The sequence below is a fragment of the Medicago sativa genome, chromosome 8 (assembly GCF_051527215.1).
Source record: "Medicago sativa cultivar Bolivia chromosome 8, Bolivia_mono, whole genome shotgun sequence".
Lineage (NCBI taxonomy): Eukaryota > Viridiplantae > Streptophyta > Magnoliopsida > Fabales > Fabaceae > Medicago > Medicago sativa.
The window spans coordinates 87,772,089-87,915,656 of NC_140756.1; the positions used below are offsets into that span (position 1 = coordinate 87,772,089).

At 32.4% G+C, this 143,568-nt stretch overlaps 15 protein-coding genes and 1 long non-coding RNA gene across 21 annotated transcripts in view; 12 read left to right on the forward strand and 4 right to left on the reverse strand.

The window, feature by feature from the left end:
* Positions 1–9,270: 9,270 nt before the first annotated feature.
* Positions 9,271–12,024, reverse strand: LOC146902852 (protein TIFY 3-like). Its single transcript, XM_085732123.1, has 5 exons — positions 11,861–12,024; positions 10,435–10,540; positions 10,165–10,354; positions 9,770–9,827; positions 9,271–9,660 (listed from the first exon to the last, which is right to left on the reverse strand). Exons 1-5 carry the CDS (start codon positions 11,944–11,946, stop codon positions 9,561–9,563), a joined length of 540 nt encoding a protein of 179 aa, XP_085588249.1. The 5' UTR covers positions 11,947–12,024; the 3' UTR covers positions 9,271–9,560.
* Positions 12,025–12,605: 581 nt separating this feature from the next.
* Positions 12,606–14,870, forward strand: LOC146902853 (uncharacterized). Its single transcript, XR_015021331.1, has 2 exons — positions 12,606–12,901; positions 13,406–14,870. It is a non-coding gene; the product is annotated as an uncharacterized LOC146902853 (long non-coding RNA).
* Positions 14,871–19,161: 4,291 nt separating this feature from the next.
* On the forward strand, positions 19,162–19,758 carry LOC146902854 (uncharacterized). Its single transcript, XM_085737176.1, has one exon. The coding sequence runs from the start codon at positions 19,207–19,209 to the stop codon at positions 19,756–19,758; it is 552 nt and encodes a 183-aa protein (XP_085593302.1). The 5' UTR covers positions 19,162–19,206.
* Positions 19,759–27,369: 7,611 nt separating this feature from the next.
* On the forward strand, positions 27,370–32,095 carry LOC146902855 (Ankyrin repeat family protein). Of its 2 annotated transcripts, none has more exons than XM_085734661.1 (10): positions 27,370–27,609; positions 27,927–27,983; positions 28,072–28,136; positions 29,723–29,933; positions 30,015–30,115; positions 31,033–31,108; positions 31,214–31,273; positions 31,355–31,405; positions 31,500–31,578; positions 31,727–32,095. In XM_085734661.1, exons 1-10 carry the CDS (start codon positions 27,520–27,522, stop codon positions 31,816–31,818), a joined length of 882 nt encoding a protein of 293 aa, XP_085590787.1. In that variant the 5' UTR covers positions 27,370–27,519; the 3' UTR covers positions 31,819–32,095. The 2 variants fall into 2 exon arrangements, with proteins under 2 accessions (XP_085590787.1, XP_085590788.1); XM_085734662.1 differs by having other exon boundaries at positions 30,018–30,115.
* A 1,767-nt stretch (positions 32,096–33,862) lies between these two features.
* Positions 33,863–34,712, forward strand: LOC146902856 (uncharacterized). Its single transcript, XM_085734663.1, has one exon. The coding sequence runs from the start codon at positions 33,978–33,980 to the stop codon at positions 34,485–34,487; it is 510 nt and encodes a 169-aa protein (XP_085590789.1). The 5' UTR covers positions 33,863–33,977; the 3' UTR covers positions 34,488–34,712.
* A 7,731-nt stretch (positions 34,713–42,443) lies between these two features.
* LOC146902857 (brassinosteroid-responsive RING protein 1-like) lies at positions 42,444–43,221 on the forward strand. The gene has a single exon (XM_085735328.1). It carries the CDS (start codon positions 42,576–42,578, stop codon positions 43,047–43,049), a length of 474 nt encoding a protein of 157 aa, XP_085591454.1. The 5' UTR covers positions 42,444–42,575; the 3' UTR covers positions 43,050–43,221.
* A 1,648-nt stretch (positions 43,222–44,869) lies between these two features.
* LOC146902858 (uncharacterized) lies at positions 44,870–46,657 on the forward strand. Its single transcript, XM_085734665.1, has 2 exons — positions 44,870–45,500; positions 46,403–46,657. Exons 1-2 carry the CDS (start codon positions 44,951–44,953, stop codon positions 46,507–46,509), a joined length of 657 nt encoding a protein of 218 aa, XP_085590791.1. The 5' UTR covers positions 44,870–44,950; the 3' UTR covers positions 46,510–46,657.
* A 5,108-nt stretch (positions 46,658–51,765) lies between these two features.
* Positions 51,766–71,340, forward strand: ATMIN7 (HOPM interactor 7). 2 transcript variants are annotated; one of them, XM_085734667.1, is made up of 34 exons: positions 51,766–52,123; positions 52,345–52,417; positions 52,531–52,774; positions 52,883–53,004; positions 53,079–53,137; positions 55,731–55,788; positions 55,868–55,952; positions 56,633–56,836; positions 56,922–56,980; positions 57,065–57,134; positions 57,247–57,315; positions 58,414–58,536; positions 58,623–58,676; positions 58,773–58,861; positions 59,799–59,895; positions 60,009–60,107; positions 60,207–60,398; positions 60,517–60,627; positions 60,717–60,901; positions 61,422–62,045; positions 62,253–62,670; positions 63,060–63,299; positions 63,394–63,517; positions 63,598–63,746; positions 64,270–64,626; positions 66,569–66,735; positions 66,821–67,083; positions 67,340–67,518; positions 67,830–67,943; positions 68,600–68,736; positions 68,845–69,175; positions 69,529–69,624; positions 70,690–70,759; positions 70,970–71,340. In XM_085734667.1, the coding sequence occupies exons 1-33, from the start codon at positions 52,012–52,014 to the stop codon at positions 70,750–70,752; spliced, it is 5,367 nt and encodes a 1,788-aa protein (XP_085590793.1). In that variant the 5' UTR covers positions 51,766–52,011; the 3' UTR covers positions 70,753–70,759; positions 70,970–71,340. The 2 variants fall into 2 exon arrangements, with proteins under 2 accessions (XP_085590793.1, XP_085590792.1); XM_085734666.1 differs by having other exon boundaries at positions 70,690–71,340.
* Positions 71,341–72,959: 1,619 nt separating this feature from the next.
* Positions 72,960–75,022, forward strand: LOC146902860 (O-Glycosyl hydrolases family 17 protein). The gene is made up of 2 exons (XM_085734669.1): positions 72,960–73,348; positions 73,749–75,022. Exons 1-2 carry the CDS (start codon positions 73,002–73,004, stop codon positions 74,881–74,883), a joined length of 1,482 nt encoding a protein of 493 aa, XP_085590795.1. The 5' UTR covers positions 72,960–73,001; the 3' UTR covers positions 74,884–75,022.
* Positions 75,023–77,399: 2,377 nt separating this feature from the next.
* On the forward strand, positions 77,400–81,507 carry LOC146902861 (uncharacterized). The gene is made up of 6 exons (XM_085734671.1): positions 77,400–78,185; positions 79,168–79,265; positions 79,932–79,956; positions 80,318–80,438; positions 80,525–80,659; positions 80,864–81,507. Exons 1-6 carry the CDS (start codon positions 77,795–77,797, stop codon positions 81,078–81,080), a joined length of 987 nt encoding a protein of 328 aa, XP_085590797.1. The 5' UTR covers positions 77,400–77,794; the 3' UTR covers positions 81,081–81,507.
* Positions 81,508–82,332: 825 nt separating this feature from the next.
* Positions 82,333–84,026, forward strand: LOC146902862 (uncharacterized). The gene has a single exon (XM_085734670.1). The coding sequence runs from the start codon at positions 82,518–82,520 to the stop codon at positions 83,661–83,663; it is 1,146 nt and encodes a 381-aa protein (XP_085590796.1). The 5' UTR covers positions 82,333–82,517; the 3' UTR covers positions 83,664–84,026.
* Positions 84,027–84,870: 844 nt separating this feature from the next.
* LOC146902863 (lysine-ketoglutarate reductase/saccharopine dehydrogenase bifunctional enzyme) lies at positions 84,871–94,423 on the reverse strand. Its single transcript, XM_085734668.1, has 24 exons — positions 94,014–94,423; positions 93,677–93,763; positions 93,450–93,579; positions 93,158–93,331; positions 92,677–92,759; positions 92,387–92,497; positions 92,195–92,270; positions 91,831–92,002; positions 90,759–90,855; positions 90,507–90,673; positions 90,291–90,348; positions 90,055–90,195; positions 89,161–89,499; positions 88,979–89,059; positions 88,706–88,771; positions 88,241–88,358; positions 87,673–87,802; positions 87,306–87,385; positions 86,876–87,034; positions 86,456–86,693; positions 86,272–86,380; positions 85,811–85,972; positions 85,652–85,721; positions 84,871–85,076 (listed from the first exon to the last, which is right to left on the reverse strand). The coding sequence occupies exons 1-24, from the start codon at positions 94,251–94,253 to the stop codon at positions 85,024–85,026; spliced, it is 3,141 nt and encodes a 1,046-aa protein (XP_085590794.1). The 5' UTR covers positions 94,254–94,423; the 3' UTR covers positions 84,871–85,023.
* Positions 94,424–105,027: 10,604 nt separating this feature from the next.
* On the reverse strand, positions 105,028–109,899 carry LOC146902864 (sucrose synthase). Of its 3 annotated transcripts, none has more exons than XM_085734672.1 (14): positions 109,839–109,899; positions 108,877–108,987; positions 108,670–108,796; positions 108,430–108,581; positions 108,150–108,342; positions 107,607–107,942; positions 107,413–107,508; positions 107,104–107,277; positions 106,888–107,004; positions 106,628–106,794; positions 106,301–106,525; positions 105,634–106,197; positions 105,400–105,538; positions 105,028–105,283 (listed from the first exon to the last, which is right to left on the reverse strand). In XM_085734672.1, exons 2-14 carry the CDS (start codon positions 108,972–108,974, stop codon positions 105,254–105,256), a joined length of 2,418 nt encoding a protein of 805 aa, XP_085590798.1. In that variant the 5' UTR covers positions 108,975–108,987; positions 109,839–109,899; the 3' UTR covers positions 105,028–105,253. The 3 variants fall into 3 exon arrangements, with proteins under 3 accessions (XP_085590798.1, XP_085590800.1, XP_085590799.1); XM_085734674.1 differs by having other exon boundaries at positions 109,534–109,899; XM_085734673.1 differs by lacking the exon at positions 109,839–109,899 and adding an exon at positions 109,191–109,693.
* Positions 109,900–124,350: 14,451 nt separating this feature from the next.
* Positions 124,351–130,974, forward strand: TES (ATP binding microtubule motor family protein). Its single transcript, XM_085734675.1, has 15 exons — positions 124,351–124,539; positions 124,884–125,136; positions 125,451–125,540; positions 125,638–125,738; positions 125,900–126,013; positions 126,098–126,179; positions 126,415–126,482; positions 126,645–126,704; positions 126,784–126,908; positions 127,527–127,722; positions 128,232–128,318; positions 128,644–128,733; positions 128,802–129,704; positions 130,026–130,330; positions 130,526–130,974. Exons 1-15 carry the CDS (start codon positions 124,474–124,476, stop codon positions 130,848–130,850), a joined length of 2,865 nt encoding a protein of 954 aa, XP_085590801.1. The 5' UTR covers positions 124,351–124,473; the 3' UTR covers positions 130,851–130,974.
* A 1,551-nt stretch (positions 130,975–132,525) lies between these two features.
* Positions 132,526–135,438, forward strand: EIF3K (eukaryotic translation initiation factor 3K). The gene is made up of 8 exons (XM_085731551.1): positions 132,526–132,750; positions 132,833–132,889; positions 132,997–133,047; positions 133,435–133,497; positions 133,829–133,879; positions 133,949–134,015; positions 134,546–134,628; positions 135,049–135,438. The coding sequence occupies exons 1-8, from the start codon at positions 132,601–132,603 to the stop codon at positions 135,250–135,252; spliced, it is 726 nt and encodes a 241-aa protein (XP_085587677.1). The 5' UTR covers positions 132,526–132,600; the 3' UTR covers positions 135,253–135,438.
* Positions 135,439–138,713: 3,275 nt separating this feature from the next.
* The window catches only part of LOC146902867 (Phosphoinositide phosphatase family protein), a 10,408-nt gene continuing 5,553 nt past the window's right edge, over positions 138,714–143,568 (reverse strand). For both annotated transcript variants that reach the window (XM_085734678.1, XM_085734677.1), the window contains exons 11-16: positions 142,571–142,692; positions 142,096–142,197; positions 141,453–141,650; positions 140,789–140,965; positions 140,408–140,522; positions 138,714–139,349 (exon numbers count right to left, since the gene is read on the reverse strand). In XM_085734678.1, coding sequence (XP_085590804.1) covers positions 139,233–139,349; positions 140,408–140,522; positions 140,789–140,965; positions 141,453–141,650; positions 142,096–142,197; positions 142,571–142,692 — 831 coding nt within the window. In that variant the 3' untranslated portion in view covers positions 138,714–139,232. The remainder of the gene's footprint in view (positions 139,350–140,407; positions 140,523–140,788; positions 140,966–141,452; positions 141,651–142,095; positions 142,198–142,570; positions 142,693–143,568) is intronic.

A 143,568-nucleotide genomic window follows, 5' to 3' on the forward strand; every position in this document is an offset into this window, starting at 1 on the left:
AATTAGTTTTTTTAACGCAATCTAACTTTTTGGGTAAATTAATTACACAAAAATCTTCAACTCCTTCAACAATTTCATAAAATCACTTGCAACTTACTTCGTTCTTTATAACCTCATGGACAAAATACACAATTCTTATTTTTTTTTTAACCGGTATCAGTTCTCTCAATCTCAAATTTATTTTTCATCTTCTAATTTCTTTGATCTCTTCTCATGAAATAAAGGAACAAAAACACACTTTTAGTAAATTACCATTAATCTACCTTTTTGATCATGTTGTACATCGGTTTGACCTTATTTGGCTATGTCACGTAATTACGGACACAGAGAATGTCACACTTGAGGGAGATATGTTATCGTGTAAAATAAGAGTCAAAGTTCTACAATGAAAGGAATAGTAGATATTGAATAAGATATAAGTGAGATGACTCACAAACTTGTGCCTAAATAATTTGGGAGAAATTGTGGTGTCGATATCATTTGTCTAGTTTCTTTTAGCCTAATGCAAAGCTACAACCCAATGTAGGTTACACTTGCACTCCCGAAATTATGATGATTTGTTTTGTTAGCTTTTGAATGTCATTTGTTTAATTTTTTTATGTTAAATATTATATTTTGGAAGTCGTTCGCTTTCATGCAATTTTTATTTGTCAAGGCGATAACTTTTTTTTATTTAACCTCTATTATTTTAAGTTCCTTCACTTTTAGTCTTTAGTGGGATATGACAAAGGAAAAACGTTTATGTGTTATGCTGAGTTGAAAAATACATGTTTATTGTACATTTTAAATTGATGTGACATTTTTAATGAGTCTAATATTTTTGGTAGAATAATTACTCAGTAATATCCAACTCCTTCAACAAACTCATAAAACTACCCACAACTCACTCGTTTTCCTTGTCATTTCTTTCTAGTTCGAATAATTTTTCTAATTTAATTTCTCTCTTCTCATAAAATAAATGAGAGAAAAAAAACATCTCTATGAAACCACCACCAAGCCACCTTTTTTACCATGTTGTGCCTCTGGCCTTATTTGACTATTTCATCATATCATAGACATAGAGAGTCTCACGTTTAAGGGAGAAATGCTTATTTGACTATTTCATCATATCATAGACATAGAGAGTCTCACGTTTAAGGGAGAAATGCTAATTTGTCATGTGTGAGTAAAAATTCTATATTGCCAGCAAGATTTGATATTTATGAACATATAAATGAGATGAGTAATATACATATTGTCTTAAGGTTTTGGATGAAGATGTGGGGTTTCTCATTTTGAAACACAATACCTTGGTATATGTTCCTCATCAATATTATTGGACATCCAACTTTAAATCTTAATTTGTGGTTTGAAATATGCAACTGTTAATATCATTCAAGAACTCAATTGAATATCATTTGCTTTGTAGCTTGTTATTTTGGTCAGATTGACAAACCGAATCAAAGCTAATATTTTCCTTCTCGTTTTCTGGAAACAACGATAGAATAATATTGTTAAAGTGCTCAAATGGGTCCAAAGTTTGAGCAAGTATCCCTCGCTCTTGATTTTTTTGGAGATCTATATATTTTCCAAATTATTTGGATAAACAAAGTCAATAAGGGAACACAATGAATAAGTTTGATCTAATCCACTTGTTTTGGCCCGGGACTACTTTTAAGGTCTCGTGTTTGATTCTCTCTGCTGCCTTCATATCAATTTTAAGGTCTCGTATTTTCTTTTCAGATCCATGTATCAATGCTTCATTGATTTTCAATGGAATATTGAAGGATGAACCAGTTGTCGAACACCTGGAATTAACATGTAAGCTATGACCCTAGGAAAAAATGGTCAAATTGATAATAGATTAGACCCTCGTAAGTATGTGGATAGCAGTTCAATTTCTGCCTCATGTGTATGGAAAATATTCAGCTGAGATGAGAGAACTCGTCTTATGTATCCCACAGGTTTTCCAACTAAGATTAGTCACTGCTAAGCGGTGATGTAAGCTTTATACCAATTTCATGATAACTCGAAAAAATATCAAATATAAAATTAGTTACCAAACTTAATTGATACATTTAATTAGTATATCTAATAGACATTAAAAATCAATATTTATTATTATTAATAATAATATAATAATAATAACAATAATATTTAAAAATTGATAATTTCAGCAAGCATTTATTTTGTATTATTTTCGACCAAAAATTTTCATCAATAAGTTAATCGATTGTTAGAGCATCCACAATGGACCTCTCCTTTTGGTTGCTTAAATGAGTCTCTATGTACATGTCACTTGCTCTTATAATTAATACTTAATAAGATTTAATCTTTCAAATTCTACGAGTATATATGTTACCAGAATAACTTAAGGACTTTCTCTTAGTTCGTTCCTTTTATTTTTCTTTTGGTTTTCTTTACTTTTTATTTTCTTGTTATTTACTTTTTTCTTGGTTTGGTGTTTGCCCCTCAGCTTTTTGCTTAGCTTTATTGAGAAGGTTTTGGTCCATCCCCCAACTCCTTTTGTTCTTGTTTCCTTTTATTTATGCATTTATAAAGTGATGCAGCTGGTTCATAATTGAACCCCATTCAACTAAAAAAATAAAAAATCTCTCAAACTCAACACTTCAAAAAATATTAAATGGGTCTTAGTAATAAATAATTGTTGTGCATTTTATATTAAATGTGTAGTTTTTTAATAAATAATAGTTGTTGTCAATAAGAAGTTATTACTTTCAGTTGCTTTAACATGTGCAATATTGCATCTAAAAACCCATAGGTCTAGCCACTGTATATGTTCTACACCTAATTTTCTAGTTCTATCTAGTGAAGGTTCGGTTTAAAATTAACATAAAAAAAAATACACATTTGTTGGCTAGTGCCCCTTTTAAAATAGATATATTTTGATTAATGTGTATATACACTCTTTACAACTTTGTTTGTATGAGAGGTAGTACAATACTTATATTATTGAGTAAACGTGTTTTATTCAAAATATTGATTGTTATAATGATTTTTTTAAATTACCATTTACATGCTCTTCAAAGTCAAATGAGGTTTGGGTTTTATCATTTTTTAAAAGTGAAAACGAACCAAACTGAATCGATGGTGTACGGTTTGGTTCGACCAAAACTGCATTTAAATAAAAGAGGAATCCCCTCAAAAAAAATAAAAGAGGAAATTTTTTTTTCTTCAAATGTTTGTATTTATTTAATACTGAAAATAAAATATATGAAATTCCGTGAGAACACATAATTCAGAAATAAAGTTGCAATAAAAATTTAGATTTTTTTTTAGCAAAATTCAGAAATAATCATAGTAATAAAATTCAGAAAAACTTCTGCAACGTAAGAATCTAGAATATGTCAAAAAAGAAACTTAAGAATCCAGAAGAGAAGCTGCAACAAAGAAAAATGAAACCCTAATTCAAAATTCTTATAATATAACACTAATCCAAACAACACAAAGAAGAAAAATAAACAAAAGCCTTAAAAGACTAAAATACACACTTATTACATATGATTCGTGGTATAAAATGAGTAGATGACAAATTACCAAAAAAACTAAAGTTTCCTCCCAATTATAAAGATAGGAAACTACTTTGTTCTCAATATTATAAAGGTCTCTGCAAAATAATGAACACGTTGTAAACAAAACCGATAAAAGAAATTTCAATAATGTTGAGTTTCCTCCCAATTAGAAGAAACATAACCAAACTGGAAGGAATTAAAGTCGATTAAACTGATATATACTTTAGTTATAAATCCGATAAGTTCTTTGTAAATTTGAGGAACATTGAGTAGCAATATGGTCATCCGCAAACAAATATATGGGAAAATAAATATGTTACATTAATAGAAAAAGAAATTTAATGAATAAGATCATATCGTTATATGATGAAAATAATGTCTCAAATGAAGCATTTTCAAAAATGATATATAGTAGACAATTATTTGGAACAAAATATAAATCATGAGAGAAGATTCAAGATCCCTTTCGTTTATGCCTTTCTTCATCTTCAAAATCAATTTCTCAACAAATTATTTGATAACTAACATTCTCCCTCTTATTTTCCCCTGTACAGCTAAAAATCCAACTATTAGCAATAAAATCCTAAACCATGGCCACAAACCATGATGAAGGGGAACGGTCTGATGCAATCAACAATAAAATTTGATGAAATTGTAGGAACTAAAGGTGTTCTTGATCTTCTTACCGTTCTCAAAACCATTTTTGAAAAATAGTAATAGTGATGAGAATAGGATGGGAGATAAAGATCTGAGCTATTTTATTTCCTTTTTGTGACAAAAAGAATCATTACCTTTCACTATTTTATTTTGGTTTTAATTTGATTTTAATAGGTGAGAAACAATTCAACGATAGTCTTGAATTAGACCAATTGTCAACATTCTTTTTTAGGACTGTTATAAGTGTTGAATAATTTGAATTTAATTTCATTAATTGGCAGTTGATAGTTTCTTGTTTGATTTTTTTATGGGCAGTTTCTTGTTTGATTTGATATCAGACAATTAAATTTTTAGATATCATTTTGATCATAATAATAAATCGAATGATTTCTTAAAATAGAGGCAGTATATGGAAGTATGTGTTGAGACTGAAATACCAGGTGCTAAGCATATACCATGTAATGGAAATTTGAATTTTTCTAGCATTAATTAGCCTGACATTAATTAGAATGAGACTATAACATGTCACGTGTACTTTTGAATGAAAATGGTTTCACTTGTTTATATTGTAGATGTAGATGTAGATTGTAGATGTGGATAAGGATACGGATAGAGATATTGATAGTTTAGCCGAGATTGTTGTCTTTTTTTTAATATAATTTTAAAATAAATAAAAAAATATGGGTATGAAATAAATGCAAATAAATATTATCGATGTTGATGAGTGACTCAAACAACCATAAGTATGTGTTTTATCATGCAATTTGTAAAAAAATTAACAAAGAAGTTTGAGTATGTGTTGATGGCAGAAATAAATAAATATGGGGAGATAAAAATGGAATGCTTGAGTAGGTGATAAAGAGTATTTGATGCATGTGAACTAATTTATCAAATGAAATGAATGGATGAGATTTGATGTTAAAATAATTTATGTGAAATAGTATATATCAACGCCATGTTTAGTGAAAATGAGTGATTGACAATAGAAACGAAAAAACTTAATAAATTAAATCAGTTCTTTTGAATAGGAGCAAATGAAAATAATAAAGAAAATAGTGAGGTTTAGATAAAATTCATTGAAAAAAAATAACTAAAATAAACTTTCTACATTTTCGCAGGGGTCGGTCTTGTTCTACAACATACATGAATAGTTTGCACCACAAAAATGTAAGATAAAAATATAATATCTCGAGAACTATCAACTAATATGTTACCCAAAAATACTTGAGAATTCTCTGTTTTTTTAAGGAAGAATTCTCTTTTATATGCACAACTTCAACGTTGGAAGAACAAAACATTGACATGCCTTTCACATATCTCTCATTATTGATAGTGGCAAAAAAAAATAGTTTTGGAATGAAGAAATCTGATTCAAAACGTCTTTCAATTACGTCGCTTCAAATTAATAGAAAAATAATGAAATTCATTAAAACGTGAAGCAAACTTTTTCAAAAGGTGTAAATATATATGGGGATGAAAACCTTAAAATTAGCAGAGCCGACAGCTAAACCTATAAAAGGGAATCAAAATTCGGAAGGAAAAAAAAAGGTGCCTAAATCAATTTGATAATAATGAAATCAATAAAATTGAATTGGTCAGGAGGTAGAAATATTTGCATTTCAAATAAATGATATTATAAACAATTTGTACGAAAGGAAGATGCATATACAAATGATGAAAGACAAATTGACTATATATAGGAAAAAAAACTCAAGACTGGCTAACTTAATATGATGATGTGTTGATTACAATTTGATTGGATGATAATTAAGAATTATGTACCAACATGTAATTGGTACATATCTTGTCATAAGCCGTTAGAACTCGAGGGTATCATAGGATGAATATGTGAATTTGAACAAAATACATGGATATATACAACATGTAGTGGAGTAATATCATAAATTGAATCAATTTTTGAAATTAGAGTGATGAAAAAAATATGTTAAGAAGAAAAGTGTTTCAATAAAATAAAAGAGAGATTTTGAGAATAATTTTAAAATTTTAGTATGAATTCTAAATGATGTGAAGATGTTTGAGACGGACAAACAATATTTATAGGAAAAAAGAAGCAAGTAAGTCACATCAATTATGCCATTAATTTAGTAATGAAATTAGTAACACATTAAATAGCAAAAATAATTTGAATAAAATATTCCATTCATTTTTTTGTCATTATAAGCCTTTTAGTCAACTTGCATAATCATGTTAATTACATAAGTCTTGCACAAATCACATAATATGTATCAATTACACAAAACATTAAATGCACCTTTCAATATAAGGATGTCATGTGTACTATCAAAATAAAATAGTGCAAATATATATAATAGAGATTCTTAAGTATAGATAAAGTTTTAAAACAAAATATGAAACACCAATATAATCCATAATCTAAACTTTCGATAAAGTACTATTTTCTTGAACTTTGCAACCTATTTCACTTAACATGTGTTCAATATGACATACTCAAGTGTCAGGAAGAATTTTACATTAGATAAAAAAGGTGGATGTTGAACATTATATTATATAATTAAGTGAGATGATATGTATATATAATGTTTTAAGATTTTAAGTGAGTATGTGGTGCCCAATTCACTTGTATGGCCTCATGACTCAAATGCGGTACACATCAATCAAATCATTGTATTGATAATCTTCCTAACAATGTGGTAGTTAGACAACATGTCATGTTGATTTTGTGCCAACAACGGTGTAAGTGTATGTGTATATAAGAGCATCCATAATGGGAGAGTCTTAAACATTTAAGACCTGGTACCTAATAGGTACCCCCATTGTGGAAAAAAAAAGTGAGGGTCTTAAAAGATGCAAGGTCTAAATTAAGACTTCATTCTTAAATAGGCCCACATCACCTTTTTATTAAAATAATAATTAAAAAGTGTATTAAATAAATAATATTGGTGGGACCTAATTAGACCTTTTGTTTGAGGGTCTCCATTGGAGTGGTTAAGTACATATTAGGTACTATTATTAAAAAATTATTAAAAAGTGATGTATCAATGTGGGACCCATTTAAGACCTCAAAGATGAGAGTCTCCATTGTGGATGCTCTAAATCTTCTGTTTGAGGCTTAACAATCCCAAATTAATGAATAAACTTGTGATGATCTTCTACCTTCTACTAAAAGCATCTCCAATGGGGGGGTCCTTACTTAACAAGGACCACTCCCCGTTAAGGACCCTCCATTGGAGGAAGAAAAAATGAGTCCCCGTTAAGGAACGGACAACTATATAAGGACCCTCTCTCTCCTGGGTAACTAACGGGTCCCACGTTTAAAAAAGTAATAAAATGTGTACTATTTGGTCCCACTTGCATAAAGGAGTAATAAAATGTGTACTACTTGGTCCCACTTGTAAAAAGGAGTAATTGGTAAATTATTTTTGTTTAATGATGTAAAGATAGTGGGACATATTTAAGTACTTTTCATTGGAGTCCTTATTAGTGTATTGCCATTGGAGTCATTGAGTCCTTAATAGGTACTTTTATTAAAAAATTATAAATAAGTGATGTGTCACGTGAGGTCCATTTAAGGAGTCCTTGTTAGGGAACTACCATTGTGGATGCTCTAACGAACGAACGGACACTATAGTTTTTCATGTGACAAAAACCATCAACCTATTTTTTAATTCTACGAAGACTTTGTGACCAATCTAATTCTTTTGGGACCATTTTGATATTTCTTAAAAACAAGCACCAACTGAGAGACTGTGTTCAGCCACGTATAACATGTTACTGGACCAGGGAGGGAGGGAAGGATCATCTTCGTATGATATATTTCAAGCATTTATTTTTGTGGGGTTAGTGAAAGCATAACTGTTAAACGGCATGAAATTCACGTTCCAATATATTATGTGGATGAAATATTTTGGTGATGAACCAACCGACAAGTAGCAGCAAGCAATGTGTGATATTTAATTTCTTGAGTGGATAGGGATGAGTGGTTAAGATTTTACCTAAAGTATATACGTATTTATTTTATTTGATTTATTTATTATGTTCAATATCGATAGGAAAAGGTTATGAATGTTTCATGCGAACTATTTATTCACATGGCAAAAATATCATCATTCCTCTCAAAAACACAAATATCATCATAAAATATACACGTTATTTGGAGCCAAAATTTAATTCCATCAAATATGAATATTTTTTTGGGTCATGTTAACCAGTGCCCCCGGGGCACTGGTTAAGGAAGCCAAAAGTGGAAATTTTAAGTCAAAAAGAACACTTTTTAAGCTTTTAATGCAATGACAGCACAACTTTCAATGCAATATACTACTATATTTAACTCCTTAACCAGTGCCCCGGGGGCACTGGTTAACATTTCCCTATTTTTTTTTTGTTTTTTTGAAGAGTCCCTCAAATATGAATAATTAATATTTTTTTTTGAGCAATGAATAATTAATATTAATGTCTACCAAAAAATAGTCTTACATAAGTTTTTTTTGACTAATACAAACTTTATTTATTTATTTATTAAAAATGAACATTGCAAACAAAATTGCATGAATTTAATTCATTCATAAACACAAATACTATAAATATGTTTTACTTAATCATCATATTATTAAAATATGATCGACTTTCATCGTAATTACTTTCAAAATCATGCATACGAGGTTATAATTATTTTACCGTAAAATATTTTACTTGATGATGTATGAAAATTAAATTCAAATTACGCATGCCCATGACGTAGGCTGCATATTCCTTTTTTTGAAGGAAGCTGCATATTCCTATTAGTATCATCTTGCATAAAATCTACATCTTGAAACACTAGTAAGTGTTTTTATTTTGCATAAATACGATTCCTTCGATATTTTTTAGAAAAAAAATAATGTAAACACTAAATTATATATTTAGTGAATAGTGATAAAACTTTGCTCAAAAACTATACCGAAAATATGAAGTTTTTTTTTCTCTCATTCTCAGTTTTTTTAAATTTAATCTATGTTGTTATAATATTCTTTCTTAAAAGACATGTGTTCTGACTTCTAAACATAACAGTGAAATATATAATTTTAGTGTTTACATTATTTTTTTCAAAGGAAACAAAACTACATAATTGACCATATAGTAATTAACCATCCAAAATACAAAGGAAACAATTGGCATCATGAAAAATACATAATTGTACAGACACATTAATAACAACTTAAAAGGCATGTGTTCTGACTTCTAAGCATAACAGTGGATATTGGCTAGACATTAACAGTTACACATTTAAGTTCAATAATCATTATTAATTAGGCATATAACATGGTGTGGAGAACATAACATAACATAACATAGCATAGTGGTAAATACGAAGTTTCTTGGTTGGACATGAATGCACATGCTACTGGAGACATACCACTTCAACCAAGAGTACTATTTGCCCTCAAGTGGCATCATTACTGGGCTGAAGTCGTTATCAATGATGTTAGCTGCTTTTGATGATGAAGAGGTATAAGGTGCTTTGCTACGTACCCTTTATTAAACATACAAAAAAATGGAATCAATCAAAAAAATCAGAATATAACAATCATCAATTACAACAATGGAAATTCTAAACATGACATGTTGCTAGGTAGTACTACCTGATTCTCCTCTTCTCAAGAAACCTTTGAAGTGACTGTCTGCGTGCTAATGGAAATTCTGAAGACAAAATATCAACCGAAAGCCATAGAAGATTTAAATTAGTATCATATTGATGAATATATAGTACTTTGATGAAGAAGTGTATCTTTGGTTCCGCACCGACAAAAATTGATTTTAAACGAATTGACTTAGCAACAAAAATTTTAAAAGAAAATATGAAATGCGTCTCTAATTCCGTCTAAAAAGATCAAATTAGTGAGAAAGTTCATTTTTCGGTTTCCAATTTTGGTTGTGAATTCTCTGCTTGTAGTAGTAAGTGTTCGAAAAGAGTTTTTAAAGAGTGTGTTACTAACACTCCTCTTTAGTAGTAGTAATATAATAAAAGAGATAGCACCTTGCATCCTGCAAATGGAACTCTTCTCAGCAGCAGGAAAACCAACTGATGGGGGAGAAGGCAAATTGTCAGAGTTTCCTTGTGGAGAAGAAGGGGTGGTACTGGAAAAGAGTGAATTGAAGGGAATTCCACTCTTCTTCATTTCAGAAGACTTGGCATTGGCAGAAGCCATCATCATTATCTCATGCACCTAAATTGTTAACAAGCAAAGAATTGATAAAGTAAACTAGTGAAGTGCTGGAATATCATCTTTCAACAAGTAGTGTTTACCTTTTCTGCAGGAATTCCATCATATACACACATGCTTCCATTGTAGAGGATGGCAAACTGAGTTGTACCAGGGGTCATTGCATTTAGTCCAGATGTTGACAATGGCCTGAAGGGGAAAGAGGCAAAAAAAAGCATTATGAAGTCTTTATTGCTGAGAAATGTATATATTGTTTGGTGAAATTTCTACATCTAAGTTTAAGTTTGTTTTTGTGGGATTTGGTTTGTCTGCAGCCACAAACAAACCTTGTGACTGCGTGTCAACCACATCTAGATTATCCAATCAAGATCAGATGGTCTGGATTTTAAACTTGTCCCTTTAGATTAAAATAAAGAAATCAAAATTTGCATTGAAATATGGATTATCTTATCGTGATCAGACAGTTCGGATGTGGTTGACTGTGTCTAGTCACACAACACACAATCGAGATCAATTAGTTTGAGTCTGAAGTATGTAGTTCGAATGGTTGAGTTAAGAGAAATCAAAAGTGCTTAAAGTAGGAGGTCTGGGATTCGAATGGCTAGAAACTAACATAATCACCAACTTACTAATATTTTGCCTATAAAAAAAGTGGATTCTTAAACTCAAAATGAGTTAAGGGAAACCGAAAGTGCTTTAAGTAGGAGGTCTAGGATTTAAACCCTAAAAACTAACATAATCACTAACTTACTAATGTTTTCATTTTGCCTATATAAAAAAAAAAAAGTAGGTTCTTGTTGTCATGTTGGTTGAGAGGCCAAAATAAATATCAAGATCTAAACTATTTGAGTCAAACCCAACAATCCTATAACAAGAATTGAATACAAATTGCTTGTTATCTTTCTAGTAGACCACCGAAGTATCTATAGTTATTTTTTCACTAAATCAAGATTATGGGTACATGATTATTATGTTTAGTTGGAGAATATTTATGATTCATATCTGCTAGCAACAGCTGTCTTGGTCTCAGATCTGATTTAGTATGTAAATTAAACTAATTGCCATCTCAAGTTCATACTAAACATAATCCCAAAGATGGTTTCAAAGTTCAAACATCAAACTAAAACATTCTCATAGCCTAGAACAAAACATTTAAATCCAAGAAACTTGTTGTGCTTACCTGTTCAATTTCAAGATCATTCCTTTCAATTTTTTCTAATACATAATATATGATTCCTATGCTTAATAAAAACCCCTTTTGAGGTAGGTATTCATGATAATAATGGACAAAAAACACAATCAAATATGGAAAGGAAAAAAAAACATAGGGCTGTGGATGTCAAGAATATAGTATAAATAGAAATATTTAGCAAGACACATATATATTTCGAATCCTAACCGAAATAATTCTCGTCATATTTTACTTAACTTTGAGCCGAATTCTAGATTACTGAAGTATAGGATTAAAACCAAAAATACATATATTGATATGAGTTAAGAGAGAATTACCAGTTAGCAGCAGAGAAATGCTTCACTGACTCTTGATCACTGATGCTGTTAATGTCAACATTATTGATACTATTAGAAGTAGTCATGGCTAAGAATAAACTGAAGAAGATAACTCAAATTAAATTAAACAAGCAAATGGTTTGTATGGTTAAGGAGAGTGAGTTATTTGAAAGCTTGAGTTGAGTTTAGTTGTATTGTACTTGCAACTCTCTCATTGGTTGTGTTCTGGTGGGTCCCTCTCCTCTGCAACTGAGACATTTATTTATTTGTCTATTTTATCATACTTACTCTAAAAGCCAATTAGGTCAAGCAATTGGCTTAGCCCTAATTCTATGCTAATTTCCCTCCCAAATACTTAATGAAATCGTGCTTTGCAAGCTGACAAGCTGATGGTTACTCATTAAATGCTGTTTCATGATTTGAAATTTGAATTTCAAATCATAATAGCTTTGGTGTTTTCCCTCCTTAGGTGGCTTACCAAGCTTTCACAACAAGCTATGCGGCTCCCTTAAATGCAGAGTCTGAGATGGCGGGTTCCTCCAATTTATTGTGACTTTTCATGTGCAAAATTTGAATTGCCAACTAACAGTCATAAATGCTGATTTCAAATTGCAAATTCTCTCCATTTGTATCTGTCATTTAATGTTGGGCCCCTCTTTTCCACCAATTAATTACTCTATATATTTTCCCCTTCATCTTATTCTTCCCAACCAGCCTTCTCTCTTATTCTTCTCTTTCTCACTGATGCACTTTTTCTCTTCTAATCACAACCTTTTTTCGTTGATTTTTTCTTCCCACATCCCTCAATTTTTTCCTCTCTTCACCACTCCAATCAATTTTATGGCTCCCTCACATTTTCTTTTCGTTTTTTTTCTCATTCATTCAACAAAACTTCCCCTACATTGTTCTATCCTTCTGGATGTTGTGTTATGTGGTCGCTACAGACTCAATCAGAAGGGATAGTAGTTTAAGGCTTTTGTGTTTTGATAGTAATTGGGGTTCTACAGTCTACTCATAGAGGGAATCTTAAACCTATCAAAGGTATGTGTAGTTAGTTTCAGCATGATTTTGAAGGATATTATTTCTGATTTCTGTTCACATTTTCAATTTTGTTTGTCTCTGTATCATATTTTTATTGTTAATTATCAAGATTTAGGCGTGCACATTAATTTCTTTGATTTTCTTTTGCAGATACATGGTATATGTAATGGGCTCTTTACTGTGTTCATTTTCGTTACCTTTTTGTGAAGATTAGCATATCGTATATTATGAAAATTTGATTGAAATCATTGATACATTTTCAACATACAAAAATGAGTATAGGACAAAAATCATAGAAAATTAAGCATTTTTCTTCTTGAAGTTTTCTGTTAATCAAGTGTCAGAATCGTCAACATATTAGTGCTTTATTATTTGAGATTTTAATGTCGAGAGATTGTAGTTTCGTTCGAGCTTTATATCAGGAAAATGATAGATATAAAAGCAACATAAACTCAAAGATTGGTTTATTTGAATTAATAATCCAATTGTTGAACATTTTTACAGATCATTGCAACAGCGTGCATGTTCCTTGCTAGCAAGGTCAAAGAAAGTCGTTGTCATTTAAGGGATATAATTTTTGTTTCCAATTAGATGATTCATGAGAAGGATCCTGCAGCTGCACAGAAGATAAAACAGAAGGTGTTTTATTACTTATTGTGCCATTCTGATTTCTCAGTTTATCTGTTGGCTTATATTTCTGCTTTGTTTCCAATTAGATGATTCATGTCCCTTTCTCTTTCTTACTGATCCCCTCTACCTCTCTCATCTGCTTCGGCAATTGCTCAGCAAGGAGCAACTCAACAATTCAAATTTGAACTTGAGTTTTTTCCTATCACGGCCCACTGATGACAATGCTCAGCGCAAGGCAGTTTGGCAGTCACACCTAAAGCTTTACTCAATTTTGTTTTGGGTTGTGAGTTTCTGTTGTATAGAATTTCTAATATGAGATGATGTTTTTTTGTATGTTTTCTCATGATGTTAGCAGTATATCAATATATGATCAGTATATGTTTAGAGAAGAGGTTTCATAGTTGGAGTTTGTCAAATTTAAAATATAATAACTACTGTAATTAAGGGATGAAAGAAATATTGGCAAGGCTAATGTCCATTCCAAATGAAAGGAGAAAATCAAACTCAATATGTATGGTGTACAACATGAAACAAATATAAGAGGGCTATAATTGTTATAATAGAATTCTTGCATTTCATACTTACATCATTTGCGGTATATACAATGATTCATACAACAAATAGGGAAGGAATTGTTTTGGTATTTGGTTTTGTTATATGGTCTTGGTGGTTGTATCCATTTCCCTCACTCTTGCTTTATTCTGCTACCAATTTAGAATACAAATATTCTTTGTAATGCTAGCAATGACAATAAGAAATGTGTGTGATGCTTTGAAATTTGAATGGGAAAGTTGATTTATCTTTCATGATACTAAATGTGTGTGCCTCCCCATATTTTTGCCCCTAATGACTTGCTTATTCTGCATTTTGTATCATCTGATGGTAGTTGTTGTGCCATGACAGACAAATGCTTTATCATGGATGGTTTTGAAGGAAACTAAAATTCAACAATGTTGTTGAGGAGTCCCTATTTGCTAATGGAATAAGTTGTCATACTTTTTCAATTATTGCTTCTCTTTAGCATGACATAAGCAATATGTTTAATCTAGAGTTGAGTTAATTGCAGACCACGTCTGCAATTTGTGTAAGTTGCTACATAATATTTACCACTTGACTCAAGGGACCGAATGACCAAACGTGGATCAGCCAAGTATCGTGTAAAGAAATTGTTTAGGCATCAAAGGAGATAAAATTCATAGAACCAAGTTTGTATCAGGTTATATATCTTCTCTAAGCAAAATTGTATTATTAATCACTACTCATTGTGTAAGAAACTCTACATGCGAAAAGGTAGTATATAAATGAACTTATATATACAAATAAGGACCTCGATAACCGATAACATTGCTTTGATGTTTTCCTCACTTGAATAGCCGATGATCTGGCTTAAGGACCAACACTTACAGGAATTAATGTCGATATATCTTCTTTTTAAAAAAATAAAAAATAAATAGATTATCATGCTAGCTTCATATCTATTTTCCTCAAAACTGAAAGATATCTATTGAAAGCCTTCATGAAAGATATTCTGTTGAAAGTCTTCACGAAAGATATTTTTCTCTTCGAATAAAAAGAAAGAAATTCATGCTAGCTTTTAATCCTCACTACATGCCTACTTTGTATGCTTTGATCATCCAACTAATAGCAACTGTTGGATAATCCTTTTACTTTGTATCTTTGCTTACTGCCACATATAGATCATAGTACTCAATCGTTCTTATAAAATGTTTTTAATAATATTTCCAAATCAGTGATGTGTGTACTAATAAAACACTTATATGCGTAAATAGATTGGAGAGCCATCAAATGAAAGTCTACAGAAATATTTTATAATTTATGATAATTAATATTGTCTGCAACTCATTTCAATGGTAATACGCTTTTTCCTGACTTATTTAATATCAATGAAAATATAAAATATAACTTATTGATTTCTATTAAAGTGGATAAGACCCGTGCGGAGCACGGGTCGATGGTCTAGTTACTTATCAAATCAAGCATGAGTTTTTTGTGCTTCAATTCTTTACCTTTTTATATAGGAGTTATGCTATAACACACCCATCCACTTTTATGAAGGTGTGTTATAGCATTGAACACCTTCTATATTTGGACAAAAAAACCTCAATATTTCCTTTACAAAAACAAGTAAGATGTAGGGCAATTATGTAATTTAACTTTTTAATGTTAATTATTCTACTCCATCTCTTCTTCTCCACCCGATTTACTCTACAACATTAGTACATCTCTATTCCTTTTTTCTTTTTTTAATTTTAATTATTCTATTCACAACCAATTTGTGTTTCCTACATCCTCCGTCTCAGCTCTCTTTCGTATCAACATCTTTCATCACCTTCAAGCTCGATGCCGTGAAAATGTAATTTTTATCAGATTCAATCTCGCTGCTGTGAGAAAAGCGAATCATCCGACTCCGACGACGAATATTCTGGTGGTTCTGACAGCGACATGGTATCCATCCAAGGAATCGCCGCCGCTGGCGAACCTTGAAACAGCTAAAATTGAAAATTGCATCATGTTTGTTTGGACTCACTGCAACTCACTTGAGACCTGGCTATAAACTAAACTGTGGCTTTTATGATTTGAGGACAAGGTGATAGTGATGATGATTTTAAGAGCATTCACGTGTGGCTTTTATCACTGGATATTGCCGTAAAGAGATCGGGGGAGAAGAGGTGGAGTAAAATATAAATAAATGAAAATTAATATTAAAAAGTTAAATTACATAATTGCCCTACATCTTACTTGTTTTTGAAAAGGAAATATTGGGGTTTTTTGTCCAAACATAAAAGGTGTTCAATGCTATAACACACCTTCATAAAAGTGGATGGGTGTGTTATAGCATAACCCTTTATATAGATATAGCTAGATAGATCGTCATAGTACTACTTCACTGTCTTTTAAAAATGTAGTTGATTGTTGATTGTTTGTTTCTTCTTCTTTCACGTTACATCCTATGGAAATCTCTACGATGACCTTTGGAATTAATGTTATTTTCATTCATTTTTTATTATGAAATAAATATATTATTTTTTCCAAATTTGTCTTCTACTTGGCAAAGACTGACTAGTCCGAACTTAAGGAAACAGAATTTTATTTTGGATATCCGAATGTTTTTTCTTACGAATGATATCCAAATGTTATAGGGTCCATCTACTACATTTTATGATTTTCGTTTTCATTTTTCAACTGATAAATATATGTGAATATAAATCTTATATTTTTCTTTCACCGTTTTCTTTACATTTTGAAAATGACAAAAGTTTTATTTCCATTGTTTCTGAAAATACATTTTTTTAGGCTTGTTTTTCATCTTTTTCTCTATCTCTATTGCAATTGATTGCTACATGGGACTTGGTTCTTCTTATTAACAAAGAACATAAATTTTAAGAAATAAAACAGATAGTGTTCCAACAACACATTCTCGTCAACTTCCTTAGCAACTGCCATTTTTTGTTGCAACTTTCTATTCTATTTTAACAATTGTACTTGTAAGTTTTTGTTTTTGTGCTAATAAATACATATCAATTTTATTGGTGTTATAATAAATTATATAGACATAATTATTATAGTTGAAATATAGACATAATTATTATAGTTGAAATATCTATCCAAATTGTCAACTTACAATAGTAAGTGATAATTACCTATTACCTAGGTAAATGTCAAATTAGAATAGTGAAACAAATAATTTCACACATGTAATAGTGGTAAATTTAGTAGTATAAATACCACACTTTGGTTCATGTAAAAATACATCATTTTTGAGAAATCAAAATATACCATCCTACTTCTTTCTCTCTTGATTTACTTAGTTTATAAAGTAGTAACTTATATTATCTTATTAGTTCACTAATATCATAAAATAAATATTTAAATATCTAAATCTTTAACACGTTATCAGCACGATCGTTTCTACCGGAAGTTTACACTACTGCTAGGTATGTTATCTATTCTGATCACATTAAAATCATTACTTAATATTGCTATGTATATCATTTATCTTTATCATATTAATATTATTATTATCTGCCCCGGTTATAGAAAACTGACAATCTGTCAAGTGATTTATAACTAGAGTGGCTATTATTATTATTATTATTATTATTATTATTATTATTATTATAGAGGTCTAAAAACCCCATCTAATCTAATTTTTACTTTCATGCTTAATGGAGGTCTAAAAACCCCATATAATCTAATTTTTACTTTCATGCTTAATGGAGGTCTAAAAACCCCATCTAATGCTTAATGGAGGTCTAAAAACCCCATATAATCTAATTTTTACTTTCATGCTTAATGGAGGTCTAAAACCCCATCTAATCTAATTTTTACTTTCATGCTTAATGGAGGTCTAAAAACTCCATCTAATCTAATTTTTACTTTCATGCTTAATGGAGGTCTAAAAACCCCATCTAATATAATTTTTGCTTTCATGCTTAATGGAGGTCTAAAACCCCATCTAACTTTTATATTTAATGGAGGTCTAAAACCCCATTTATAATATTGATTCATGAGACATTATTAAATATAAATAAATAAATTTAATATGATTATCATATATATTCATTTACCATATATGTCGTCTTGTGATTTTCTATACTACTCATGTGTCCTAACTTAGATGATATTTAAACACTTAAAATATTTTTCTCATTATCCAACGTTAATGAATAGTAAAAACAATGGTCATGAACAGTGATTTCAACGATCATGAACAACGGTCATGAACTGTGAAATCAACGGTCATGAACAGTGATTTCAACGGCTATGAACAGTGTATTTAACGGTAACAGTAACGGTCATTTTTACAAAACTCATTCTATAAATACATCACCTTCATTCATAATTTTTACATCTCAAAATATTTACCCATACTTACAAAATGGCTAAAATCCTTTTACTATGCATCACTCTACTTGTGGTTATTGTGTTCTTCTTCTTTTTCATCCATATTGAAGAATTAGGAAAAGATTTTGTAGGATTAGCTATAATTAGCGTTTTACCATTATTAGTCTTAGCTTGAGTGATTACTTTTTGTTTTCGTGGAGGCTTAGATTAAAATATTATCATGTTCTTGTAATCGTTGCCATTAAATAAAATGATATTTCTATTTTCGTCATAATATATATATATTAAATGTTGATTATGTTCTTCTGTATTTTAGATATAATCGTGTCAAATGTTAAGCACCAATTCAAAATTTTAAACATAACTGGAGACAACTACATAACTTGGAACAACAACTTAATTGAGTATCTTGCATGTGAGGGACTCGACAAGATTCTTGAGGGAGACGATTTGGGAGATGTCCCAGAGGAATTGGCAAAGAAAAAATCAAAAGTAAATCGTATAATCAAGCACCACATTGATGATGGATTACAAACAGAGTATTCGAATGCAAAAGATCCCAAGATTTTATGGGACAAAATTAAGTCAAGATTTGGGCATCAGAAGAAAGTCTTATTGCCCTCATTATTGGATCAATGGAACAAATTAAGGTTCCAAGATTATAAAAATGTTGTTGCATATAACTCTGCTATGCATCAAATTATTGCACAATTAGAATTTTGTGGCAAAACTATAACTGAAAGGAAAAGTTAGAGAAAACATTCTCAACTTTCCATGCATCTCAAGTGATATTGCAACAACAATACAGAATGAGGGAATTTACTGAATACTCTGATTTGGTTACAGCTCTTCTAGTGGCTGAACAAAATAATGAGCTGCTCATTAAAAACCACCAGTTGCGTCCTACAAGAACAATGGCATATCCTGAAATAAACGCCACAACTTTTAATCAAGGGCGTGGTGGTTATAATCGCCAAAGAGGACGTGGTGGCTATGCTTGTTTTGGTGGTCGTGGTCGAGGCAGAAGTCATGGTCGAAACCATTTTCGTGGTGGAGGCCGTGGAAGAGGTTATATGAATTATAAGCCTCTCAAATATGACCAAACCAACAAGAATCATCAAGGTAAAGGTAAAAACATCCAGGAAGGTCCCTCTAGAAATCATGATGATCGTTGTTATAGATGCGGAAAGAAAGGTCATTGGTCTAAAGCATGTAGGACACCAGAGTACCTGTGTAAAAGATACAAAGAATCTGTTGATGGAAAGGAAAAGGAGGTTAATTTTAATGAAATTGAACCCAAGAATGATACTACCTGTCTTGAGGCTGCTGATTTCATAGGAGAAGATATTAATATGGATTAACTAATGAATTAATATATATATATATATATATATATATATATATATATATATATATATATATACATGTAATGTGTGTTGTGTATATTTTTAAGAATTTGCATGTTGTGTGACTATGTAATATTTTAATGATCTAAATAAAATAATATTGTTGAATATGTTGTATTATCTTACCCTGTCTTTTATTTAATCTTATTTTTATTTTAAGAAGGATAGAAATGGATCATGACAAAGATATTTGCATTCCAGACAGTGGAACTACCCATACGATCCTCAAAAGTAAGAAATATTTCACCAAAATATTTCCTACTAAAGGTGTAATAAACACAATCTCAGGTCCAGCAGATTTAATTGAAGGAACAGGTAATGCTATGTTCATATTACCAAATGGGACAAAGTTTGTCATTAATAATGCTCTATACTCTCCGAAATCAAAGAGAAATTTGTTGAGTTTTAATGACATATATAGTCAAGGATATGATACTGAAACTACAACCGAAGGTAATATGAAATACATTAATATTACTACTAATATTTTGGGAAAGAAGAAAATTTTAGAAAAACTACCAAAATTACCTTCTGGATTACATTATACATATATACATGAAATTGAATGTAATTTAATGGTAAAAGAAGATCCCAAAACTATGACTTTATGGCATGACCGCTTAGGTCACCCTGGTTCAACAATGATGCGTAAAGTAGTTGAAAGTACTCATGGTCATTCATTGAAAGGTTTAAAGCTTACAAAAGGAGATAGACCATGTGAAGCTTGTTATCTTGGAAAATTAATAACAAAACATTCACCAGGCAAGATTCAGACAGAATCACCCGCATTTCTTGAAAGAATCCAAGGAGATATATGTGGACCCATCCATCCACCGTCGGGACCATTCAGGTACTTTATGGTATTAATTGATGCATCTAGTAGATGGTCACATGTCTGTTTACTGTCAAGTCATGATATGGCATTTGCAAAATTTCTTGCACAAATAATTAAATTAAGGGCACAATTTCCTGATTATACTATAAAGAAAATTAGACTTGACAATGCCGGTGAATTTTCATCTGAATCATTTAATAATTATTGCATGTCAATTGGAATTACTGTTGAGCACCCTGTTCCTCATGTACATACACAAAATGGTTTAGCTGAGTCATTAATCAAACGTCTTCAATATATTGCTAGACCTTTAATAATGAGAACTAAGCTATCAGTTACAGTTTGGGGCCATGCAATTTTACATGCTGCAGCACTCATACGTCTAAGGCCAAGTGCTGATCATAAACATACCCCTTATCAACTTGCAATTGGTAAAGAACCAAATATCTCTCATTTAAGAATTTTTGGTTGTGCAGTATATGTACCAATAGCTCCACCACAAAGAACAAAAATGGGACCTCAAAGAAGGTTAGGAATATATGTGGGGTATGAATCACCATCGATTATTAGATATCTTGAACCTTTAACAGCTGATATTTTTCAGGCAAGATTTGCTGATTGTCATTTTGACGAAACAAATTTTCCAACACTAGGAGGAGAAAATAAACCATTGGAAAATGAAATAACATGGCATGTACCACATTTATTACATCTGGACCCATATAATAAATCATGGGAAGAAAATGTAAAGAAAATAGTACAATTACAAGATTTAGCAAATCAACTACCAGATTCATTTACTGATTTAAAAAGGGTGACAAAGTCACATGTACCAGCTGTAAATGTCCCATCTCGGATTGATATATCAAAACTAAATGATGTAGCAAGTACATCTAAGGCACGCTTAAAGCGTGGTCGACCTGTAGGTTCCAAAGACAAAAATCCCCGAAAAAGAAAAGGAACAGAAAAGGTGAATATGATCGAAAGTGATCTTGAAAAGACACTAGATAGTGATAAATCTGACAATGAAAAGTGTGCTCTCGAAAAAGCACAAGATGATGATAATGAGATCATTGATAATGAAACTGAAAATAAGAATGATCTCGAGATTTCAATTAATTATGTTAATACGGGAAATTTGTGGAGCCGAAAAGACATAAATATTGATGAAATATTTTCATTTTCCATTGCATGTGAAATTACAAATGAAAATGATGATCCCGAACCCAGATCTGTCAATGAATGTCAAAATAGACATGATTGGAAAAACTGGAAAGATGCAATAGATACTGAATTAAAGTCTCTTAAAAATCGAAAAGTATTTGGACCTATTGTGGCTATACCTGAAGGTATGAAACCTGTTGGGTATAAGTGGGTTTTTGTAAGAAAACGAAATGAGAAAAATGAAATTGTAAGATACAAGGCCCGTCTTGTTGCACAAGGTTTTTCCCAACGACCAGGTATTGATTATGAGGTAACATATTCTCCTGTTATGGATACCATTACTTTTCGTTATTTAATTGGTTTATCAGTATTTAATAATCTTGATATGTATCTTATGGATGTTGTTACTGCTTATTTATATGGCTCACTTGATAATGATATATACATGAAAATACCGGAAGGACTTAAGATGCATGATACATCAAAACCAAGAGAAATGTATGCAATTAAGTTGCAAAGATCATTATATGGATTAGAACAATCCGGGCGTATGTGGTACAATAGGCTAAGTGAATATTTGCTTAAAGAAGGATACGAGAATAATCCAATTTGCCCTTGTGTTTTTATAAGAAAAACAATATCCGGTTTTGTAATAATTGCTGTTTATGTTGATGATTTAAATATCATTGGAACTACTAAAGAAATTAAAGAAGCAAGAGAGTACTTAAAGAAAGAATTTGAAATGAAAGATATGGGGAAAACTAGGTTTTGCCTTGGTTTACAAATTGAGTATACTAAAAATGGTATATTGGTACATCAATCAAATTATACAGAAAGAGTGTTAAAAAGGTTTAACATGGACAAGTTGAACCCTTTGAGTACTCCAATGATGGGAAGAACACTTAACATAGAAAAGGATCCTTTTAGATCTAAGGAAAATAATGAAAAGGATCTTGGCTCTGAAGTGCCATATCTAAGTGCCATTGGGGCACTCATGTACCTTGCTAACTGTACAAGACCTGATATAGCTTTTGCAGTAAATTTACTGGCGAGATTCAGTTCATGTCCTACAAATAGACATTGGAAAGGAATAAAACATATATTTCGATATATACGAGGTACATCTGATCTTGGTTTGTTTTATTTTAACAATACAAAACCAGTTTTGCTTGGCTATGCAGATGCAGGATATTTGTCAGATCCACATAATGCTAAATCACAAACAGGATATGTGTTCGCATATGGTGGCACTGCAATATCATGGAGATCTCAAAAGCAAACGCTTGTAGCAACTTCTTCAAATCATGCTGAAGTAATAGCCCTTCATGAAGCAAGCAAAGAGTGTAGATGGTTACGTTCGGTTTTGCAACATATCCAAGGAGCGTCTGGTTTAACAGTTGATAAAAATCCAACAATCTTGTATGAAGACAATGCTGCATGTGTTACTCAAATGAAAGAAGGTTACATCAAAAGTGATAGAACCAAACATATCCCTCCTAAGTTCTTCTCATTCACACAAGAACTTGAAAGAAACAAAGAAGTGGATATTCAATATATTCGTTCGAGTGATAATGTGGCAGACCTCTTCACAAAGGCGCTCCCTACATCAGTTTTCAAGAAGCACATACGAAATATTGGAATGCGTCATCTTCGAGTTCTTTAAAAAGGAACAACATGTGTTTAGTTGAGGGGGAGCATATTGTTGTACTCTTTTTCCCTTATTAAGGTTTTTATCCCAATGGATTTTTCCTAATAAGGTTTTTAACAAGGCAACATATGTTTCAATCAAATTATCCTCAACAAGACTTCAATGGAGCACCATGATAGATATGTCAAAGGGGGAGTGTTATAATAAATTATATAGACATAATTATTATAGTTGAAATATAGACATAATTATTATAGTTGAAATATCTATCCAAATTGTCAACTTACAATAGTAAGTGATAATTACCTATTACCTAGGTAAATGTCAAATTAGAATAGTGAAACAAATAATTTCACACATGTAATAGTGGTAAATTTAGTAGTATAAATACCACACTTTGGTTCATGTAAAAATACACCATTTTTGAGAAATCAAAATATATCATCCTACTTCTTTCTCTCTTGATTTACTTAGTTTATAAAGTAGTAACTTATATTATCTTATTAGTTCACTAATATCATAAAATAAGTATTTAAATATCTAAATCTTTAACAATTGGAACATTGTTTTTGACCAACAGTTTATTTGAAACATTAGTATGTGGAAAATGTTCATCTTCTTGAGGGTCATTGGATAGAGAGGTGATCCGAGAGCAAGAAAAAGAGGGAAGTAGAGGATCCGTAGTGTTAACGGACTATAGGTGATCCAAAAGTTGTGTTATTTGAACAATGAGACAACCATATATTTACAAAGAAAATGAGGTATTGACACAAAAACCAAAACAATAAAGAAAAAAAGTAAAAACATAATGTGAGTATAAAAGAGAGTTCCAGCTAAGAGACCTTCCAGATGATCTCTTATATCCCCTGAAGATGGATGCAGCTGGAACTTTCTTTTCTAGAGAGTAGTTTATAATTTTTTTTCTCTTCTTTTCTTTTTTCTTTAGAATTGTAAAAAAAAAATGATGATTTATCACTTGCCTCTGATGAAATTGTTAAGAGTATATGAAGATTAACTCAGCAAACAAACTATTAGAATAAAATGGTGTGTTTGATTTGTTAAAAAATAGAGATTAGATTAGAAAATTTATTTTCAAGTTTGGCCAAGAAATATGCACATTGATTTCCCTCTCTGAGAGTGAGACAAACAATAATATTACTTTGTTCCATCAAGTCCTTCACGTCTTGAATCAAAACGGCGTAAACATGAAACCTGAGAGTTGGGTCTTTGAGGAGGTTAACACAAAGTAAAGAGTCAGAGTAACAAACAAGCTCTAAAATCCCCAAATGTTTTGCCAATAAGAGACCCTGATAAATAGCATATAGCTCTGCATGAAGGATGTCAGATGATCCTTGAATGTAACCTGAAAAACCTGATAAATAATAGCCAGCACTATTTCAAAAAACCCCTCCATAACCCGCTCTAATGGGTGAGCCCATGCAACTACCATCAGTATTCAAAATAGGGCATGGATGGTTGTTCTTATTCTACTTAATGTGACTTTCGCCTAAAACAGCAATGGAGTTAACAACAAAGCATATTTTAAGATTGTCCATCATACTTTGAATATTGAAGGATAGATGATTAAGCGATCAAGTTTCATTATCAAACACATAAGATTACGATGACGCCATGCCCACCAAATGCAAGCAACAAAAATGAAGGTTTGGGATCCCCTAGAACTTGAGCCAATCGTGCATTTCCATATTAGAGAAAAAATTTGGAACATCATTTGATAAGTTAAATTTTCTCCTTCTTTTAGGGGGTGTATTGGATTAAGATATTAAAAGACAATTTTACATGAAAAAGTCTAGTGGATTTTAAAAGACTGTGCAAGATTTTAATGACTTTTGAGATTTTAAAAGTTTTTGAGATTTGTAATTTGGATTCCAAGGGATTTATATCATGAGATTTTATAAGATTTTAAAAGACCACCAGAATTTCAAAGGATTTATATCAACAAGCCAATTCTGTTTTTTCTAGATGCTTATGAGATGTTTTTTTATTTTTTCCAACACTGTATTACACCAATGATATTCATATCTAACTTTTTTTTTTTTTTTTGAGGGAACATATCTAACTTATAATAGACTTTGAAGCCGTCTTAATGGTTCTAGTCTTCTAGACACATAGTCATATAATAACATGTACTACAAAAATTACGAGAATAAGGCTAAAATTAGTTCATTTGTCCAATAAGGCTACGTGTCCAATAAATTTTATTGAGCTTTTGATTTTACGTATAGCCTTATTGGAATTTATTGAGTAATGGACGGTCTTCGATGTGTGATTTGGATGGACAAATGAACTAATAAATTCAACAAATAACTAAAATTTTTAGAGAATGAAAATAACACGTAGTTGGAACTATATTGACTAAAAGTTTTCTACACCTAAAACAAAGTTTTCGACACCTAAAACAATATCATTTTGTTTACCTGGAGATGATATTCATGGGCCATAGGAATGGGAATATAATTTTACGTAAATAATGTTCTCGGCACATGGAAACTAATGAGAAAATGATTATCATTGGACAACACTGAAAAGAAAATTGTGAGAGTCTCACAAAGTCTCACAAATTTTTGTGAGATTGTTAAATGAGCATTTTGTTCACATTTTTAACTAAAACGTCTCACAAAATCCATTCCTTAAAAGAATCTATTAAAATATATCAATTTTTGAATACCAAATGACATTTTATAAGTTGTGAGAACTCCTAATTGAATATCGACGGATTTCGTTGTATTGAAAAAAAATTGTCTTAATTGAATACCACAAGATTTATTTATATTTTATAAAAGTCTTGATTGAATACCACAAGACTTTTTTATAATCAAAAGGTCTTTTAAAATCCCTTTAAATCTCAATCCAATACACCCCATTAGAAAACAAATTCATTCTATTATTTTTTCCGTGTGACATTTTTCAGATCAGACCAAAATTCTTCCAATCGCCTTCAGTTTTTTCATGGTGTTTTTCTATTTCATTATGCCCATTTTTTGTATTGTGTGTGCCTTATACATTATGTGATCAAAAGATACCGACATTTTTCCCCATCGAGTTTGTTTCAACTTCCATGTCACATACTTTCTAATCGGCTAGAAACTATGCACAAAATTACAATTTTACTTAAGTGGTGGTAATTATTCACACATTTTCAAAATTGTTGATGACAGTTATGCTTTTTTTTAGTTGACAAATATGAACAATTCCTATAGCACAATAGTTAACGGGTGGTAATTATTCAAACATTTTCAAAATTGTTGATGACAGTTATGCTTTTTTTTTAGTTGACTGATGACAGTTATGCTTTTTTTTAGTTGACTAGTTGACAAATATGAACAATTCCTATAGCACAATAGTTAACACAATAGTGTTAACACAATAGTTAAATTTTCCATCAAATGTTTAGAAGTGTAATTGTTTTTTTTTTGTGGTGACCGGGGTTCGAACCCCGGACCTTGCATATTTTATGCATTGTCCCTTCCAACTGAGCTAAGCTCACGAGGACAGAAGTGTAACACTTGCCTTTAGTGCATATGTTAGCATTTTCCAAAGTCATAGTTATATCATAGTACTATCATGTTAAAAGTTTGTTCTCTTTCTTGTCAAAACATCAAATGAGATGAATGTACTTTTAATGATATATGACTTCTAGAAAAATGATCATAAAAATTAATAATAGTTTTCTAAAATTAAACTCTCAAAATTGCATTTTTAAAATTCAAAAAAACTAATTTCCAAATAATTTATACATGTCAAAATTAATTACCATAAAAATGTTTTGGAGGAAAAAAAAAAAGAGGGGTGTATAATAAAAAGTGAGGTATTAATAACATTCCCCTATTATCCACATTGGCCATCCTTGACCCAAAATAACAATTTTTTATTTAATTTTTTTTTTTCCGACAAATTTATTGTTGAGATCACAATCTTTGTCCTCTTCTTCAATGAAGCAATGAATCGATCCTTTGTACTCTGCAATGATTTGATAAATTCGATAAACAAAAAAATTGAAAATTAGTATATAAGAAATTGGGAAGAAGAAACCCTAATTTTGTTGAAAATGTCAACAACAACAGAAACTCCTCCTCCTTTCCAAGAAGCAGCACGATGTGTTGTCTGCAGTTGCAGTTTCAACACCTTCAGGAGACGGGTATGCTTTTTCAATCTTCTTCATTTCCAATTTCGGAATTTGATTTGATTATTCAAATTTGATCGGATCGGTTACTTTTATTCTTTTTTGCCAAAATCCCAAATTTATCAGTTAAGAATAAAAAAAATGATTGTAAGTAACTAATTCAATTTTACATAAAGAATGAGCTAGTTAGACTAAAATTTGTATTGGTTATGATGTGTATTGCATTTGATCAAAAAATCATCTTATGCATGAATGGTAAAATATTATGTTTGTAAATTTTACTGGTAATTGACTATACTGTATACTTTTGTGTGGTGTGTATGTATATGCAGCATCATTGTCGTTGTTGTGGGAGAACATTGTGCAGCGAACATTCATCGGATCAAATGGTACAAATTTTTGTTTTTTAACTTCAGGGTAATATTAGTGGAAGTATTATCCTTGATGAATTTTATAGTGATGTTTTTTTGTATGTAGGCTTTACCACAATTTGGCATTTACTCGAATGTACGTGTATGTGCTGATTGTTTCAACAACTCGCGGTAAATTACTTCCTCGCTAACTTTGTAGCGTGTTATTATTTCTCAATTCTCATTTGGATACAAAACTTATTTTTATGTGTGTATTATAAGGCAAAATTACATTAATTAAGCTTAGGCATGTTTAGTATTCTCTATAACTTCTCAACATCATGTGCTATGTTTAACCATAAATGTGATAACGTATCATTAGGAAAGAAATTCTTTCTAATGTGAGGATAGTTAGATCACTAGCGGCAATTGAAGGCCTAGAAAAACTATAGAAGAAACTATTAAGAAAGATGTAGAGATTAATGAGTTGGAATGAAATATGGTTTATAATATAACATTATGGCGTAATTTGATCCATGTAGCTGACCCCACTATGTGGGACAAGGCTTGGTTGTTGTTGTTGTTGTTGTACATTGAGTAGGGACCTGTCTCCGTGATTGAGTAAGAAATAGTATTCAACGTGAAATGGATTTCTTGGACTAGTTTCATCTCACTGAGATCAGCCCAAAGTCTTTGCAAACATACTTTAAGAGTAACCTAATAATGAAGAATTGAAGATCATGTTAAATTATGATATGTCAGGAATATAAAACGGCTGGAAATATAGTTTATAGTTGAGTTTCAGGTAGCTGCAATTAGTGTCTAACAAACATCCGTTTAAAAGAAATTAGGAACTGACCACTTAGAGAAGGAGAAAATAGCAAGGACTTGTGGAAGTACTATGATAGTTATACAGTGACTATTTAAGATTAGATTCAATGTATTTACACTGACATAAATAGATCCAGAGACTGGTTGCGTGTCTTTTTTAATTAAAAGTGAGGTCATCCTTCATAATCTTTTTTTCCTATTTGGTTACATGGGAGTCGATGCAGACCTAGAAATGCATCAAACTGGGTTCAATGTCATGTGAGCTATCAGCTATATGGCTAGTTCACCTTAATATTCTAGATATTTTTTCCTTGAAAATGCTCTCGAGCTTTTCAGTGTTAATATTTTGATTGACTTGTTCTGGTGAAGAAAGCACTTTCCTTTTAAGCTATATACAAGAGTTGTAAGGATTTAAATTATATTTAAAGAACATCACAAAGACATGGATGAATTATGGGGATAATGTAACGTTCTTCCTTAAAACCGAAAAACAACAATTTAAGAGTCAAAGGTCTAAGAGAACAAAGAATACATCAATGGTGCAAATCTACCCGATCCCTCAACATATTTATTAGAGAAAATTGTAAGTCCTTTAAAAGGACTTTCGTCTACTTCATACCATTCCAAGTAGAAGCCAAGCACCTAATCTTTCAAGAGTTACCTGGATTGATGCTATATTTATTAATAATTTATCTGGCATATGTGTTTCTTGAGAAACAACAATTTTTTTATTCCTCTTACATCAGTGGACTGCAATTACATATGATTATATGAATGGCCATTGTTCATTCAACTTAAAGCTCATCTCATTTCTCAACGTTGGCTTTTTCGTTTAAAAAGATATCAAGATTCCATTTTCTTTCTTATTGTAATGATATCATTATTTTCTACTTGAGATCGAAATTATTTAGGAATCATTTATACATTACAAATTTCCTTTGGCACAGATCTGGGAAGGATGTACGACAAACTTCTTCAGACGGAGTAAACAGCATAACAGATGCTGTTTCTGAATTAGATATTGATGCAAATGTTGATTCAAAAAGAAAACCAACTGCAGATAATAACCTTGCATCAGGCGTTAAAGAGTGTAAGTGTGGAATGCCTCTTTGCATTTGTGAAGCTCCTCCCCCTTCCTCTTCTGCAGTTCCCCAAGAGGTAATAATTCTTATTGTCTTCAGATACCTTTTATGATGAAATCCACGAACTCATTTTTCTATTTTCCATTCTTCGTGACAGAAGAAGTCCATCCCAGTTGTTACAGCTCCATCAAATCCTAAACCTAAAAAGACAGATAATGCTTCAAAAAGTAGAAGCTCCAGTTCCACGAACAAGTTTAGGTAGGGACTGATTAATAGACATTTTTGTGCGGTAATGTCACTAATATTTATGTATTGAACCAGTTTTAGTAAATAGTTGAGAGTTCCAATATGTAGTTTGTATCTCAGGATAACGATCATTCTCCAACTTATGTGGATACAAATCTGGCCATGTGGAGTAAAAGATGTTAATATCTTCTGTTGAAAGCTTGAAACCACATTCTCTTTTCCTCAACATGTATAGTTCATACACTAGTAACAAGTTTTAGAAGCTCGTTACTCTTGGTAGAAAAAAGCACTTCCCTAAAAGTGAAATTGACCTTCCAATTGACAAAAAAATATATATTATCGCATGTTATAAATTCCTTGGTTGAGATAGTAATGGGGAAGGTTTAGCATATCCATGTCTCGTCAGCTGAAGCCTATACTTTGAGAAAAGCGTTTCTCACTGAAAATAAGGAGGGGATTTTTTTTTTTCAAAAAAATTGGAGAAGGGGGAAATTATTATTAATTAAAGTGGCACTAATGTCACCTCTTACAAATTCCCCCAAGGGGATTCAAACTCCGTCCCTTGAAGTTACAAGGTCAAACTCTTACCTTTGAGCTGACACATCATGGACAAAATAAGGAGAGAATTTCTTACTAAATATTCTGGAATATGCTATAGTAAAAAATGCCTTGATGGTTGGCTGATTGTGTTATTGTTCTATTTTTTACTTTGAACAAGAGAAATAAAGTGATACTCTATCTTTGTCATACAATTTGATTTTTAGTATGCAGAAATTCCTTTAGGATACTGAACATTAACATAGCAATTAAGAGTCTCGCTATGTCTCAGATCACAAACTTCTCATTTCTTATTCATTACTTAATTTTACTCTTGATTATTACTCTATGACGATATCATTATTTGATAGTTTATGATATAAAATTTGCAGTTCTACGTTTAACCCTGGTCATGTAACTACTGGTACCTCAAACAGACCCCAGATTGATTATGAAGTTAATGGGGAGGTAAATGTTTTTTATTGTGTAGATTTTTTAATTTCTTATATGGCATGTTGCGAAGAGAACTTGGCTGTTGTAAGTCATACGTTGTATTTGACGTGATACTTATAGGGTTTACGAGAAGCAATAAAAAATGGTGACATTGCTGCTGTCAAAAAACTTCTTAATGAGGTCTGTTTCTTTCAAACGATGCACCTTTATAGTTTTGTTTTTTGAGGGAAGTAGTATTCATGGGTTTCTATACACATGCAGGGTGTGGATGCTAATTACAGAGATAAGCAGGGACTGTCTTTATTGCATTTGGTATCTCTCTCACTCTTCAGCATGTTTGTGCTCAGGATGATATAGTTTTCTTAATCATATAGTGGATGGACACTAATTTTAATATTCTGTGTAGGCTGCAGTTTTCAATCAAACTGATATAGTTTTCATTCTCATGGATTCGGGGGCAAACCTGGAGTATAAAAATGCACAAGGTAAAAAATACTTTTCCTTCCTTAAATTCTGCCAATGGCAGTTTTCGCCCGGATCCTCTGCAATGATCTTAAAGATAGATCGGAATAAATAATAGGCAGCAAATATTGTTGAGTGAATGCAAACACTAACTCACTGCTTCTTATTCAGGAGAAACACCTTTAGACTGTGCTCCGGCTACACTGCAATACAAAATGAAAATGAAGATGCAAGAAAGTGGAGCAATGGATCAAAGGATTTGAATAGTCTACTACTTTTATTTGTAGTCCTTATGTGGTTCCCCAAAGAAAGCTTCAAACATTACCGGCATTTAGGTTGTGATACGGCTCTCTGGGTGAAAGCGAAATGAAACTCTCTGTTACACTATATATTGTGACAGAACTGAAGTTCAAATCATCTCTTTCTGACTCTGAGTATGTCAACCTATGTAAGACACATCATAGACATTATCCATATTAAATTTGTTTGGTGTATGACATAAAGAGCATTTTTTTAGAATGCATGTGCTGTTGACCTGTACTATCTTTCTCTGTACCACCCTGGGCATTTTTTAAAGGGTAATCTGATCTAGTATTACTTTTTACACCCATCCTAATGGATGATTTTAAGATTTAGGGAAACAAAAATCTGAATTGAAAGTGATTTTTGTGTTGAACCTTGGGGATGGAAAAATGTGGTTGGGAGGAAAGGAAAGACCCCACTAAAGGTAAGTCAGGTTTTTGGTTAAGCTTGTAGATACTTCACATCACACCAATAACATGGCTACAAAAAAAAAAAAAAAAAAGTGATTTTTGTGTGTGTATTCTCAGTATTTGGAAGTAACATTGGATCTGAGTCGAGCTGGATTGACATATTTAAGGAGACATCTTTTAGAATGCTTTTTTTTTTTTTTTTGAAAGAATCTTTTAGAATGCTTATTTTCCTTGTTTGCAAAAGCATACTCAGAGATCTCATTTAAGGATAACAAGATCTCATTTAAGGATAACAAAACTTCTGCACACTGAGCAATTTGTGTCGATAATCAAAAGTGTGTTTGGAAAACATTTTTTCATCTTTTCCCTTAAATTGCAAGCAATGAGTCATAGTTGACTGTGTAATCCTTTTGCCGTCACTTGCGTCCCACCACTTATAAGTTTCCATACCTCAGCGTCATGTTCATCGTACTTCTTAGCCAAATTATGGTAATGTTTTGTATACATACGTTGTATCTGACTAGGATGTTAGGAATCAACACATGCAATGGGGTCCTTATGACGTTTCATGATCTTGTATAAAAAAGTAGTTTGATTCGGTAAGCAAGGGAATGAAACCTTTTTTCTTTCACCTAACAAATATCATCATATTCCAACAACTGTATCAATACATAATCAAATCCCTTAATTGATGATTACCAATAGTTTATTAACACGATATTTTATATTAAAGCTAAAACGGTGGTCAATCACACTGTTCCATTACAATAATGTTTCAAGTGGCTTGCAAGTGACCTTGCGTGGATTTGCTATATTAAAATAGTTGTGTAATACGTATATGCTTTTGTTTTTCATTCAGAATTCAAGATAGTATACAAGTGGAAAAAAAGAAGACCTCAATAATAGAATCAAAAGATCCATTATCAAATCTGGTGATGCAACTGTAGTAGCTGTAATCGGTTGTTTGATAAAAGAAATTCTTTTGCTACGTCAAACTTTTCTTTACATTGGCCTCTCACAAAGTGATTATTCACACGCGTAAGAGTTTCAGGGCCTAATGGTTTATTTTTTTTATTCCTAAACACAAGAGGACGGTGGATAAGCATTTAATTGACATAAATTAGTATTTTGATAAACATATTTGACAGTTAACTTTAACCTTTTAATTAACAATGATATTGAACATCTCTAACACTCATCGACGCCTCAATTTCTCTCGTTCTCTCTTTACGTAACACATCAACCTACCACATTTATCTCTCATATCTCTAGAGGTGTTTAATAAACGTGAGTACTAATCTTTGTACACCTCTAACTTTCCAACACTTCATTTTCTTACCATATCTCTTTTTTTATCGGATCACAAACATATCACATTATTCATTCTATTTCTCACTGTGAAGGTGTAGATGAGTGCATGAGTGTACATAGATGATTTTCCAATAAATGTATGGGTGTAAAACAAAAAACATTTTCCTATTGAAAAGCAAAACAGGAAAGAACGTAGAAGAGAGTGAGAGTGAAAGTAAAAGCAAATCCAAAAGAGAAAGAAGAAAAAAGAAGAAACAAAAGCAAAGTAGTTGCCTCCACCACACCCCCCACCCCCACCATTTTGGCTTTATAAGGAAGCCACATAACTCATTACAACTTCCCCCTCCACCCTCTCTCACCCTATAATCTCTCTTCTTATTATTTTCTCAATCTCTTCAATGGGTTTCTACACTCAACAATCCATCTCCAATTTAACAATAAGTCAAGCCATATATGAAGCTGCTCTAATCATTGCAGTTCTTAGATGGATCATATGCTTAGTTTTCAAAATTATCAAACACACAAAAGCAAAACCAGAAGAAGAACAACAACAATACTCTTCTTGTTGTCAAATGCTACCTTTGACAAGTTTCGGAGAAATCAAGGAAAGACATCCAGAAACAGAAGAAACATGTGCTGTTTGTTTGAACAAGCTGAAAATGGAAGATGAAGTTAGAGAATTGATGAACTGTGATCATGTGTTTCATAAGGAATGCATAGATAAGTGGTTAGAACATGGTCATGAAAATGAAAATCATAACCAAACTTGTCCACTTTGTAGAGCTCCTTTGATTAATTCTTATTCACTTTCATCTGAGATTTCAAGCTGTGGATTTTCTTCTCCTCAACCTAGTTGGGCTGTTGAGAGACTTCTTTATCTCTTTGGTGATGATCTCTTGCCTTGTTAATTAATAATTAGTTATAAGATCATAGATTAGGGAATTCATTATTTGTTGGATCTTCATCATAAATTTCTTAGCTCAAAATCCTCTTTTGTTGCTTTGTTGTATGCTAGATGCAACAAAATTAGTAGATGTTGAGACACAAAATTTATATGTATAATTTATGTATATGAATGTATTATGTGCATATTTTTTTCGCATTTGGTCTATATAAAATATCACCTTTGATTATTCCATTTGTATTTATGGTTTTTTGGTTATTTTGTACAACAAACAAATTAATAATGAAAGTTCCTTGAACCATTTTCATTTTAGCCTCTTTTGTTATTTTGATTGGGAAAGTGAGAATTAGTGAATAAAGTTAGAGACGATAAAATTAAACTGGCATCAAAAATGAAATTAATTTTTTTTTTTTAAGGAAAAAGATCCACATTGGGGTTGTTCTACTGCTATGATTAAATTGGCTTAAAAAATTAAATTGCTATGATTTTAAATTGGCATTAAAATGTGAATAAAAAAAGTGACTCTCCTTGTTTCTCAGCTGAAAATATTTCTATGGCTAATTTTGATTTTAAATCCTGCATTTCTAAATAAAGCAGATGATTCATTTCTTGAATGTTGAGTAAGATTACATTACAATTACAGAGGCATAAGAACAAAACAAAAGGAAACATTCTTTACCAGTACTATATATAGTATTGACTTTAGTTTTGATACCTTGAAAATACATACATGCGTGCATCACACTTTAAATCAAAGTAGCTATAGATAAAAAGTAAATTAAACAAAATATGTTGTTACTTTGTTCTTTTTTTAATGAAATAGATGTATTTCCTAGGTTGGATACAATTTTGATCCAGACCAACAGAAAAAAAAGGACAAAATCTGTCCTCAAATAATTTTTGTTTTCACACTAGAATGAACCAAAGACCTCCCAATAATTGAAGTATCCCTATACACTTTCTCTCCACTTGAAGATCTAATGTTTCTACTATAATGCTCTAACTTCATTGAATTAAACTGTTACTTTGTTAGTATCATTATGCATAAGAAATTGCTCAATATGCACCTCAATTTCGCTCCTGATCCGGTCGTAACTCCCGATCAACTGTTTTTAAATGTAAAATATAATCGGGTCGTAACTCTCAACCGACTTTTTTCAATAAAGTGAGCAATTTTGAGGTGCTTATTGACCAAATAACTGTATAATCCAATAAGCTTCACGGGCATCATTTTACTTGTATTACTTCTCCATCAAATTTCAGAAAGAAACAAAAAACATAAGAAAATTTTGTCCACGTTTTTACGGTTATAGGGATTAAAAAAAACATTAAAAGACAAATAAATATAAGAACAGTGATATCTAAAGGTATATCATATTTCATTACTTTTATATGTTCATGGTTTACAAGGTATGCTCAGTGTTTAAATTTTTAAATTCATATCCCTGTAATTTTATTATAAAGTATTCATATCATATGACGTACAAAAAGTTTTCTAACCCAATAGAAACAAACAATATTTCTCCCCTGCTTGTTTTGGAGCAAAGAAATTGCTGAGCAAGAGTACACTATACTATTGAGATAATCAAAATGCAAAGACTAGATAGCCACTAAATCATATTTATCAACAAGGTTAGCTAAAACCAAAGGTCATTCGATAAAAAAAAAAGGGAGGTCATTTGGTTATAAAGATAGTTGGCCAAACTTTACATCAATAATTGAAAGATAACAACGTCATATTCCTTCCTTTCTATTTGTACGTCATGCATTTCCAGTAATAAATTAACCTCATTCAATATTATTTCCAAATAATTAATCAACCAAGAATGTCCGGCTTAAGCAAGCGCACATAGAGTGTGGATGAATTATTTTATTACAAAAATGTAAAGCAGATTGGTGTCGTCATTTACCCTTTCAACTTTAATGTTTAGAATTGAAGGATTCGGAGAAAATGAGGGAAAAAAACTTTAAAACTTAAATGAGAGTAAGATATGTGTGTGATCCTGAGCTTGATTGATGGGAGTTTGGGTTTGTTCCTTGGTGACGTTGTAGTAATTTTAGCATTTTTATCTTTTGAGATAAAACTTTTAGACATTAGTTAAGCTGTTATGATGAGGGGGGGTTCATTAACGGTAGAAATTAAGCTACATGTTTCTTTCATATCGTTGTTTTGACATCCTAACTCATATGGTTGAACTAACACCAACGATCATTTTACAACTTTTTTTTTTAAAGAAATTTAAAACTTTGTTCTTTGAGATGACAAAATCAAGCTCTTGTCACTAAAGTGAAAGCTATTTAACTAGGGCCGTCTTAAACAATTTGAATGCACTATTCTAATCTTAAAAATTGGGCTCTAATAACAACAAGCACCAACAACTCAAAAAGAGTTTTTTTATTCAAATTGTAAATACCATCAAAATCTTGTAAATAACATCAATAATATAAAAAAGAGTCAAATTTCATTCAATAAGATCAAAATACATCTTCAAACTGTCTCGTGAGCTTAACTCAATTGATAAGGACAATTTATAATATATGCAAGGTCCGGAGTTCGAACCTCGAACACCACCAAAAATATATCTTCAAGCTAATATCGATTTTCAGTCTACTTAAAAAGAGTCATCTTTCTAACACTTTTTGAAGCAAATTCAACAACCAAATCTTCATATTGTATTGACTCCACAAAGACCTTTCTCAATCGCTAGCACTATCAACCCCATTAAGTCTTTCAACAACTTCAAATTTTAAAAAACTTTTTTATGCATGAGCAATTATCACATTAATAGTCAATAAAATTAATATAGAGAGGTTTTGTTTTTCTCGAGATAACACTTCTCGTAGGCTTTGTTTGGGAGTTTGGAGGGGAAGGGAGGGGAGGGCTTTGGGGGGTTGGAAATATATAGAAAAATGGACAAAAAATTCACATTTTTTGAAAGAATAGTTTTTGAGAGAATGATAAACTAATACTTATGATTAATATACTTTTAATTTTAAGAATATTATAACAACATAGATTGAATTTGAAAAATTCATATAAACCCTCCCTAACCCCCTAAAACCCTCCCCCAATACAATTTTTGAGTTCCCCCAAATGAGGGGGATTTTTTATTATGAGTAAAACATTAACCTCCAAAGCCCTCTCCTCCCAATGTCTTCTATTTCTTCCACTTGCTCCTTCCTTTTTTCCAAAACCCTCCCCTCCCCTCCCCTCCAAACTCCCAAACAAAGCCTTAGTAACACAGATAATGCATTCCTGTCAATATCATATTGCTTGTTGTATTTCAATTTTTGTTCAAAATAATTAAGACAAGACTTCAATGTTGCATTGTCCAATGATTGTAACTTGTGAGAAGTGAACAAGAAATAAAAAATAGTTTCATACTCTTGGTATTGCTCAAATCTCTTACGGAAAGAAACAATGTTTCGATCAACAAGGTAAAGAAAATGATTAACCCTAAAATATTCCTCTTCAGATAGCTTAGTGGACGGGGTATTCAAATTCCCATCAAACAATATTTTTCTTTGAATTATACGCCTTTGAAAAAATATTTGGTCGATTCAAATTAACATCAATTTCATAGGCATTATACAAGGCATTACAAAAATGAGTTTCTCTATATCCCTCAAAAAATGAAATCAACCTTTTTTTTTCTTTGTTTAATCTATTAAATAAAAAAATGTTTTTAGATGCTAATCATATTTTACAATTATATAAATTGAATCAAATATGAAGATTTTCATTCAAAATGATTCGAATTCTTTTAAAATCCAACATCATTTATAGTGACAGACATGATCTTGGCTAAAAAAAATGACTTATGATGTTTTACATAGTGTTAATGTTACTTTTAATTAAAAGGGTTAATTATGTTTCTAGTCCCTATAAAATAGCGACCTTGTAAGTTTAGTCCTTACTTAATTTTAATAGCATTTTTAGTCCCTAATTTTGTTTTTTTGCCCTGAGTATTAGTCCCTACTCAATTCAAATTTGTTTAATTTATGCTTAAACTCTTAAATTTTTGAACAATTTTTTGCAGACATGTTTAGAACATTACTAAAAGTTCCTCCGCAAAAAATTATCGCAAAATTTGATTTCTACATCCAGATTTTATTACTTTTTATCTTTAACTTTTGTCGTTTTAAAAAATTCATATTTAATTCATTTCATGTCTGAAAATTCTAAATTTTAGTAAACGAACCTTTCATAGTGTTCTAATCTTGTCTCAAAAAAATCGTTCAAAAATTTAAGAGTTTAAGGATAATTAATCAAACTTTGTTTTAGCAGGGACTAAAATTATAAGTAAATTTTTTTTTATAGGGACTAAAAATGCTATTAAAATTAAGTAAGGACTAAACTTACAAGGTCGCTATTTTATAGGGACTAGAAACATAATTAACCCTAATTAAAAAGAGCAACATAATACTTCGGCTCTAGGTTCTCTTTTGAAACAAAAAATAAAATGAACAACATAATACTAACAAGTCTAAGTGGTAAAGATTTAAACAAAGGTTAGATCATTAGCTCTTGTATACTGATCAGTAATCTTGTTTAAAAGTGAAGAACTGTGTCCAACAAATTTTTAAGAAAGATTAGTTATTTGATAACAGTAGTGAAAATGCTATAGTAACCATAATGCACGAAATGGTCATTATTAATTCTTTAAAAGAATATGGTGGAAGTGGCCAATACGTATGCTTGCATTTGAGATTAGTCTCTAAACGCTTTCACATACTTCTTTTTTGACAATGACAATCTTGACTCTTAAAGCATTTTGTTTGTTGACAAATGACTATTAAGAGCATGAAAGGGCAATAATTAAGTGCATATATTGACAAGAATAAGACAACCATATTGGTCATCACAAAATAGTAAAAAACCATTAACTATGTACAATTATTTTATTTTTATGAGATCAACATAAGTTAGTACTTACGTCCCAATCATCCCTTGCCATCTTTTCATTCTACCGGAGCCTCTTTTTTTAACCTGCAAATTCATTCTTGTTTTTTTTTTTTTTTAATAAATAAAATTTTAGAGGACTTTAAAGCAGATGGTGTCGTCATTTAATAAATAAATTTTTTGGAGAAAACGAGGGAAAACAACTTTAAAAGCTTGAATGAGAGTAAAATGGGGACACACATGTGTGTGATACTGTGAGGTCTCTCGACGAGACTATGGAGTACATGGAGGGGAGAATTTCGAATTTTTTTTTTTTCTGCCCCTATGACCAAAAAAAATGATACATCTGCCCCTAGTTGAAAATTATTATCGTAAATGCCCTTGTTCTTCATTTGAAATGGCGAGCATGTCATTTTTTCAAACTTCCTCTGCAAGCTTGCAGTCTTTTTCCTGTGCTCCTAATTTTTTCTCTTGTTCTTACTTTGAAATGGCGAGCATGTAATTTTTTTTTTTCCATGTTCCATATCTAAAATGGCGAGCATGCCATTATTGTTTTTTAAGTATTTTTTTCTTGCTGGTCCTTTCAAATGGCGAGCATGCAATAATTTTTTTTTTGAGTATTTTTTTTCTTTTGGTACAATGAATGTAAGATGAATATTAAATCTAATTTAACTTTTTGTTAAATATTGCAGCAAGCTGTACAAATTGAAAATGGCAACTAGTGGAAAAATAGCACTTTGCTGGCAAATTATTGGTTCATCACAGGGGAAATCCTAATTCCATTTGTCTTTGTTTATTTTGTTTTATTTTATATGTATTGTGATGAATGAACAAGGATTTTTAAAGAAAAGGCATGCTCGCATTTTTTTTTAAAGAAAAGGCCTTTGCTCGCCATTTGAAAGCAAGCAAGAAAAAATACTCAAAAAAAAAATTATTGCATGCTCGCCATTTGAAAGGACCAGCAAGAAAAAAATACTTAAAAAACAATAATGGCATGCTCGCCATTTTAGATATGGAACATGGAAAAAAAAAATTTACATGCTCGCCATTTCAAAGTAAGAACAAGATAAAAAATTAGGAACACAGAGTTGTACAGGAAAAAGCCTGCAAGCTTGCAGAGAAAGTTTGAAAAAATGACATGCTCGCCATTTCAAATGAAGAACAAGGGCATTTACGATAATAATTTTCAACTAGGGGCAGATGTATCATTTTTTTTGGTCATAGGGGCAGAAAAAAAAAAAATTCGGAGAATTTCTGTGTGATATTGAAACAGTAATTTGATGTTTGAATGAAACTTATTCCTTATTCTAATTAGCTAAGCACAACCTTTGTACACATACAAGAGTTAGTTAGCCAAACTAACAAGCTTACTTGTGATACAAGTAATTCTAACTTAGTGAACTAACTAGGCTAATTCCTAAGCTAGATTGCTAACACAGTTCCTCCCCTAAACTGAACCATTACAAGTGAGTTTAAAATCTCCAAGCTTCACTTGTCAAGCTTCTCCCTTAACTTGCAAGTGACTCAAAATTAAAATGCTTAATCTCCCTTTAACTTTGAACTCGTTTTTCTGCTTCATCCAATTCTACATAGTTTTCATTTCCCTCCCAATTGTGACATACATATTGATGGTGTCTTCAGGGCTCATTCTTCTTCCTTGTGACCTCGCGTTTCTTTGCTCATGCACCATCAAGCTACTTTGTAATTCATCTACAAAGTAGTAACATCATTCGATTCCTTAATCGAGCATACAACAAAATCGAATTTTCAGGTTAAAGATCTTAGGATCTTCTCAACAATTTTAACCTAAGTCATCTTTTCTCCTTGTGTTGTCATCTTGTTTGCAATCACCAACGTTCTTGTAAAATATTCATCTACAAATTCTCCGATATTCATGTGGAGAATCTCAAATTCTTTTTACATGGCTTTTGTATTCTTTTTTTACCCTTTTGGGTCACCTAAATGAATTTCAGTGTGAGTCGAGCGAGTCTGTGAGAGTTTGATTTGATTGTATCCGCATTTGCAAGAGTATAACACCACGTTCTTCACGTAGTGTTCGTAGTCGTATCATGTTGAAGTTGTCACACGTGTTGAAATACATTGAGTATTGTTGCATTGCGAGGAATTATGCATCTATGTGTTGAGGAAAACACAAAGGAAAGTGAAAGGGTGAATGTGTTCATGCGAAAGTGTCTCATGCATCATAACTTGTGTGAGAGTCGTGCTTGGATTCTTGAAAATGAATCAAGTATGTGAGTGTTTATGTGAGAGTCCTACTTTTGAATTAGAAAATTAAGTTTTACTTATTTTAATTAAAAAAAGGATGAAAACACAAATCATTGAATTTAAATTAAAAAATTAAATTTTGAATATTAGATTATCCATACACAATTGATTTCCCTTATTCTCATGTATTAGATATGATTACTGAATTTCCCGTGAGCATAATTTAATTGACAGGAACATAATATGCAGAGATCGATGTCCGGACCCAGATTCCCCACTTATATACCTTATTGGATGAATATCTAAGTCATTGCGATACTTGATCAATATATATATAGATATATATGAGACAATTGGAGACATACATATCAATCACCAAAAACCACCCACAATTAACAAACTACATGCATATCGATCATAAAGAACATCATCGACCAACTACATGCATGAATTTTGAATCCATTCTCCTTAACTTTTCATGTATTAAATATGAATCATAAAGTTATTCATGTCATGTGATACTCAAAACTACATGCATATCGATCATAAAGAACATCATCGACCAACTACATGCATGAATTTTGAATTCATTCTTCTTAACTTTTCATGTATTAAATATGAATCATAGGGTTATTCATATCATTTGATACTCAAAATTTACATGTTAGTAACTACAAAATAATTGCTAATTCTTTTCTTTACCAAAAAAGATTGTAAATTCTAACGCTTATTACATTTATATAATCTATTATCTATCAAATAACATATTTTATTTTTTATAAATAATCACATGCAATTTTGTGACTTTTTCATTTTTTTTTCAAGATAAATTATGATTCTTACGATTACCAATTTAAACGTAAACATTTTTTATCACTTATTTCTCATCCTCTATTCTTTTATAAATTATACACCCCCAGCCTTTCACACCTCGAAATTTCCCTTATTTTCTCAATCTCTTCAATGGGTTTCTACACCGAACAATCCATCTCTATTTTAACAATAGGCCAAGCCATATACATTGCTGTGCTAACCATCGCTGTTCTTAGATGGATCATATGCTTAGTTTTCAAAATAATCGAACATACAAGAACAAAACCAAACCAACAACAACACTCTTGTGGTCAAATGTTACCGTTGACGAGTTTTGGAGAAATCAAGGAAAGACATCCAGAAACAGAAGACACATGTGCTATTTGTTTGAACAAGCTGAAAATGGAAGATGAAGTTAGAGAGTTGATGAACTGTGATCATGTGTTTCATAAGGAATGCATAGAGAAGTGGTTGGAACATGGTTATGAAAATGAAAATCATAACCAAACTTGTCCACTTTGTAGAGCTCCTTTGATTAATAGTTTTTGGGATTCACCTAGTCAACCTCATTGGGCTGTGGAAAGACTTTTTTATCTATGTGGTGATGATCTTTTGCCTTCTTAATTAAATAATTTGTTTTAAGGGTAGGGAATTCATTATTTGTTGGATCTTCATCATAATAGATTTCTTATCTCAAAATCCTCTTTTGTTGCTTTGTTGTGTGCTAGATGCAACAAAAATTGTATGTACAGTTTATGTATGAACTATCACTATGTCTATGTGCATATATTTCTCATATTTGATCCACATATGACGAGTGGTCGAATGCAAATAACTCTCTAGCACACATAACATTTACTTGTACTATAGTATTTACTTCAGTTTTGGTTCCTTGAAAATACATCCATGCACGTATCACACTTTAAATCAAATTAGTTATAGATTCCTCAACAACAAAAATTAGCTATAGAAAGAAAGAAAAAAAAAACGAAATTAAAGAAGACAGTTTGTTCTTTTTTTTTTTAGTATTTCCTTCAGTTGGATACAATTTAGATTTTTAATTAGTTAAATATCTCATTTTTTTTTTTACTAAAGTTAAATTTCTCATTGATTCAAATTCAATATGTGAAAGTATCAGAATAGTGAGAATTTTATTTTGGTCTTTTATGATCCCTAACATAGATACACCGCATATTACTTTTTTTTGTATTGTTTTATTTTTCCGTCCAGAAAGAAAAAAAAATCGTATATCTTATTCATCATCCTTTTACATTATATGCTCATTGTTTTAAATTCATATAACTATAATTTTGTTACTATATAAATTATTCATCTTTAAAAAAAAAAAAAAAACCATATTTCCTATGACGTGAAAAAGTTCCCTATCCCAATAGAAGTAAACAATTTTCTTGATGAAAAAAGAAAAGAACAATTTTTCCCTACTTATGGTTTAGGTGAATAAAACTGTTGAGCAAGAGCACACTGTTGGGATAATCGTAATGAAAAGATTAGACACCCACTAAATCACCACTAAACCTTTTTTTTTTGGTAGTGTCATCTATATTTTTTGGTAGTGCACTAAACCTTGTCTATCAACATGTTTATCCTCCCTAAGTTTCAAAATTGGAGGGAACCACTTCACATAGGTTAATGTACAACTTTGACCGATGATATTTTTAATTATCTAAAATAAAAAATTATAAAATGTAATATTTTAAAAATATTTATTGAGATAAATCGAACAACATTTGCATTCTAAGACTTGTATTTATATATTAGTTAAAAAATGTGGTCAAAATAAGTCATGTGAAAGTGCACATCACAAAAAAAAAAAAAAAGTATTTTAAAACGGAAAGAGTCATATCTTTTGGCTTATTCAAATCTCAACCGTTAAAACTATATTTAATCATAAGGTTAGAGAAATTCTAAAAAGAAATTCTAACAATATTTTTTTTATAGAGATCTATGTTTCCGTTTTTTCCCTTTTTTCTCATGCCAACCTCTTGTTTCATTTTTCCCTCGGTTAGACATAAGTAATTCATACACATAAGTAATTCATACTTAAGATATTTGTCATATTTATCAATTTGTAATTGTTCAATTTCTAAGAATAAATTTAACACTCTTGGTGCAGTTGTGTGAGAGTCTAAATTGTACTGTGGCTGCTTAAATCGGTATGATAAAAACCAGAAACACAGGAACAGTTTTCATTTAATAAAATTTGTTTGCATATGAACAAAAATGGGAAAAATATTTGTACATTAACTCCTACGATTTTTAGTTTCCTTTTTTCAATACCCGTTTCCAAATTTCAGCTAATATTATCTTGCACTCAAATGCAGAAATAAATAATAGAGAATAGAGAATCAATTACATTTAAGAAGATGTGTTTATCGCCAGGACTAAAACCGCAATGATTTTGGGGTTTAGCTCCTTTAAATCAAGGCTCCCACACTTTGTCACTATCACAACACCATCACTTTCTCAATCTCTTTCTAGGGTTACTTTCTCAGTTTTTCTTACACATGATAAAAAAAATGTTCAAAACCATTGCAATGATGTTTCTACTCTTACTTCAACTAACCTCTTTCATTGCATTTGCTCAAGAGTTTTATTCTCGTCACCCCACTTACCCTCCTCACGCACCGGCACCACTTCACCTACCGGCAAACGCTCCTCACCACCACAATCCCTCACCAACCCCTCCTCCTTTCCCTCACACTTCTCTTCATCCACCAACCAAATCATCGGTTCACACTCCTTTACACCCTCGCCCTACTAAACCTCCAACCCATCGTCACTCTCCTGCTAACGCCCCTATTCATACACTTGTTGTTCCAACACACCCTCCATTGCATGCTATTGTACCTGCTAAACCCCCGACTCCAGACCATCACCACCACCGTCATCACCCTCCGCCTCGTGCCCGTGTTCGATCACCTGTTGTTCCAACTCACCCACAATTGCATCCCACTCCTTGCCCTAGAAGCTTCAATGTTGTTCAAGGTATTGTTCATGTCAAATCATGCGAATATGATGGACTTAACAGTCTCTTGGGTGCTACAAAGCTTCTTGGTTAGTCTCTCATCTCTCACCTTTACTATATTTTTTATATACAGATTTTTTTTTTTTTAATTTCTCTCCTTCAATAATGTCATTTTCATTTCTCTTCCTAGATCTTTTGTTGTACATCGATCATTTCTGGTGTTAAAATTTGAATTTTTAACTTATTACAGATTCCTCGTCTTCTTTATTTTGGTTAAATTATCTTACAAATCTCTATACCTAAGATTTTCATTTTTCATTGATATGACAATTATGTACTTTCTTGTTGCTAAATGGTAATGATTATTGTTGTTGTTATTGTTATTATTATATTATTATCGTTGTTTTTTTTTTCAGAGATATTATTATTAGATGGGTTTAATAAGTTTTTAGTCGTTATAAATATAACGAATTTTGTTTTTATTCCCATGAAAAAAGTGATGGGTTTTGGTCCGTATAAAATTTTTCAGCACCTAGTTTTAGTTTTTGTTAAATTAAAATTTGTTTAATTATGCTTAAATTTTAAATTTTTTATTAATTTTTTACATACATGTTAAGAACATTATTAAAAACTATTTTATAAAAAATTAAAATCTTTTACCATGTAATGTAGATATCAATTTTTTTAACCGTCAAAATTAAGATAAAACTAATGAAAAGTTGGACCTAAAAATCAAATTTTAAGTTAATTTTTTAGATATGAACTCTTTATAATGTTTTAAGAAAGTATGTAAAAATCATTCAAAAATTTAAAAGTTTAAACATAATTAAACAAATTTTAATTTAACAGAAACTAAAACTATATGTGGAAATTTTTTATAGGGATCAAAACATATCACTTTTTATGAAGACTAAAAACAAAATTGACTATATTTATAGGGATTAAAAACATATTTAACCCTTGTTATGTTGTTGCTGTTTTGAAATTGAAGGTGTGGTTGTGGAGCTTCAATACAATAACACCATGCACAAGTTCCAAAAAGTCAAAACTCATATGAGCTTTATGGTAGCATCATTGAGGAAACGTTCGTTCGTGTAAAGCTCTCAAATCTTCATGGTGGTATAATTGGTGTTGTTCTTAGGCCAAAGAAGTCATTTGCATAAGAATCTTCCATTTATTATTGATCTCTTGCATTTGAGCCCAAGTGTCATCATTTGATTTTTTTCTTGAATTTATAGATTGTTGTTTTAAGGCCCTTTTGGTTCGTGGGTTGTGAGGGGAGAGAAGGGATGAAGCATTTTACAGTTTTGTGTGTTTGATTTAACTTTTACGAGGTGAAGGGAGGCGAGTCAAATCCCTATTAGGTCATGAGGAACCAAATCCAAAGTAGTGTCAAGCAACAACAACAACCAACCTAATAAATAAGCAAAGGTAAGAATAAAATTGAAGAAAGTACATAAATAAGAATAATTCTTACATGGACATAAAGCTTTGGTCACATCCTTTGGTCACACTCACAAAAAAGAGAAAAGTAAGAAAACTTAATAACTTAATAATTATGAGTGTGTCACCAAATCACGTATCAAAATCTTTAGGTCCACACAAGAATTGTTCCATATATAAACAACCAAAATTTGGTTACCCAACCGGCCCAACAAGGACCTACATCTAGGGGAAAAAATCTCTTTGATCCACTGTCAAAGTATTTACATTGCAAAAGAGATACAAAAGATGTTACAAAAAATTAACTTCTACAACTTCTCCAAGAACTACCTAATTTCTACCCAATCTCTAATAGACTCGAAGATTTTCACTACTCTATGTGTTTACATTGTTTCTCAACCCAAGAATCTCACCAAAGATATTCAACTTTTAGCCTCTATGGTTCCTAAAATTTCTCTCCTTTGGTTTCATGAGATTACACAAAAAAGCAAAAAAAAATTGATCTATTGTACACAACAAAAGCTGAAAATTTGCACCCCAAAATTGTATTGTGGACTCATCGAGTATGACATTCAAGTACAATATGAACTATACTAAGTCATGCGCCTAGCACAAACTACTGAACCGAAACATCCTAAAATCATGGGACAAAATGACACACAAAATTTCCAACATGAAATTTCAATACATATTTCAACAAAGTCCATGAGAAGTTTTTTTAGTACTATTAAGTTAGAAGAATAATATTTTTGAATGACTAAACATATTTAACCAAAAGTCATAAAATGGCTTAATTACATTACAATTCACACAATGTATAATTTAACAATAAGGGTGATTACCATATATCCCAAGGGCTCTTATACTATTTTAAAGATTCAAAACTCTTGTTCAATCTTATAGTTTCAACATCTATCTTCTCCTTCCGGTATTTCAGTTGATGCCCAAAATATTTCTTTAAAAATAATAAGATTGAAGGAGATACTTTGAAAGTTCATGACAAAAGAATGAATTTGAATTATGGAAAGTATGTCATTCACTACTAGAAAAACGCGATTTAGAGACGGATTTTAGGGAGGGAACACTATCCCTCACAAAAGTTGAGTTGCCAAACATCAGTAACGGAATTGTCTAAATATCCATCATTAAATTTCCGTAACAAAAATTCCGTGACTAAATCCCTCACTAAATTCTTTAGCCAAATGTTTGTTACGGAATTGACATGGACTTTATCCCTATCTAATGTATCCCTCACTAAAACCTTCACTAACATCAACTACATGGTTTGTTAGGGAATTTTTCCCTCACAAACAATTTTTATAGAATAATAATTAATAGTGAAAAAACTGAATTATTTCCCCCTCATTTCTTTTCACAATTTGGTTTCCCTCCTCTCATACTAAAATATTCCCCTTCTTTTTTTGGCTCACAAACCCCCAAATAATTATCCCACAAATTTCATACTCACAAACCCAAGATGAAGTCACAAACCCTAAAATAAAATTAACCCAAAACTTTCCCAAAACCCTTAATCACTCTCTCATATGAACAAATTTTCCCAATTCACCTCTCAAAACTGAACCAAAGCTCTTCTCAGTTAAAAAAATAATCGCTCCAAAGTTCCAAAACTGAACCAAATCTATCGCTCAAAAATGAATCCCAAACAGCAAGCTCTTCTCAAAAACTGAACGCAAGCTCTTCTCAAACCTGATCCAAAGCACTCTCATCTTCACGAAATCGCTCTCATCTTCACGCAATCGCATTCATCTTCACGGAATCGCAAAACTGGATCGCAAAAGTTCTTCTCGGTCCCAAAACAAGGAGGACACTACTCACTCATCACAATGGTGAACCAATACAAGAGAAAATATAAAAGGTAAAAGAAGACAAAAAGTAAACAAACTTAACTTTGTTGAAATTGCAAGAACATTATTACAATGGTTTCTACCAAATCACATTTCCACTAAGGCCATAATTTATGCATTCAAGCTTAGATTACAACCAATATACATTTCCACTAAGGCCATAATTTATGCATTCAGTAGCCACTAAGGTATAAGTGATGACTACATGAAATCATTGGAAATTAAAAAGCACAACAGACGAAAAATTACCTATTGCTGACTCTGTGTGCTTTGTGATTTTTCATGTTCCCGTAAGTTATGACAACAATTTACGATCCTTTGGCTACAAATACGGGTTGTTTTTGAATTAACCTTCCAATATCATAATTTGTTTGCTTAAAGACTTCGACAAATGCGTTGTTTCCTTCTTCAAAAAAAAAAAAAAAATGCGTTGTTTCCACACTACTTTTCCATAATTTTTTTTTTCTTCACATTCTATTGATCTTACACTATAACCGAAAATTAAACAAAAAAGTCATAAAATAATTAATTATAGAAACATGTCATCAAACATATAATTAATATATATTGTTTTTTATACTCATCTGAAGATGACTTTATAGAATACATATCATATTTAAACGACAAAACTATCCTTATAAAATAATTACATTTTTTTTACATTAACGCGTAATATTTTCAAATCGCATAAATTAACAAAAAAAAAAATGCTAAAAAAGATAAATAAGCAATGAAATAATTTTCTTAGTTTATGTTATTGACTTATGTAGAGGAACCTTGAGTTCATATTCTGATGATGTACTTATTCTGAGATATGATGCGTGACATTTATGTTGTTGAGATTTTTATTTCCGTTGTGAGTCTGGGACTTATTATTTACACGATGAACTATGTTTCGATTGAATGAATGGAGAGTAACACCTTAAGTTATTTGATTAATTGTAGCGTTTATAATTAAATATTGTATGTGGTTCCCACGAGCATAGCTCAGTTGACAGGGACATGCATTGTTATATGCAGGGGCTGCGGTTCGAACCCCGGACACCCCACTTATTCACCTTGAAAACGGTGAATTCTAGCCATAGCCTACTTGACCAAAAAAAATAAAAAAAATAAAAAAATATTGTATGTGGGGTTCAAAGGTGTTACAAAACATGTTTGTTTGATATGAATTTGTCCCTAAGCATCGTGAGGTGAAGGGAACAAGAGAGATTGCTCAGAACGTGAACTAGATCTTGGAGGAGGGTTCATGCGCTGAGGATAGGACTTTTGTCACAGACCAAAGGCTCAGCAGAATAACACTTCGGTTGAGAAATATTGAGATCCTAACCCGGCAACGTTGCGTGTTAAATTTTGTGCGATTGTACACCAAAAGGTATGTCTTCGCGTGCTTAACACAGAGGCTGGGTGCACAACACTTTTAGTGACCACTAGGTTTCCAGGAAGTCGTAGAAAGCCATAACTCTGTAAATCGTAGTAAAATTCTGTCATAATTGAACTTAGTTTAAACGACACTTCTGACTTTGAGAATTTCTAAAATTTTTTAACTGTTTTCCAACCTTTAACTTTTATATTCGTTGTCGTGACAAATAATTTATTTTATTTTATTTTTTTGCAAACAAGTTTTCTGCTGGAAAGCTGTAGAAAGTTATAGCTCTCCAGTCCCTATGAGATCGATATCTTTTTATACTATAACTTGGACAATGTATACTTGTACCAAGTCTTTCCATCTTAAAATGCCTTTAGTGTTTTGGGAGACACCATATCTTTACCAACAAATGAACCCTAAATATATTTTTCTACACAAGGATTTGAAAATTTGAGACCGAGACGCTGAACGATACTTTTGAAAGATTATGATTGTTTAATCATGCATCATCATAGAAAGACAAATGTGGTTGTTGATGCTTTGAGTAGAAAACTCATGGGCAGCTTTGCACATGCAACCGAAATAAGGAGACCGACAACGAAGGAACTTCAAATCTTGTAGCAAGTGGGATAGAGTTTAAACCGCAACTAAGCATTAAATGTTTAAATTTGTTCTTCTTTAGCGGGCAAGATCAAGGCAACTCAAGACTGTTACGAAATTCTGATTACGGGAGCGTCAAAATTGGCTAATTCGGACAAACCTCATTCACATACTAATGAGTAATATAGAAAATGTCAAATTTGTGAAAAAATTATTTTTCGAGATTTTTTTTCCAATCAAATAGATTTTAGAAGCTCTTAAGGACCAAAATCAACATATATAGTATGTGGATAACTTATGAATCTGCCTCCATATATTTTCAAAGCCCCCGAAAATATATTGAAAAATTCATTTTCGATATTGTATTTCAACCAAAATGCACTACCAAAGGAACCATTACTTTCAATAGCAAATGAAGGCGGGTCTCCATAAGTTTAGTTCAGTTGATAGAAATAATGCATAATATATGTATGACTGAAGTTTGAACCTCAAATATCCCACTGCTCTACATTTAAAAATGTATGAACTTTAGTCACTTGACTACTTGACGAAAAAAAGAAGCAAATAAAGGCGGATTGATAAATTATCTTATGTATAATATCATATATGCTAATAATAACAAATCCAAAATAAAGGCCATAATAAAATAGACCAATATCAATTCTTGTATTTTCCTCTAAAAAAATCAATTCATTTTTTATTCTCTTAAAAAAAAAAATTCAATGAATGGATTTTTGTTGATGGAAAAATAAAGAAAGTGTATATTGCACAATAGTCCTTTTGTTTTCTAAAATTGAACTGAGTTCTAAAATCCCAAACTTAGAGGAAGCTTCACAGTGCGTAATATAAAAGGGTAGTGTTAACTTGTGCCCTTAGGGCACATGTTAAGAATCTAAAAATAGAATTAAATCATAAATTATGTCTTGAAAAGATAAGATTTTAAATTTTTAGAATATTGAATGCACAATTTCCAACAAAATATTTCTATCTTTAGTTTCTTAACTTGTGCCCTTAAGGCACAAGTTAACATTTCCCATAGAAAAATACCATAAAAACATTTTCAGACACAAACAGATCGAAACCTTCCATTTTTCACCTTCAATCACTCTTCTTCCATCTCTCAGATCTCTCTCACTCACTGATTCCGATTTCCAAATTCCCTCTCTTCCTCCGCGACTTCCACTCCCTCCGCCGTCGCCGGAAAACTTCGACTGATCTCGTTCCAATTTCGAATGATCTCGATTCATCTACATTTCTTCCAATTCCGTTGCCGAATTCATCACCGTCGTTGATCCGATCAGAGAGAATAATCGATTTCAAAAAATGGCTGGGGGTGCTGCCGGAGGTTTTGTTACTCGAGCATTCGATTCTATGCTCAAGGAATGTTCCGGCAAGAAGTATCCTGAACTTCACAAAGCTATCAGCAATTACACAGGTTTTCTTCTCGATTCTCTAACCCTAGATCGCTATCAATTTTCATTGTTCTTTAGTTGTTTTGATCCGCATTTGATTCTTTTTCGTTTTCTGCCGAATAAGATAAGATAAGATAATTAACGGTTTCATTGTTCAATTGTGCTGGCACTGATCTTCAAGTTCGTTCAATAGTTATGATATCACTGATAATCAATCACATTGCATATGATTTTAATGCTTCAGATATCACCAAAGAAGCTAGCCAGAGAAAACAGAGTGAGGCTAATCAAGCTGCACCGTCACCTGAATCTGTGAGGTAATTTTTTTTATATCAAACACAAAACATCCATATGTTTTTAATATTTTTACTCGGAGAGTGGACGTGGATCGTTTTGATGTTAAGATTTGAATTATTTTGATTTGCACCAGTGTAAATGAAACTGAAAATGGAGCAGCAACTAGTTCAGAAACTGATCAGTCACAGAAAGCTGAGCAAGTTTCAAGCGCAGCAGATAATGGTAGCAAGCCTTATAGTGGAAATATTATTGAACTGTTGGCAAAAGCCGGGAATACACTTGAAGGAACTGATGCGGAACTTGTTTTAAATCCACTTCGTCTTGCCGTTGAAACAAAGAACTTGAAAATCCTAGAACCTGCTTTAGATTGTATCCACGTATGTGCACACTTTCTAGATTATACTCTCTAAGTTCAACTAGTACTTATAGCTATTATGATGTGAAAATCTACTAAATTGGTAAAACTTTATTTACTGTTAATACAGAAACTTATTGCATATGACCATTTGGAGGGAGATCCTGGGTTAGACGGCGGTAAAAATGTCCCATTGTTTACAGACATACTGAACATGGTTTGCAGCTGTATTGACAATTCATCACCTGATAGGTATGCAAATCACTACGCATGACTAAACGTAAATTTCTTGTTATACCTATTAATTTTTGTAAATCAACCTGCAGTACTATTCTCCAAGTGCTGAAGGTACTTCTTACGGCTGTAGCTTCCTCAAAATTCAGAGGTATGTGTATTATGATTATGATAGAAATGATCTGATTTTTTTGTTATCTATGTGTGCTGATATCATGTTCTATCCATGACTTGCAATGTGTTCATATAGTATATACATTTACGTATTGGGTATCTTGCAAACTTGTTGTGTGGTAAATCAATACTTTTTCTATACGTGTAAATGATTCATATGATGTCTACTTTAGAATGATGTTTTGGCAAAAGGAGTTTGGTTTACACGTTCAAGTGTTATTATATTTTTCAATGTTTATGACAATTTCACTCTCATTTTATGAATATTCCAGAGTGGAAATGCAATGGTAAAAAAAAATAGGATCAACACAATCTTATCTGCTAGTGTAATTTATTTGAAGAAATAAGGAACTTACATTTGGCCGTATCTTTTATTCAACTGGGAAAAGAAAGGGAAATTTATTGATTTTTAACTCGTTGATTTCTGTTTTGTCTCTGAAAGTTTTGAGGCTTTTAGTCTAGATTTTGGTCATTAATCCAGTTTTTGGTCACATGAACATATCCAACCAAATGATTATGTAACTCATGCTAGTATTTTGATAGGAACCAAAGAATTGAATAGAATAGAAAGAACACTTTATTTATGAAATATGATAAAATATGAGATAATCTCTCCTCCAAGGGTTTCCCCTTCACAACAGAGAATACGCTATTTACGTAAACAATATTCAAAGACGCTCTCTAGCCTTTGTGTTCTCTTTCTATAGACATACTTTCTCTAACAACCTCAACTAACTAACTAACTTCTACAACAACTCCTAACTTTTTAAACATCTCTAATTTCCCTTTATTCTATAATCCTAACAACTCCTAACTTTTTAAACCTCTCTAATTTCCCTTTATTCTATATTCCTAACAATACACTCCTCCTCAAAACAACCTTCTCCTCAAGGTTGAAATCTACTATATTCTTCTTATTCCATTGGTTGTAGAAAACAAAAATTTATCCTCCTGGTTCCCACTGATGGAAGGACAAAGACCCAATTTGTGAACCATTGTCGAAGCCTCAGCTGCCACTCTCTTGGGAATTGGGTAACTTGATAATGCTTTTGGATAGCATCTGGATATATCCCACAATTGTTGGCAATGAAGTATAATCTTTCTCATACACCACAGGGGAAAGTCCAACATGGCAATAGACTCCATCTTCTGCAATTCTGCACTGATCTTTGCTTCTTTCTTGAATATCCAGCATTGTTCCCATTGGCCAATCTGATGTTAACTTTGTTTCTGGCCTTGATGACACCCACCCCATTGGCAAATCCACCATTTGCGCTGCCTCTGTCTCCATGAATAGTAACTCCTGGAAGATTCGGCAGGCCAGACCAACTGATAGGAACCCAAGAGTTGGATGGAACAAGAACAATTTATTTAATAAATATGATAATCTCTCCTCCAAGGGTTTCCCCTTCACAATAGAGAATGCTCTATTCACAATTACAATATTCAAAGTTGCTCTCTACCCTTTGTGTTCTCTTATTTATACAGATACTCTCTATAACAATATCAACTAATTAACTAACTTCTATAACAACTCCTAACTATTTTAACTTATCTTAATTTCCTTTATTCTAAAATCCTAACATACTTGGAAGTATGTCTCTCAGGGAGTCACTTCCTTTTGATCACCGGTTTCTGTATCTCCAGAGGACGTTTCTTGCTTTGGGTTGGGGAAGGATGGTGGGAAATGTTTTAGTTTTAGTGCCTTTTTTGGGTTCTTTGTACCATATGTAAACTCTGCAAAAATGTTAGATATAAACATGTGTTTAGAGTTGCAAAATGAAGTTCAACAAGAGTTTTTATGATTTCATGTTACTCATGTGAAATTTTTGATTACTTGACTTTCTGAAGAATGAGCTAGGCTCTCCTTGGCCATTTATGCTACTTGCCTTTTGTTCTGTTGCTTGCCATTAGGTTTTAATTTGGTTTTATTTTCTTCATATTTTTTGTAGATTTTTTTAAAATAAATCAAATTCAAGCACATTGAGATAGAGAGTTGGGACTTGGAAGTGCTCTAAGCAAAGTTGTTTGCAAAACACTTTACGTTAAGCTCTTGTGTTAAGATAAAATGAAAAGGAAATTTTATTAATAATTTAATAGAAAACGAAAGACTAATAGAACATTCTTCTTGCCATTGTATAATTATTACACTTGTATAATTTGAGCCTTAGAGTATTGATTCCGCTCAAATTTATTGTACTATACTGCATGCGTGTTTGGTAGTGCTTCTGCTTTCTTTTTACCATGTTTGTCTAATATACATATATATATATTAAATCGGGGAAGGGAGAAATTTTTATTAATTAGAATGGAATAACACAACCGTCCCTGAGGGCATTCAAACTCGGCACCTCAAGGTTACAAGGCCAAGCTCTTACCATTGAGCTAACACCTCAAGTGTAATAATTTATTTAGGTGCTGTGGTCATAGAACCATCTTTGCTACCAGAAGATATTTATTATATTCTAATGTTCTCGGTCTTCTTTTTCTCTCTTTGATATTAACATGCTTATATATTTCTTCTCTCTTCCTTTTTTTGCAATTTTTGATTTGTCATTTATGTTGTTCAGTACACGGCGAGCCTTTGCTGGCAGTTATCAGAGTTTGCTATAATATTGCTCTAAATAGGTACTAATCATTTCTATTTCGACTTCATGGATTGTTATTATCAATATATAATACCGAGTTTCATTGTTTGGATTTGTAGCAAGTCCCCAATAAACCAGGCAACATCAAAGGCAATGCTGACCCAGATGATCAGCATCATTTTCAGGAGAATGGAAACTGATCCGGTCGGTATTTTTAAATTGATTTGTATCTAGGAGATTTGGATTTTTACTTTTTACTTTGTCTTTTTTCAGTTCCTTAGTCTTATGCTTTGTTTGGATTGTGAGAGAAAGTTAATGGAAAGTAAGTGAAAAGAAAGATTGTCGAGGGAAAGAAAGTGAGAGAAAAGTGAGTAGAAAGTAAGATGATTTTAAGGTTGTTTGGTTGAAGTGTAAGTGTGAGGAAAGAAAGAGTTGTATTTTGTAAATGACATTAATACCCATATATATTAATCCAACAATTATCCATAAATTATGTTAATAAAATTATCAATCATAAATTGAAAGTTGTAAATGTTTCGACCATAATTTCTATAAATGTTTTAAATATTAAATTAACTAAAAATTGCAGTACATGAAACAAACAATAACAGAATAGTGAATATAATAAAATAAACATAATTATGTTTACATGGTTTTTTCGTCTTTTCTAATATACACGAGCTTTCCGTGACTTTCTTCCCAAATTGGTCTTTCCTTCCTCTTTAATATTGAGCAACCAAATAGAGCAACGGTTCTTGAAAATTGTGCTTCCATCCTTCTAGCTTTTGTTCCTCTTATAATCAGTTGTTCCAAACAATGTGTTAGGCATATTTGGCTTATTACTTTTGCAGTATGTTCTTATAGTAATACTGTTAAATTTTCAGGTTGAAACTTCATCTGTTTCTGGTGGACATACAATTACAGAGTCAGCTTCAGCGGAGAATTTAAACACAAAACCAGATGAAATATCTGTGGGAGACCCAAATGAAAAAGAAATGACTTTAGGTGATGCACTCAGTGAAGCCAAGGATGCATCTCTAACATCTCTTGAGGAACTCCAAAATCTTGCTGGGGGTGCTGATATCAAGGTTAATAAATTGTTTAATTTTTAGTTTTGTATAGAATCCACTATAACATGTCCTTATTATAATAAGATTGTATTTTCTTGTATAGGGCCTTGAAGCTGTACTGGACAAGGCTGTGCATACTGAAGATGGTAAAAAAATAACACGGTATGAATATTAATAATAATTTGTGATATCCATTGTATTTTTTACTCAAGTGGTTGCTAAACTGTTAGTCTTACTTCTGTCAAGTGGGATTGATTTGGAGAGCATGAGTATAGCACAACGCGACGCTTTGTTGGTATTCCGCACTCTTTGCAAGGTTGGTTCTCTCTAATGATTGCATTGCAGTTAAATTTTTTTTTTTTTTTGACAAAGCATTGCAGTTAATTTCTTGTCAACGCTACTTATTTTCCATACATTAAATTTGGCAGATGGGTATGAAGGAAGATAGTGATGAAGTTACAACCAAGACTAGGATACTGTCTCTTGAGCTTCTGCAGGTTATACAATCATTTCAGCTTCTTTTACCTGATAATAATTAGAATATATGTTACTTGTATTTAAATGCTATTTTTTTCAGATCCAAGGATACTGCCTTGTTGTCCTTTTATGATTCTTTCTGATTATAAAAGCTTGGGTACTAATTGTAAGAGTATCACAGTTGTATTTAAATGCTATTTTTTTCAGATCCAAGGATACTGCCTTGTTGTCCTTTTATGATTCTTTCTGATTATAAAAGCTTGGGTACTAATTGTAAGAGTATCACAGCATGAAGTAATTTTTTGGAAAGAATTGCTATCGTATGGACATGATTTTACCATGGAAGTGTAGTTCTGTATGCCATGGGTTGGACTACTTTGAGCCACTTCATGAAACTGTTCTTATTACACCATCCTTGTGGCTATTGGCTTATTTTTTTACACACACGATAGCTAAATACATAAATTTCCTTCTGGTTCCTTTCAATAAATTATGTTTTTCATGAAAGTTTAAACCTTGAATATATTAATCAAAATGCATTCGAAAAGAAAATAATCTATTTTCATGGGAATTTAGGGGTTGGAAAAGATAGCCGTAAGTACAAGTAATCAAGTATTATTGTAAGCTTCACAAGAGTGAACCCCGATAGGCTGCCACATAAAGATTCCTCCAATTAAAAGTACAAAACGAAATGAAAGGTGAATACAAAAGTTTACCTCAAATATGGAGATCAAGGTCTTTCAAAAGCTTTTAAAAAAGAACTCAATGTAATATTGGCTTCTGCAATGGGCTATGGCTCTGTTGGTTCAAGGATGAAAAGATGATGGGCTACGGTTCTGTTGGTTCAAGGATGAAAGGACGATGGGCTACGGTTCTGTTGGTTCAAGGATGAAAGAACGTGTTGAATAGCTAAAAGACGACACAACTCATTTCTTACTGCTGATTAGTATAATTTCCGACTGTGTCCATTATAAAGTAGACTATAGTGTTAAATAGATAGGATAGGAGCAGGACTTACATAAGTAATGTTGTTCTACATTTTATACTCAAGCTTTTGTTATTTTGAGAGTTACTATCGCGACTATTTAAAATCACACTTTTGTTATGCTTTGTTTCAGGGTTTGTTGGAGGGGGTTAGCCACTCATTTACAAAGAACTTCCATTTTATTGATTCGGTGAAGGCATATCTTTCATATGCATTGTTACGAGCTTCAGTTTCACAATCCCCTGTCATATTTCAGGTTTTGTAGTACTGGATTTATCTTTCTTTGCAGGCATTTAAGGATTCATGTGTAAATTTTTTAATATCAATCTTCATTCTTGGCAGTATGCAACGGGAATATTCTTGGTGCTGTTATTGCGATTCAGGGAGAGTCTAAAAGTATGCAAGTCATTTTACAGATTTTACAGAAGCTTCTCTGCGGAGAGACATTGTTAATTCAACGTGTCTTACTTGTTTTTACACTATTGTTTTCAGGGTGAAATAGGCATCTTCTTTCCATTGATAGTTCTTAGACCACTTGATGGTTTAGAATTTTCTGTCAACCAAAAACTCAGTGTTCTTCGGTATATATTCTTCCAAGTTGTTTACATATTTCTTTTGCTGTGGCTATAAATTCTGCTAACAAGCCTTCTTAATGTGTTGTTTGTTCTTCTTTTTCCATTTTATCTTTTATTATTACCATTTATGACATCCTGAAACCATGCTATCTAAATTTGACTAGGAAATATCTTGCTTAATTAACCACAACATATATTCCTTTGGGATGCCAATAGGTAGATTTATTATTAATACTTGGGGAATACCTTTGAGCACTTTTAGGATCTTATTTACAAGTGGTGGATAATTGAATAATAGATGAGAAATGCTAGGAACACTCTCTTTCTAGCACTCTCTCTTAACACTCACCCTCTTATTGTGAGAAACCCATGTGGATCTCACCACTTTATGTGGGATCCATTTCCAATGTGTGGTACCCACATGGATTTCACCCAATAAGAGAGTGGGTGTTAGAGAGTGTCCAGAGCACTCCTCATAATAGATATGCATTTGCCAATTTGAGTGAAAGTTTTATTATTGTAATTAGGGCCTGTTTGGATTGAGGTTATGAAAAAGAGCTTATGCAAATAAGTAAGTTTTTATGTTAATTCATAAGATCTTACTAACGAAAATTGTATATTCATAAATTGTTTTTTCGTAAACTACCTTAACAAGTTTATAAATAATACATTAATGCTTATTTATTTGCATAAGCTTTAAAATAAGCCAATCCAAACGGACCCTTAGTACAATTTTAGAACGTATGTTCTGTTTTTCTCTATGGATTTGTTGCTTTGTATCCATTTATTAGGATAAATCTGCCTTCTTTAGTATAACTTCGTTCTAGAAAATAGTTATTAGCATGAGCATATGTGATGTGAACCACCTCTGCAATTCGAATCTAGAAATAACATTGAAAGTTATTCGTTCAAGTTTATTAATTTGGTTTAGTGGGGCTTGCAGGATGTTAGAGAAAGTATGTAAGGATCCACAAATGCTTGTTGACATCTTTGTGAATTATGACTGTGATCTAGAGGCGCCAAACTTGTTTGAAAGAATGGTATAATCTGACAGTGATCTTTTATGACACTGTCGACAGTATTTAAATTAGTTACGTCCTCTTTGGCAAATATTATAAGTTTGTTCTCTGTCTTCTGCCAATTTAATGAATAGGTTACAACGCTGTCCAAAATAGCTCAAGGGATTCAAAATACTGATCCAAATTCGGTTGCTGCTTCTCAAACAGCTACAATTAAAGGTTCATCACTTCAGGTAGGTTTAGCCGTTGCCTTTTTCATTGAAAATCATTAATTCAGCGATGACATTTTTTTTTAGTGTTGTGGGTTGACCCCATTTTCTTTATCTTTCCAGGGACTTGTGAGTGTTCTTAAATCACTGGTTGATTGGGAACAATCACATAGGGAATTGGAAAAGCTAAAGAATAATAAGCAAGAAGGGGTTTCAGGTGAAGATTCTTTTGAAATAAGATCCAGGGAGGATACAACTAGTGATTTTGAGAAAGCCAAGGCTCATAAGTCGACATTGGAGGCTGCAATTGCCGAGGTATCAGATCATATGCTCTTTAAGTGTCAATATGGAAACTGAAATTTGTTTTAATCTTTCCTTGCATAATGATCAAATTGTAATCCTGGACTGACTTATGGTTTTAATCATCTTTTAGTTCAACAGGAAACCAATGAAAGGGGTGGAATATCTAATATCAAATAAGTTGGTGGAAAACACACCTGCCTCTGTTGCTCAATTTTTGAAGAGCACCCCCACTTTGGATAAGGTTGTATTCGTCATCTAATACTCTTTAGTTTTTGACGTTTAATTACATTCACGTTTGGTCTTGAATATAAAACTGTTGGTTGTTTTCAGGCTACAATCGGTGACTATTTAGGTCAACATGAAGAGTTTCCCCTTGCTGTGATGCACTCTTATGTAGATTCCATGAAGTTTTCTGGAATGAAATTTGATACCGCTATCAGGGAGTTCCTTAAAGGATTTCGTCTTCCTGGGGAAGCTCAAAAGATAGATCGAATCATGGAAAAGTTTGCAGAGAGGTAATGGTTATTTTGTATGTCCAATTTCCTTCATTTTACATTTTACTTTGGTGTTTTTTTTTGTCTGTCTTTAGAATTATGATTCGGCATATGATATATTTATATATACATAACTAAATGCTGAATTTTGATTGATGATATGTGTTATGCCATCATAGTTATTGCTTTTGAGAAGCTAAATTTAAGTTTTATCAACAGGTATATTTTATTTAACCCTGGTCCATGTCAATTATTTCCATTGAACTTGTACCGTGTGGGAAGAAGGAATTTTTTTACTGGTCCCAATTATCCCTCTTAATTCGGGATAATTGGGAACTAAGTTGTGTGCTTTTTACCTTTCATGTAAGAACTAGGTTGATTTTCAATCAAAACGACCGACATAAAATTTGATGAACACTCTATTTTATGCGTATATTTTCTACATATACTTATTTGTACATATCATAGCCATTTTAATATACCGATAATTATGTCTTTTTGTACTAATATCAGTGCCTTTTGTTTATGTTGTATATGCCAGATACTGTGCAGACAACCCAGGCCTCTTTAAAAATGCAGATACAGCATATGTTCTTGCATATGCTGTTATTATGTTGAATACTGATGCTCATAACCCAATGGTGTGGCCTAAGATGTCGAAATCAGATTTTGTTCGGATGAATGCTAAGGATGATCCTGATGAATGCGCGCCTAAAGAACTTCTGGAAGAGATCTATGATTCCATTGTCAAAGAAGAGATTAAAATGAAAGACGACCCATCTTTTATTGGAAAAAGCAGCAGACAAAAGTCAGAAGGTGAAGAAGGACGCCTCGTCAGTATTCTAAACCTGGCACTCCCCAAAAGAAAGTCATCAGAAGAGGCTAAGTCTGAAAGTGAGGCTATCATTAAGAAAACACAAGCTATTTTCAGGAATAAAGAGGTGAAAAGAGGAGTTTTCTACACTGCTCAGCAAATTGAACTTGTAAGGCCCATGGTAGATGCTGTTGGGTGGCCGTTGCTTGCTACTTTCTCTGTAACTATGGAGGAAGGTGATAATAAGCCTCGTGTCATTCTGTTGATGGAGGGCTTTAAGGCTGGAATACATATTACATATGTGCTCGGAATGGATACCATGCGTTATGCATTTTTAACATCTCTGATCAGGTATGATATTTTCTTGCATCCTCTGTTGCTCCACACCTCCAGAAAATGTTACTTTGACTATTAATGAGTCATTTGTTTTTTTTTCTTTCTTTATTTTGAATATTCTACGCAGTATCGTGCCTTCTGCATGAGAATACAACATGGAAACTTGATGTTTGGCGCAGTCCACTTGACTATGTTCATTTAGTTTCTTTGTTGACAACTCAGGTTTAATTTCTTGCATGCCCCCAAGGAAATGCGTAGTAAAAATGTTGAAGCTTTACGGACACTATTGATCCTTTGTGACTCAGACATGAACGCCCTTCTAGACACATGGAATGCAGTTCTGGAATGTATTTCTCGTCTTGAACATATAGCAACAACTCCTGCAATTTATGCCACTGTCATGCAAGGGTCAAATCAAATATCCAGGGATGCTGTTGTTCAATCTCTCAAAGAGTTAGCTGGGAAACCTGCTGAACAAGTGTTCATGAATAGTGTTAAACTACCCAGTGATTCAATTGTAGAATTCTTCACTGCTCTCTGTGGTGTATCCGCTGAAGAGCTAAAGCAAGCTCCAGCTCGTGTTTTCAGCTTGCAAAAGCTTGTTGAAATTAGTTATTACAACATGGCTCGTATACGTATGGTATATCTTTTATCAAATAAAGTTGCACATATTTGCTCTCAATTTGATGTTTGTCATCTTAAAATTGCTTTTGGTGGGTTTTTATAACATTGTTTTTCGGGCTATTTGACTTTTATGATTGTTGAATTTCGTTTTCAGTGTATTGGCTTAAACTTGAGTATTTCATATTGGGAAAGTCATTTACTACATATTAGTCGATTTGATGGAATTAGTTTATGCATATATAATGTGTTCATATGTCTATGCACTAGTATGAATGTTTTTGACTTACTGTGAATGATTTGAAAATGTGATCTTGTTCAAGTTATCTATTAATATTGGCATCAATGAGCTGAGTGCCTTTTGTTATTGCTCTAAATGCATTTCTAAGCTCTAGTTATGTTTTTCAGGTGTGGGCTAGAATCTGGTCTGTTCTAGCTGATCATTTTATATCAGCTGGGAGTCATTATGATGAGAAAATTGCCATGTATGCCATAGATTCTTTAAGACAACTTGGTATGAAGTATTTGGAGCGTTCCGAGCTGGCCAATTTCACTTTTCAAAATGATATTCTCAAACCATTTGTGGTTCTTATGCGGAATAGTCAAAGTGAATCCAAAAGAAGGCTAATTGTTGATTGCATTGTTCAGGTCTAGTGGCCATTAACTTCAATTCTCCTTCAACTTGTGTTAATATCATTGGATATATTTACTAAAATTCAGTTGAAACCGTTTCCTATTGCAGATGATAAAATCTAAGGTTGGAAGCATAAAATCTGGATGGCGTAGTGTTTTTATGATCTTTACAGCTGCTGCAGATGATGAATTGGAATCAATTGTTGAGAGTGCATTTGAAAATGTTGAACAGGGTAGGAATGTGTTTCTTTGATCTTATCATTGCAGATTTTTGTTGCAATTATGGTTTATCTGACACTTAAATTTTTTACAGTCATTTTAGAACACTTTGATCAAGTAGTGGGAGACTGCTTCATGGATTGTGTGAATTGTCTCATCAGGTTTGCCAATAATAAAACTTCACATCGAATTAGTTTGAAGGCCATTGCTCTCCTGCGGATCTGTGAGGACCGTCTTGCGGAGGTTTGTTCGGTTATTGGTTGGAAATTGCATTTTTACAATAAAGGATTATATTTCTTATTTGTTTCGAGATTCTGTAAATCAATTTAATGGGTCCCACTCTTCCTTAGACGCCACTGTAGTGGAAGTTTTTATAACTACAGTCGTTCAGTTTAACCAACTAACCATCGACTGAGATGTATTTTTATAATATGTTATACAATCCTATATCTTTCCCTTTATATCTGTATTGTATCTCAAAGTCGAGAGGCGGCAAAATGTTTTGAAGTTAAACTGTTCATATATTTTTTTCCCCAAAGGCGCAAAGCTTAAAATAAAAGCTCTGGCTTTGATATTGTGTAAGTTTCGAAATTTTAAGGGGAAACTGAAGGGAACTCGATTACTTTGTGTGATCATCATAACTAGTATATGTAAAAAATATAGCTTTATTTTTCAGGATTTGGAACTTTGTTTCTTTACTTCCGTTAATCTATTCCTTTCTTAACCTTACTGCTCTTTCTTTAAGTGGTTGCTTTTGTTTGTTCAGGGTCTTATTCCTGGTGGTGCTTTAATGCCCGTTGATGCTAATTTGGACACAACTTTGGATGTAACTGAGCATTATTGGTTCCCGATGCTGGCCGGTTTATCTGATCTAACATCAGATCAAAGACCAGAGGTCAGAAGTTGTGCACTTGAAGTGTTGTTTGATTTGCTGAATGAAAGAGGTAGCAAGTTCTCTAAATCATTTTGGGAGAGTATTTTCCATCGAGTTTTATTTCCAATTTTCGATCATGTGAGACATGCTGGAAAAGAGGGCTTCGTTTCTAGTGATGATGATTGGTTTCGTGAAACAAGCATACATTCACTTCAGCTGCTGTGCAACCTTTTCAACACATTCTATAAGGTAATGTAACGAACTAAAACAGTATATTTTTTCTATTCTTTTAATTTTGACTTCTGTTGGCCTAGTAATCTAACATTATATGCAACCATAGCTTGTTAATCTTGATAATAAATTTTTGGCCAAATACCATTTTTTGTCTTTAAGTTTGTTAAAAATACCGGGCTAGTCCTTTAAGTTTTTGAAGTTTCAAATAGGTCCTTTACTTCAATGCACCTATTTGAAGTTTTTCAAGTTTTTAAGTTTCAAACAGGTCCTTAAAAGGGTAACGGTGTATTAAATTAACAACATAAAGGACCTATTTGAAATTTAAAAAATTTAAAGGACTAACCTGGTATTTTACTCCTGCAAGTTTAGATTATAAAGCTTTTTTCGGTCTGTTTAGTGGTTCTGAAACTGGCTTGGCTAAAATTTTATGACCCTGCTCTGCCCATGTGGGCTGAGCTGTCCTTTTAGAGACTCTAGTGGTTGAATATCGATTGTTATCCATTGCTTTTGTTGAATGCTGATGTTTATTGATTGCTTTTGTTAACTAGAGGGAAACACCGCGCTAGAACGGTTCTGTGTTGCGGCTGTGCGCGGCAGAGAAATCGTAGAGAAAACTAGAGTAAAAGTCAAATATGCCAGCATTTTTTTTTATCACGAAAAGACAAAAAACCCTCAATTTTATCCCAAAAAGAAAAAAGGCCCTCACCATTTAGTCTTTTTGAAATTTTTAGGTTTTTGACTTCCCGACCTCTCCTGTCTTCTCTTTTGCGACCTCCTCCTCTCTCCTCTGCAACCCGTCCTCTTTGCGACCTTTGCTGTCATGTGACTCCGGCTCAGTTGGTGTTGACTCTGGCCATACCTTCTCTCTCCCTTGTTCTCTCCCCCCACCAAATCTCTTCTTCTCCCCTGTTTTTCTCACCCTAGACTTCGGGGCAGTAGCCTTAGCACTACATTACTATAGAGTTTTGCGGCTCGTTCGCTATGCTACGCCATCTGTCATTGATTACACAAGTGTTTATTAGGCTGGAACATTACTCACTCCTTGAGCGCTTTTGGGGTTTGAGTTAGGCGTAGTCCAGAAAGATGACATCAAATTCTATTTGTGATTTGTTACTGGGCCTCCTGCATTTGTTCATGCTCTAGATGTCCAATCTTGAGTGTGGGGGCATGTGTTGAGATCCCACAATAATTATATATGTGGCCATAGTAGTTCTTATTGGGGTTCGGCAACCCTCACTCTTGAGCTAGCTTTTGGATGGAGTTATGTCCATTAATAAATAAGAAACAAATGGATCTGTTAAAATAATTCTTTTTAGGGTTACATTTTTAAGTTTCATTTCAGGATAATTGATGTGGGAACCTCAATAATTTACTGTTTGATGTATAACTCTACATGCCATTTTCTTTTAATTTTTTTTTTTTTTTGTACTGTGAAAAGTCCAAGTCCCACATTGAAAAAGATAAGGGTTGAAAAAAGTTTATAAAGAACAGGTAATCCTCACCTTAGAAGTTGGTTTTGTAAGGATGAGTTTGGCCCAATTTAAGACCTAAGATGGTACCAAAAGCCTATTCATCAGGCTGTCTCACCATATTATCCACACACCAAGTCAAATATTTTTGAAGTGAGGAGGGTGCATTGGGAAAAACTCAAGCCTCAAATTGAAAATAGATATAGCCTAAAATGAGTTTATAATGAAATGATGCCCCTCACGTTACAAGTCGGTTTTGTAAGGATAAGTTAGGTTCAATCTAAAAACTAAGAATTAAATTTATTGGACTTGGTTGTGCTTGATAAGGTCTTCAAAGACTTTGTTAGTTTCTTGGATTTGATGCATCTGTTTTCTACTTTTCTTTAATCAAGTTATACGAATACGAATTTTGGGCATTTATTTCAGTGTTTATTTACCTAATTGCTGTTAAAATTTGAAGAAGTATTCATGTGTAATCTTGCTTCCAGGAGGTTTGTTTTATGCTGCCACCATTGCTGAGTTTGCTGTTAGATTGTGCCAAAAAGACAGATCAAACGGTGGTCTCAATTTCTCTGGGTGCGCTGGTGCATCTCATCGAAGTTGGTGGTCATCAATTCAGTGACAGTGACTGGGACATGCTACTTAAAAGCATAAGGTGCAATTTTTTCCCCCAGTTTTTTGAAATTCCCTGTAATTATTATGGTATTAACTACAACACATTTCTGAATATTGTTCTCCAGAGATGCATCATACACAACACAACCTCTAGAGTTGCTTAATGCTTTGAGTTTTGAAAATGTGAGAAATCACGGAGGCATTATTAGAGATTCTGAGGCCAATGCAGGTGACAGTGTAACCATAAAGTCTATTGAGTATGAGGCAGTGGGTGACCATCAACATGATTCCAATAGTAATGGGAAATTATCACCGCTTGCATCCTCGAACGCAAATGCTGATGGAGTTGAAGATTCAGTATCACAGACAAATATAGATCAGTCTGAAGGTTAGAGTTTTTAAATTTTTAGTTGATTGCATGTTTAAGCATGCTCCTGTCTTCAGTAAGATAACCGAGATGCAGTATCAATTATCAAAATAAATCATAAAAGTGAAATGGCGGATTCAAAATTCCTACACCTCAATGGTGGGACTTTTGAACTTATGATGAAAGAAAAATGAAGTGGGAACTCTGCATTAGTTGAAACTGAAGAATAAATAAATGAAGTTTGAGGAAATTAAGGAGTTTTTTTTTATTATTGTAGGCCTTCCATCTCCATCAGGAAGAACTCCCAAAGCTGCAGATGGGGGAGGTCTTCAACGAAGTCAAACTTTAGGTCAACGGATTATGGGAAATATGATGGAAAATATCTTCCTTCGAAATCTTACTTCAAAATCTAAAATTCCTATTCCAGATGCTTCTCAACCATCTTCTCCAGTTAGGGTAATATGCTGTTTTATAGTGGCAATATAAAAGCCTGTTTTTTTAGAAAATGCTTTATGTTCAATTTTAATTATAAAAATGGCACATTGTTTTCGCTTCATTTCTTGTTTTTAAATTTTTATAGAAAATATTGGTAACAGTTTTTTATTATCATTGTTTCATGTACATAACTTCAAAACAAGAAACAAAGTGAAGACAAGGTGGCATTCTTAAAATTATTAAAACTGAAAACAAAAATTGAAGCCAGACAGGCCCTAATATTTTCCTATGGATAATTGCATGAATACGTCCATTATTTCACTCCATTTTAGGTTGCTGATACTGTAGAGCCTGATGCCAAGCATGAGGAGAGTCCTTTGCTTGTAACTGTCAGGGGAAAGTGCATTACACAATTATTGCTTCTTGGTGCTATTGATGGCATTCAGGTTTGTATGCTTAGTTCTTTTCTGTGTTTAATCTCTTATTTTTAGATTTCCCTAAGTTCATTTATGTAAGTGAAAAAAGATGGTAACCTGAGTTGGCTTTGCATCCAATTAATATTTTTGCCCACTCTTCCCCTTTTGTTATAAATGGCCTTACAAAAGCTTAAAGTGCAAGGAAATGAGGAAGAATGTAATTTGAAACCCATCTGTTTAATTTTCCTTGGTGGTGGCGGTGGGGAAAGTTTTAGAACCCATCTCCTTGCTATAGTGAAGATTTTCTTGACGAGAGTTAAATGGTTAAATGAAAGTTGTCTTTACCCTGGTTTCAATGGTTATTGTCAGTGTTCTATGTTATCAGTTAGCGTATCAAAGATATTTATCTTCAGTCAAGATTATTTTATTTGCATGTGTAAATTTTAGCTGAGCTGTAACTGAACTCTGTTATACAGAATTCAGACAGAACTATTGTTATGACTGTTACAGTTCAACTTATCTAAAACAACTTCTATAAACATGTTCTCTGTATTAAATCAGTAGATTTTTCTCGTTCTCGTTTTCGATCTCTTGCATTTACTCACATACTTAGATTCTAATAGTCAGTAACGGTGATGGGGGAGATTCATCATTATCCAAATTAATTTTTTCTTAATTATTTGCAGAAGAAATATTGGACCAAGTTAAAAGCACCTCAGAAGATTGCTATAATGGACATTTTGCTGTCTTTGTTGGAGTTTGCTGCTTCATATAACTCATCTACAAATCTAAGAACTCGCATGCACCAAATTCCTGATGAAAGGTAGTACAAAACTTGATATGTATTTGGTTCTCTTAATTAATCAATTTTTTGGAGTTTCTTCACTTCTGCAATGGATGACTCGAGCATCATCAAATTATTCTTGGACAGGCCACCAATAAATCTTCTACGGCAAGAACTAGCCGGTACTGGCGTATATTTGGACATATTACAAAAAGCAACTTATGGGTTTGAAGCAAACAAAGAAAAATCTCCAGAGTCTGATAAACTTCAAGATGCTGGTTCTACAGCAGACAGTGACTCAAGTGTTACTCAACAGTCTGATGCTGAAGAAAAATTTGAAAGGGTAGCTGAGGAGAAACTGGTGTCTTTCTGTGAACAGGCGCTCAGGGAGGCATCTGATCTCCAGTCTAGTACAGGAGAAACAACTAATATGGATATTCATCGTGTCTTGGAGCTGCGTGCTCCTATCATTATTAAGGTACAAGCTTATCCAGATAGATACTGTGCAAAAGTGTTAAGAGGGAATTTTTGTGTCCTATACGTAGAGAGATTGAGTGGTTCATTCTTGGTTTTCTCCATGCTCTTTTTGTGTTTCTTCTTCTTCTATTATTATTATTAATTTTTTTTTTCAAACGCTTTGGATGCTATACTCTTTGCATCTAGCTTCTTTTTTTATTACAAGTTTCTTTTCCTAAAAGAAATAATCAAAGGGGTTTTTAGGCTGTGTCTTTTACTTGCTTACCTTTTCATTCAATTGGAGAATCTCATCGGGGCTTATGTTTTTTGTTCATTCTGTATTGATAAAACTATTTGATAACCTTGTTATTTTAGGTGCTTCAAAGCATGTGCTTTATGAACAATAAGATCTTCAGAAGACACTTAAGAGAATTCTATCCCTTGCTAACAAAACTAGTTTGCTGTGACCAGGTAATTTCTTGTTTATGCAATAATTTAGTTGGAAATTTTGCTTGTGTAATGCACTGGCTTGAGATATAAGGAAATGATATGCTACCACATAAAATAAAGTTATTTCCTTTTCCATGAGGAGCAGTATTGGACAAGGACACTTCAAAATTCAAAACAATGATAAACCTAAAACTATCCAATAGATTTCCATCAGTTTATTTTTCAATGTACTTTATGGATAAAAGATTAAGTATTTTCATAAAACTTTAAGATGGAAAAGTAGCTTTTGAGATTCTCCAGCTGCTTCTATATGTATGTCTTTCCTTGGTCATTTGATTTCAATCGTTAAGAATATCGGATTTATGTGTGCATGTTTGATACATTCTTCATTTAAGTCAATATAATACATATATTTTTGGTGGCACATCTACTGCATGCAACCTTGCCTTTTGGGAAGAGACGTTATTATTGTTTATTCTCCACTTACTGGAATTGGTAGATGGTCAACAAATTAACATGGACACCATTTTGGATATTAAAGTTCACCTAAGATGGGACCTATATTTCTATTTCAGAACTTCTACTCCTCTAACATCATATTGTCAACTTTCTTTTATTGTTCGGTATAATTTGTTTTATGTGCCTCTCCATTGCAAAAAGGAAAATGCTAACCAATGCCGTCAGTGTCCTTACACCACTGTCACAGTGTCCTTACACCACTGGCAAAGGTTTCAAATTCTTGCAATTTTAAAATGATCAATGCATTTATGCAACTGTTCAATAAACAATTTCTATTTCTTGATTCTTTAACGAGTTCCTTAGTAGGACCTTTGAAAAAACGAGATTAGATTATTACAGCTCAGTTCTGAGTTATGATGTTCGTTTGGAATAATTATGTAGTGAACAGTCAAGAATTACTGCTCTTTGTATAAGGAAAGCCAGCAAGATAAATTAATCTCCTTTCAGTTCCCGACAAATTTTTTGGATATTGTATTGTGATATTGGATTCTAAATATGTACATATTGCTGTCACTATTTTTGAGAAAAGCCTTCTTTGATGAACTGATAATCCTTTGTTTTGATCAGATGGATGTTCGGGGAGCTCTTGGTGATTTATTCCAAGCACAATTGAAAGCTCTTTTACCATAGCTATCTGGTAATTCTGCATTTAGGACAGTCAGACAAATTCTTCATGGCATTGCCTAGGTGGCTCATAAGGAAGAAAGATCGTAGTCTTTTGTACTAATCATTTAAGGAAAATTTTGTGCTGGCACCAACAGTTTTGTATAAAGTCAATAGAAATGTAATTTTGGTTTCACCCGGCATCCCAATATTCGTTTACACTTAACTCCATTTGTCTCTGCAGTATTTGGAATAGCTGAAGCTCTGGTTGAGGTTTTCAAGCAGGCGTTTGTTGTATGATTATAGCCGTGTACCGTGAGTCATGAGAAACCCTTGCGTCTTTCATCAGGATAAATTTTAAATACTTGTCAATTATCATTCATATTCATAGCATATACAACACGGGGTAAAAGAAGTAGCAGCTTTCCCTCCTTTTCTTTTTGCTTGTTTTCTTTTTTAAATTGTCTCTTACGTGTCTTGTGCTTGTAAGTCTGATATATGCAGTTTCTATTGAATAGGTCTTGGACGATTGAAACTGAATTTATGAGTTGTAGAAAGAAATGTCACTCGATATGATACGGCCAGTTTTGGCAATATATGTTTTTCTTTTATTGATGTCTGTACTGTATAGATTATGAGTTGAGGGAATATTTTGAGCGGGTCTTTTCAACCCTACGTTTGAACTCTAATCAAACGCTGTAATCATAAATACCAAATATCATCATCACATTAACCGGATCTTCAATTTTCTGGAAAGACTAATAAAACTTCAGTGACATAATGTCACGGTGACATTAAATCTGGGCCACACAAAGGTTTGTGTTGTGTGGCCCAGATGTGTTGTATGGGTGACATTAAATTTGGGCCACACAAAGGTGTGTGTTGTGTGGCTCAGATTTTAATGTCACGGTTATGTCACCAAAGTGCCACCCCAAAGGTGACGCCTCTAACTGTGCCTGCCACTTCAGAAAAATGTTTCATGAAATTGTAGGCATCGCAATTTTCGAGATCAATTTTTAGGTTGACCTGATATCTTAAAGAATTGACGTCATTGCTCAGTGTATTATTTTAGAGATTAAATTGGTTATTTAGTCTAAGATTGTGTTTGGATGAGGTAATTGAGAAAATTCTAGGCAATTCAAATTATTCAATTAAAATGCTATCATTTTTTCAATACTTTTGTTTGGATGGAGTAATAAAAAATTCGTTGTCATCATATTTGGGCAACTTATATAAATTTTAATTTTTTGGGTCAAATTTGAAAATTGAAATTAGAGGTCAATTTGTAAATTTTGAAAATTTATTGGGGTCAATTTGAAAAATTTGAAGACTAAAATGCAAAATTTGAAAAATTATAACAATGAAGAAATTTGAAATTCTGTGTCATTTGAGATTTTCTAAATTTAACTTGATCAAAATACTTTATAAATTTCTATCATTTTGAAAATTCTTCAAATTATCATCCAAACAATGAAATTCACCTCAAAGTATTTCAATTCTCTCAAACATTACATTACCTCAAAACATTCCCTCATCCAAACACACTCTAAGAAGAATTAATGTTTTTTTAATGGTAGATATTAATGTTTTAGTTGTAATGTTAGTATTTTTTTCTATTGTCAGGATTTGAAGCCTGAACTTTTAATTCTTACCTCCATTAAACTCTTAATGAAGTGAGCTACCCATCCCAACAAAATGCTAATTTTTTTTTTTAAAATTCAAGATATTATATGTAAATAAAATAAGCAAGATACTGTGCAATAAGACACGTTCAGCTGCCCTTGATGCGATCAAATAAAGGATATTTTTTTCCTTTAAAAAAACTGATTTCTTGGTTAATCCATCACTGTTAAAATAACTTTCTTCCAAGGTCCATTGGCAACCCTTCATGCAATAGGAGACACCTGGAATTGAAAATAAAATAAACATCTAAACTTTTTCCTTCAAAAAAAAAAAAAAGAAATCTAAACTTTGAGTTTCCTTTTAGTTTGATTCTACCTTTCTTTGCTAGATCGTTTTCCATCTCCTACGACGTACGCATTTTCGAGTACAAAAAAAATATTTTATGCCTTGGTGTTATCAAGTGGGTTTTGGAATCAAGTGCTTGGTTAAGTTTTCATGCAATTCTTTACGTAACTTTCTGCTGAAAAAAAGGACATTACTTTTTTCACCCACCTTTTTTATTCGAGAATCATCACCTTCATATACATAGGTGCATGTTGGGAAAGATAGAGAACTCAAAAATAGAAGCAAGTCAAGGAAGAAAAAAAGACAATATGGGATTCCAACGTTTTAGTACGTGCTTTTTGTTGGCACTTTGTATACTAAGCCAAAGTTTGGCAAAAGGTACCCTTGGCTTTGCTTGCAATTGGGGAACGATTACATCGCATCCTCTTCCAGCTCAAATAATGGTGAAGCTTATGAAAGACAATGGAATCAACAAAGTGAAGTTGTTTGAAGCTGATCCCATGGCACTGAAGGCTCTTGGGAATTCTGGCATTCAGGTTATGGTTGGCATACCCAATGACCTCTTGGATTCACTTGCTTCCAATGTCAATGCTGCTATTGCATGGGTGGACCAAAATGTTTCCGCCTTCATATCTAAAAATGGGGTTGATATAAGGTAATATTGCAACATATTGCCTCCTTTTCATTACTACCTTGGTCACTTGATTTGACACAAAAAATTAGGGAGTATATATATATATATATATATATATTTGTGAATTTTGTGTATTGATGTTCAAAAGTTATTATTTAATCAAAAAATGACACTAATATGCAAGATAAATTAATGAATTGAATAAAGAAAAAGTAATAAATAGTTAAGAGTATAATAGAAAAAGTAACATTAATGTTTTATTGGTAATGTAAAGCGACTTATAATTTGAGACAATTTTTTTTCTTTCTAAAACGACTTATAATTTGAGACGGATGGGGTACTTATTATAAGGATAATAATCTCACGTGGAACTGAAAAATGCAATTGTAACTAACCAATGTTTTGTACAATTAATTCCCAGGTATGTTGCAGTTGGTAATGAAGCTTTTCTAAAAACATACAATGGACGATTTGTGCAATCAACATTTCCTGCCATAAAAAACATTCAAGCAGCCCTTATAAAAGCAGGGTTAGGCAGACAAGTAAAAGTAACAACCCCTTTAAATGCTGATGTCTACCAAAGTGACACTGGTCTTCCATCAGGTGGACACTTTAGACCAGACATTCAAAACCAAATGATGTCAATAATCAAATTTCTTAGCCAAAATAACGGCCCTCTTACATTTAACATCTACCCTTTTCTAAGCCTTGATGCTGATCCTAATTTCCCTAAAGAATTTGCTTTCTTTGATGGTTCTGCTGCCCCTGTAGTTGATGGTTCCATATCTTACACCAATGTTTTTGATGCAAATTTTGATACACTTATTTCAGCTCTTGAAAAAAATGGTTTTGGTTCAATGAATGTTATCATTGGTGAAGTTGGTTGGCCAACTGATGGAACATCAAATGCTAATATAAAAAGTGCTCAAAGATTTAATCAAGGACTTGTTGATAGAATAGTGAAAAAGCAAGGAACTCCTAAAAGACCTACCCCACCTGAAATTTACATGTTTGCCCTTTTAGATGAGGATTTAAAAAGTATTGATCCTGGCCCATTTGAGAGACATTGGGGAATTTTCAATTTTGATGGATCTATGAAATACCCTTTGAATCTTGGTGGTGGAAAATCACTAGTTGGTGCTAAAGGGGTTAAATATTTGCCAAAACAATGGTGTGTTATTTCATCTCAAGCAAATGTAATGGATCCTAATTTTGCACAAAGTATGAGCAAAGCTTGTACATACGCTGATTGTACATCTCTTGCTCCTGGCTCTTCTTGTAGTGGTTTAGACACAAAGGGTAATGCTTCATATGCATTTAATATGTATTATCAAAGAATGGATCAACGTAAAGATGCATGTCAATTCAATGGTTTATCAGTTGTTACCAACATTGATCCTTCACCTTCTCAAGGTAGTTGTCATTTTGAGATCATGATTGATATTGGGAAGCATGAAACTAAGTCCACTTCTTTTGCTGCACCAAAAATTGGATTAGAGTACATAATGGTCATGCTGGTATCAAGCTTCAGTTTCACCTTATCTCTATTTGTATAGTCTTGTTTGATTTGTACATAGTATCATATTGATAACTCACACACAATATTTTTTATTTTTTGGTTTCATTTATTTCTAGCATATGCCAAAAATAAATGTGTAATTGATCTCAATGATTCTTTAGTGACTCATTTTTTAATTCTTGGTCCACACTGTGCTACTTGTATCTCGACAATTATAGCATGTTGGTTTTGCCAATGTGAAAGTGAAACTACCTTGCACCATAAAGCAAGCCACCTTGTTGTAATCATTATGGAGAATTGATGAAAAAAATGATAATAATGATAAAACAATACTTGAAAATTAACATACCTCAATATACTAAATTGACATTAAGAATAAAATTTTAAAATTATGATAAATTATTAAATTTTCAAATTGATGAACATGTTGATCATTACTTGAAAAACACTATTTAAATCATGAAAATAATTATTTATTTATTTGATGAGAAATCGAAACGTACATATTAATTTACCAATATTTAACTTACAAAACAAAAATATTATTTTATACAATTTTTTCTTTGCCGTAACTATAAATTGTGGCATCTCAATTATCTATACTATTATATAGAAACAACTTCAAAGTTAGCTAATTTTTTATCAGACATTTCGTTAGACAAATTATACTTAGCAACTCAATTTGTTTTAAATTTACGTTAAGAAATTTGAAAACAAACAATTTTCTAAATGAATATTTTCTGTTATAATAAATTTGACCTTAATATTCTATAAACAAATACAATAAAAAAAAATGTGGATACATGTCCATCTTTCCTTTATTACAAGAAAAACTTTACGATCTTTTAAATTGTGCAAAATTCATAGAAAAATGATTGAACAAACGAAAGTGTTAATAATTCATTTCTAGGTGTGATGTCCTTGAGCCACCCAACAACTTCCAAGTTTTTGGAAAATACTCGAGTCTATGTTTGTGTGATTGTTCCCTTTAGTCCATTTTAAATGAGAGAATAATGAATGGATGATAAATGAAATTATTTAGATGATAGAAAATGAATAGTTAAAAAGTCATGCTAACTTGTATTCTTAGAACACATGTTAAAATTTTTATAAAAAGCAAAACATTACATTTCAATCTTGTGAGAAATAAATTAGCACAATTTACGAATCTTTAGAACCTTAACTTGTACTTTAAGGATACAAAGGTACAAATTAGCATTTTCCATAGTTAAAAAAGAGATAGAACAAAATGACGTTAAAAGCCACCGACACCTAATTAAAACCCTAAGTTTTCACTTTCAACAATTAACCAACAAGTATAAATTGATAAAAATTATTAACATATTAAATAAATTACTTTTGATAAAGACTTTATATATATATATATATATATATATATATATATATATATATATATATTGCTAAACTTTTTCTATATATAATTTTTTTATAGACGAACGAGAAGAAAAACCGATTATAACTCAATGTTGAAGAGGTCGGATTAACATCAAATCTGCCAATTTCGACATTAAGGTTAGAATTTGTGGACTTATATAATATTTAGGAAATGCTAAAGTTTGCCCTTAAGACATTTGTTAAGAGGACAAATTTAAAAATATTGTTTTGAGAAATGATGAAAATTGATAAATGTGACTTTTTAAAAGTTAAAAAATTGTTGACTTCAATGTAAACTTACCATTTTTTGTTTCCTTAACTAGTGTTCTTAGGGCTGTTAGCATAATTCATAATTTTTTTTTTTTTTTTGTGGTGGTCGGGGTTCGAACCTCAAACCTTACATTATATCATGCATTGTTTATAACAACTGAGTTAAACTCACGAGAATATAATTCATAATATTTTAATCCATACCAGAAAATACCAATCTCAACATTTTGGGATAATACTTCAGTGACATAATGTCACGGTGACATTAAATCTGGGCCACACAAAGGTCTGTGTTGTGTGGCTTAGATGTGTTGTATGGGTGACATTAAATCCATTATAAAATAGAAATAATAATTGTTAATCCAAAAGTAATTAAATAACAGAAAATAATGCCCTAATTTCCGCATTAACTGACAAAAATATTTGCCACTTTCCTCCTTTCGTCTTCATCAAAAATATCAACAAAAGATTAAGCTAATCTAATCTACTAGTAATTTGTAATGCGCGAATATCGATGCATCTTTATCATATGCTGAATGAATGGTGATTCTATTTCATAAACAAATTCAAAAAATCAAAATCTGATTAACTATTTAACAGTGTTGTCAGAAACCGACAAATTCACTTCAATTTGATTCATTTTAGGGTAAAGTTGGAAGAAAAAAATTAAAGTTGTATTGGAAATGTAAAGCGACACTCATTTTGAAACAAATTTTTTTGGCTAAAGCGACACTCATTTTGAAACGGAGGGAGTAGTAATTTGTAATGCGCGAATATCGATGCATCTTTATCATATGCTGAATGAATGGTGATTCTATTTCATAAACAAATTCAAAAAATCAAAATCTGATTAACTATTTAACAGTGTTGTCAGAAACCGACAAATTCACTTCAATTTGATTCATTTTCTCCATTCTAAATTCTACATACAAATTCTTCTCAACATCACCCAAAATTTCTCAACTTTCTCGTCTTTTTTCATTCTTTGGATCCAACCCATTATTGCAAGATTCCATTTTGCCCAATCACATACATTTTTCATTTCTATGGTTTGAGTCGGTTCGGTTGTGTTATTGGAAGACCCCCTTTTTCTCAAAATCAGATTTGACCCCTAAAAACCGCTCTTTGATGATTTGCAGTCTTCAATTCAATCCAAACCAATTATTTCTGGAATTGATTCTCTTTCAATTTTGAATAAGAATCTATTATTGCCTTTTTTCATTTCAAAATTATCTCTTCAATATTTAATTTTTAATTGTGATGCTAGAATATTATATGTTATTATGTTTAGATTAAAGAATAGTGAAAATCTAGCACGGTTCTTGTATCACAAAACTTTGCATAATAACAACCCTATGGCTTATTCAATAGGTTATTATGTTGATCCTTGTTCTCATTTGAGCAAGGTTTATGCTAATGTTTTTGATTTTGGGGTTAATAGAAGATTTGAGTTTGGTAGAAAAACTTGTGGCTTTTATACTAGTGCTAGTAATAGCAGTAGGTTTTTTGTAAGAGCTAATGCAAGGCCTCGCGGTTTTGCATCTGATTTGGAGCAAGGGAATTCTGTTAAGGTTGATAATGATATTGGTGGGTTAAATGGAAGTTCTGCTACGCCTCGTTTTCGGGATCAACGTTTGTCTGAGAAGCTTGTTGTTGCTGTTGATGTGGATGAGGGTATGTATGTATGTATGCATGCAATTGAATACTTTTTGATTTGATTTTTCTCTGTATGAATAATGAAGACCTTGTGTGGAATCTTGACTGTATTTTCTTGTTTCAATATATTTTATAATAGCTTATCATGGTGCTCGCATGGACGTGATTAATCTAATATTGTTGCTCTCTGATAGGAGGAATCAATCTTTATATTAATGGAGGTCAAAATTAGATTCTCACTAGATATGTCATGTTCTTTGTGTGTGTTTTTTAATATGCAAGGATATTTTCTTCTTTTTGTTTTTTGTATTTATATTAATTTGTTTCATTTTTTAGTATAAAAACTAAGAATTTCTCAAAGTCTCTTCTCTAGTTGTAAGAAACTTCATAGTCCAAATCTTCATGCATATGTTCATGTATATTTGCCGAAATCTTAGCTGGTCAATGTGTGAGGTGGAGCATTCTTTTCAGCATGCAACTAGGATAAGAGTCGATTTTGCAATTCCTTTTGTTAAATGTGAAGTTCTGAAGATACCAGAAATTCTTGGTAATGTGTAGTGACTGGATTATCTTTTTTGAAAGGATGTCTAGTGACTGGATGTTTTTAAAATAGAATAAAGGAAAGAAGATTGTTTTGAGTGACTGATACATGGACTCGTTTTTTTTCCCCTCTGTTTGATGATAGCTGGCTGCAATATTCTTGCCTGGCTCAGATCATGCTGGAAATTGTCAATTCTATTATGTTTTTGAGTTGTTTGACTTTTATGTTATTCTTTACAAGTGTGAATAAACTTTTCTCTTCATTTTATTAAATAATTGTGAATTGTCAACTCCAGGTGTGCATGAATCTTTGATAATCCTGTTTTCAGTGCGATGTCTCACCTTGAATCAGTTATTTTTTCTTGATTTTCACTCTACTGTTCAAACTGTAGTTGAGTTTTAAGATCATCCACATATATTCTCTGATGTGTGATGAGTATTTTTTCAATTTTTTAAGCAGTATTAGGAAATTTCGTGTCGGCTCTCAACAAGTACATTGCAGATCAATATTCATCAAATTATTCAGTTTCTGAATATCATGTGTACGAGTTCTTTAAGGTATCTTTTGTTGGCTGCTTTTGCAATTTCGTGTTTTCATGATAAGTGATTAAGTTTTGCCAATATTAAACAAATGTCATCGGAACAGGAACTTTAATGTTCTTTCATAGACTCATATTTTCCCCCTATTCTCCAGTCTTATGTATTAATATAGACTGTAGCATTAGAAAGCTTTGCCCTCTATTCAAATTAGGCTTATTTGTGCTGATTTAATTTTCTTTCGTGATAGAGGTAGAGGAAGACCTAGGAAAACTATTAGAGAAACCATTAGAAAGGATTTAGAGGTCAATGAGTTGGATCCAAATTTGGTTTATGACAGAACACTATGGCGTAATTTGATCCATGTAGCCGACCCCACTTAGTGGGATAAGGCTTGTTTGTTGTTGTTTTGTTGGTCAATGGTGCTTCATAAAAATTCCTGACACGTGAATTTTTTAGTCCATATCTGTTGAACATCGATCGCGGACCCAAATTCTGTCTAAATCTTTCCTCTTGCTGAAGAGAACTACTTTTTCTATGAATGGGATTCTGTTTAAATCATAATTCAGTTCCTTGTTGGCTTTAGGTGTATCTGGCTTTTGCACTAGTTGTAGTCCATTGCTTTTGTTGTAAATTTGTGCATATGCTTGAATTTGGAACCTGATGCACCCTTAATTTCTGTTACAGATATGGAACTGTTCACGTGATGAAGGTAATTGTCATTCCTCTTTAGAACAATTTTGCTATTCCATTGTGTACAGAAAATTGTTGGATATTAGAATTTTCCTTGTTTGATTTGTACAAGTTCATTGATTGAAGTCTCTCTCTTTGAAATCTGGATGATCTTTATTGAGATCATATTCCCTATAAATCTATGTTCAAAGGGTCGAATTTGAAAGTTTTGTTTTCACGATTGAGGCAAGCCCAATTCTCTAATGAATTTTTCCTAATTCTTGTTCAAAAGGGTCAAATAGTACAATAATTTTATCAAGATTTTTGTGTAGGAATTTTTCACTAATTTTATTCTTTCGGATGACTAATGGACTGGTTGGAAATTAATATCTTTTTTGCAGCTGATATTCGTGTTCATGAGTTTTTTAAGACACCGTATTTCAAGTCAGGGATTCACCCTCTCCCAGGTGCTCAGACGGCGATTCAAAAGTTATCAAGATTTTTTAACCTATCCATTGTAACGTATGATTTTGGTATTGGACTTTCATTAACCTTAAGAGGAATCTTGTCGGGATCAACTAACCGAATCACATTTATTATATGTTCAGGTCTCGGCAGAATGTAATTAAGGATCACACTATTGAATGGATAGAGAAGAATTTCCCAGGACTTTTCCATGAGATTCACTTTGGTAACCATTTTGCACTTGATGGGATATCAAGACCAAAATCAGAGATTTGTAGGTGCGCCTTGATCCTCTTCATCTGTTTTTCTCTATGATATGACTTGATTTTCTTTGGAAATGTTCAAGTGTTCATACCTCCTTCCCTACTGTTTAGATTCACATCACTTCCTTTTCCTACTGTTTTTCTTCCTAGAACTCTTAATCCGTTCAAGTACTATTTTTTATCATTTAAAGATGCAAACTTGCTGTTTCTCATTAACAGGACTTTAAATGCCAAGGTTCTTATTGATGATAATCCGCGGTATGCAATAGAGTGTGCTGAAGTTGGAATCAAAGTCCTACTTTTTGATTATGAAAACTCATATCCTTGGTCCAAGAATGAGTTGGTTGATGAGCACCCTTTGGTGACCAAAGTTAAGAACTGGACAGAAGTGGAACAACAATTGATGTCATTGATAGCTTCACAGTCTAAATCTTGATTGAAGTCACCCTTCTCTACATCAAATGCTGGACTAATTCATGTTTTTGAAATGTCTAAAGTATATTCTTGAAGTGCGATAATTTGAAGTTGCTGCAAGAAGATAACTACCTAGAGGAATATGACACAATCAGATTCTTTTTCCCATTTTGAGCAACACTATTGAAGATTGGAACAAGCTGTTCACTATGGTGGAAATTCTAGTGATTTTATTACTATAACTAGGCTAAGATTTTTTTATGATCAACATGAATGTAGGAGTGGTATCTGAGATTCTGAATGATATCATGACTTACATTGACCACAAAATCTATGTTCTCTTCTCTGATATACATTTTTGATGCTGTTTGTGTTTTGGTACACTTGCATGTCTGTCAAGCTCGATGATTACTTTTCAAATATAAAATATTTTTGTTTCTCTGTTATAATGAATTAGTTTCGTCATTCAAATTTAGTAAATTTAAATTATTGTTTTACTTTTCAAATCGAGGTGAGAAAGAAGCAAGCAACTACATGAGAAACTTTGAGCTTTACCACTTTAACTCCGATGTGATTATTAACCAGATGTTGTTTTACTATCACTTTAAAAAGATAACTACTTTAATTTCCTACAATAGTACTGAATCAGATGCTACACAGAAACTAAAGTGTCAAAGTGCAATACGCACATTTCTTTTTAGCCTAATAAGCAACAAACTTACTTTCTTTTATTGTCTTTCTCCTCTCAATTTCACTCTAAACTCTCTTATTTACTTCGTATTTAATTTGTATACACACATGTAAAATATTTTTACGGGTGCATTCGATTAAATCATGTAACGTAGATATATATTTTAAAAATTACGTTAAGAAAATCGCACTACAATGCACTTTGACTGAATATATGTATAAAAAAGTTTTACACCGTATACAAATTAATCTCATATTGCTACACATGAATTAAGAAGAAAATAAAAATAATAAATTTATTCTTATTTTAAATGTAATTTTTTAAGGATGATTTTAAATGTAATGAGTTTAGCTAGATTTTTTTAAGTTATATTTCTTTGAAAAACAATCATTTTAAGACGCAAGAGTGATTCTAATTAACGGTATCTAACATTCAATCACCACCATATGCAAATGCTAAACACGAATCACGATTTACCTACCTGATAGCTTGCCTTCACCACATGTCATCCCTTTATAAAAAAAAATTCGACATTTACAAAATTCCTTTCTTGTTAACAGAGCCATGCACTGATAGCTTTTCAAGAAAACCATACTAACATTAATACTTATATCACATGCATATACATCACTTCACAAACACTGAAACACACACACACACACTACTAACCTATTGCTAGTTCCCGTATATAAATAGTAAGTGGCATTTTGCATAGTTGCACACTCATTCAAATCTACATGCAAGAAACTAAACCAAATTAAGAAAAAAATGTGTGGTGCTAGAGCAGTTTTGACAATTTCATTACTAGTATTAGTTACCTTAGAAGCTCTTATTGAGTCATGCCCTACTTCTGAATGGGCATCACTCATGTCTTTCAAAGCAGCTCTCAACGAACCTAACTTTGGAATCTTCCATTCATGGAGAGGTACCAACTGTTGCTACGGTTGGTACGGAATCAGTTGCGACCCTACCACACATCGCGTTGCAGAAATCACACTCCGTGGCCTCACTGTTGGTGACAACCATCGCCGCTACAAACATACCAAAACCACGAAAAATGGATACATGACTGGACACATCTCCCCATCAATTTGCAACCTAACACGGCTCTCTAGCATTACCGTCTCCGACTGGAATGGCATTTCAGGAAATATCCCTGGATGCATCACAACTCTCAATTTTCTCCAAATCATAGATCTCTCCGGAAATCTTATTTCTGGAAAGATTCCATATGATATAGGGCGTCTTACTCAGCTTATGGTGCTCAACCTTGCAGACAATCATATCTCAGGAAGGATTCCAACAACGCTTGTAAACCTCTTCAACTTAATGCAACTTGATCTCCGTAACAATGCCATTGGAGGCTCCATTCCTGGGAACATCGGCCAACTCAAAAAGCTGAACCGAGCATTTCTAAGTCGCAACCGGATTAACGGTCGAATTCCACGGTCCATTTCAAATATTTATGGGCTAGCAGACTTGGACTTGTCCTTGAACCGATTATCAGGTCCAATTCCTTTTTCGCTAGGACAAATGTCGGTCCTGGACTCGTTGAACCTGAAGTATAACAAATTGACAGGGAGGATCCCAAGGACTTTGTTGGCTTCTAGAATGAGTCATTTGGATTTAAGTAGAAACGCTTTAAGGGGACCTATACCGGACGTGTTTAGCGAAACTTCATATTTCATTAACCTTGATTTGTCGCGGAACAATTTGAACGGTTTAATTCCTAAGTCTATGGCATTAGCTTTGTACATTGGCCATGTGGACTTTAGTCACAACCATCTCTTTGGGAAAATTCCGGTTGCTTCTTCCTTAAGCCATCTTCCGCTGGCATCGTTTGTATACAATCGACACCTTTGCGGCAAGCCACTTCAGCCCTGCACTCATGGTCACATACACAAACATGAATAAATAAGTTGTGTTTGGTTTGGACAAACCCAAACCAAATATATAAATATAAAAGTACTATTATACTTAATTTGTGCACTTCTTACCCGTCTACACTTAAAAAATATCATGTTTTCTAAAGTGTGTTACTGAACTACACAAAATATTAGGAAGAAAATATCTGAGATATATAAAATTTGGTAATTTATCTAGATGTATACTTGGGAACTTTTCTTTGGGGAGGGAGGTATAGCCTTTGTATATTATTTTGTGTTTTAAGAGAAATTGTTCGGGTTTCGTCTTTCAGCTTCCTCCTTATATTTGCTAGTATCTTTGAAGTTTCCGCATGCAACATACATTGTTTGTGATGAAACTAATTTATCCTCATCTCTCCTTTTTTGTCTCTTTTATTTAAGGTATTTTTAAGTAATCTTTGAAGAATTTTGTGTAATTTACTCAACAAACAACGAAAATTAGCCACATTAATAAATTTACCAGTAAAAATTAGTTTGTGGATATACCACTTGAAAATGTGCTCATGTGACAACCTAGTCTCTTCATTTTATTAAATAATTGTGAATTGTCAACTCCAAGTGTGCATGAATCTTTGATAATCCTCTGTTTTGAGTGCGATGTCTCACCTTGAATCAGTTATTTTTTTCTTGATTTTCACCCTACTGTTCAAACTGTAGTTGAGTTTTAAGATTATCCACGTATATTATTCTCTGATGTGTGATCACCAAAGTTAAGAACTGGAACAACAATCGATGTCCCTGAATCCTGATAGCTTCACAGTCTAAATCTTGAAGCCACCCTTCTTACATCAAATGCTGGACTTTATGAATTGTCTAACGTATATTCTTGAAGTGCAATAATTTGAAGTTGCTGCAAGAAGATAACTACCTAGAGGAATATGACTGACACAATCAGATTCTTTTTCCCATTTTGAGCAACACTGGAACAAGTTGTTCACTATGGTGGAAATTCTAGTGATATAACTAGGCTAAGATTTTTTACGATCTCCATGAATGTAGGAGTGGTATCTGAGATTCTGAATTATATGGTTGCACTGCACCATATCATGACTTACATTGACCACAAAATGTATGTTCTCTTCTCTGATATACTTTTTGATGTGGTTTATGTGTTTTGGTACACTTGCTTTTTGACAAATGAAAAAGATCCTAGGACTCAAAAGAGGTTTGGATTTGGAAGAGTCAAATGAAAAGCATTGCTGATAAACACTTCTCTTATTGCATTCCATTGCTGATGTAGAACGATAGTTCTTATTGAATAAATATACAATGATTATTATTGTCGAAATTATTTACATTATACAGTGCATCATCATCTATACTTCGAGTACCAGCTTCAAACATAAAAATTACTCATTCTTCTCTATCAAATTGATGCCATAAGCTTGTATAATATCCAGCGCTGCAAAGACCACAACCCACAAATAAGCATTTGCCAAAGCAGTTGCTACAATATGTAATTTACTGATAACAGTACTACATTGTTTTCTCATCTAAGTTTGTTAACAACTCAAGACTATTCTCGGATTACTTTTTGAAAAAGTAGAAATCAATTTTTTGGTAGTAATAAAATTATTCCAATTACTATAATTATAAAGAAACAGTCGTCATAAATGAAAAAAAAGGGGCATCTTTCACTCAGTATCGAAGGATTTGAACTATTGTTTCAATTTGTTTTTCATTCTATCTGATGCAAGACTTATTCCTAAAAGAGAATAACACGCAGAAAACAATGGAAACTGTAGTAGTTTTAGACCACCAAAAATATTTTATTTCTCCCTCCTAAAAATCTTGGTTTAAAGAAGTTACATAACCTAAAGTTCTAAAAAAAAATCTAGTAATGATTTGTAATTCTGTGGTTGGCCAAGTATGCTAGTCATTTTTTGCTGGTTAAATTTGTCCTTTTAACAAATGTGCATGCCAGAAAAAAGTATATTCTAACAAATGGACAACAAAATAAATATAACATGCAGTCACCTGGAGTGTATACTTCAGGTTGGATAGGCCTTAAGACACCTCTTGTCTGAATTTTGTTTGTCAGTAAGAGCTACAAAAAAAAAAAAGATGCCACAAATTCACAAACAGTTTTTACTTGGAATACAATATATACAATAGACAGAAATGAAGGAAAAATACCAGAGCTCCCACAGCAGCTGGAATACCAACAGTAAGGGCCATGGCAGTAGTAGTTTTTCCATCAATAGTTTTCCCGAATTCAAGCAAAGTAGCTCTATGCTTCTCTGTAATTTTGCTGTCTGGGTATTCTATCTCCACTTCATGGTGCAAAAGTACCATATCCTGCTTACAAATCAGATATAAGTCAATGCATCAGATATTAAATGTATGCTTTAATAAGTAACCTCTTCACATTCCTGCAAATAAGTTGTTTCATCGGTATTTAAGGTGATACACGAATTCAACAACTTTTTTTTTTATCAGTATCAAAGATGATATGCGAATTAAGCAACAATTTTGTTTTTAGTCAATGTTGAAAAAGTTATTGTAAGCAGTCATAACTTTGTTTTGCAATATTTAGTTCCTAAGGAGCTCACATCCGTGAAGAACTTATAATTCTATAAGAATTCATAGTAATATACCTTTTCTGTGTTGGAGTAGGATAGTCTCTCCTCCATGCGGAAACAGGCAACATCAAAAGCACTATGGCATGAAGCAGGGATTTCTGTTTGCTCAAGAAGTCCCAAAAATCTACATGAGAGAATACAGTCCGGTTAAAACAGTGATTTTCCAATAACCATACTAAGAGAGTGTTGAATGGCCTACATGATTGTTTTTGCTGTCATCATTGCAGATCTTTGTTCTTTACAATGTCCTAGTGTTAATATCCTTTCCGATATATCCTCCTCTCCTATCAATGCTCCATCTGGATCTTCGCGAACAATTTTCAGAAGGTCAAACATGAATTTTCTGAAGGTTGGTCTCTCCTCATTCTTTAGAGTCGGATGAGCTTCATTGTTGAATAAGCCAATCCTAGAAAGTGTCGCCATGATCTCACTAAACCCTATACATGGAGTAGCTAAAAATAAGCTCCATAAAGATAAAATTTCTATACTCAAACACACAAAACCTGGATTTGTTAATTTAAAAATGATTCTATGAATGTTACTGTTTCACCAAATATAGACTGATGTAGATTAAACAAGTTTTAGAGAAGGTTATAAGTATTTGAGATATAAATCATGCCTTCATAACGGAGGGTTCCACGAAAGACAGTTGATGCTTCAGATCCTATTCCATATAAATCTCCATAAATTAAAGAGTTGCGGTTTGGAAGACATTCCAAAGCAAAAGCAGGAAAGTCAGGTATCCTTAGTCTTTTAGCTGAATCATAAAGATCGTTTCCTGTCCAATAAATAAAGGTTATTCAGTGAGCTTGTGAACACTTCAAGAAAATGTTACACATGGAATGAGACTCATTCAATATGGAAAAATAGTATATGCAAGACTTCTCCAATAGTCAAACTAAAGAAAATTCCGTGCATGTTATTGACGGTAAATGCATGCATACATATTACAGAATTATGTTAAGACCCTTAAAAGAAGGAATAGAGAATGTATCATGCTTACTGCTTTGCTTTCATGGAATTATATTCTAAATTTATTAAAAGCTTACCATCAATATGTAAAGTTTCGCCGTGATATTTGTAGGTGGCAGGATTGCGTCCAGCTCGGATGGCACCTACAGGATTCCAGCTGAAATAATTGGCAACCAAATGAGCCATTATAGCAATGCCAACAAGATGAAACAGTAACAGGTATGCTATCGTGTAGAGAATTCTCATCTAGCATAAGATTCAATCATGATATATGAAGCTATAGATAGTCATCACATTAAACCACAAGTGATGCTTTTTCAAGGGAAATTTTCGCAGCTTCATGATGCCATAAATGTAACAAGTACCGGCTATTCAGCTACCAAAAGTTAGTGAACTTTAGAACCATCAGAGAACTGTTTGCATAGATACAGACATTCCAAGTACCTGAATTTATATGCTAATGGATTGTTGGCATCTTCAGGAGATGGAAGTCCACCACAGTAGGAAGTGAAAGACTTTATTTTACCCTTCTGCATATGTGCCTCGTCGATCATCTTCATTGCCATCATGTGATCTGGATCATCAATCAATTAAAAGGTTATTAGAAGACCTGTTGGTTGGAAATGCGTCAAGCTTTCGCAGATTATAATTTTCAGAAGTTTTCAGCCAATGTGTCGGGATGAAAATAAGAAGACAGGTATTTTTGACGAAATTAGTATAAATGATGACATGATATGTATATAACATGAAGTCCATTACACAAATATTTTCTAATGATTAAAAACATTGTAAGCTAGTTACACACACACACATACACCGCTAGAATATAAGCACATGCAAGACTGTTGCAATGCCAAGATCACATTTAAAGAAAATATCTCTGAGAAGTGAGAACAATAATTCAAAAACTGAATTTGTAATATGTTTATACATCCAAATGCACTATTATAGACTATTTTATGCTCCTGGAAAATGATAATTGAATATCAGAATAGGTCATACTAGGTCATACCTATTCCTGGGTCCAAGCCCATCTCACCAAGAATTGTTATACCAGCATCTTTAGCCTTATCATCTAGCATGGACATGGAGCTATCAACATAGCTAGCAGTGACAAGATGTTTTTTCAACTGCATCAATTAATTATAAACAGTCATTTACTAAGCTAGAACAAAAAAATAATATTTATATACTTGTTCTACCCCTAGAGATTTCACCAAAAATATTTCTTACATTAAAATCAGAGAACTAAAGAAGTGGGAATCTTTAACTTGATTTACATCTTAAGTCTACTTCAAATCTTAAAAGAGATAGGTTGAATTCATTCTTTTGTGAATTTTACCATTACCATAGTCTTCAATCTATTCTAGACACACTATGTTGAAAAGTCTATGTTACTATAGTTGTTTATATTTTTGCCTAAAGAGATATCATTTTAGTTCAATTTTAAATAATAACATAAAGTACTGCAGAGCACCTCAATGCAAGCATTTGCTACGATAATGTGACAACTAGGGGGCAGCAAACTTATAACAACGTCCACCTGCAAAATACGAGAACAAAAACAAATGTTAAGATATGGCTGTAAGCAACATTGTAAGAACTAAAAAAAAAAAAAAAAACTATGCTGGAAGATGGGGATTACAATCAGCATTAACACATGATAAGGGTTCAATAAGGTTATTGCAATATTCTTTCCGAAGAAACAATCAAGATATCACCAGAAAATATTTTGAAAAGACGATTGTACCTGTGAAATGCTCTTAAAAAGACTGGCACTATCCATCACATCAAGCTGAATTCCAGTTACATTTGGAATGCCTTCAACAATCTGCACTGATCTAATATCAAATCTAGGATCCTTAGGAAAATACTAGTTCTGCTAACATAGAAGAAGAACTAATGTACAAGCAAATATTTTGGTCAAAATACCTGCTCTGCATCCTTCAGGTACAAAGATCCCAAAATGATATCAACATCTATTTGATCTTCAAAATCATCTTCCAACAATGTTTTATACCATTGGCTGGATCCAAATGATGATAGCATTTGAGCAGCTGGCTGACAGACTCTACCAGCCCCAAGAATCAAAACTGCAGCCTTCTTTTTTGGATCAGATTCCTTCTCCATGCCGTTTTCATGAACTTTACCAAGCGTAAGTGAAATTTTACTTGAATTTTGTTTTGAAAATCTATTATTTTCAGTTGGATTAGCAAGAGAGGTTAAAGAATCAATGATTTGATCCAGAACAGCCTTATCATCTGCACCAACCTGTTGAAAACATAGCTTGTTGTTATAATATTAATTATTATAATAAGTTCAATAAGTCGATACAAAAATCATAAGCATATTTTCCATTAAAAAAAAAAAAAAAGACTAGAAACCAAAGAGTATCAAGCCAAATGGTCCATCCCATTCTGAATTTGCCTTGGCCCACAATAACCATGCTTGAATTGGCACCTCACTTAGAGAGGCATGGAGAGACAGAAGAAGACACCGAATGTGATTGAATAACATACAAAAATTGCAGTGTATTCAGAATGGCCAATAAGAAATTATGAGTGAGGTATCTAGCATTTCCTATTATCATGTATTCCTTCAGGTATGGGAGCGGTATGGGTACATCAATATAAAATTAATTTTTAATTATAATATAACATGAAAGAATTATATTGTTCAAATGGCAACCAAAATAAAAAACCTATTTGTTCAAAAAAACTCAAGATCTATATGCATGACTATTAAAAATCACACTCTAACAATGTCAATATCAATATTTCATTGCCCACAAGTAAACATTCAAGTTTGAAATAAATGGCTGCTTACTTCAAGTTCCGAGTATGATATAGAATCAAAACTCTGACCCACATGACAGTTAACCAAGTGGAAGGAGCCTCCTGCAGCTTCAATAATATCTAGGGCCTCATTTATCAGAAATTGATCAAATAAGTGACCGCTCAGAGAAACCTGTCAGACATGTTCAGCAATCATGATCATAAGATTAACTATAAAACAGCAGGATCGCCAATGGATAATAATAATACTGAAACTTATGAACGCACCGATGTCTTGTATTTGCTCTTGTTAGATAAAGAATTTGCTGAGTTTTCTGATACATCCCTGCAAGCCCATTTTAAGAGGCTATTGTAAGTGGGAAAATAAGCGCTATAAAAAAGAGGCACCAAAACCAACAAATTGAAAGAAAAGGGTTCTTATACAAATTTATTACAGTTAAGGATAGATAGAACAAATAATCAAAAGTATACGAGAACACATACTCAGAGTCAGATTTGCGCATGCGTGGTATATAATCATATAAGGAGGTTAGGACACCTCCATTGACTATGCAAGCTCTTCTTAAATGAGCAGGCAAGTTTGTAATGTCTGTAGCAGAAGCCAAATTTGTGACAAATTGGGACAGTACGTTTCCAAAATATTGCGAAGCCTAGTCATAATAAAATTGAATGTTCAATCATTTTCAAAACCTGTTATAGCCATTCTCTTATCCAATGGATGTACAAGACACTTACCTCTTTTGCAAATTCTGTTGGAAGAATGTCAACTGCTAAACATATTACTCCATTCCCCTCCATGTCTTCGTGGTAGGAATCCGTTATTGCATCATATCTAACAAAAAATTTAATTCAACATCATATATGGGACACCGGCGTGACACCGACATATGGTTATATTCAATTATTCTAATTTTCTGAAATTATTACTGGTGTCGATGTGTGAGCATCTTGTCAGGTATCCGTACTTATGTCAGTTTTTTTTTTTTTTTAAGCAAAATGGAAATATAAAAAATAAAAAGAGAAAGATACAAACACAGGGGGGACGTAGGACCTGACCCAGGAAAACCCAAACGAGAATACAACTTGAATAATCAGCCTAAGTGGATTTACTCTAATCAATCCTAACAAAAGTTCACTAATCACTAATTGGGGCAGTACTTATGTCAGTGATTCATAGATCAAAAGAGAAATCTAATTTGGTTTGCTAGGAAATCTCAAAGTCAGCCTGATATAAAGACTGTCATAGTTGATATATTAGGTTTATATGTTGTGCACACCATCGCCAAAATGAGACTATTCAGTCTTACATAGATGAAATGTTATTAATGGGCTTTTCATGTCTTGTAGGAGGAAGAATTATGTGAAACTGACTTTGTTATATGATTGGCTCAATTTTTATGAAAGGGTGGACTATATCATAAATATAGAGCCTACATTTATGTTGGTGCATTTTGTAACCTAATATATGGACACTTCTTGAATTTTTTAATTTTATCTTTAATCTAAACTAAGGTAGAGTATGTAGCAAGAAACACACACATGTTAAGTCCCCTTTCTTACACATGCAAATGTCTGTAGGAGTATGGAGCAAGCAATGGATAGTGCTAAGGAGGCAATTCAAAATTATTTCAAAGGAAATGAAGAAAAGACAAGTACTCGCAATCATTGATAGAAGACAGAAGTGTCAACTCCATCATCCATTGCATGCAGCAGGTCATTTTCTAAAGTTTTATTCCATTGTAGAAGTAGCGCGTATATATGACACTAAAATTAATAACCTCTCCAAACAAGTGGATATGGTGTATACCTGAAGAAGGGTGAATCAATTGACGTAGTTCGGTCAACAAACTCAAGTGAACCACCTATATCACAAGTTATATCTGCTATTCCAACAAGTGGACATCCATTTCTCATCAAATCTTGAATCTGCTTATAGCTTAACAACGGAGGAAACCTTTTCTCCCAATACATGCAATTAACTAAGATCACCAAATGTCAGTCATAGTGCTTGTTGTTAAGAAAAATCAAATTTTACCAGAAAGCTAAATTTATTCATGTCAATTTAGTAATTCATGATATATAAGAATCACCGCAAAACAAAATTTTAGCCAAGAATAGTAATGCAGCATGGCAAATAATAATGAAATAAAGTTTGATCCGATATCACCTACCAATTACGGATGTGTATGGTGCTATTTTTTCATGGAAAATTGGAGTGTAATGTTCAGGGTGTGCATAGTAGTCTACCTGAAATAACCACATCAGGTTAGCATATTAGATACAACTTAGCAAGAGGCATTATTAGACATTAGTAGATAAACAATTGGAGATTCCAAAACTCAAGGTCGAGTCAACTAACTCACTTTGTCAAACACTTTCATGGGATCTTTGGGTTCAACCATGTCTTGAGCTATCACAACACAACCATAAACTTGGAAAATTCTTTTTGATCCATGCCTTGCTTGATTAGTTTCCTGTTAAACAAAGTAAATATATGGCGAAGTTCAGGACACATATCTCCTTCTATTTCGAATCACTTAACTTTAAGCAATTTGGCATGGAATTTCACAAGTGTAGTACAATTTCTCTAAATCATACCAAATAATGGTTTTTATAAGTTTTAACATAATACTGAAAATTTATGAAAATTTACCATCTTATGTAGTTCACTTAGTTTAGATGGATCCACAAAAGTATGGGGTAGAAGCTTAAATATCTCCTGAGCACCAGAGCAAACTACAAGAAAGGAAGAGTCAATTTCAAGTGTAAAAGTCACTTTTCAACATTAACAAAGCAAAAGTATAGGAGATATGATAAACCATTAGTTCATGAATACAGGGAATGAATTCAATTTAAACTTGTCATTATCTCTGCTTAATAAAGGATGTGCAACATGCAGAATTAGAATATGATTTTCAAAAAACAAAGTGCTATGTAACACCGACAATTCTATTGAAGGCATATCCGGTGTCTGACACATGTCGGTGACTGACCAGCAAAAAATCCATGCATGTAGTAGTTACATTCAATTATTTCTACTTTTCAAATTTTTATCAGTGTCAACGCATCAGTGTCATGTCTGGTATGTTTTTGTCAATGCTTCGTCTACAAGGACTGTTTTAGTAATAGCATACCATTTCCCGAGCCAGTAAAGACAAAAACGAGAGGACAAATCCCCAATGGCAATCCCTGAGTTGCAATTTCTTCACCAACAGAAATGACTGCAGCCTTAGCAGCAGCCAAGGAAGGATACATGTATGATGATCCAAGTGACAGAAAAGGTGTTGAATATCCAAGACTTAGATACCCTGTTACATACATAAAACAGATAACAGCTCATGCTTGAAAATCACTCATCATCACTAGATAACTCATTAAAGTCACACAATTTGAAAATAAATAATGTAAGATTAGGAATCGCCATACGTTGTCCCAATCCACGCAAGAAATCAATCATTCCAGCTCTACCAGCAAAATTTCCAAATGCAAGTAATCTTTTCCCATTTTCTCCAACAATCAATTCATAATCATATAATGAAGCTCTCTCAGCTAGAATCTACAACAAGGTTAGAAAAATGAAGTGACAAATTAGAAATGGCAACAAGAAGCTACAACAAGTAACATGTTTGAAACACACACAAATACACACGCACCTTATCCAGCAAAGGCATGTTTTCTTTCTGTGCTTTGTGAGTATGGGAAAAGAAGGCATAAGCTCTATTTGGTAATATCATCTCTAACTGCATCATCATCATCACCATTATCATCATCATATATATATATACACAACAAAATATCTATCTAGTTTAGAGTTCAATCCTGATCAGTGCGTACAACAAAAACAATACGTTGAAAGAGGTCAACTACTTAAACATACATCCGTTACATTGAGTGATTAATCTCTGCAGTTGCACGTGCAGATACCTTAATTTACCAAAAACTTAATATCAACCTAGTAATTAGTATGAAGAAAGGAGGAAAGAATTGTACCGCTGGTTGTTTGATGCCAAGGATGAGACCACAGGGTGACAAGTCTTGTGAAATTTCACAACCAACTTCTTCATAGAGAGCATCATGATGAATTCTCTTAGTAGAAGGTTGAACAATAATTTTGGAAACACCAGTTCCATGATGAAGTAATCTAGCACAGTGTGATGGAGTCAAAGGTGTTCTTCTTTCCCATTTATTCACAGATTCTGATAATATCCCAACAACACCGTTCCCAAACATCTTCCTCTTACTTCTCAAACCTCAAACTGATTAAAACTTTTTTGTTTTGGTATTAACTGATCATGAACTATAACAACTACTAAAAGAACACGTGATTCTTACAAGGTTGTTTGTTTTTGTTCCAGAAATGAATCCTTGTGTTGTGACTTGTGAATATGATTTGTCAATGTGTTAGTTCCGTGAGAGTTAGTCTTGTTTTAATATTTGAAAATGTGTGACTCACTCAATCATCAAAATGATGATGATGATCATGAATTGATGCTGATGTGTCACAAACAATATAATAACTACAGGCTTTGGAACTCACACTGCTAACGTGAATAATTGGTATGGTATGGAGCCAATATTTAATTTACATATTTACGGTTTGAACTTTAATCACAATGTCCGACTTAATGATAAGTTTGATATTTTTATCAATTGAGCTAAAAATAAAAAAAAATGTCTTAACTGTATTTGTTAGGATTTTCTTAAAAACAAAATGTAAGAGGAACAGTGTTTTAGTGTTAGAGTTGGCCACTGATGTATTGCCACGTCTTATCTCAATCTGAAATCCTTACGTAAGTAACTAAATTTCAACGTAGTACAAAACAACAACAAATCGGATAAGTATAATGTTATGTGATGTGTCAGAAGCTGCTTGTCGTAACGCGACGTCGTGCATTCAAATTATGGAAATAATCTCAAATCACAAACCTTATACTAACTAATAAGGAAGGAAATTAATTAATTCCCTCTAATGTATTTTGTTATTCTCTGTTTTTTCAAAACGATGAAGGAAAACAAATTATTTCATCTCATTTAGCAAATACAAAATCATTTGTAAAACAAAATTCTAAAAATAACACAATCTAGCAAATGAAATTTTGTCTCATAATAATTATAGTTTAGTTGGTATAGACATCACATTTTATATGTAGGGTCAGAGTTCAAACCTCAGATTTCTCATTTATTTCTCTTAAAAATGTGAATTTTTAATCAATAGTCTATACTTAAAAAAAATAAAAAATCATTTCGTGTGAAAGGAATGCAATATAGAAGTGTCAATTTGGACCAACACAAACATGCCAACATATTTTTAGAGTGAGCTTAATTATGACAATTTTTCATCATGCATGATGGTGACAAAACTAACAAAGGAAAAAAATAAAATAGATAGAACTAAAACGACTTTTGAGGAGTATCAATCTCGAGTTAAGAGGAAAAGGAAATATTGAAACCAAGTACTGATAGAAATGTATATCTTACAAAGAATGTACATTATTCCTGAAAATAAAGTCTTATACTATTATTAAACCAATAATATTGAGTAAAAAACATGATCAAAAAAATTATTAAACCAAACGAGATACATCACATGATGTCAGAACCATATCAAATTTAATTCACAGTTTTTTCATTCCTGAGTTTTTTCAAAGCAATTAAATTTCTTGTGACTTCCGGTTCACATTTCAGTCCAAATTCAATGAATTTGCAATACTCGTACATGAGAAACTCTTCTATGAACACAAGTACAAATGATAAATATTTGGACACACTCACATCAAACGAAAAAATTTAAAACAAAAATAATTAGATCACATTCTCTTTTAATTTTTACATTTAATGTGAGTGTGTCTAAATATTTATAATTTGTAGAAGAGTTTCTCCTCGTACATATGAATGCAATGATAGAATGTAAAAGTATCTACAGCCAAATACACAAACACAACAAAAACAAAAGTGGAACTGCAAAAAATAACTAGTCAAGTTACAAAACTTACTCAAACACGCAATAGCTATGTTTGCATGTTTCGTTTTCAACCACCAACAAGATAAGAGCTTCACTTTATCAATTAAATGGAACATCGAAGCCTCCTTATGCTGAAAAATATGACAATTTATTTCCTTTCAAATAATACAAACGCAAGATAACCAAAATCATTTTAATAGAAAGATCGAACAATTTAAGAGAAGGCTTACAAATTTCCAAATTGTATGAGATGATGCGATGAATGCAATGAATTAGCTGATTGAATATCCCACCATTGCCAAACAGATGACCATATACTCCCAAAAAAAAGCTCAACCCAAGAACAAATGATCAACGATTTCGTCCACCCTTAAACCACTCGCACACAAATTAGCATTAGGAACAATAATGCCACATCGAACCAAATTGTCATTTGTATGCATCCTATTACGTAACAACCGGCAAGCAATAGATGATAAACATATGATAAAAAGAGAAAAATTCAAAGAGGCTATTTTGTTCCAAACGATATCAGAGGGTGTCAGAACGAATAATTTGTACCGATTTGATAGCAGACGATAGACGCGGCTTATTATGTAACCTATCTTCCAGGCTATCATTCAAAAAATATATTATGTAACAATGCACATCACCCCCCCACCTGCTTTTTTTTTTCCACGCTATCTCCCCCCAAACACCTATCCTATAAAGAACACATCTCTGCAACTGACATCAGTCGATTCTCAAACAAATCAAAAAGACTTTTGAACCTATCACTCAATGGACCACCCTCTATCTTCCATGCATACGGGTGATTCCAAACCAAAAAATGGCACAAAATCACTATGAGAGGTGAAGAAAAATGAATAGAGGAGTGATCGGAAGGTTGGAAGAAAGGGAGTCCGCTAAGGTTTTCTACTTGAACTCTCTGTTTTTACTTCAACCACATTTTATTTATATTTTCAAATATTTTGAGTTCTAATATACTATAAAACATCACCCTTCCCCTAAAAAACATAAACTATACACAGAATACATCTACTATACTTACTATATAAGAAAAGAAATGTCCAATGACTTTACCAATTTGCCCCTAGGAGGGGCATTTTGGTAATTCAATTATTGGAGGGTGGTTTTTTTTTAAGGTTGGCCTATGAATTTCCATTTTTGCCCCTAACCAATTTTTTTTTAATTATTTTCTAATTTTTATATTTTTAATAACTTTTAATGACTTTACCAATTTGCCCCTAGGAGGGGCATTTTGGTAATTCAATTATTGGAGGGTGGTTTTTTTTTAAGGTTGGCCTATGAATTTCCATTTTTGCCCCTAACCAATTTTTTTTAATTATTTTCTAATTTTTATATTTTTAATAACTTTTAATTATTTTCCAATTTTTATATTTTTAACTATTTTTCAATTTTTTCTCCCAAATTTATTTGCTTCTACATTGCCGTTGTGGGAGATTAAGGTATCGTTTGACCCGACTTTTTTTTAAACTTCTCTACATTTTTAAGGAGAAGTTAGGCCAAACACAATATCAATTAAGTACTTACTAAAAAAAGTACTTTTTTTGAACGCATAAAATTGAATGGAATGAGCCTTTGACCAGAAGCTGTTGAATGTTACTTTAAAAAACTACTTCTCGACAATTTATATCACAAGCACCTCTTTTCAACTCACGCTGGGAACCTTTTCTTTATTTTTTTTTGAAGGAGTTTTCTTTATTTTTTAATATTATATTTCAATATGTTTTTTTTCCATTTAACTTTATTTTTTTTAACCATTCCATTTAATTTTTTAAGGAGATTCCATTTAATTTTATCTTTTTTCAAAGAAATTTTATTATTTTTTTATCACTTATATATTTAATTTCAATATCGTTTAATCATCACAATCTCACAAATATTTTTATTCACGCTGTCATTTAATGATCCCAAACATTTTTATCTCCTTTCTTCAACCTCGCGAATATACACACACATTAACGTTTAGAGTAATATTTTATGTCCGTCTGTCTGTTTTTTTGTTACGCTAATACATATAATTTTTTTAGTGTTGCTTGGTTGAGTGCTGCCTCACCAATTTTTTTTAACTATTTTCCAATTTTTATATTTTTAAAAACTTTTAACTATTTTTCAATTTTTTATTTTTAACTATTTTTCAATTTTTTCCTCCCAAATTCAGTTGCTTCTACACTGCCGTTGTTGGTGAATAAGATACCGTTTGACCCGGTTTTTTTTTCAATTTCTCTACATTTTTAAGGAGAAGTTAGGCCAAATAGAATATCAATTAAGTACTTACTAAAAAATGTACTTTTTTTAACGCATAACATTGAATGGAATGAGCTTTGGCCAAAAGTTGTTGAATGATACTTCAAAAAACTACTTCTCGACAATTTATTTCACAAGCACCTCTTTTTAACTCACGCTGGGAACCTTTTCTTTTATTTTTTAATATTATATTTCAATATGTTTTTTTCTTCCATTTAATTTTTTTTTAACCGTTCCATTAATTTTTAAGAAGGTCCCATTTAATTTTATTACCTTTTTTTCAAAGGAATTTTATTATATTTTTATCACTTATATATTTAATTTCAATATCGTTTAATCGTCACAATCTCACAAATATTTTTATTCACGTTGTCATTTAATGATACCAAATATTTTTATCTCCTTTCTTCAACCTCGAGAATATATACACACATTACGTTTAGAGTAATATTTTATGTCCGTCTGTCTGTTTTTTTGTCACGCTAATGCATATAATTTTTTTAGTGTTGCTTGGTTGAGTGCTACCTCACCAATTTTTTTAACTATTTTCCAATTTTTATATTTTTAAAAACTTTTAACTATTTTACAATTTTTTATTTTTAACTATTTAAAACTAAGTTGATGGTTCATGGTTTTTAAGGTTTATATTTTGACATATTACAATGATTCACAATTATCCGTCATTTTACCATCTATCCTTTCAATGTAATCTTCCAGACTGAATATTACTAAGCATATGTGAAGAGACTGAATATTGCTCAGCTGATATTACTTTTTTGACGTCAAAGAGATTTTTTATTTTTTAACGGTCAAATTATTAATAACCAAGTTCCTACACAAGACTCTAAAGAGTTTAATGTGTTTCTTTCGTTCATTTTGTGTCATGTAAATATTGGTGTTAATCCCTTTTTGGTAACTCTATGACAGTAGCGCTCACTTTTATAATTTTAACTAATATGTAATTTATGATGTTTTCCAGCTCTTGATAAAGCTTTCATAAATATTTTGATAAAGATTTATAATTTTTGTGGAATATTCATTAATTTGTTCATTTTTCCTTCGGAACAATTTTTTTACAAAATACGTTACTGAACCCCATGCCTTAGACCATGCATCACAAATATTTGGATTATGCGACCTTCATTCTCAAATTTATGAAGAATGGTAATATTCCGTAATTTGAACATCTCTCCTTTAAAACAAGTTTTTTAAAAGTGCATATAATTCACATGAAAGGACTCGATACTAAATTGCAGTTAATATCTGCCATTGCTGTAGATCATGTGAAATGATTTATATACGTTGAAACTGAAAGGCAAAATGATATAAATCAAGTAGAGAGGCATTCAACTATCTGTTTGATTCAGAAGTTTGTTCACCTGAAAGGACAAGATACTAAATTGCAGTTAATATCTACCTTTGTTGTAGATCATGTGAAAGGATTTATATATGTGGTACTAAATTGCAGTTAATATCTGCCTTTGCTAGGGGTGGCAAAAATACCCATGCCCACGGGTACCCGTGGGTAAAATCCGTCACGGGCATGGAGCAGGTAGCTAAATGGGTATCCACGGGTATAATAAACGGGTATTTGACTACCCATTATTATATGGACACAGACACGGATTGGATTGTATCCATACCCACGGGTACCCATACCCGATAATAAATTAAGTAAATTACTAATATATCTTTATATATCATATCTTATTACTTAAAGTTGGTACCTTATTGAAGAAAATTTTACCGTCCACCTAAAAATCCTCAATAATAACCAATTTTTATTTTAAATTTTTTTAATTCATCTTATTAAGTTCACCGTTTCCACTTCATTCACATCATAAAACATATAGATTATATAAGAATCATGAATTTTCTATGAATTATGTATGATTTATGAAATTTTGAGTGGATTATGTATGGATGTTTAAAAGTTGAAGTTTTTTGGTAATTAAAAAAAGTTATTATTTGTACCAAAAAATAAATAAATTCAAAACTCCATGGCTACCCATGGATACCTCAATACCCATGGGTACCCGTATAGTGGGTACTCACGAGGATACTGGGCGAGCACGGGTATCATATTTATCCAACGGGGCGGGACGAGTATCATATTATCCGTACCCATGGGTATCCATTGACATCCTTAGCCTTTGCTGTAGATCATGTGAAAAGATTTATATACGTTGAAGCTAAAAACACAAAATGATATAAATTAGGTAGAGAGGCTTTCAGCTATCTGTCTGATGCAGAAGTTTGTTCACCTGAAAGAACTGGATACTAAATTGCAGTTAATATCTGCCTTTGCTGTAGATCATGTGAAAGGATTTATATATGTTGAAGCTGAAAGTCAAAATGATATAAATCAGGTAGCTTTGGTAATAGGGTTTTCATTGGTTTATAGATAGATATCAATTATTACTGGAAAAGTGTTTTCAAGCTAACTAAATATGTTTTCATTTGTTACTTGTGATCAAGCCATTTTGAAGATTTAATTTTGTAATCTGTAATGCAAGAGTACTCTAAATATTGTATTATGGTTTATAATCATTTGTCATTTCGCAATCTATCCTTCAAATATAATATTTTGTCAAATACGTTACTGAACCCCCGTGCGAAGCACGGGTTTGTAACTAGTTTTTATACCTAAAAATTAAAACAATAAATTTATGAATACATTATATTATACTTTATATCATAATTTTCAATCGTTTTGTAAAATAACATATCTTTTTTTTATCAATAAATGTGTACTTCACGAATGGGTTTGGCCTAGTGGAAACATGTTTAGCCTGCAAAATAAGGTCAATTTCTTTTTGTTGTTGTGGTGTCTGGGGTTTGAGTTCAAACCTACATATAGTATACATTGTTCCTACCAACTGAGCTAAACTCACAAGAACGTAAAATGAGGTCATTGGTATATAGATATTCTTTACAAAAATTTAACTTGATTATTTGTGAAAAATAAATATTGTTCAAAGAAGTTTTGTCCTCATTATTTCTATATCAGTCTGAAAATAATTGCTCCTAGTCGAAAAACATTGCTTTTTCATGATTAATAACTTAATTCTGGAATATTTAATATATTTCAAAAAAAAAATTCCTTTTGTTGACAAAAACATTTTACCTTCTTGATCATCAAAATGATGCCTTTTTGTTTTTTGTCCAATCCAAATCCATGTTTGTTATTGACTATCATTTTTTCCACCGTATCCATTTCTCGTGGGTCCTATTTTTTATTTTTTATTTTAAGAAAATGCACATGAGATTTTCGGATTCTATAATCCGAATTGAGTTTTCCCACGATTTGGGGTGGAAAAACGAGTTTTTCATCAATTCAGATTTTATAATCCGAACACAAAAAAAAAAAAAATAGGGCGTGTTGCTTGCTTTTTTCGGATTATAGAATCCGAACACCCCTAAACACCCTTATTCAGGGGGAAACACAATTTAGATTATATAATCTGAACTGTATCAGCACAAATTTTGAGACTGTTTGTAAAATGAATGACCAGTTTAAGGATCATATTAATCTTCCAAACTCTCATCCTTCTGTTTTAGGTCATTGTTAGTTGTTTCCAGTTGAAAATCTAGTTTTTTTTTTACTACTTGATCATATTGCTCTGAAACTTTCCCAAAAAATCAGAAAAAATCAAGGATCATGACTCCCGTAAAATGAACTTCTTACAGGACTTCAAACCTCAAAATCCAAAATTTCACCGTTTATACCCATTTTTAATTTTTCATATTCTCAGAAAAATTCGAAAAAATTTGCATTTATTTTATTTTAAAAATATTTAGGCGCTATTTATATATATTTTTTTTGCATGTTTTATCATTTTTTAATTTGTTTTTTTGTTGTATTTTAAAGCGAAATTTGCAACTGCTGAAATGTGAGAGATTCTTATTATTGCTTATATATAATCATATTTCAGATTATATAATCCGAAATTCCATGAACATTTTTATAAAAAAATAATAATAACAGGGTGCGTGAGAAGGCAGTAGGGTGGAAAAAGTAATAATCTTGTTATTAACTCATAACTGAACTTGGAGTGTAATGGCCCATAGCAGATGATGCTAGGGCCAAAATCTAAGATTGTGTGAGAGTTTCTAAATTTTCTTTTTTTAGTGTAACCCCCCATTTTTCAGGGAATACGACATTAATAATTCGGAGTTCGGCTGCAAGGTAGGCAAAGTCGGACAAAAAACAGTTCTAGTAAAAATCAAATTCGAGTTTTCTCCAACAATTCGTCTTTTGGTGGAACTCATTAACCATTTTAACATAATCTCTAACTTTGTTTTAGAGAGCTGTTTTTTTTTTTCCTCCTAATCTTAAAAGCTCCTCTTTTTTTTGGGTAAAATTTGACATTTTTTTTAAAGGCAAATGTTAATAGTTAATTTGTTAGATTAATATTTACTTCTTCACCCGAATTTGAACCTATGACCGCTAACTCCTTTTCCCTTGGCTCAAATTAGTTGAGCAACCCAACCCTCTGTAAAATTTGACCTAATTTGAATAACTCCTTTTCCCTTAGCTCAAATTAGTTGAGCAACCCAACCCTTTGTAAAATTTGACCTAATTTAAATTAATAAATATCAAGATAGAATTTGTTCAAACCATCAATCCAAATGCATATAAAATCATAAAAAATTTGAAGTAGCCACATGTATTGGCAAATTCAAATGTATAAATCTTCTTTATAAATTTTGAAGTAAACGTTTAACACATTTGAATTGATCAATTTGGATGTTTAAAAAATTCTATAAAATTTCAAATTAGCATTTCACATCCGGATTGGTCAATTCAAATATGTAAAAAATCTTGAAAGTTTTGAAGAAATTATTTTACACATTTAATTAGGCAATTTGAATGTGTAAAAGAATCTAATAAAATTATTCAAATTAGCATTTTACACATCCCGATTGACCAATAAAAAGTCCTTTTGTCTTTTGTTAGAAGAGATGGTAGTTGGGATGCTCACTATTAGACCAGAAATGCGCTAACTTAGCCTAATTTGAACTGGTCATTAGTTGAGCCCTCTCCCATATTGTACAAAACATTAAAAGTTCAAATTTTAATGTTTTGTACATGAAGAAACTTCAAAATGATAAATGGGATTTGGTATATTTCCCTTTCGTGTTGTGGAGAACATGCAACAGATCCATATATGCCCCCATCATATATAGCTGCACAGAAAAACTAATGTCTATAACAATTTGAAATTAAGGTGTTTAAATAGCATCATGCATTGACATTCAGTTAAATATTATTACTTCAAATATTGTTAACATTTGGTGATATAATCTTTGGCAACAATATATTCATCTGAGGGGAGCTAGACTCGTATCACAAAAGCAATATATTGTGGTTGAGTTATATGGATGGAAAAACGTTATATTCAATGAGGATTAGTCATCAACAAAATCGGGAGATTATTTGCACCAATCACATAGTTACAAAAATAAGACTCTTTAGTAACAAAGTATGATTATTGCTAAATTTAAGAGTGCATTATTGCGAGTTTGATATTTTCTTCATTATTATTATGTGCAATTGTAAAATCTAATCTTTCAAACTGATTATATGTTAAGTCCCGTACCAAAATAAATCGTGCCAATATAGTCATGAAACCGACATTCTTTATTGAACCTCTCAAACGATGACATGCGGTGTTAAACTATACGATGATAGTCGACAAAAAAACAAGGCAAAATTTCATCCTCCCTTATTAAAAAGAAAAAAAAACTCTAAAATTAAAAGGAAGAAAATTGTGAGAAAAAATTATTATGAACAAAAATGACAATGACTCTCTCTAAAAAATAATGACAAGTAAGGACTTATGTGGCGCATATAAAATAATGAAATAGACTTATTTTTGACCGTTGTATTTTGTTGTCATGATTGTTTTATTCCGTATTTACAATTATTACATGCATTTTTTTTGGTAGTGTAATTATTACATGCATTGAAGAAAGTACTCTCGTCCGTTTATAATAGGAATGGTGATACAGTTATCTTTTCGATTAAATGTTACAGCAATGTTTTCTACTTGCAAGTTATAATGTTTTGGAAATCTAATTTATTTTGTAATTTTGTTGGTTCCATTTTGATTGTGTCATTTAGATATTGAAGTTGTAATGAATGTAATGAAAAAAGAGAAAAGCTGGCGTAAACGCACGTGTTAAAGAACTTAGCTGTGTATGATGATGATATGAAGGAAACAAGCAAAAAAGGGTTACTTTTTCTTATTTTTTTTCAGGGAGGCATTATTTGGCTTTTCTTTCGTTGTACCTATAACTGTTGGCTTTATTAATTGAATACCTTAAAAGGGACAAACCCTTCAAATTAGAGGAACCCCTCCCCGCACAAGAAAAAAACTCCTGAGTGCATAATTTTTTGTTGTTTTGTTACAAGCACAAAATGTAGCATTTATGACCCAACAATACTTTAGGCCAAATGAAAATGACTTGCATTGCCCATTACGCTCGTGAGTGAGTTATACTTCACCAACTATGAAATTTGACAATGACAATTGCATCCAAATTATAACGTCAATTATTGCATTTTTCTTATTGATGGATAATAACAAGACGAAATTGATGGGTATCATTTGCTTTATACTACTATAGATATGACTATGATTTTTTGTTGTAGTTGCAAGTATATTATTCAAAAGTATATTATACATATGAAGACAAAAGGTGATCATAGAAAAAAACATAAAGAGAAAAGGTGGAAATTTGATAAAATAAAGTTGAAGGAGAATATGAACAATAAAGGCACGGCTTAAAATTGAATTGATGGGGCAAAACACCCAATCACATTTCAAATCATGCAAAAGAAAAAGACATTGACAATTTTTTTATCCAAAGCTTAAATTAACAAAATCAAAATCATTGACATTTTTATTTATAAAACTCAAAACAAGACTCCAAATAAGAGAACAAAGCCGGTTTCTCCATTTCTTCATTTAACTCTTCAAAGCCTCAGATTTTACTCAACAGCTAGGGGCACAGACTCAGCCTGAGGTACACAAAAATGTAACAAAACCATTGATTAGTAACTTGATAGAAAAATATTTATATTAGTTTTGGAGTCTAACTCAATCTTATAAAATATACGTCTCATATAAAACTTACCAATTTGCGGTACTTGAGAGCATAGAACATCTCAAGATAGCGGCGGCTCTCAAGACGGTCGAGGTTAGACACATGCTTCCAGAAGCCATAGACACCAGTGAGTGTAAGAAGCCTCTGAGAGTAAATTGTCCATGTATACCTTAGGAAGCAAACCAAAAAATAAAACAAGTTAATCACAATTCACACAACCTAAACAAAGAAAACTATGGAACATGGTTATAGTAAGTAGCTTACTTCTCTTCAATACGTTGGAGACCACCTTGAGAGATCTTGTCCCAGTGAGATGGATCAGCTTTGACCTTCTCAAAGAATTCAACAAGGAGATCAGCAGCGCGGTCACCATGGTAAGGATCAATGTGGAATCCAGATTTGCCATGGACAATGATCTCAGCAGGGCCACCATTAAGAGTTGCAAATGTTGGCAATCCAGTAGCCATGGCCTCAACAACTGTCAAACCGAAAGCTTCGTACACGGCAGGTTGCACGAAAGCTCCCTTGGTGTCACAAATCACACGGTACAGCTCTCCGTTTCTGACACGGTTCATCTGAGAGGAAATCCATCTGAATTGGCCATTCAACTTGTAGGTCTCAATTAGGCCATACATCTTCTTCATCTCAGCTATCTCTTCCAAGTCCTTTGACTCCTTCCTCCTGTCTCCGGCCACAACAACAAGGTTCACCAACTCACGAAGCTTGGCATTCTTGCCGTACCACTCCACAAGTCCTGTAATGTTCTTCACACGGTCCAACCTTGCCATGGTGAAGATAATTGGCTTGTTGCGGTCCTTCAGCACACATCTGTTACAGTTGAATCCCATTCGTTTAGATAATGTTTCATGCGACAATGACAACAACAATAATATTAAAGGAAATAAAGAAAATGAGATGGAGAGAAACTCACATGTGCTCTTCATTCTCAACTGAGCTGTAAAGAAGCTCTTCGATTTCAGGGTAGAAGGATGTCAATCGGCGGCTAGTTTCGGTGTAAGGGAAGTAAATGGTCTGATCAGCTCCTGGAGATACAATGTTGAACTTTGGATCAAAGACATCAATACCGTGCACGACACGGTAGAGTCCTGGAAGAGTAAAGGCAGTGTGACTCTCATACTGTCCAACCTTATCCTTGCTGTACAAGAAAATACAACAATTTTAGTGAGTCTGTTAATCAAAGAAATAAAAATTACGAAAAAAAGGAACAGACATAGTGAACAATGAAGGGATATCACACCTTCCAGCAATCTCTTGGAAGGTACTAGTGATGATGAAATCTGTGTGGTTCATTGCGAAAAGATCAGCGGTAAATTGGCAGGAGAAGTGATACTTCTCTTCGAATTTTTTCCAGTAAATGTCGGATTCGGGGTACTTAGTCTTCTCGAGTGCATGAGCAATGGTACACTATAATAATGGAAAAAGGGGAAACATTAGACCAAAGCATAGTCAACAAAATGTTACAACTCTGAACTAGTATAATTGTTCATGTGGACAAACCTGAGTGACGCCTAATTTATGTGCCAACAAAGAGGCAACAATGTTTCCATCACTGTAGTTTCCAACAATCAGATCTGGTTTGCTTTGCAACTCTTTGGCAAGCTCGTGAGCAACATCCTAATTGCAAGATACATATAATTGAACTGAATGTTAGATTACAATTAAAAAAACATCAAAATGTTTGGAAAATGTGAGGATTATGGATCAAAATAACACCTCAGTGTAAGTTTCTAGATATGGCCAGACTTCAAATCGTGAGATCCACTTGCGAACAATTCCCTTCTCATCTCTGAAGGGAACTCGAAGAATGTGGCAATGCTCAGTTCCATAGACCTTTTCAAGCCGTTGGCCACAAGTAGTTCCGACTGCATCGGGGAGAAGACGAGTGATCTGTATTTAATAAGAACATACATCCACAAGTACCAACCAATTAGAGAATTATCCATACACAATATACAAGTAAGCTAAATTCATAGAATTTTTTGCTTATATTTGAAACCAAGAGAGTACTATATTATGACTTACAATGAGAATGCGAGGGATGATATCCAAGCCTTGTTTCTTAATGCGACTGAGCATCTCGCTCTCCAAGGCACGAACTTGATCCAAGATGTAAACAACCTATATTGAAGATCAAGTAAAGCATGTGAGTTAAACTTGATAGGTATAAAAGTATGAGATTCTCACAGACAAACAAAAACATTTCATGTTAAACTAACCTGGCCTCCAGTATCAGGGTATCCCAAGACATCATCTTGAGCAAAGTAACCATGAGGAGAAAGGATGACAACATTAAAGACCATTGGGATTCTATCAAGGAAAGACTCAAGGGTGCAAGGGTCAGGAGCCTCTAGAAGATCCAAGAGAAGTTGGATAGACTCGAGGACGCGCTCTGCGGTGTCTCCCCAGCCTCTCTCCAAACCAATCTCCTGGAACCTGTGTTCAAATTCTGAGTATGGTGTTTCAGGATCAATTGTGCTTAGATACTCTTCAGCTTTCCTCAGAACATGTTGAAGAGAATCGGGGTTTTGAATTCTGTCATTCAACATCAATGTCTGCATATGTAAAAAAACACATTTCAGTGAAATCAAAGCAGATACACAAGATCACTACTAAATAAAAATATACTCCCTAAGAGAACATGTTTCATTCAATTCAACAATTAGTTTGCCAAAATCATGATTCTGCCAAACTCACAGTCAATCCAAACATGCAATACAGCATACTGAATTTGTACCATGCAAAATGAAAAAAATAGATACCTTTCCCTTGTAGCTGTGAAGTCTGAGAAATTCCAAAAGTGGATGTAAACTCTCCTTGTCATGGAAGAGTTTAGCAGAAAGATGGCGATTAAGGAAGTGCACACCATTTCCAATTGACTTGTTGAGAGTAGGACGAGGGAAAGATGCAGTAAATGGTTCAAAGTCCAACTCAAGCACAAAGTTTCCATTAGCACTGCAATAAAAGTGAGACAGAATCAGAACCATTCATAATTTGTGTAAAAATACAACTAATAAAAACCTTAATTTACTGATTAATTACCTTCCATCAACAAGTTCTTCTTTGAATTTGAGAAACTCAGCAGGTTGCAAATTTTCAACAACAAGAGCATGCACATTCACTCTCAGATACTCCCAAATACCTGGCCTTGGACGAACAGCAAGTGCAACCCATGGTGGCAAAACTATTGCTTCCTAAAAAATCATAAAAAAATATTGATTTCAGAAAAAATCAACAAAGCATATGAATTATATAATACACATAATGATCAAAATAAATTACCTGTGTGGATCTCAAAACTTCACCAAATGCACCATCAGTCAGCTTCTGTCTACTCTCTTCAGGAATTTCCTCAAACTCAGCAATCACTTGATGGTGTTGCAAAATTCCCTTTCCCTTTGCTTCAAGCCTTTAAAAAAACATCAAACATTCAACAAATTGAGCTCAAATAATAATAATAATAATAATAAAACTTTATTAAATAGTTACCTTGAAAGAAGGGCCAAAATTTCATTCCTATTAGCAGTTAAGGTTTCATCAAGTCTCTCCTTGAGACTATGAACACGAGTCAAACGTTCTGTAGCCATTGAAAATCTTCAACTGCAACAACAAAAATAATTCATCATCACTGTAAGTAACAGATCAACAACATAGTGCAAAATTAACCAAAACAAACACACTGAAAATTAAAATCAAATAATAATAAAAAAATTAGTCAATAAAACAAACATTAAAAAAACTATTCTAGAAGGAAAAAAAAACTGGATTGGTTTATGAATTTTCAACAAAGACTTACGACCCACCATGACCAACCACCTGTCAAATAAAATATTAATACCAAATCTTCCACTTTTTTCAACTAAGATTTCAACCATAAACAGTGCATGAGAATAATAATTTCCTTTTATTTATTTATTAATTATTTCTAGTGTAACCACCTTTAGAATTTTAACATTACTAAACCTCATAAGTTAGTGTTTATCCATAAAATTAAAAACAAAATTTATTTAAGAAACGAACAAAGAAAGAATCTCTTTGTTCTATGCCAGGCTGTATAAAGTTTCGTTTTTGTTTTTTATTTAATCAAGGCCATGCATGTTGTGTCATCAAGTTTCTTGAACAAGTATCTTTGAATAACGACAGAACCTTGTTCTTGAAAGTGAAACCGTGTATAGTGTCTCAAGAACAGAACATGAATAAAATTCAACAACAACATGAACTAGACTAAAAAATCAGCACTATTTTTTCATGCAAGAAAGGAGAAAGAGAAAAACATGTGTGACACATGAGATCAGAATCATGGTATAGTGTTTGATCTTGTGATCACAAAAGAAAGAACATGCAGAGGTGGTGGAAGAGTGACGTGGCAGTGGTTTTGGAGAAACAGGGGATAAACAGAGCCAACAAAAAGAAAGAAAAATAATAAAATAAATAAAGAAAGAATAGAATACCTATGAAAACAGAGTGAACGCAAAAAAGAAAGGGGGGTGTAAAGAGAAGGGATGAATGAATGGAAAAATAAGGTGGTGGCTAACTCAATTTATAGACAAGAAAGGAGATACATAATGGGAATTTCACATGCTGATGTGGCACTTATATTAATTAATTACTTAAAGGAAAAAAGATTGACCAATCAAATTTATTTATTTTGTTTTATTTTATTTTTTAGTTTAAGACGTTCACCAAAGGTCAAAAATCTTTACCTATCTTTTTCTTACTTCCCAAGCTTTTGTTTTTTTTGACAATTCTTATCTTTTTTTTGTGTGGGAGGAATTCTTATCTTATTCCTCAAGCCTAAAGTTAAATAGAGACTTAATAGCAGTTTTGATCCCCCTATGTTTCAAGAAGTTGCGATCTTGGTCCTCTAACTAAAATAATTCGATTTTGGCCCCCTATGTTTCGCCCCCTTTGCACTTTTGGCCCCCTAGGCCAATTTTGACCAAGTCAATGCTAACGTGGCGCCACATATGTAATTTTTTTATTTTTTTAATTAAAAAAAACTTTTTATTTTTATTTTTTAATTAAAAAAACTTTTATTTAAAATTTTTTTATTAAAAAATATAAATAAAAAAAATTACACACGTGGCGCCACGTCAGCATTGACTTGGTCAAAATTTGCCTAGGGGGCGAAAAGTGCAAAGGGGGCAAAACATAGGGGGCCAAAATCAAATTATTTTAGTTAGGGAGCCAAAATCGCAACTTCTGTAAACATAGAGGGTCAAAACTGCTATTAAACCTTAAATAAATGCATAGGGAATATTAGAAGTATATTCCTTTCTAAATGTTGCTTTATTTTTTTGACAAAATTCTAAATGTTGCTTAAAAATTTCCCTCAAAAAAAAAAAAATGTTGCTTAAAAATTGAAATAAAGCTAGAATATGCATTCTTTTGGCAATTACATAAAGTGCGGTTCAGTTTTTTTTGGGTTAAGGAGATATGGTTGTACAAATTTGATCTGGATAGGATTTACTCTGATAATAAAAATTATACTCTTTTATATGGATAATAATTCTTCTTCTTTTATAATTTTTCTTTTGTAGATAGGTGAGTTGGGTTTGAATTTTGATCATGGTTTTCAATCTAACAATTTTGATATATTTGTATTAGGACAATTTTATTACATATTGTAGAGTCAATTTAATTCCTTAGTATGTTTCAAAATTAAATTACTACATTACAAAATAAATTTAAAATAGAATCCATCTATCGATAAAGAATGTTGAGTTCAAAACTACTCCATATTTATCTAATATGACCGGAAGATTCAACAATTTATATCAATATCAATTTTCATGATAAAGAATGTTGAGTTCAAAACTACTCCACATTTATCTAATATGACCGGAAGATTCAACAATTTATATCAATATCAATTTTCATGATAAAGAATGTTGAGTTCAAAACTACTCAATATTTATCTAATATGACCGGAAGATTCAACAAATTATATCAATATCAATTTTCATGTTTATTTATTTGAAAAGGCCAACTTTTCATATTAATTTATGCTAATAGAATTATGTAATTACGCAGATTTTGGATTCGAATGTTTTGAATTCTAGTCTCCCTAATATCTTTGAAAGGAGATAAATATAAATACTTTTATAATTTTTTTTTAATTAAGGTATCATTGACGCATCTTAAATCTCTATTATAAAATATATATGATAATTAAAGTGACTCTCTTTATTACAATTAATCTAGTGATGTAAATAAACTGATTAGCAGCAATGCACTAATAGAAGTTAAATATGTGTAATGAGTGTAGTTGTTTATAATAATTTTTTGTTGGTGAAAAAATTAAATTGTCGGGGTGCATCATGGTGGTGTTCGTCACAAGCAAAGACTTTTTTTCCTGTTGTTATATTTATTTAACTTTGGTTTACCTACTAATCCTCTAATTCCTCTTGTTATTGGATAATGCATCAACAGAGACTGACCCCTCTTGTTGCTTGTTGCAATTGAGTAATTTATGTACGATGATTGTGGTGTATAGTGTTCAGATAATACTTATAAACAGCACTAAGAAACAAATACATATCAATAATTAGATAATGCAACCGTAAGGGGTACTTAATAAAGAATATGCTCCTAATTAAATAAGTCAGCAAATTAGCCAATGATGATGACTATGTGACATTTCATCAAAAAAAATATGATGACTATGTGACATTTAACCCCATGCAAATGTCGAAAATACCAAGACTTGGCGATAAATCATATATGGAACTTTATATAAAAAAAAACCATATACTATGAACTTCAATTTATAAATAAACACCAAGTTGATATACCTTAATTTTAAAATGCTCGAATCCGGAGGAGAAAACGAGGTAAACTAAGTCAAGCAAACAAAACTCATTTTAGAAATTAAATAAATAAATAAAAACAAACAAAACTCATTTTAAAATATCAGTTCTATTAACAAGATTAGATGAAACATAAGAGAGTTAGACATTTACAACTTGACGAATCAATATTTCGATTTCAAATGAAAAGTGTATTCATATTTAATGTCCAACACATGTAACCTTCAATTGAAATAACTTAATTATGAAAAGAAAAAAAAATGCTAGTTCCTAATACGAGATAATCTCCACATATTATTAGTACTTATTTTCTATGTCTATCTTATTAGATGAGAGTATGAGACACTTCAATGTAGAATTCATGATAATGCAATTAACCCTTCTCTTGTTCCTACTTTCTAACTATTTCTATGTCTTAGTCGTTTGTAGGTATGCTTACATTTTTAAGAAAGTTCCAAAGTGTCATGCTTTTTATTGTAAAATAAGTTTCAATAACTAAAGTATTTATATAGATGGAATAATTAGAATAATTGAGATACAATAATTAAATAAGAGTATTATTAAAAATATAATTAATTTTTTTTTTATCTTGAATGTCTTATGATTGCCACATTAAAGCTTATAAAAAAATTGATTGCCAATGGCAAATGGTTTTGAAATTCTAATATGAGAAAAAATAAAGTGGATAACATGGTCAAAAAAAGATGGATAACATCCCCCAACCTACTATAGTACTCTTCTACTAGCTCAAATTTAGTAAAAAATATTTGGTAGGTAGGGTAATTTGAATTAGAAATTTAATTACTTATATGGCAGTGTTTCTGGAAAAGATTCATTATGATTACTGCCAACTTTTCCCGTCGTGGTTTTGCTGTTGTTTTCACAAAACAGCTTTTCTTTTCTCCATTGATCAATCACAGCTACCGGCCTTTTCATCACTTGCGTTTTTTTAATTCACATCCTTATCCACTTTTCCCTATGTCTTTTCCAATTTGATTAATTAATTCTATATCCATATTAAAAAATATGTTTATTTAAGCATCCTTTATTTTTTGTGTGGTTCCTGTAGTATTTGACTCAATACTGTTGTCTGAACCGCTAAACTGCTTATGGGTTTGTTTAAAGTACTCCATTAGTTAATTAGGGAAGGAAGCGTTACATGAAAGTGTTAGGAACATTATTTTAATCAACATTGTCAAACAAAAATTCCTTAGTTTTGATACTCAGAAAATAATGCATCTGTGGCAAATTTCTCAATAAATATTATATCTTGTCAATTTGATTTGTAATTAGTACGAGAGTGTAGAGTAATTTTATGAATGCTTCTAACGATATCTCACTGTTTAGATTTTCCATTGTAAATAAAAAATATTATTGGACATTTACAACTTTCTTCCTGAATATATGCGAGGAAAGTAATTTCGTGTGGGGATTATATTAACTTTTGTTTGTTGTTTCAAACCATGAAACTTTCTTTTCGAATCATCTTACCCTCTTAGAGCATCCATAATGATAGTTTCCTAATAAGGACTCCTTAAATGGACCCCACGTGACACATCACTTATTTATAATTTTTTAATAAAAGTACCTATTAAGGACTCAATGACTCCAATGGTAATAGACTAATAAGGACTCCAATGAAAAGTACTTAAATATGTCCCACTATTTTTATATCATTAAACAAAAACGATTTATCTATTACTCATTTTTACAAGTGGGACCAAATATTACACATTTTATTACTCCTTTATGCAAGTGGGACCAAGTAGTACACATTTTATTACTTTTTTAAACGTGGGACCCGTTAGTTACCTAGGAGAGAGAGTCATTATATTGTTGTCCGTTCCTTAACGGGAACTCATTTTTTCTTCCTCCAATGGAGGGTCTTTAACAGGGAGTGGTCCTTGTTAAGTAAGGACCCCATTGAAGATGCTCTTATAGTTTCTATCCAGTGAGAATTCATATCCTCAGCTATATAACACATGGTGTTGAGTGTGTACGTGTTGTGGAAGGTTCATCCAGTGACCTAATCACATTGATGATTCATCTGAGTTTAATGCCTGCACTTTTATTTACCTCACGGTAAGATTGACAAACCTTGATTTCCCAATCCATCTCCAACAAACTGGGAGAGGATCCACTCCAGTGGAAATTTCCTCCTGTTTTCTCCTGTGAGATAATCTTAGCCGTTCATTCCTTTTAATGACACCTTAACTAATCTTAGCCCTTCATTCTCCTTCCCTTCCTCACGTTGTTTCCTTTCTGTTGTTTCCTTTCTTTCCCTTCCTCACGCCATTCATTCCTCCCAAACCCATCTCAACAGCGGCGACAAAATAGTATTGACGGTGGTTGCACGGTGGAGACGTGTGGCAGCGAACCACATCGGCAGACTACAGAGTGGTTGTCCTTCCTACTCTATTTTCCATCTTCCTTCAAAATTGTTCTTTCCTTATGTTGTGCGGCAGCGACGGTGCACCACGACAGTGGATTACGATGGATACTAATTTGAATTTTATTTAAATTCCAACCATTTGAATGGATTACAGTGAGTGATTAGAGTGATTACAGTGATAATTTGAAGAGAGAAAAAATCTTAATTTGGTTACAGTGATTACAAAATACTAATTTTGAATTCAAATCATTTTCAATTCAAATCATTGATCTCGTTATTATTTGTTTGAATGATACTTTTGTTTCTGATGAGATTGGTGAATTGTGAGGGAATGAATGGTGTGAGGAAGGAAACAAAACAGCGTGAGGAAGGTGAGAAAGAAATGAATGAACTTGTACAAAAAAAAAATAATGAATGAAGGGCTAGGATTAGTTAAGGTGTCATTAAAAGGAATGGACGGCTAAGATTATTTCACAGGAGAAAACAGAAGAAAACCTCCACTGGAGTGGATCCTTTCCCCAACAAACTCTTGATCTTCAAAATAATTTGCATTCCCGGTACTCCAATTGGTTCTTTAATCTTCAATTGATAATTACGTGAATAAATGCATTGATCTTATTAATTAATATTTTTTTCGGTAAGCTATTAATTATTTTGGGTTAATTAAGTTTTTAGTCCCTATAAATATTTACAGTTTTGTTTTTAGTCCCTACAAAATAAAATCACACGTTTTAGTCCCCATGACATTTTCCTTAAGCATTTTAGGGACTAAAAATGCTGATGGAAAAATTTTATAGGGACTAAAAATGTTGTTGGAAAATTTTATAGGGACTAAAAATGTTGATGGAAAATTTGATAGGGACTAAAAATTGTGATTTTATTTTGTAGGGACTAAAAACAAAATTCTGAATATTTATAGGGACCATTTACTTAATTAACCCTTAATTATTTATATTGTTAAGTTTTTTTCATAGTTTTTTTTTAAAGGAATTTTTTTTAATAGTTGGCATGTGAGTTTAGTTCAATTGATAGGAACATTGTATTGTATATCCATAGGGCCGAAGTTCAAAGTCCAAACACCTCACCTATCACTTTAAGATGTGAATTTATAGCTATTAGACTACTCGAAAAGAATAAAAAAAAAAAACATTTGTGTAATACTTGAAATAATAATAATAATCTGTATGATTTTTTGGTTGTTGAAGAATACGTGATTATTATCCAACTAAAATTATTTTCCATTTGGTATATTATAATAAAAAATAAAAATAAAAATAACCGTTCCACTCGAAGGAAAAAGTGATAAGGCATTAGGTGAATAAAATAAGCGGCTTCTGAGCTGTACATACACCTATCATTTTAGTATTACCTCTGCCCCTAATTATAAGACTCTTTTGAGAAGAAAAAAATTGCCCCTTTTTATAAGACTCCTTTAGTATTTTCAAGTACATTAATTATTTCTTTACCAACATATCCTTATTTATCTTGCATCTTTTTCTTCAATCAACAATAAATATTATGTTGAAAACATAAATTAACTCTCTCTCTTAAGGATAAAATTGTAAAAATAATAGTAATTATATACAAATTTAATACTACAACCAACTTTCTTAATCTCCGTAATTTTTGCAAAAGGCTCCTATAATTAAGGACAGAGGTATTTTTCTTTTTCAAGTTGTTTAGTGATCATAATTTTATTCTTAGGGTGAATGAATTGATAATGACAAATTCGAACTCTGATTTTTATATATTACAATATTTTTTACCAATTAAGTTATGTTCACGGAGTAAACAATCAATTACCCCCCTAAAATTGTAACTTTCGTCAAAAAACCCCCTGAATTTTGCAAAACGTCAAAAAACCCCCCTGAAATTGTCAAGCGTGTGTCAATTACCCCCCTCCGTTAATTTCCTCCATCCAATATGCTGATGTGGCCGTTAACTGCCACGTGGCACTGCTACATGGTCAGAAAAGTCATGTCACGTCATAGGGGGTAATTGACTATATTTTTTTTTTAAAAAAAAATCTGATTTTTTTTCTTTTCAAAATTAACATTTGTACCACCCACTGAACTTGCAAATACCCCCCTCAAAATTTAAAATTTATTTGCAAATACCCCCCTCAAATAAAAATAAAAATAACCGCTCCACTCGAAGGAAAAAGTGATAAGGCATTAGGTGAATAAAATAAGCGGCTTCTCAGTTGTACATACACCTATCATTTTAGTATTACCTCCGCCCCTAATTATAAGACTCTTTTGAGAACAAAAAAAATTGTCCCTTTTTATAAGACTCTTTTGGTATTTTCAAGTACATTAATTATTTCTTTACCAACATACCCTTATTTATTTTGCATCTGTTTCTTCAATCAACAATAAATATTATGTTGAAAACATAAATTAACTCTCTCTTAAAGATAAAATTGTAAAAATAATACACCACTCGGTCACTAATATAGGCAAAAATTCACTTTTTAGATACATTGAATTAATGATGTATGTGGTCTTTATTATATGTCACATACATCATTAATTGAATGTTTCTAAAATGTGGATTTTTGCTTATATCAGTGACCGGAGAGTGTAGTAATTATATACAAATTTAATACTACAACCAACTTTCTTAATCTCCGTAATTTTTGCAAAAGGCTCCTGTAATTAAGGACGGATGTATTTTTCTTTTTCAAGTTGTTTAGTGATCATAATTTTATTCTTAGGGTGAATGAATTGATAATTACAAATTCGAACTCTGATTTTTATATATTACAATATTTTTTACAAATTAAGTTATGTTCACGGAGTAAATAGTCAATTACCCCCCTAAAATTGTAACTTTCGTCAAAAAAAAAACCCTGAATTTTGCAAAACATCAAAAAAACCCCCTGAAATTGTCAAGCGTATGTCAATTACCCCCTCCGTTAATTTCCTCCATCCAATATGCTGATTTGGCCGTTAACTGCCACGTGGCACTGCCACATGGTCAGAAAAGTCATGTCACGTGGCATGACTTTTGTGACCATGTGGGAGTGCCACGTGGCAGTTAACGGCCACATCAGCATGTTGGATGGAGTAAATTAACAGATAGGGGTAATTGACAGACGCTTGACAATTTCAGGGGGTTTTTGACGTTTTGCAAAATTCATGGGGTTTTTGACGAAAGTTACAATTTCGGAGGGTAATTAACTATTTACAGTATGTTCACGGGATCAGACTCATGTATTTTGTTAAAATTCTATTGGTTTAGTTGCATTTTAATCCTCATAAGACGTCATATACGCTATTGGTCTTCATTTTTTAAATTTTGCAATTTTACTCTCTAATTTTAATCTTCATTTTTTAATCTCCTATACATACATTTTAGAATGGTGAAATGAGATAATACACATGGCAAAACAAAATGAAATATACAAGAAAAGTGACATGTGGCAAGTTGAATAATAAACATATGAGTATGCAAATAAACATATTTGTTACAATTTTAAAAATTAAATTCCAATTACTACCATTTATGGCATACCAAAAGGACAAAACATGCACCAACAATTCAATATTAAGCTATACTAATTACGTTCAATCACAATTTAAAAAGAAAACAAATAAGGAATCGCATTAAATTAACATAATGAAAAAAAAGTCAATTGTTTTTTGTCAAGAAAAAAGTCTAATTTAGATTTTATTTAATATATATATATATAAAAGCACGGGACACATTTATCTCTGATAGCTAAATAAACACGGGACAAATACTTATAGCTGATAAATACAGATAATAAAAGATAAATATTAATAACTAATACATAAAAAAAACATGGGATAAACCTGACCTGACCAAAACAAAAAAAAACGCGATAAATATATATATTCATTAATAAATATTAAAAAAATAAAATTGAAAAATATTGTTATTAATACATAAAAAGAAAAACAAGAGATAAAAATAAAAATAACACAAGAAAAATATTCTTTACCATTACTTTAAAAAAGAATAAGACGAATATTCATCACTGATAAATATTATAAAAAAAACAGGATAAATATTTTTCTCTTGCACACAAAAAAACACGAGATATATATTTTCAATAAATAAATGTGGAACAAATATATATCACTGGAAAAAAGAGTTATTTTTCATTGATACATAAAAACACGGGATAAATATTTGACAATGATAAATATTAAAAAAATATGGCACAAATATTAATCCCTAAATCATATTTGAAGAAAATTAATCACTAAATCATGAAGAAAAAAAACACGGGACACTATTTGTCATTGATAAATATTACTTTTTTCAAAGAAATACAAAGAAAGAGAAGGGAAAATAGTTCAACACCTTTTTAAAAAGAATCAATATCTCCTATCTCCTATACATACATTTGAACATGTTCAAAAGAGCCAATCCACATGGCATTCAAGAATGTTTCTAGCACAACAATTGTCACGTGTCCTCCTCTTTGCAAAAAAATAAAAGGTTAAACAAATGTTAGCTAACCTCTATGCGCATGAGTTACTTTCTATATGAATTAATTGATAAATATTAAGAAAATACTAGACAAATATTAAAAAACACGAAAAAATATTTATAACTCATACATAAAAAAAGTACGGGACAAGTATTTATCACAATTTATTATGAAATTTTTATAAAAAAGAAAAAACATAGGACACATATTTATTATTGATACATAAAAAATTATGAGTGAAATATTTTTCATTTTTATAATCAAAGTAAAAACTAAATTAAAAATAGAAGGAAGTACAAGATTGAGGAGCAAGGACATGACCATGTAAACCACAAAAGCAAAACCCTTCAATTCAGTAAAAAAGTGGTAATAAAAGAGAATAACCCTACAACTACCACAGACAATCCACGAACCTACGTAGGGGTGTGAAACCAAATTGCAAATAAATGCGGTGTGAATTTTCTGAGCATTTAAATAGGCGTACGAATCGTTTGCCAACACAGAAACGACTCAAGTTCCAACAACTCCCTTCAAAGGATCAGCAAGCCATAAACGCCCTTTCGAGTCAAAGCAACCAGTTACGAACTGAATCCACACATTCATAGTGGTCTTGAAACTTCAACCAAAGCCCAGATCGAAGGATGAACAGACAGTATAAATCTATCACAGTCCACTAACGACGCAAGAAGCAACCATGGAGGATATAATCATTTAGGTACGAAGAACGACTACTACCGTCAACATAGAGCATTTACGCACCTAGCCCTTTCGAGCAACATCAAGATAAAACAAGTCATCTTGAATCAAGATATGCATCCAACATAACAACGCCAGAACTAAAGAACCCATATTTTCAATCCAAAAAACCAGATTCAAGATTTTCAGACCAAATCACAGAGCCGGAACAAAGCCACCACTCATCTTCATCTACACGAAACAAAACAAAAACAAACGTTTTTTTTTTGAAGAAAAAAACAAAAACAAACGTAAAAAACATAAACGAAAAAAACATAGCAAAAACCAGATCGAAAAACTCTCGATCTGACATAATCCACCACAAAAATACTAACTCATAACTGCGTCGGTGCCAAAGCAGTACAAAGACAACGACGACATTGAATGAAATCAGTGACCACAACAGAATCAACTCACATCAAGACTGTGAGAGGACAGTCGGGGCTACGCTTCCCTGGCGATGATATAAAACCCATAAATATATTTTTCTTTTATGCATAAAGACACAAGACATATATTTATCATTAATAAACATAAAAAAAATACGAGACACATATTTGTCATCATTGCGGAAAAAAAGATAAAACATATTTAAAAATTAACGGGGTAGATAATTTTCATCAATAAATAGAAAAAAATAAAACAATTTGATATTGAAAAATAATGGTCTATCACCCGTGCATTGCACGGGTTAACACACTAGTGATGTAACATGTTTTAATTTGATATGACTATAGTATTATCATAACAATTTTGCCACGTCAGATTAAATGTCCACATCATAAACAAATTAACTTTAAAATTTAAAAATATCTTTATGTATATATTGCATATCATAGTATTTTTAAATTTAAAGAATACTCGTTAGATATAGAACTAACTACCTTCACTAAATAGTTTATGGAAATAACTCTTTCACCCTTTCTTTATTCAAATAACTCTACAATGTCTCTCCATCAATGGCTCTTCATCAAGTATTTCTACTTTCACTTCAGTTAGGTTAAAGTCTCTTATTTTTCATCTATAGAGCTGTCCTACTGTATTTTTTATTATTTTAAAAATGATTAATAACAAACACAATGATAATCATTGCAACAACAACGACTATGATATTTGATCGGTCAAAAATATTAACAAAACATTTCATTATCAAGTAGAAAAAAAATGTACTGTCAAGAAAAGGTAGTTTTTTTTTTCTTTCTAGATATTTAATTATGCGAAAATGACTTATCTTAAATTAAAAAGAAATAGAAGATTCCAACGTTTTGTCTATTTTATTTTGGTTAAGTAGTCCAATGACAAGAAATTCAATTTTTAAAGGTGAATAAGCGAGGTGTTCGAGGTTCGAACCCCGATCACCGCTTATATTATACAATGTCTACAAACTAAGATAACTTCATAGGGTGGTTCAGGTATTCTATACGCGCAAGTGTCGAGACTGATCCATCAAATTGGATATGAATTTAATGAATGACAAATCTCTCACTCAAGATATTTAACATTATTGTATTCCCAGAACATCTAATACCTCTAATTAAACTGAAAGAGATTGTTTACCATCTCATTTAAGTGTTACAGAGTTAATGATGAAAGAACAAATATTTATGTGTTAATTTCAAATGAGATAGCATGAAAAATTATAATAAGAGTTTAAATTTAATGATTATTATTATAAAAATGTAATACTCATATTATTATGTACAAAATAAAAGAGTTTAAATTTGTATTACAAGTAGTACAACTTAAATTGTAGTTGTAGAGACATTTAACGTGTTGTAAAAAAAACATTTAATATATTAGAGTACGAGTTTGATTCCTTCACTTCTTTGTTGAGTTTCTCCTCAGCTATTTTGCAAAAAAATAAACTCAAATTTTGAAATAAAATTATATGAAAAAATCTGATCAAATAAATTCGTTTTAGGAAAAAAAAAAATGTGATGATTGGATAATGTATAACATGTGGGGGTCGTTGACGTTGAACTACATGTATTCTATAAGTCTACCCCACTGCCTACGTATATTCATCTGTACTGTAAGAAGTAAGAAAAAGAAAGGGAAAAAAGTACTACTACAAAAATCAGTGGGTTACTTTGATGGTTTTGTGGGGACAGAGATTTCATAAGGTGGTTTTTCATTTGATGGTTGGGCAAAATGACTTTTCTTACACTCAAAGCGCCACCAATTGTACTAAGTACGACCCTAAACAATAATTAGTTTAGTGTTTGTTCCCTTCTTCATATGAGTTGGGTTATTCAAGTGTTCAACTCAGCCAACTCCTAAGTTACATGGAGATTAAACAAATTTCCTATTGCGTGGTTCATAAGTTTTTTTTATTACAATGTCATTAGTATGAAATAGCACTTTGTTTATCGATGATTGGTCTGTTCAAAAATCTGTTAGGTACATACTAAAATGGATCATTCATCCTCAACTATATATTCTCCACATGCTAAGTTTTAGATTAAATTTTTGACTACTTACTTAAAAATGACTGAACTCCTTAATTACCCCTCGTACTAATCATAGGTTGTTGTGTGGTTCACAAGTTTCAAAATAATGTAGCTTGAAACTATTTTTTTCATTAGTTATGTTTGTTTAAAGACAAATGTTAACTTGTGCCCTCAAGGGCATATGTTAAAGAACTTATTATAGAAATATACGTATTAAAAGTCATGCAGTCAACTTCTTAAAAGTTAAATTATCATGTTTTCCAATGCAAAGTTGCTCATTTTGGATTCCTTAACATGTGCCCTTAGGACACAAATTAGCATGACCCTTGTTTAAATAATCAAGTGGTTTTTACAAAGTGTGCATTGCATCATGGATGGACGAAAGTTGCCAACATAAATGTAGTTATATTTTTTTACGTAATTAACAATATTTTTAAAAATAGATATATCGTTATCTCTTTAATAATCGACTTGTAAAGTAAGATGTGTCTCATCGTTTATTCAATTTTAGACCTAAATATTTTTAAATGTGAGCTTTGGATATTTTTTTTTCTTTCCAATTCACAGTCAAAGGTTACACGTCAAAGGTTCTAGACGCCACTTTATTCTATGTAGGGGATGTACTTGTTACACATGTGAATTTGTAATTGGTCAGATAGATCCCCACCGCAATCTGCACAAATTTGAAACCATTGTCTCCAATGAAGCCATAGTAGTTTAGGAAAGAAGATCAAGTACCTACAAGTAACTTTCTTAAAAAAAAGAAAAAAAACTACAAGTAACTATATTTCAATTCTAGCATAAGTTGAGGGTGCGGTAAGCATAGTACATTACAAGCGTGTTAAATGACGACCTATATGAATGCGACCAAATTTAATATTTTTACAACCAATTTTCCATCCTAAACTAAACGGTTGCTATTACACACACCAAGACTTTTAACAAGGACAGTTGTGTATATTAGTCGAGAAAAGACAGCATGAAAACAACACGCAAATGCAAAATTAAATAAACTCGGATGCACTTCTACTACATATCAAGTTACTCTATACTCTCTCTTTCAGTTCTTAGAGTTTAAGAAGAAAAGAAAAAAAATGAGAAAGTGGAAAGGGCAGGAAAAATAGTCTTCAGCTTAAATGAAAATGTATTTTTCTTTATAGTATAAAATTATCTATTATGCATACTCAAAATATATATTTTGAGAGATAATTGGAGGACTTATTAAAATTCTTCAAATCAGTTAGGTAACTACCTCTCACTTTTTAATTGCAAGAACAATATTATGTAGGGGTTCGAATTCCGAACTCCACATATAAAATGTGTGAGCTCCAACCACTAGGTTATTTGACAAAAAAAATTCTTCAAATCATTATCATCCTTTTATACTACTTTCAAAATTAAAAATATGTTAATCATAAAAGAAAGTGAGATTATCTATACTCTATAAAACCTCAAAATTAAAATAAAAAACAACACTATCAAAACTCTACAATTAATTGTACTTTTTTTTTAAAACAAAAATATAATAAATAAAAAAGAGATACAGAGACTGGGGGGCATATGACCTGACCCAGGTACAACCCAAATGGGAATAATACAATACAATACAAACCAGCCCTACCCTAATTAATCCTAACAGAAAGAACACTCCTCACGAACGCAACACAGCATGCCCGCGTATGAGCACGAAACCATAATTTGAATCAATGGTTTTATATTTGGATGTACTTGGGCGAAAGTAATACTAAAATGGATGAACTCCTGAAGAGTCTTTTTGTCGCATCTCATTTGGCGAAAAAAATAAAATAAACTCTACCATGTAAAAACCATGAAACCATCTCTTAAGAAAAAGGAAATTGCTCATTCCCATATAAACTGACCAAAATTAAATCACGTAGAGATATTTTGGTCAGTTTGTATGGGAGTGTGTAATTTTGGATGGGAGAAGAGCAATTTCTTAAGAAAAAGCTCACGAAGGCAGGCCCGTGAAAGTGGGATGATGTGGGCCCCAAGAATTTAGAGAGCCCATTTGTATCGATTCACGTGCCGGGAGCGCGCACGTACTGAACGGAAAGAGCCACCATTGAAAGTAGCCGTTACTAAACAATTTTTTTTGTTTCTACGAATATTCAAAGATTTTCATTCTTCTTCTTCCAAACTTAGAACATTCAAAGAATTTCACTCTTGTTACTCAAAACGACATCGTTCTGCATTTTCCGACGAATCTCACCGGCATTCATGCGTTTCCGACCGCCGTCAAGAACTCACGACGCCACCGAGCCTTCCCCTTCTTCTCTCACACCTGTAAGTTATTTTCCTCTTTCATTTCACTGAGTAAACTTCTTTATAAGAATCAATTTCGTTTTTTAGAATTTTTCTTCTGAAATTGTAAACGGAAAGAAAAGATCAAGAAAATTTAACAACGAATTTTTTTTAGATAAATTTAGATTTCAAATCGCCTCAGTAAAGTAGTGGATTTCTATTTTGAGAGGTTTCAGCTTAAATTTAGGTTCATTCGCTCTTTGCAATGTAGCTATATTACTGTTTATTTAAAATGTTTCCTAATTTGAATCAATGGTTTTATATTTGGAAAGAAAGTGTTGAAATTTGCTAGTATTGATTAATTAATGATGTGTTACGATCTGCAGAAATTTAGGGTGAGCAAAATGGTAAAAACACCAACAGCGGCAACACCGTTGTCTAAGATACGTAGGAAGCTAGCCGATACTCCCAGAGGTTCGAAAATTCGAGAGGAGAAAATTAGGGTTACGGTTCGTATGAGGCCACTAAACAGGAAGGAACAAGCTATGTATGATCTTATTGCTTGGGATTGTTTGGATGACAAAACCATTGTTTTTAAGAATCCAAACCAAGAGAGGCCTTCAACATCCTACACTTTTGGTATGTGTGTATGTATTGCAATTTGCATCAAGTTCAATTTTCCTCTTTCTAAAGATGAGAGAAATTAATGAATTTTTTGTTCAAAATTGTGAACTGAAATAGTCATAAAAGGAAATTAATGAATTTAAGTTTTTTTTATAACTGGTAATTAATTTTAAAAAACTGGGCTAGTTATGATTCTCTTAGCATTAATTGATTTTTATGATTCCTGGAGCAGACTTGTATTTGTTATATTTCTATTTTCATCTTATTTAATTATTTAATATTTTTTAATAGTTGTTATTATGATATGATATGATATGATGACGATACAGATAGAGTCTTTCCTCCTGCATGCTCAACTCAGAAGGTTTATGATGAAGGGGCAAAAGATGTTGCATTATCAGCACTTTCAGGAATTAATGGTAACTTATTCCGAGCTAAAACCTTACATCGGGATTTTTTTCTCCTCTCCGATTACTGCTCTCTTGGATCAATCCAACAATTTCAATTTTCTTGCAGCAACAATTTTTGCTTATGGGCAGACTAGCAGTGGTAAGACGTTCACGATGAGAGGCATCACTGAAAATGCTATCCGGGACATCTATGAGTGTATCAAGAATGTGAGTGACTATTGATACTACACTTTATGTCAGTTATCGTTTTATAAGGTTAAAAAAAATAAATTAGACATGCGATTCACGATTTGAATTCTATGTACCAAGTCTAATTGGTAGGTTTGATAGTAAAAACTTGCGCTAATGAACTTTGTTCGATATCACAGACACCGGATAGGGATTTTGTTTTGAGAATCTCAGCTTTGGAAATCTATAATGAAACTGTTATAGACCTTCTTAATCGTGAATCTGGTCCTCTTCGGATTTTGGATGATACCGAGGTATAGTTCATAGATAAAGCTTCTACTTAAAGTTATCAAAGAAATCTATACATTTCCTTGATAAATATTTTTTATTGCATGCAGAAAGTGACTGTTGTGGAAAATCTGTACGAAGAAGTAGCCAGGGATGCTCAACATCTAAGGCATTTAATTGGCATATGTGAAGGTAATTTAGAAATCTGGCATAGTTTGTCTTGGCTGAAATACATGCATCCTAGCTTTCTCCAGTATCTTGGGTCATCATGTTGTTCAGATAATACTGCTATATTTCACCATTTTTTATGTTTGAAGTAGATTTATCATTGTATACGTATAAGGCGTGTAACATAGTTGTAGAAAATATAGCACTTTGTTGGCACTTACTACTGCTATAACTGTTCATGAATATATTGTATCCGCAGCTCATAGGCAAGTGGGAGAAACTACTTTAAATGATAAAAGCTCAAGATCACATCAAATAATCAGGCTGGTAAGCTCACTCAACTACTTTAAAATGCTAACACATGCATATTTAAGTATTTCGTTTGGGATAACTTTCCCATTTCTCTTCTAACTAAATGCAGAGGTTAGAAACCAATGCATTTTATTTTCTGTCCTAATGTATTCGTTTATGTTTTTATAAACATTTCAGACTGTAGAGAGCTTTCATCGTGAAAGTCCAGACCATGTAAAATCTTACATAGCCAGTTTGGTATGTTTTTATCTCCATAGTTTGACCTGAAAGTCTTGATAGCAAACAGTCTCATTGATGAATGTTTATGACTTCTTAGAATTTTGTGGATCTTGCTGGAAGTGAACGCGCATCTCAAACAAATACATGTGGAACAAGATTGAAGGAAGGAAGCCACATTAACAAAAGTTTATTGCAACTTGCATTAGTCATCAGGCAGCTAAGGTCCTGCAATTCTAGATTTTTGAAGAACATCCAAATAGATGTGTTTACCGTTTCTTATTGTTCTTTTTGTACAAAAGCCTGATTGCAACAAGTAAACTTTTTAGCAACCAAAAAGTTCAGTCATAGTGATTACATGACAGAGCTTTACAAAACAAAACAAAAATACTGAGGAAGCGTTTATATTTTATAAACAAAAAATATAAGAATATGTTTACACATTTTATAATATTTAAAGAAGCGTTTATATTTTAAAAAATGTGTTTACACATTTCATAATAATCAAATACGTTTTCAAAATTAGCAAGGACCTCAAAAAAAACCTTTTAATGAACCCGAAAGGTTTCCAAGTTGTTTGTCGTATTGACTTGCTTCTTATATTATGAAATTTAAATGCTATGAATGATTACTAATGTACTGATGGAACCCTATTCAGTTCACTACATAGAGTCTCCTGGTAGTTTTTATTTAAGAACCGCAAATTGATTGATGTAGAAATGAGATAATCTGAAATTGAAATGTATAAGAATCTTAATGATAAAATAGAGAACTTTAATGTTATGTGATTTCGCTCAACACGCGGGTCTGATTCTGCTTTTGGTGTTTTCTTTTGCTTTGCAGTTCTGGAGAAAGTGGTCACATATCATACCGAACTTCCAAGCTGACACGAATATTGCAGTCTTCACTTGGAGGAAATGCTCGAACGGCGATTATATGCACCGTGAGTCCTTCCTTAAGTCATGTTGAGCAAACGAGAAATACACTATCGTTTGCTACCAATGCAAAGGAAGTCGTTAATACTGCCCGAGTAAATATGGTACGACTAACGCCTAAACATGACCATATATGAAAAATCTTTTCTACACTCTCTTCTACATTTATAGTTATTTATTTTTCTTGAAAATTTGTTTTAAATATAAGTATACAGAAGTTTGATAGTCAACATTCTTATTTTATGGACAAGTGTAATACTAAATTTAAGTTCTAGACAGATGGTAGCCGAAAATTAACTGGTGCAAAGGGTATATGTTTTAATAGAATGATTTGAAATAATTTAAGAGTGATGGATTCTAATTTTCATAAACGGCATACTGTCTTTTATTTTCATATTGGTAACCAAAAGCGCTACTTACAGAATTTAGTCTGTGTCACTCAAATGGAACTTCGGATGTATATGTCCTTTTCTGTAATATGTTAACTCAGTGTAATGTATCTTCTATTTCAAAATACCACTTCATTTATCAATTGCTTTCATATTTTTCACAAAAAAGAAAACAATCATATTGTAAAAAGTCTGTCTAATTGGTGGGCGGTGCTTTTCAACAGGTTGAAGGAGAGTTAAGAAACCCTGAACTGTCTGAACATGCAGGTCTAAGGTCATTGCTAGCTGAAAAGGAGTTGAAAATTCAGCAGGTACATAGTTCTTTCTTGGTCTTAACTTTCATGTAAAATATATGAGCCTACTGCCTGAAACAAATTTAGTGACCCTTACCAGCTACAGATGGATATTATAATTGTATTTTCCAAAGTTCTTGCATTTTCTCTTAGCTCAAAATATGGTCAATTAATTATAATGAAGCCACATTTTTTAACATTTACGGAAGTCTTGGAATTTGTAGCAATACTGATTATCAAATCCTGTAAAGTAGCTTCAGCTTGGTTGCTCTTCTAGTCTAGAAGACTAGTATAAACTGTAAAAGACTTGTTTAATCATTCTCACTTTTCATGGAAATTGCAGATGGAAAAGGATATGGAAGATCTGAGGCGACAGAGAGACCTTGCGCAATGTCAACTTGATCTTGAAAGAAAAGCGAATAAAGTTCAGAAGGTATTTGGAATGATCATGTCACATTAGTTTGACCCCTAATTTTATTCTTCTAACTCAAATATATGCAGGGATCAAGTGATTACGGACCCTCTAGTCAAGTTGTCAGATGTCTTTCTTTTGCTGAGGAAAATGAATTAGCTATCGGTAAACATACTCCAGAGAGAATGGAAACAGTAAGCAGGCAGGCAATGCTGAAGAACTTATTGGCTTCTCCTGATCCATCAATACTTGTCGATGAAATTCAAAAGCTTGAACATCGGCAGTTGCAACTCTGCGAGGATGCAAACCGAGCACTTGAGGTTCTGCATAAGGATTTTGCAACCCATAATCTTGGAAATCAAGAAACGGCTGAAACCATGTCAAAAGTACTGTCTGAAATTAAAGACTTGGTAGCTGCTAGTTCTACTGCAGAAGAAATCGTGAATGCAGACAAGACCAACCTGATGGAAAAGATCAACCAGCTGAAAAATCAAGGGAACACTATTACATCTTTAGAGAGGAAGCTGGAAAGTGTTCAGAAATCTATAGACAAGCTGGTATCTGCTTTTGGTACCGAGGAGACTCCAGACAGTAAGACCCAAGTTAGAAGGAAGAAAACTCTTCCTTTCAAATTAAACAACAGCTCCAACATGCAACACATAATACGAGCTCCTTGCTCGCCTCTCTCTTATCGTAAAGCAACAGAACATGAAATTGAGAACAGAGTACCCATTATTTCCTCCTCTGGTCGTGATACTTATGCAAGGTTGCATAGAGATACCCCGCGAAAGGATGATGAAAGTTGTGATTCTATTTTATCACGGGAAGATAGCCCTGCTTCGCGGAAATCAAAATCAGTGAATGTGAAGAAGATTCAGAAAATGTTCAAGAATGCTGCTGAGGAGAACATTCGGAGTTTCAGGGTTTATATTACCGAGTTAAAAGAGCTAGTGGCTAAGCTGCATTACCAAAAGCAACTTCTGGTTTGCCAGGCAAGATTTGATAGAATCGCTATTTATTATATATATTATGGTGCTGCCATGATTATTTTCTTCATCTTAGTTTTGTTTTCCGCATTCAACCATCTTCGTTTTGTTTCCCCTGCCAAACTATAGTTATTATTGAATATATATCGAAAAATTTGACATATTTTAAAAACCACTTGTATCTGAAAATAACTTGGAATGACGGAGTTACTTTAGCACTATACTTACTGCTGCTTTTCTAAGTTTAACTTCATTGTAATTCATTCATGTTAATAATATATATATAATTTACGGAAGTTGATGCTTTTCACCTTTGCACGGGTATAGGTTTTGGAGCTTGAAGCAAACAAGTCTATAACCGAAGAAATGGATACAACTGATCGATCTCCTTTATCATGGCACATACTATTTGAACAGCAGAGAAAGCAAATTATCATGTTATGGCATTTATGCCACATTTCTCTGGTGCACCGGACACAGTTTTATCTTTTATTAAATGGAGATCCTTCTGATCAGGTATATATGGAAGTTGAACTTAGAAGATTGACTTGGTTGGAACAACATCTAGCAGAGCTTGGGAATGCTAGTCCTGCTCTTCTGGGTGATGAACCTGCAGACTCAGTTTCGGCAAGGTATACAAGTGTCTTTGATGATTCTATTTTTTTTTTTGTGGTGGTCAGGGTTCGAACCCTGAACCTTGCATATATTATGCATTGTCCCTACCAACTGAGCTAAGCTCATGAGGACGATTCTATTAGATGCATATGCATATGTTTATTTCAGAAAATAGTGTTGATATTTTACTGTTGATTAATCGTCAAATGCAGTATCAAAGCTTTGAAGCAAGAAAGGGAGTATCTTGCCAAGAGGATGAACTGTAAACTTACAGCCGAGGAGAGGGAACTACTTTATTCAAGATGGGAAGTTCCTCCAGTAGGAAAACAAAGGAGGCTGCAATTTGTAAACAAATTGTGGACGAACCCTTATGACATGCAGCATATACAAGAAAGCGCACAAATTGTAGCAAAGCTCGTTGATTTCTGTGTATCTAATGAAAATAGCAAGGACATGTTTGCTTTGAACTTTGCTAGCCCTCATAATAGGAAAACATGGGCAGGGTGGAACTTTATATCAAATCTTTTAAAATTGTAAACACGAATTATTGTAAATGTCTATCAAATATGATTATAGTTGGAGAATGGAGCTCATATACAATATTGATTGTAAATGTCTTTCGAATATTATAGCATCTTCAATATAGTGATATTAATACGCAGCTATTTTTATATTATTATTTTTCGTTGGAGAATGGAGCTCATTTAGATAGTAGATTGTGTTCCTTGAACTTCAGAATGTTCGTTTTATAAGGAACACTTGCAGTTAGAACCTGAGAAAATCAGTTCTCAGATTGTAGCTCGCATATTGGTTAAGGTTTGCTAGCCCTCTCTCAGTCTTGCTTTTTTCTTCATAAGCACTTCTAAGAAGAATAAAATTAAGAATGGCTAGACTGTATTTTTGTCCTCCCAATTTTCACAAACTGACAATTTTAACCCCTAAATTTTCATAGTAGTACCTTTTCCCCTCACTTTTAGTCCCTTTTGCAAAAGTGACAACCCCCACTGATTTTGACCGGATGAATGCCGGTGTTCGAGGACAAAATTGTCGGTTTGTGTAAGTCGGGGGCCAATATAGCCAGTTAGTTAGGGGTAAAAAATGCAATTTTGTCAAACCACAAAATGCACATGTGGCATCCGAGTCATTAAATTTGGTATCCACATAAGTGTTGAACTGGTCAAAATTAAGTGGTTCTCCAAAATGCGATTTCATCGCAAATTATAAAAAAGAAGCATAGATTCTACCATTGTAATTTGAGATTATTCATATTTTTGGCCTCCTATTTTCCACATATACGTAAAGTCAAGAAAAATGACTTAGATGTTGAATTTTTTTCATGATTTATTTGCACGCATATTTAAGACATTAAAATATGACTTTTCATTTAAAATTAGAATTTTCTGACAATGGATAAATTAATTATAATTTTTAAAGCGTCGAAAACTCAAAAAACATAAGAACAAAAATCTTAACCTAAAAATCAAATTTTAAACTGAATTTTTGTAGAGATATCTATAAATATATAGCAAGGATATGCAAAGTTAATATTTTCAAATACCTTGTGATATTAAGCTAGTTTTTTTTTATACCATTAATAAAGGGTAGTATTGTAATATAACCTGTGATTTCCTTTTTCAATACAAAATTAATTATATTTCGTTTAATTTCGTGTCAAAATGACTTAAAATTTTAGTATCGGACCTAATTGCTGACTAATTCAAGGGGTTTGATCCTACTATCCACTTGAGGGGCTCAGCCTGGACTAATCCACTAAAGTTGGCACGAGGATTTCAATTTGAGAGAAGCACAAGATCCTATGTCAACACTACGAAACAAACCCAAATGAATTAAAAACGACTTATAATTTAAAAGGGTTAATTAAGTAAATGGTCCCTATAAATATTCAGAATTTTGTTTTTAGTCCCTATAAAATAAAATCACACTTTTTAGTCCTTATAAAATTTTCCATCAGCATTTTTAGTCCCTATAAAAAATTTCCATCAACATTTTTGGTCCCTAAAATGCTTAAGGAAAATGTCACAGGGACTAAAAAGTGTGATTTTATTTTATAGGGACTAAAAACAAAACTATGAATATTTACAGGGACTAAAAACTTAATTAACCCAATTTAAAATAGATGAAATATTTAAAAAAAAATGACTCAAAATATATTTAAGTTTTATTTAGTCTCTATTTTTCGTTCTTTTCCCTTGTGAGTGGTAAGATAGCGAACGCGAAGTACTAGGGTTTAGCGCATCAATCAAGTGAGTGAAGAGAGAGTTTCGAAATGGGAAGAGAAGCAGCAGCAGCAGCCGTACAAGTACAACAGCAAGGACAAGGACAGGGAGGAACCGCTTACACTGTCGAACAGCTCGTTGCATTTAATCGTTACAATCCAGATATTCTTCCAGATCTCGAAAATTATGTCAATGATCAGGTAACCTTTCTTCTTTATCATCCATATCACTTAATTAGGGTTTATACAATTCAATTCAATTCAATTCCAATTATTTCTTCAGGTTTCATCGCAAACTTACAGCCTCGAATCAAATCTCTGCCTTCTTCGCCTCTACCAGGTATCCATTTTCTTATTAATCGTCATTTTCAGATTATTGCTTAATCACAATTTTAAAATGATTAATAGGTTGATTATGAGTAATTGTTTGTTTGCTTATTATTGCAGTTTGAACCTGAGAAAATGAGTTCTCAGATCGTTGCTCGCATATTGGTTAAGGTATTCAATTCTATTTTTTTACTTTGCTTATTACTTTCGAACCAAAAATCATATGCCTAAGGGATTTTTGGATTGGCTTATTTGAGCTTATTTAAGTTTTGTAAGACTGTCTGAGAGAACTTATGAAAACAGATTATTACAACATTGTTCAGAAGCCGTTTTCAGCTTATTTTCATAAGTTCTCCGAGATAGCTTATGAAAACAGCTTATAGCTTATATCAAAACAATTTAACTTTATTTTATCTTTTGCTATAGAAATAGCTTATACATAAGCGCTTATCATGATAAGCACTTGGGTTATAAGCTGCAAATAATCTGTTTATCCAAACAGAGCCAAGATAGCTGATATTATCACTTGCTCAAATATTTGGTTTTGTTTTATAATAGGCCCTCATGGCTATGCCAGCTCCAGACTTCAGCCTGTGTCTCTTTTTGATTCCGGAACGTGTGGTACAAACTATTCTTTCTTTTGTACTTGCTTTTCTTGTTCTCATGCATAATTGATTGGATATTTGAATGATTCAGCCACTCCTGTTAGATGTCTATAATTGAGAAGGACCTAATAGTCAATTGTAATAGTATGAATTTTACTTGGTCAATCTTTTGTGTTACACAGGATTTCTCTGTGTCTCTGATATTCATCTAGCTGTAGAAATTTTCTATTTGAATTTGAATTGCTAATTGTAACGATGATATGTTGATTTCCTTCCTATTTAGCATTACTCGATATAACTTTTTGATTCCCTTTTGTTCATTAATTTTTGTTTACTGTGAATATTAGCAAATGGAGGAGCAGTTCAAGACTCTGATTGTTCTGTCTCACTATTTAGAGGTATGCATCAATTAGTTGCCATGACTTACGCAGTTCAAAGAAATCATAAATTAATATTCTTCTCTTCAGACTGGAAGGTTTCGTCAGTTCTGGGATGAAGCATCGAAAAGTCGTCATATAGTTGAAGCTGTGCCAGGTGATTATACTGATTTAATTTTGCTATATCTTGTTATTTGTTTCTCTTATAGTTTCTCCAGGTCTTCCCCTAAATCACTAGAAGTAGGGGAAGACTTAGAAAAACTATTAGAGGATCTATTAAGAAGGATCTAGAGATTGATGAGTTGGAAAAAGACATGGTTTTTGATAAATCACTGTGGCGTCATTTGATTCATGTAGCCAACCTCACTTAGTGGGATAAGGCTTGGTTGTTGTTAATATATATCTTGTTAATTGCGTCGTGTAACTGGGAAGCCTTGCGGTTACAAATATCTGATATATGACAAGCATTTCAAGATGGAGCTTTATCATATGCTTGTCATTGATATGTTATTGGGAAATAATAGAGTTGTGCTGCTACAATATCATATATATGTCAGACATTGATTTTTTGAAAACCTGTGGGGATTTTTGTTTATCTTTGGTTTAGTATTGACTCTGATTTGGCTTATAGGTTCAACTTTGTTAATACTTGCTTTTATGCTAGCTTACTTTAGAAAATTATTGCAGGATTTGAGCAGGCAATCCAAGGCTATGCGATTCATGTTCTATCCTTGACTTACCAAAAGATTCCTAGAACTGTGCTTGCTGAGGTATGCCTTTTGTTTTGTCCATTTAAATGTTGGTTCGTTTATGACTGAAAAATAGTTTTTGTGTAGCTAGTCTTTGCTAGTTCAAAGTACCTTGCATTAATTCTCCAAAACTTAGTTTAACTCCGGTTTGATGAATGAACGCATACATGATACAATACAACACTATTGTTTCGTTTATTCCTTTGGGGTTAAATGATTCTTGAAAATTTTGGCGGTTAGTTTTTTTTTTTTTTTGAACAAGAAATTTTGGCGGTTAGTTATTTGAATTCTTCTCACTGTTTCTCAAATACAAGAGTGTTGGTTTCTGTAGAAATTGTTTTTATTTTGAAGTCTTGTACGTACCTATATGATATCAGTTGATTTCTCATATTACTTTGAAGTATATAATAAGACCATTTATTTTTTGTTAAACTTGAATAGGCTATCAATGTAGAAGGTTTATCCTTGGACAAATTCCTTGAACACCAAGTAGCCAACTCTGGTTGGGTTATTGAGAAAAGCCAGGGGAAGGGTCAACTCATCGTCCTTCCCAGAAATGAATTTAATGATCCAATTTTGAAGAAAAACACTGCAGATAGTGTACCATTGGAGCACATTAGACGGATCTTTCCTATTCTTAGCTGATTTTCTATGGGGGACTGTATTTTCTTTCCAGAAAATGTACGAATTTGAGACTAGTTGAAGCGATATTTTGCTGACTCCCATCCCATTGTATGCTTCAATTTGAGAATTCATGAACGGCTATTGTAGTTTCCCCTTGACTTTTTGCATTAATGTTTGAAATTTAATTTGCTTTACCTATTTCAAAAAGCAAGTTACTTTGCCATGCCATATCATTGATTGGGGTAATGCTCTCAATGGGTGATCTCTAATCTTATTGGGAGAGCGTTTGAACTCACATAGGAGTGTCATTAGTGTCACTTGTAAGTTAATAAAGGAAGTAGAAAGAATAAATGTTTTATTTTATGGTCTGGGGAATAAAACGTTTAGACTATAAGCATGTGGCCATACTGTTTTGCTAGTGTACCATTCATGCAAATGGTTGGATGAATTTTTAGTCCCTATGAAATGGATGAAATTTGACTTTGGTCGTTGCAAAACTTTTTCTTTGGTTTTCATTGTAAAATATTTAAGTGATGTTTTTTGTTTTCATAATATAAGACGAATTTTGATTTTTGGTCTTATATAACGTTGTTCTTTGATCCCTGCTGTGACATAGGATAATCATTTGATCTTGGCTAAAATATGGTTTTGGTCCCTGCAAATATTAAAGTTGGATTAATGGTTATGACTTGGTGTCAAATTTAATTTGACACCATGGTGTCATTTGATCCTATCCCTATATATATATATATATATATATATATATATATATATATATATATATATATATATATATATATATATATATATATATATATATATATATATATATATATAGGGGTTTGCTGGGATACACCTAAAAAATAAGTGGGTGTATGTTAGCAACTCCTATAGGCATTTGCTAGGATACACCCACTTATTTTTTAGAAGGTGTGTTTTAGTAAGTTATAACTAAAAAGTAGTTAAATACACCTTAAGATGTAGCTTGCTAAAACACTCCTACATAAAAACTAGTGGGTGTGTTGATTGCAGTAGAAATTGAAAAGAATTTTTTTTAGGAATGAAAATTAAATTAATTGGTAATATAAATTAGTTTAGTGGTGATTGATTAATTTTATGATTTTAACCTTGTCTTCCATGTTCACACTAAAAAGGAACAAGAATTCTATAAATATCATAGACTCAGGAGTACATTCTTCAAAATAGTACTGGATACTTCTACTGCTCCTCTTGATTTTGTTCTTCTCTTAAACTAATTCATTTTATATTTCTCATCAACTCTTGCCTCTCTTTTTCTGTGTTAGTGTATCATATTCAGAACTTTTTATGATGCATGTTAGTGTGTGGAAAGGCAAGGAAAAAAAATCATAAAATTAATTGTCGAATCGCTCATCATAGTGATCGACATTTTTCCCATAAGATTAATGTCCCCTCCCTTTTGTTTATCTTTATTATTTTAACTTCAATTAACTATAGGTTTTAAAAAATAGTGGTGGTTGTGTCAAATTCATTCTTAGTTTTTTTTTTTTTTTGGGGTCAAAAATTAATTCTTAGTTTATTTACTACGTAATCATATACAGATTTCAAAGCTTAAAATTGATGATTAAGCTTAAATCATCTTTTAGTTTCATCATCGCAAAACTTTAGCAAACACCAGTAGTGATCACACCAAAACTTTAGTAAACACCAGTAGTGGTCACGCCAAATCAAGTTTTGATAACATTTTTAAATCACAATAAAAAATCGATCGCTACGCCAAATCCTCTTGGTTTGGTCATCATAATCATTTTTTTATACCCCCGTTTGTCCCTTTTTATAAGAATAGTTAATAAAAATTACAAGTATTAAGAAAAGTTGTTGAAATAATAAATTTGTTTGAAAAATGTGTAACTACTAAATTACCCTAAGTATATAAATGCATTCAGTGTTACTTTTCATATTCCAAGATAAATTTATAAGGGTGTATTTGGAACAGAGTAATAAGGGGTGTATTTGGAAAAAAAAAAGTAATAAATGTATTTAAAAATTTATAACGAGTCTTATATTTAGAGTATGTTTGGTTCAACTAGAGTATGTTTGGTTCAACGGGTGGGAGGGGAGGGGAGGGATTTTAATAGAGGGGATGGGAAGGGATGGGAGCGACAACGAGATATTTTAATCAAAGATATGTTTGATTCAAAAGAGAAAAAGGGAGGGAAGGAATGGATTTTAATTAAAAACATGTTTGGTTCACAAGGGGATGAAAGAGATTTTAAAATTAATTTACTTTTTTATCCTAAAAATTTAAGTAAGAATAATTTTAAGTTTTAACATTAATTTAAGGATAGTTTTGCCAATAAAATAATGACATTAATTGCACACCTTCCCTCCTTTCCAAAAAACTTCAATTTATGAGGAAGCAACATTTGTTTCAAATTTTTAAAATTTTATTCTTGAGAACAGAAGTCTCGTGAGAATGTTGTTTTGTTCCTAAAGTAATTGGGAGGAATAAAGTTACGATAAGGTTGAAATAAAATCATTAATTACTATCCATAAATATCGTTTTATCAGTTATTTCCGAAAATACTTTAAATACTAACCAAACATATTTTCTCGGTAAACCCAGAAATAAAATTTCCATCCTTACGTGTCCTTCACCTTTGTTATTCTTAACACCAAATAATGTTGAGTATGACAAAAGAACTAAAATGATGTAAAAACAAGTAAAATTAGAAGCAAAAAGCGTTCTTGTCAACATTCTCTAACGGAATTAAATGGAAAATGATACTTCAAAAATTGCATAACGTATTTTTAATTAGTTCGTTCTATCATTAAAATGCACGGTTTTTTTTTCCAAAATTTAAACAATTGTGTGTCTCGAATGTTTTTACTTTAGTTTAATGTATCTATTTATATGTAAGACACGTTTTGAATGTGAATGTAAAATTCACTAATTAAGAGAGTAAGTGTCCTTGTTTTAATCAACACAGTGAGTGAGTGTCCGTAACAGTCTTCTATTACCTCTAAATCTAGTAAATATTTCAACAATATCAAATAATATTTACTTATTAATCTATCATTAGAAGAATATTCAAATAGATATAATCAACATATATAATTAAGTTTAAGAGTCATAATATACGGTCTAAATTTAACAGACTATTATTTTACGACTGTTCTACACCAACGGTGTAAAATTGACAGATGCTTGATTATAATTTCACGACACACAAATATCTAGATTTTTTTAGAGGATATACAGCCAAATATCTAGAGGTATGCATAACATATTTTATAGTAATAGGTTATTATAATAAATATCTTCTACCTTGTACCCAAAAAAAAAAAAAAAAATACCTTCTACCAAGTGTCTGAAAATACAGAGTAGAAAGCACCAACAATTGGCATAACCGCAAAGCATAAATCATACATTTGGTTTTCTGAAAAAAGTTGGATTGGACAGCAAGGACGATCTCCTTCATAAAAAAAGTTAAATGATGCAATTTTCAAACTTGAAATCCTTAATTAAGCTCTAAGGTGCATGAATCATAATTTGTGCATCACAACAAGTCATTAAAAAATCAATTTATCTACAACTCTAAAAGTACACCTCCCACAAATTAAGTAACAATATGTACAAAAAGTGCGCCTATTGTATAATCTTTAACTGGCCAAAGAAGAAGAAAACAGTAAACTCCATGCAAACAACAACAAAAAGAAGGCAACTAGAATTTTACAACCATTTACTATGTACTATTTTGCACTATGCTCTCAGGATTTGATTGAGATTTTCACGACAGAATCAATGCTGCATGTCAGCATTACCAGAATGGTCGAAGGATTCTTAGGTTACGATCATATGGAGAAGTCTACCCAAATTCCTGTTTATTTCCTTTACGCGCTTCCTTAATATTAGCTCTCTCTAGTCTTCAAATCAGCATTCTTTAGACCAAAAGCCAAAGCCAAGTCAATTGAAAAAATGTCAATAAAATATATCAGTGCAACGGATCATATGCAAAAGTTCAATGGCAAAGTGTCTGTCCATAAGTCACCCATTCAACGAAAGTATCAGGAAATTCATTCTGATTGTTGGACCGTGCTTCACTGTAGGATACCTCAGATTCAGTTGGCTCCCTCTCCTGAGAATGTTAGATAGAATTAGTATATGATTTCTGACATAAGTATAACAGATATAGAATACACTTTTTAGACTGATACTATCTAAAAACTTGGGTGTAATGCCTAACATGGTTATCAAACCGCCGAGATTTATAGAATCCGAAGACCTAATTTCCAAATCGTGAATTGAATCTTATTGTGAATCGTAAGATACATTACTAATAAAAATATAATATTTTAAGTTAAAAAAAAAGTGACATACCAAATTAAAAGATGATGTACGGTTTACGTACACCGAAGTAATTCAAGATTTGTGTCATAAATCAAATAACAAAAGAAAAGTGGCTGACTACGCTAAGTTCAGGTAGTGTAGTGATTATTAATTAGGATGAACTGGGATTCATCATAGTGAATTGGAATTCAAAATAGATATACATTAAGGATTCATATTGATTCGTGATGCCTAATACAATTACAAAAGAATAAAATAAAAAAAATAAAATAAAAAACTGATTTGTGAGGTGAGAACTGTCCAGGTCTTAAAAGCACTACACATTTTTTTTTAAAATTGCAGCTTGCGAGACTCTCAAGAGTACTAAACATTTGGACAGACATACAACTTGTGTGGATCCTAAATGAATGGTAACATACTGTAGTGCGGCTTGCATGGGTAGCATCTTTTTTTTCTTTTCAAGAAGCTAAATTAGCCCACCAAAATTGGCACCAGAGAGAATCAAACCTGAGACCTTGAGGAGGAGCACACTCCAAGATCCCAAGCCAACACCACCAGGCCAACCCAAGTGGGTTCACGGGTCGCATCTTGTTATATCAGACAGAGCAAAACCTATCCTTAATAGTTCGATTATAGCCTTATACGGCTAGACTCCGTTATTTAGTTTTCCACAAAAATAAAATATATTTCAAAACCTTGCTAAACATTATATTATATCAAGTGAAGGTAAAACAGTATGGGTTATTAGAGGATTCAATCTATTCCATCATATTCATAGGACAGTGAATTTATCTGAACAAGCAAGATGTGAATATGATGTTTTGCTATACCATAAACGGGAGGTACCTTCAGGCTGGTGCTGCCCCAATCACTAGTGGAGGCAGCTGTTTCTCCTACTATCTCTCCATTGACAACATTTTCTGATGAAAGCCCGCCAACTGGGGAGTTGGTAATTGATGACCTGCATCCAGTACAAATGGGCCTTTCAAATGATGATCTATAAAAAATAATATAGTGCCGGAAAGGAGGAAAGAAATACAGAAAATATTGGTAGACCGTCAAAGACGCAGTACAGAAGTAAATCATACATCTAAGACCATATTCACACACACAAATAAAAAATCATAATAATCATACTCCTTATCAAACCATAATCCCGGAAACATACTTCTTGAAACAAAAAATCGTGCTAAGTACTTGTGCAATTGCTTCGTCAGGAAACATTACCTCTCGTATGGATCTTCTTCACACGAATTTGCTGACGAAGATAGCCAATCCAGGTCCACAAAGTTAGAGCAGCTGAAGGAATCCCCATGCTCAGAATAGTAAATATGATGACTCTCAGCACAGCGCTCTTTCTGCATGTCCACAAAAAGCTGTCTCCGAGGCATTGAGGGGGTGTATCTACACATACAAAATGAATTGTACATCATACATATATATATTGATTCACATTGATAAAATGGAGCATCCAATGGCAGAAGATATAATGATGATGCAAACATTGAACAGGACTTTCAAAAATTCATACTAGCAATGTATGAGCCGTTGATGCATTTTTTTAAAACTACAAATTAGACTCTCTATAGCTGGCCATTGCAACAAACAAACACAGCCAAAGGATAAAGAAATGAGAGGACCATGTAAACTAGAATAATTTGTCTCGTCTTCTGGATAATATTACTCACGAATGTGTACAATTTTTGTTACATAATTTCTCAAATCTCAAACAGTATGTTTTCTATGAAAATGACATGCAGATTTTTCAGATTATGGCAAGTGATAACGTTAAAAATAAGAGATGTGTCTTAAAATGAGATATCGACGATCTATGTTCTGTTATATCCAGACACATATTACAAAGTTCAGTTCACATTAATAGAGTACAAACCTTGAAAATGAAATGTCACTCTCAGTTTCAGTAGTAGATATTTCAGGTGACGACTCACAAAAGGCCTTGCTCCCTTCTCCTGATCGATCTGGTAAACCTGGGTTTGAGAATTTTTCGTCCTTGGCATTTGGAGCTCGCATAGGTGTAGAACTGTCACGAAGAATGTTTCCGTCTGAGAAAGATCTTTTGAAAAATGACCTATAAACCAAAGTTTTATAGTAACCATTAGCTGCATCGGCAGGCGTTTCCCATGCATACACAGGCTCAAGGAAAATAAAAATATTTGTAAATTGCAATTCCCCAAATGATTAGACAATATCAACATATAAATCACTAAGTCAGACCTAACGAAAGATAGCTTATATTTTCTTAATCCTTTTTTCTATGCTTCTCTACCAATATCACTTGAATGCATACATGCAACAGTTTAATTATAGGTTTTTCTAACATGATAAAACTTTAGTTACTGTCCATTTTAGTGTCTTTTCACAGATCATGATATATAGAAAGCATGGAAAGGGAAGGTGGACCACATTCCAGACAGAAAAATCCCAATGTAAAATATTCAACCATTCACCAATCCCAGGAAGGTTAGTAAACAAAAAGGTATTCATTCTACTCCCTATAAATTATATTTGAATACCTTGCATCATCATCACCAATTCTCCCTGTATCATAGTGCTGATCTGAACCCAACTCCCATAGAGCAGGCTTGTCCTGTTGTGGCTGAAAATGCCCCAGGAATCTGCCCCAAATGAAACAGAAAGGTAATCTCATGATCAATAACCAGTAAAGACAGGCATCGTTACAATTTACAACCAAAGCTAATATTGTAAAAGTACAAGCAGCCAAAAAAAGTATGACTTTGCAACAATGCTAGAGGAAATGGACTGGAAAATTATGTTGCCTTGTTGCGGTTTTGTTCTTGTTTTTGAATGTTTGAGAAAGAATCCTAATTCTACTCTGTTATCCTCTTTCACTTTAAAAAAATTTGTATTGACCGAAATAACAACTTTCCCTAACAAAAAGATAGCAGACATACTATAAATCCAACCATTGGAAATGATATAGCCCGAAGACATACATATAAATAACAAATGCATGAATGAAGCACATACACATTGATAGCATCTTGTTTCTCAGCATCCATCCAAGCATTGCTGTAATAGCGTTGAAGAGTTCTAAAAAACTCCTGAGACTGTGTTGCAGCTCTCCACTGGCCCCTCCTTGCAGAGAATATCTGCATAGAAACATAAGTTTTAGAATAAGTCCATCAAAAAAGGGTAGAGAACACGTTATACCAGTATACACTACAGTAAAGTGCAGTATAACAGGCAAGAAATAAAAAGACTATTAACAGTCATAATTAGACATGGGATAGTAAACAGTAGTCACATAACTATATTTGTTAATTTTTCTAAAAATGATGCATGGAATCAATACGGGACATAAGCTCATTCTCACAGTACTAACAACAAAGCTAACAAGGCCATTGTGTCCCATCCAGCTCGGACAACATAACTAGACGGTCTGAACTCTGATTAACCCATAAATACTCGAGTGCTATGAACACTTTTCAACACTCACTCCTCTATTGGGTGAAATCAATTTGGGTCCTACGCTTTGGAAATGAGTCCCACTTTACCCATATGAATTTCACCCAATGAAAAAATGAGTGTCAGAGTGTTCTTAGCATTCCTTAAGTAATGTGAGTTGGTGGTTAATAAAGTAGACTACTTTATCCCAAAACATGGTTTTAGGAGGTTGATGATTATCTTATTAGTACAAAGTTCAAAACCAATGACAATATCTCAGAAATTATTTAACAGGCTTTAGATATGTTAGAAAATCCACCTTAATTATGGCCACTCGTGTGATATTTTATTGGGCCACTTCATCTACATTTTACTGCAATGGTATCTTCGGAACGGTGGAATAGGATGGAATGCAGTGGAATGAAATGGAATAGGCTAGTTAGTTATTAAAAAATTGAATGTATATCATTACACTCCCTTCCATCCTATACCACCAATGAGCTGGGTTGATAGGGATAGTTTAGTTTACTCCTATATCGCCTAGAGATATGGCCTTTGTAAGTCTTAAAAAAGTTGGGCAG

Coding starts and splice junctions, on each gene's coding strand:
- LOC146902852 (XM_085732123.1), bottom strand. CDS start 11,946: ATGACTACTTCTAATAGTATCAATAATGTTGACATTAACAGCATCAGT. Junction 10,541..11,860: donor CATTTCTCTGCTGCTAACTG/GTAATTCTCTCT, acceptor TTTCCCCTTCAG/GCCATTGTCAACATCTGGAC. Junction 9,661..9,769: donor CTTGAGAAGAGGAGAATCAG/GTAGTACTACCT, acceptor TGTTTAATAAAG/GGTACGTAGCAAAGCACCTT.
- LOC146902854 (XM_085737176.1), top strand. CDS start 19,207: ATGAGGGAATTTACTGAATACTCTGATTTGGTTACAGCTCTTCTAGTG.
- LOC146902855 (XM_085734661.1), top strand. CDS start 27,520: ATGTCAACAACAACAGAAACTCCTCCTCCTTTCCAAGAAGCAGCACGA. Junction 29,934..30,014: donor CTTCTGCAGTTCCCCAAGAG/GTAATAATTCTT, acceptor TCTTCGTGACAG/AAGAAGTCCATCCCAGTTGT. Junction 31,274..31,354: donor TCAAAAAACTTCTTAATGAG/GTCTGTTTCTTT, acceptor ATACACATGCAG/GGTGTGGATGCTAATTACAG.
- LOC146902856 (XM_085734663.1), top strand. CDS start 33,978: ATGGGTTTCTACACTCAACAATCCATCTCCAATTTAACAATAAGTCAA.
- LOC146902857 (XM_085735328.1), top strand. CDS start 42,576: ATGGGTTTCTACACCGAACAATCCATCTCTATTTTAACAATAGGCCAA.
- LOC146902858 (XM_085734665.1), top strand. CDS start 44,951: ATGATAAAAAAAATGTTCAAAACCATTGCAATGATGTTTCTACTCTTA. Junction 45,501..46,402: donor GGGTGCTACAAAGCTTCTTG/GTTAGTCTCTCA, acceptor TTGAAATTGAAG/GTGTGGTTGTGGAGCTTCAA.
- ATMIN7 (XM_085734666.1), top strand. CDS start 52,012: ATGGCTGGGGGTGCTGCCGGAGGTTTTGTTACTCGAGCATTCGATTCT. Junction 63,300..63,393: donor TTGTTGATTGCATTGTTCAG/GTCTAGTGGCCA, acceptor TTCCTATTGCAG/ATGATAAAATCTAAGGTTGG. Junction 68,737..68,844: donor CACCAAATTCCTGATGAAAG/GTAGTACAAAAC, acceptor ATTCTTGGACAG/GCCACCAATAAATCTTCTAC.
- LOC146902860 (XM_085734669.1), top strand. CDS start 73,002: ATGGGATTCCAACGTTTTAGTACGTGCTTTTTGTTGGCACTTTGTATA. Junction 73,349..73,748: donor AAAAATGGGGTTGATATAAG/GTAATATTGCAA, acceptor ATTAATTCCCAG/GTATGTTGCAGTTGGTAATG.
- LOC146902861 (XM_085734671.1), top strand. CDS start 77,795: ATGTTTAGATTAAAGAATAGTGAAAATCTAGCACGGTTCTTGTATCAC. Junction 78,186..79,167: donor TGCTGTTGATGTGGATGAGG/GTATGTATGTAT, acceptor TTTTTTAAGCAG/TATTAGGAAATTTCGTGTCG. Junction 79,266..79,931: donor ATGTGTACGAGTTCTTTAAG/GTATCTTTTGTT, acceptor TTTCTGTTACAG/ATATGGAACTGTTCACGTGA.
- LOC146902862 (XM_085734670.1), top strand. CDS start 82,518: ATGTGTGGTGCTAGAGCAGTTTTGACAATTTCATTACTAGTATTAGTT.
- LOC146902863 (XM_085734668.1), bottom strand. CDS start 94,253: ATGTTTGGGAACGGTGTTGTTGGGATATTATCAGAATCTGTGAATAAA. Junction 89,500..90,054: donor TATCATACTCGGAACTTGAA/GTAAGCAGCCAT, acceptor TGTTTTCAACAG/GTTGGTGCAGATGATAAGGC. Junction 87,386..87,672: donor CCATTAGCATATAAATTCAG/GTACTTGGAATG, acceptor CAATTATTTCAG/CTGGAATCCTGTAGGTGCCA.
- LOC146902864 (XM_085734672.1), bottom strand. CDS start 108,974: ATGGCTACAGAACGTTTGACTCGTGTTCATAGTCTCAAGGAGAGACTT. Junction 107,278..107,412: donor TCATCCCTCGCATTCTCATT/GTAAGTCATAAT, acceptor TATTAAATACAG/ATCACTCGTCTTCTCCCCGA. Junction 105,284..105,399: donor CTCTCAAGTACCGCAAATTG/GTAAGTTTTATA, acceptor TGTGTACCTCAG/GCTGAGTCTGTGCCCCTAGC.
- TES (XM_085734675.1), top strand. CDS start 124,474: ATGCGTTTCCGACCGCCGTCAAGAACTCACGACGCCACCGAGCCTTCC. Junction 124,540..124,883: donor CCCCTTCTTCTCTCACACCT/GTAAGTTATTTT, acceptor TACGATCTGCAG/AAATTTAGGGTGAGCAAAAT. Junction 125,541..125,637: donor AGCACTTTCAGGAATTAATG/GTAACTTATTCC, acceptor ATTTTCTTGCAG/CAACAATTTTTGCTTATGGG.
- EIF3K (XM_085731551.1), top strand. CDS start 132,601: ATGGGAAGAGAAGCAGCAGCAGCAGCCGTACAAGTACAACAGCAAGGA. Junction 132,751..132,832: donor AAAATTATGTCAATGATCAG/GTAACCTTTCTT, acceptor TTATTTCTTCAG/GTTTCATCGCAAACTTACAG. Junction 134,016..134,545: donor TATAGTTGAAGCTGTGCCAG/GTGATTATACTG, acceptor AAATTATTGCAG/GATTTGAGCAGGCAATCCAA.